The sequence below is a fragment of the Patagioenas fasciata genome, chromosome 8 (genome assembly GCF_037038585.1).
Source record: "Patagioenas fasciata isolate bPatFas1 chromosome 8, bPatFas1.hap1, whole genome shotgun sequence".
Classification (NCBI taxonomy): Eukaryota; Metazoa; Chordata; class Aves; order Columbiformes; family Columbidae; genus Patagioenas; species Patagioenas fasciata.
Window position 1 is genome coordinate 24,257,350 of NC_092527.1, and position 123,230 is coordinate 24,380,579.

The window sequence follows — 123,230 nt, forward strand, 5'->3', positions numbered from 1 at the left end:
TGCATTCTGAAAATATTCTCAACAACACCATTTCCTTTTTCAAGTTATTTTTTGCACAGCCCTTTGGGAAACACTGCAGCATGCGTGCGTGAGCACATGCATGCCTGGGTCTCACATCACTGCCCGGGACAGCCCCAGCGCGTCCCCAACAGCTTCTGACCTCCGCAACCTCTATTAAGTCTTGAGTGGTTGCTCAGTGCCTAGGCAGCTGTAAATGTAACTAGTGTCAATAGAAATAAATGCTAGTTTAGTAGACCTGCGCCTAAAGTATGTCTTGCCCTCTCACTCAAAACTGTATCTTTTCCTTCAAACACCATATACATCACATTGTCAAGTTAAACCATGCAGGATACATGTCCTAGTGATTGGAAGAGAAGCAACCACACTACCAACACCCTGCTGACATTTAGGCTGGGCCTGCCTGGCCTTTCTGATACTGTTCTGTGTTCACAGAGAACATGTACACCTTAGCCAAGGTCCTTTCCTGGAGGTCAAAATGTAAATATCATTAATGCAGTTGCAGAAAAGAGCCACATTCCCACCTGGCATCCTCTGATCTCAGATCTCCAGTTCAGTTTTCATAACTCCAGTCATGCTTAAGCCCAAGAAAATCCAGTTTGCACCACATCCCTGTAGCTTCCAGTTTTGACAACAGACTTAGTAAACAGTCTCAAATCTTCTACTTCTTCATTTAGGAAATGGAAGATTAAACAGCACTTTGGTTCCCCCAGCAACAAAAACAGGGCGTTTCCTTCAGCCCCGTGCTTTAGTTTTTAAGAGGATGTTTACCCACACACTGCCAGAGCTAAAGATGTACTGCAAGTTTGAGGACTTCTCATGAATTTCTCATAGGATGAACTCCAGGAGCAGATTGCAACCCCATAGTGTTTCTGAAGGTGAAGAATGGCTCAGTGAGTAAGAGCAAAGGGAGTTGATTAATCTTACTTAAAAATTACACAGCTTACTTGTCCCTACAGAGTATTTCTGTTGTACCAGAAAAACAGCAGTTTGAAACATACAAGACATCCCATTCTGTATTTAAAAATGCCTCTCTCCATTATTTCTCTTTCAGTCACCTTGGGGCTAGATCAGGCAATGCTTTCCATGGGTGCTGGACTGAATGTAAAAAGTCAGGGCTGCTGCCTTAGCCACTGACTCCTGTTTCCCTTTTAGAAAAGAAATAAAAAAGATGAGCAGGGATCAGCAGGGTCACTGTGATACCTGTTCAGTATTCTACTGTTGGAAAACGTAGTTTTCTTGAACTTCAGATTTTTTGTTGGAAAAAGACATCACTAGAATTGACTCTGGGAAGAGGAGGGAGGCATGGAGGAAGTCAAGAAGAAACATTTCACTTCAAAAACTTCCTTGTATCCACTCAGTTCCTCATATCCGCATTTTCTCTAACAGACCACACCGACCTCCCAGATGTCTCTTAATTTACTTGTAATCAGAGGCAGTGTGAGCTGCAACTTCCTTTATTCTTCCTTGTTGAAATGACCTCTTTATTGCAAAGCTAGGAAGTATGGCTGAACATTTCTTTATATTTCCCTGGTGGTTTATGTGCATAGCACTAGTCTGAGTCACTGTACTGAAGAAGGAGAGCACAGCCTCCCCCATCAGTTCAAGACACTGCATGGTCTCTACGTCTGTGTCACAGGTGTCAGTATTAGAGACCTTTCCCTGGACATGATTCTAGTCCCAGCCTGCTTTCAGTTGCAGCTCACTTCTGTTTTGTTTCTCCTTTCAACTCTACCTTAAACATGAACTCACACACAACATGATATCCAAACAACTCTGTAGCGAGTGAATGTGCTTGGTTGTTTAGCTGGTCAAAGCGTCCCAGCTGGGACCAAAGGAAAAGGCCAGACCAAAGGAAAAGACAATAACAATATAATCAAATGAGCCACACAAAATTACCACACCTCTTCAAGTGAGGCCATCCTTATCAGAATAGGCAAGTCCCACTAACAGATTTAATTTCCTGTGTCTGTGAGCAGCTTCTCAACAATATTAGAAACCTTTTGGTTTTCTTCCCAAAGAGTGGGTGGACAAAGTGGGGACAATATAATTTCAAGAAACAGATCTTCAGGACCACCACAGAATGTGTGATCTGTTAAGCTTTCCGAAAAGAACCGCTTCCACAGCACATACAACTCACTGGCCATTACACACACTCTGCAGAAAAGGTTTCCCCCACCATCCAGAACACCCACAGATAAATGCCGTGCCTCCTTCACTTCCCACCCTCCCTGTCTCTGCATCTGCACTGTGCTGCACAAGGAGCAGGGGAAAGGGCTACCACATAAATGAAAGTGTCACACTTCTACTCATGGCCTCGTCTGGAGCAGCTGGGACTTCTCAGGATCTCAGGAATAGTCAATTCCTTTCACTTGATACCTATTTCTTGAGCCACTGCTTCACCTAAGTGTACAGTAGAAGGTGGCCTTACTGTGATAGTTGCTTTCCTACAGCACTCCTAAAGCTCCTCTCCTTACATTGATGTTTCTTCTGTTAAATAAATATAATAGCCTGCACCTCTAATGGTGACTAAGCCATGGTTGGTTTGTATTTAGTAGATGTTTAGCTCTTGACAAATGGAGATGGTCAGATAATTATACATCTGAACTGGAGAGTAATGCAATACTAAATGGCTTAATGAGATGGAGGAAAGCAAGCTCTGCTTAACCATTGTTTTTGCAGGTCTGATAATATCTATAATTCATCTAAATAACTGGTAGATAGATGATCTATAGCAGCCAAGTAATTCTGCCCATTCCCACCTGGACAGTAAAAACTCTTGATGGTTAAACAAAATGTCTGTACCTGTTGGTGGCAATAAATCTTTGTGTGTTGACACAGGAGCTGACATAGCAGAGTCCATGGAGACCAGGGACACTATGTTGGCTAGATTCCACCATGTCAAACTGTGGTTGAGCTGGCAAGAAAAGTAGCTACAACATTACCCTTGATGAATTGGAGGTGGCAGAAAACAAAATGTTAGAACATTTGCTGCTATTGCTTATATACAGCTTTCTAGAGGGTAGAATTGTGTAGCTTCTTTGGCCTGACTGTGTCAGCCATCATATGAAGTTCTGTCAAGACTGAGACTTGTGAAAAGACAGATGTGCCCCCATGCCTCACAACTGTCTTCCAGTGGGAGGAGCTTTTGGACTGTTGAGTAAAACACAAGAAAGAAGTATATCAGAGAAAAATGAAACCACTCTGATTATAGTGAAGCCTCACCCTTATGGCTACCAACCACTCAGCTTCAGAGAAATAAACACTGCAAAGTGGAGACACAGCCTCCAGTACCCAGACACTGACGGGGTGTTCTGGAATGTATTAAAACTTTTTGACAAAGAACAGCAACACCAGTTAACTTGTAAGGTAACAGCAAAAATACAAAGAGCTAAGCACTGGTCTTATGTGCTGCTAAGACAACCAGAGCTGGGGTTCCCTTTCTGGCAACAATCCAATATTTAGAAAAATGCTACTGTTAGATGTAACTCCAAGTCAGCTGTCAACACCATCTAGCTTCCGGGCCTACACACTTTTGCCAACATCTGCCTCTGAACAGATGATCTGAGCCTCCATAAATCCTCTTGAAAGTAGATAGTGACCAAGCTCATGTCTCAGATCCATCTGCAGTTACAGTTAACAGAACCACTAACGTGCCAATTGTGCTAAAAGAAGGGTTTAACCATTAGCAAGGTTCTGGGCTTTAGATTCTTTCAGGACATGTGACTGATGCTCACTAACATGAAAATCATAACACAAGCAAGGCTCGACATTGTAGATAGTTTCCCATCTTCACCTCAATAAACTTGTATTCTTGGTCTTTCAATCATTCCAATTACTTCTTGGACATCACCAGGGAATCAGGTGGATGCAAAACTTACGGGCATGAAAACAAGTAGACAATATCTTGTACAGAAAAACAAAAGAAACAATTTTTTTTCATTGTGATCTATTACTTTTGCAAACAGATGGAAACTAAGGTACAAATCTAAATGCCTCTTCTGAGTTTATCAGTTCACACAGGCTACAAGAACCAGAAATGGCTACAAAACCCAAGATATTCTTGATAAGAACTTTCACTATTGACCATTGAGTTAAGAAAAAAAAATCAACAGTCTGTGTTCATCTGGCAGCCTCAGAACAGCCACTGGAGAAGCCCAACCAGAGTTAAAACAGCGTAACCCAACCATCTTCATTTGCTCCCACACATGCTGTTCAAAGCAAGGCTTTTCCTGTTCTCAGGAGCACATAACTGTGCTTTCACAGTGGAAGGACAAAACACCATGGATTTGATGTGTACTCCCAACATGTTATTATTTGTTTTGAAGAAAAATGTGCACAAGAAACCTCAAGCACTTCTTCAATAGATTACAACTCTGTTCTCTCTGCATCTGGTTTACACTTGCTTTCATTCCAACTTAGTTCAAGTTAAGCCTCCTGGTTATTAACTGGAACAAATTGCTCTCATGTTCCCTTCAGCTTGGTAATCAGGAGAAGATTTCATATCCATAAAAATGCATTAGATCGTTGTGATAACACTTTTGGGGGAAGGGGAGGTAATAAGAAACTCCTGACAGCTTGAATACATTGGATACTTTCTCTCGAGCTAACTCGGGAAGATGTGCTCCACACCTCCAATAGAGTGACTCAAGCTAGTGCTGTCCACATAAACCAACAACAAAGCATAAAGAAACGTTCCAACATACTTTCTAGCTTTGCATTAAACAGGTCCTTTTGACAAGGAAGAGTAAAGGAAGGAAGTTGCAACTCACATGCCCTTGATTATAAGCAAATCAAGAGACAGCTGGGAAGCTAATCTCAGATGTAGCATTCAGAGAGCATTGCCTTTGATGCAACACATCTCTTCCTTTTGCTATACTGCCTTACTGTAAGCAGCTGTGAGTCCTTTGAAATACTGCTTTCCTAAGGGTGATGTACACAGACAACAGGTAGCTATTTGAAGCACATATCGGTATGCTTTAACTCCAAAAAGGCAGAAAACCTATGCCTGGGCTGTTTCGTGTAACCACATGCAAGACTGGAGCCCGGAGACTGCTCCTGCAGCACCCACATCAGGTGGAATTTTGCTGTCAACCTCAGTGCAATATCAGGTTCCTAAAGGCTCCATCTGCAATTCCCTCAGCAAACTAAACTGATCTCTGGTCTCGCTGTTGCTGAAAGAATGAAAGGGTCTTGCTGATCCTCTCCACTGATCATTTTCACCTATATTAATAAACTGAATCAGATCACAGATGGACACAAGACGCAGCAGAACTGGCAGAAGAAAGGGGGTGGGATAACACAGCCAGGTGCAAGAGCAGAAGATACACACATTATCTCTCAACAAAAGCATGTTAACCAAAACACTGCCAGAGAAGACCTCATAAAATGAGGTAAAACTGAGGAGCAGTTGCACAATGGCAGCGTAAGACCAGGCTCCTGATGGAAAAAAAAAAAAAAAATACAGTAGCAACATAGTCTTGTATTCCTTAGGCCAGACAGCTGAGTGGCTGTGGAACAGACTGGACCAGCTTGCTCATCTACCAAGTCTTCATTTAGCTGACCCACCTCATGCAATGGCCACAGCACCAGCACTGCTCACACAGCAAGGGTGCAAATGTCCAGTTGGCAGCAAAGAGGTGCACAACAGCCCCCTGTTCACCCACTGCACAGCTGTCAAGTAGCTTAAATCAGCTGTGAACCTCTGTCTGCAATACAAAGGTCCCAAGTCCCAGGAAGAAACTATTTTGCTCTGATTTACCTACCAGCTGGTTGTATTGGTTTGTCACAATTTAAGGCTTTGGGGAGTTTAAGAGCATGCTGTGTTTCTAGTTGATAGCATGTTTAACAACATGCTCTGTTCCTATTTAGTACTAGGTCATTATTATGTAATTTAAGAATCGTAAGTTGTCAGGCTGCCAGCAGCCCACTGTACATGGGGGACGATGTTGTTTGTTGTTTAACCATTGTCTAATTTTAAATAAATCTTAATTGCAAATGGAAAAAAAATCTGCCCAATCAATCAGGCCCAGGCCTGTTCTGAAGAGAGTTTCCAAAGCCTGTTCTGAGTTTAATAATTGGGTAGTTCAACACAGTCCAAAAAAAAAATTTACTGGAATTGACAATAACAAAGGGCTTGCTTCAAGCAGTTACCAAACTCCCACTCAAGACTGAAAATCAGCGGGAGGGCACCATCTATTGGCCAGAAAAAAAATGCTGTATTGTCATTTTTTTGCTCTCTATAACTCACAGCCAAATGCACCTCCACCGTAGCTGAAGGCAGGATCTCCTGCCAGCAGTTGTCCAGGTACCGCGCAGCCCTGCAGTGATCAGGAAGGCTCTCAAACCCATTACACACTTACAGACCCCATGCAGGGGCAGCTCTTTTACATTTGGGGCGGAAATTTTGGCTTGAACATGTGTGACCCAAGGGCCAGCTGCTGACGGGGGGACAGTCCACGCAGTCCCTGTGCTTTATTTTGATGTCAATTTTGCCCCTGCCAATGACCTCTAGGTTTGGTGACTTCATGGATCAACTAAGCTACTGGTGCTTTCTGATTCTGGCTTTAGGCAATCACCGACCCCTCATCCAAAGGTCCACCTGTTACAAGAGCAGCATCCCAGACCCGTGAAATCAATGTCAAACTGGCACATGGCCATTGTCTCTGTATGGTGCTGAGCAAATTCATCAGCTCCTTGGCCCCTTTCTCCCCACGCACTCAATAGCATTTTTCTGTGTGTCTCGGTACAGAAGGGGCAGGAACGGACTGGCCTACATCAGCGTCTGTATTTTTGTGACATTCCACCAACAGACTCATAGAATATGCAGAAAGTTATTTCTGACTGCAGAATTCCATTTCTGAGGATTCCTACTCAAATCTGGTCTTATCTTTAGACTATCTCTAAATGCCTAAGTTTAGCTTTCAAGGGTTGGCCTATAAATCCTTCTTTTAACTGCAAAACACAGCTCCCTGGGGAACACTTTTATTAGAGCTAGCTAACACTTTTGGCCAGAGAAGCAGGAAAGAAATCTTAAGTAGCTTTTCACTACTTTTTGCCTAATTGCCATTTGTTTTATTAGAAACACCATGAAGGCATAAAAATGAAGTTAATGCTGTCCTTGCATGCAGGGAGGCTGGCCCAGGTTGGGTCCAAGAATGCAGGTCACCCCCATACTGCGTGGCACTGGTGCTCTTCTGGAAGAGCTCCTTACAAGTCAAATAGCTTGAAAGGTCTTACTCGGTGTCCACCTCCAGCAAGGTCAGAGGGACCTGGCTGTGGTACAAACAGAAGAGAAAAGCAGAGTCCCACAGTCAGGCACTGCTGCAGGTAACCCAAGCTTGGTTTCCCAAAGTAGCACCAGCAGTTCAGATCCTGCCTGGCCATGAGAAAGACTCTGAACTGCCGAAGCAGCAAGTCGCAAAGGGACTGTCTCCACCATTTTCACATCTCTGAAGCAATTTCAGACCCAGTAGTTTTCTAGATACTTTTTGCAGAAGCTGTACAGAGTAAAGCTGGATAAACAAACGCTGTTAGCAATAACTGTGAACTAAACTATCGGCGATATCAGTGAAGTAAATAGCCAGTACAGACTGTGTTTTAGTTTGAACTAAAATGGAAATTTCCTGAAAAACAGAAAAGCTGTTCCAGTCAAACCTGAGTATGCGATATGTATTTTTTCTATAAATAAATCAGGGGGTGTTTTGGTTTGGTTTAGGTTTGGGTTGTTTGTTTTTCTGGAGGGATGGGGGGAGTAAGAAGTGGAGAGTGGCCATTCATAGATAAATTCTGAGTGGATACAAACATCAAACTTCAGAGCAACCAAAATCTGGATCCCAAACAGAACATCCCAGCCCAAATCAAACACTGGCTGAGAAAGTAAATTTAAACAGTGGCAACAACTGCAGTCCCAACATCTCTGGAAATATTTGCCCACCATAGTGAATTTCCTGATCTAAAAATGCAGGATGAAACAATACAAAACTAACTGGACTTCATGGGAGGGAAAGGAGTCCTCGTGTGTCAGAGCTCTTCCCCATGATCTCCATTCAAATTGGCCCAGGATACAGTAAGGGATGCAGAAGCATCCATGCAGCATGGAAAGGCAGGCCGTGGTAAACTGCAACAAGGGCTCAAATAAATCAGTGCCAATAAGCTAATTTCTGCTGTGGAGTAGAGAGGAGGTAATTAAATCAGAAGCAAAAAATTATAGCTGACAAATAGCTTTATACAATTAGGATAAAAATAAATCAGCCTGTTAGTTACTCCAAAAGAGGCAGGCGAAGAAATCTCCAGCAGACAGCACCCTGTCTGAGCTGCTTAAGTGGGATTCCCCTGGGAGACAGACGGCAGGTCTGAGGTCTCAGAGCCCAGAGCACAAATTGGAAAATAATGAAGCTGGTCTGCTGCAATTGCTATAGAGGTGACAGCGCTGCAAAACAAAGGGATTCTGGAGCCTGAATTAGGGCAGTGGGAGAGATCAGCTTGCACATACGGCAAGGGGTTGGGTTACATGTAATTGCTCCTGTGAAGAGTGGGTGGTTTGCAAGTGTTATGACAGCTGCGGAGCAGAGGATGTCTCTGCTATGAGACAATACAAAGCTGGACTAGAAAACGGGGAGGAACAAGTCACCAAACTCTAATGCAGGGCAAGTACTTTGTCCCAAGGCACTTGCGGGGACTCCAGGAGCAGATAGGTTTATCAGCATTTACACTCATCCATTCTTCCCTCCCTGCATCCAAGGAGCACAGGGCAGCTCTACGTAGACAAAGAAATAAACTGCAGAGTAGCTAACGGGTCTGTTCACCACACAAATCCATGCGTTAACCATATGAATGCAACTTGCAGGGCAGGGCTGGGAGACGGTGATTTTTCAGTCTAGGTCTACCATCTTTATCTGGTTTTCATCCTCATCACTTGAAGGCAAAAAGCTTTAATTGCATGGTGCTAATATGACAGGTTGTCTTGCCATTATAATCTGTATTCAGAAGTTCCCGGAACTGCACAGCTAACTACAACATTATTTTAACCTTTAAATGACTAATACACAACCTCACCTTTAACTCCGTATTTATATCTTTTATCTAGCAATGCATTTGGCAATCAGTCCCTCTTGTCCACACTTTCTGTTTAAGAGACTTAATACAAATGAGCCAGCAGCAGGACAGCTAGCACTTTCCTATGCTAACAGCTCCCACGCACACAAGAGCTAGCCTAAGACTTGCTGCTTTTAAAGAACTCTATATCTGCACACCAGTTTGGGTGCAGTGCTCACAAAGAATCCCCTCGTACCAAAATAAACTGGGCACTAATGCCTTGTAAATGCACACTCAGGGAGCCTGGTATGCTACCTGCAGCCAAAACATGAGTGTGTCCCTGGGCTCTGGCAGCCCAGCCGGCCAGGATGCTCCACTGGTACTGCCACTACCACCAGCTCTGCAGCCAGCCCCGCTGTGTCTTTACAGCATCCCCATCCAGCAGGACCCTCTGGCTGCTGGTTTCTTCCCCACTGGCATCATCATCCAAAATCCTTTCGAAATGCTTCACAATGGATGAGTTTGTGGCACAAGCAGGGTGCATATTCCCTTTCTGATTTTATTCCACTGAATACTATTTTGCCTGTGTAGTGGTGGATCTCCTAAACTTAATTAGGGAGGCACTTGGTTTTCCTGTTCTGGGGAAGCTGACAAGTGAAAAAGAGACTTAAACAAAGGAGGGGAAAAGTTGCCCTCAGAGCAGGACAGCTGCCAGAAGGAGCTGGACAGCATTTTTAACACAGAGAGGAAGATGAAACTCCAGCTTAACAGCTTGATTTTGCCTTTGCAGCAACAAATATTCTTCTACAGTGTTTTCCACACCAAGTCTTGCCATAGAGATGAAATGGGGACCCCTACCCACCCACCTTCCTGCCCTGGTGTCCAGGATTCCCAATATTTGACACCTGTCTGGCAGTTTCCTACAGGCCACTGTTTGGCCAGCTTTTGTTCATCCCCCTCCTGAGCCCTGTGGTCATTTCCCCAAGGATATAAGCTCATTACAAACCTCAATTACAGAGCCCACTTTAGCTCAGTTTGGACAGACCCAGGTGTTTTCAGCACAGAAGGCTTCTCATTTCAGCCCTGGGGGAACCTGCCTACACAACCCCTGCCACAAAACTAGGAGAGGCAGATTGTGCCTCTAAGGCTTGGGCCCATGTGGGAGTACCACTGAGCTGCATGTCCTGAGAAGAAGCTTGAAATGTGATTCTCCAAGAGGAGATGCAGTCTTTCAATTGACTGACAGTCATCTCTGCCATATTGAAAGCACTGTTTCCTTCCCTTGATCAGAGTGAGGGTGGCTTGGGCCAGACAGATCCACTGAGCTCTGAAAGTAAGACCCAGAAAAGTTCTGGGGAAAGGACCAGCAGGAAAGGAGCACTAAAAGGTTAAAGAGGCTGTGTATCTGTCCCCCTTCAACACATATTTCTTTAAAAAAACAAGACCAGCTATATCTGCCTCATGTCCTGAAAGAACAGCTATCGGTTCTGCTGGTGTGCTTTCTGCTGGACCCTGCTGAGAGCTGTCTTGGATGCAGAGTAAAACCATGCCCAGTGCATTACAAACTTCAAGTGTGACAGGAAATCTAGGAGTAAAACTGAGAACGATGCTGCAGAAACCCAGTATCTCTCCTTCCACCTCTCCCTGTCCTTGCAGAAAGGGCAGACAGCTAGCACAGTGCTTTGGTGCAAAGGGAGACAAAGCAGCACACACCACGCTATTGCTGTTCAGTGTGCAAGAGAAGAGGCACTTCTGCATCAGGTCACTCATGCACATACTGCATAGAAGGGGAGGTGACCAGGGGACCTGCAGGCTGAGAGCCACAGCTTTACACTCTGGTGACCACTTCTTCCCCCGCAGACACCTCATTATTCAATTGCACTACGGGCACTCCCAACAGTATAGGAAAAGCCTATCTGACCCTCAATGAGAAAAAATTCTTCTGCCTGTGGTTTAACAGATACATGAATAGCATTTTCAGCAGAGAGAATCAGGCTCTTTGGCCAGTTGTCACTCCCATTTAGTTCTCTGAGAGTTTACCTGAGTAAAAGCAGAGAAAATCAGCCCTTCCACTGTAACCATGTATGTACAAACTATGGGCAGAACCTGATCCCACTTAAGCTCCACAGGAGCATTGTCGCTGATTTTGCTCAGGCCGCAATTCCACACTTAGTTTTCTATCGAGAGAGCAAAGAGAAGCCCCCTCCCAACTTCTACCCCTGCCCCCATTCTCACTAGTGCTTGCATATTCTCCAAATCTACAGCACAATTTGCATGAGAGATTCTTTGTTCTTTTTCCTTTCCTGTAGTAGCACAAATTTAACATGCAACAGCCTTGGCCTTTTTGATGTCAGATATGACTCGTGAGATAGACACTGGCTTTACTGATTAATCTTACTTATGCACATGTCTTATTTCTCCCCTATGACTTGCCAAGAGCATTTATTTCTGCTAGACTAGGAACAAAATCTCAGCTATGTCTCCGGAGCATTACATATTGCAGATTCTGTCTCTTTGGCCCTCTGCATTAATTTTCTTCAAATGACACCAAGGGGCCAATATGTTAAGTTTGCACTATTGGTCTGACAAAATTTTGGCTTCTATTTATAATCATTTGTGTAAAAAGCATCAGTTTGGGTTAGCTTAGACCTATTGTGGAGGGAATTGCTGTAGCACAGATCATTCCAAAATTGCTTTCACTTTCTGTATTTGCTGAGGTTTGTGTTTTTGGTGCAGTGTAAATTGTAGCAGGGATACTGACAAGTCTCTGACATGTAATTGGAAGTGTACACTGGAAGCCTCTATTAATCCTAACTTTGTCTCCTGTCCTTTTTAAGTGGGTTTCTTCATAGATTTCAGTATTGATCTTACCCTAGTTATTGGAGTAGATTCACAGCTGTATGACTCCGTGTCCTGCTGGCATAACAGTCTAAAATCGGATGAAAACTATAGGCAGCAATACACAAGATGCAACAAGGACAATTCCAATTACATACTCTGAGCCCCTGCACCAGTGTTTGTCTATCTTTACTCTTCTTTTTCTGCATCATCCAGATAGAAAAATCAAAGATTACTCCTTAGGCAGTATTTTCCCAAGTTTGGGTATATCATAGTTGTATGTGACCCCTGCTACAGAGCTTCTGATGTTTCTTTAAGGTGACTTAACTATAATAAATTTAGCTGTCATGAAGTTTTTCGATATTTAGTCTAAATTTTATTTTTCAATGTTATCATGATACTTCTAAATATAAATGAATGCTGTGCCCAGCTACTCTACAGGGAGGACTGTGAAGCAGTGTATCTTCATCCAAAACATGCAGAGAACACAAAGGCTTGCCTAACAGTTGGAGGTCTAGGGTGGATCCCACTCAATCAGAACAAAAATCCCCTCTTCCCTACATGCTTGTCCAGCGATATGTTGAAATAACGCTGGCAAGCTTCCTTTTGATGCAGGAGCCATGAGTTCCCAGATTAGCTTCCTCATCTTGTGGACTCTTCCAGGACAATTCCCTAGGACCACTCCTGCGAGCAACTTGAAAGCATCCTGAACACTGTCAAAGTCATATTGGTGTCAGCAGCCTACCCAAAGACGCCTTTGCTCCAGCCCTTCCTTACAGTGCACACACGGTGCTGCCACCTATTCTCATTCAGAGGTTAAGGGAGCCCAGCGCTCCCTACATGTGCTGAACAGCAGTGGTATTGATTTGCAGTAAGACAGATGCTTCCAGGAGTATCAACAAGCCTACATGATGGTAGGGGAAAAGCTACACCATGACACCATTCCCTGATGCAGAAAGGACGCAAATAATCCATCACATAAAATTCTTGGGCTCTGTAAACTAACTCTAGATGTACTTCATATTATTCTTACAGCAAGACACAGGAATGGGGAAGAAGTTTGCCAACATCATGAATGGACTGAGCAAAGACATTTATTTGAATGCAGAACTTAATGGCTCACAGCTCCTACTATGTGCCTGAAAAAACACATAGCAAAACCTTTTGTATGTATTATACCTAAAAAAAGGTATTGCTCTGCTTTGCCACACCTAACCACATGGCAAAATACAAACCACAGCTTCTATATCCTAGATGTATACACCATATACCCTACTTGCAGCAGGCATTAAACTCAATAAATGTAGGTTAAAATCATGGAACTAGTCACTGAGGAATCTTGATCTGAAGTTTTGGCTTTTGTTTGCCTCACAAGTAACTAAGAAAATAAACTAATGAGCTAACTGCTTGGTCCATGTTTGGAAAAAACACTGTGCTGATATATACAGCAAGAGAACATAGCTAACCAGAACTATTCCTTGCAAAACCAGCATGGACAGAGTCCCAAACACCTCTTCTCTTCCTCTTTCTAGCTACACTGTAATCATATTTGGCAGCTCCTGGAACTTAAGAAATATAACTTTTTATATGTGTGCTTATGAAAAGCCCAACAAATATTTGCAACCCTAACTTCATCTTGCTGTAATGAAAAGCCTCTTAGCAGAGGCTCTATAGAGCCTGGATCTGCTCCAGTGAAGTCCATGGAAGGTTGCTTATGGATTTCAACCTTTTAGGCTCAAATCTAAAATGATTCATTCACACAGAGAGCCTCAGTGAAGCCAAATAACTAGGCTTAGCCTAGGCTACCCTGAGATATTTTACTACAGATGAAACCAATTCCTTTTGAAGATAAGGGAATGTTTTGGTTGATTGGCTCTTTTTGCTTTTGGCTAGATCTCTGTAAATCTGGACTAGTGCCACTGACTTCATAAGAACCTTCCCTAGATTTACAGTGATGTCACCAGGATCAGCATACAAGCCCGGGTTGATTGAAAATGAGTACTGAATCCTTTAATTGAAACCGAATCATAAAGTAACCAGTGGGAAGATATTTTCTGAATTGCACTTGTGATTATTTTTAATTTGTAGTTAATTATTAATGTAGCTATTAACGTCTAAGAATTCACATAAATCAGTGTAATTTATGTGAGGAACTGACCATACCTAATTAACTCCAATTGTTGCTTATTAATTATTTTTTCTGGGTAACCAAGGCTCCTAATGTTACAGGGTGAGTCTGAAAGTCTAGTCTGTTTTGCTAATGTATAGATATTTGGGATTTCTAGCATATCTAAAGGCCCTCAACTCAAACATATCCAAAGTGAGATGCAAGGAGAATTACTTTTTTTTTTTTTTTTTTTTAGGTAGTCTCAATGCTTTGCTTCCAAAATACTTGAATTTTGGACAAAAATAAACCAAAAACATACATGTAAATAGAAAACCTCAGGCATAAAAACTCCATATTCTTCAAAAGTCTTCTCTCCTCAGAGAAATGCATTTTTGAGATATCTTTTCTCCACAATATTCATAATGCCAAAGCGTTACACCAACGGTGCGTACATTAGGATTATGCCATACTTTTAAATGTTATTTAATGTAACATCAAGAAATCACTTGAGTTCCTGGCAATGTCTACTCATTCCTTTATAAATGTTTAAGGCTCAGGGGGACCATTATCATAATCTAGTCTGATCTTCTGCTAAACAAACAGCCAAGCACTGAGAGGGAATATACTGTGGATATCATCAGTAGTGAGGCTTTGCATACCCAGTCTGGACATAGAAGGCTCCATGGTGCCACTTGGAAGTTGCACTGTTCTTCTAGTCTCAACCTACCAGGCTAAATTTGTGGAAATTTTCAAGGTAAATTTATTTACTCAGCCATCTTAAGAAATTACATGATACAGTGTTAGGATTATACAACAGCATAGCCACTTCATCAATGATCTTCACCTTTTCACCCCACTCTAATCTGCATCTGATACTGCCTAGCATTAGATCATGGCCTCTAGAGGAGGATGGAGGTATGGTACGTTTTAAACCTCCCAACACTTGTAGTTAAACCTCTACAGTTAATAAATTCCCTCACTGATGCTCACCTTGGCTCACCAAGACACAGAAAGCAGGCTGCAGGGGCATTACTATTTTATCGGTGATGTCAGTAGCCAGGACATTTATCCAGATCCCATTTCATCCTCCAACAAGCTCCTTGTCTCAGAAGATGTCATAGGGTCAGGAGATCTGGAGAAAAGTTCAGAGCTTCGAAGGAAAATGCCAGCCTCAGAATAGGTCACAGAGGAGTGGTATCAAACATATAATGGCACAGACAACAGCAAGCCACTGTAAAGCCGCAGCAGGGAAGATGGTTTCCTGTTATTCCTGGAACTGGTATTCTGGGTCTAACTGGTAATCCCATGTTTTACAATGGTCTGATCAGCCCCTCGGACTCATCTTTCTAACTTCCACCTTATGCCCCTGGGTCTGTTTCAAAGAGTCCAACTAAAATTATTTTCTTGGTCTGTTATTTGACCATGTCACATACACCAAACCTGAGCCAAAGGCAGATCCAGTTCAGGCAATGGCTCAGGTTTGGGTTTAAATAAAAAAAAAAATGCTTGTGCTTTGAACAGATAGAACATTAACAAGTAACAACAGTATAATAGCCTGTAATAACAAGTTTACTTTGCGAGAATACAGTCACGGATGAGTCAAAAGAAGAAAATAATCCCCCGGGTGATATGGTTTTAGGATGAATACAGTATGAAATCAGTCAGATCTTCAGAGATACGCAAACCGATCCAAAATGCAGTAGGGCTTTTTTGGCACCAAGCTTCCAACTTTGACTCCATCCTAATAAAAATCAGTCGTGTATATTTTTGTATCTTTCTCCTAACTTAGTAACTGATTTCAAGCAATTTAAAGAGCAAAACCTTCCCAAACTACCAAGGTTCAGGGGCCTCTATTTTTGCAGTTCCAACATTTTTACTAAGACATCTCCTACTTTGTGACATTTTAATTATTCACAGCACCAGCACTCTGCAAGTAGAACATGCTGTGTATCCTCCATTCACTCATTCATTAGTTTTAATTAAACCCTTTAATTTTATTTATGCTGTCATGGACTGATTAACAGTTTGCAGCAGAAAGCAGGAAGCCTTAAACAGCACCTTGAGAAATATTCCTCGCTCTAAACAGAGATCTGCTATAATAACTACAAATCTGCAGGATTCTATTCTGAAGAGCAAAAAGGAACCACATCAGCAGCTTTCCCAACACAATATTCTTTTAGCTGTTTAGCAAAACATATCTCAAGGCCTTTGGTGAGAATCACTGATGATGAGGTGTCCAAGGGATTTAACAGAATGAAAGTGCAGACAGAAACTGTGAAAGTTCCTTTATTAACTGTACATAGCTGAGGTAAAATAGCATGATGCAATAGGAATAGAGGACCAAGTCCCACTTCAGCAGAGACTCAGGACATTTTAAGTGTTGCAAAAAGGACAAAAGGTGCTACCTGGAACTTGTTAAAGAATAAATTCATGGAACAGCTTAAGTGACTCTAAACAAGGTCTCGGTAGCTGTAATGTACACATTTTATTATTCTTGTAAATTCCTGACACCCATTTGAAGTGTCTGTAACTTGTACAATCTGACAACAGACCTCCTGTCTCTCAAGACCTTCATCACATCTTAGAGCATCTGGGCTCATCAGCATGTATGCTATACCTCCCTTTAATTCAAAGATTTGAACCCACTCAAAGCAGCCACCCATATACCTCCGCACTGCTCTGCTCAGCAATTAATTCTGGTCCCAAGATTTCATTACAGCTCTTCCCTCATTCTTCACATTGGTTCTTTTCTCTCTGGTCTTCCTCCACACATTTCCTTTTCACATCTTTTCTGTACCCATCTGCACATCCCAGCTCTGACTCTCCTGCTCCCTCAACAGTGTTTCATCCCTCCCTTTCCCTGCTAGGTGTAGCTGCTGTGCTCACCACCTGATGCAAAGCAGATATAAGCCTAGGAGAAGACAAAAAATAAGCATCTCTGTTGAACAGAGCTCATTGAAATATTTGGGCAGGATACCAAGAGCTCTCGTGCCCTTTCTGCTACCCCACTTCCCTTCTCCATGAACCATCTTTACTCCTGACTATAAGCAGTGGGGCAAAGAATAGGTAATCATACTCCTTCTCCCCCTTTGCTGGAATTAACTTTCAGAATTTTAAGCTACCTGGTCCCTACTTTAAAAATGTAACTTCCAACTCTCTGCTCAGTACAATATTTGCTTTATACAACTCTAGGTTATTGTCAACTGATGTAGAGCCCTCAAATTTTTCTAAGGTCTTTGTGTGCAACCTAGCAAAGTGCAGCTTATAGACATAGAAGCAGTCCTGCCATGAATAAGGGAGCTATGAATTATCTACCCCTTACATGGTACAGGATTCATGCTGCAATGAGAGGAGCCAAGGGCTAAACGGGGAGAAGGAAAGCCTCCTCAGGGACCACAACCATCCCTACACAGCCACCATCATTAAGTCAATTCCTATTATTCGGCTTATAGGCTTGCAATTAGGGAGAAATAAATACCGAGTGAGGCACTGACATTTCATCTTTCTGGCCTCTGCTTTGAGTACAAGCTGAGGCCAGACAGGGAAATCTGTTTGAGTGTGTCAGTCTAAAGTGAACTAAAACAACACAAATCTTTATCCTTTGGCACAGCCTTCAAACTCTGCTCACATAAGAATTCAGCAATGAGCTATTTATAGAGGCTGAACTACCTCCAGGCCCTGTGCATAAGGCTGTCCCGGGAGAGCTCAGCTAAGACAAATCAGAGCAGCGTTCACTGAATCTGCCTACCTCATCAGAAAGGTTGAATTTCACTCTGTCCAAGAGCATTCTGGCCAACAAATGAGGCCTCCCATAATGTATTCCAATAAAAATAGAGGCTTTTAAAAGAAATCAGTGTTTTGTTCCCTTCCAAGATACATACATCGTTTTAAATTGTGCTATTTTAGAAGCCTTTGTGGTTTCTTTTAGGCGATGCCTCCCTCTAGTGTTAAAGCATGCAGGTGGCTGCTACCAGGTCTCTGTCAGCCCAGTTTTTGAGGAGGTGAAAGATTTTCAAGTACATGAACATTCATATGCTTCTCTTCCTGGCACCATCTGACAGTTCAAACACAGTCTTGGCATGACTCTGCCAGCGAGCTCTAGGAATCACCATCCATGCCAGTCACTGCCAGGAGACCAAGCACAGGTGTCAGCAGGTGGGAAAGCAGCAGCCCACAGCTGACTGGGCAAGATGGCAGCAGAAGATCCTGATTCTGGCATACAAGGGCCAGAGCCTCATCAGAAGCTTCCCGCTGAACAGCTATGTAGTACAGAAAATGTGAAAGGCTTGTTTGCAAAGACTTAATAAACTTCCAGGTTCAACTTCTTTGCCTGCAGGAGACTGATCCAATTGCTTTGGCAACATGCTATTACATGCTTACTCATTACTTAAAACTAGTATCTATTTGTTTGGTTTTTATATGGGGCCTTAAAAAGTGCTGTGTAAATAGAGCTCTAAAACATAGATAGCAAATACGTGAAGCAATTATTTGCACACAAGCTCAGAAACAGTTCTCTAAGAGCTGCAGCAGATTCAGGTAGGAAGTCTATTATTTTTTCTCTGCCGAAACATGCACCCCAAATAAGCACAAACACAGAGCTTTCCTAAATATTTGGTATTGTCATGAACTTCCTTCCATGTGGGTCTTAGTCCAGCAATATCTGTTGGAAATACAAAAAATGAACAATCTAACCACAGCGAAGTAGTGGGAGAATCCTTCACTTCTGGAATTTGTTCCCATTTGCAGTCATGATTTTTCCAGCCCAATAGGGCATTAGTAGTAGATTTCTGCATTTAATTTCCTAAATGCACCACAGCAGGGAGAGAGAGAGAGAAGAAATAAAGGAAAAAAAACCCACCACAACAACAAAACACTAGTTTTATTTATCTGCAATATAAAAACTACTGCTTGCCAACTGCACAATTATTTCCAAAGAGCTTAACATCTCTCTTAAGTTGATATATTAGCTTTATTACACTGGCATGGCTCTGAGAGATACTTGCCACTCAACTTGCTGGTACAAAGAGATACAGATGCTTTATTACTGTGGATGGAATTCCCATTTCTGCCAATGCTGCCAGCAATTCTGCCCTCCCGAGATGTAATGCAACCCATAAATCATTTATTATCTATTTTCATCACAACTTCGCAGTTTTAGCATTTTGTTTTAAAAGTGTCAGTGTGCCCCAGTGTACAGTATTTTCACCACCAGCACAGAAACCTCCTAGGGTATTGGCTCAGACCCACAGCAGGGAAGGATGGAAAAGTAGAGAAACTGAACTGATATGCACTAAAATCTGCCACTGTCACTTGTTTTTTAACAGAACAGTGCTGCTTGTAGGCACTAGGACACTCCATGCCTGACTAACTAACCCCTCTAGCATAGTGTTGGGATTTTCAGCTTCTAAACTGGCCTCAGGCAGGACAATTATACCCAGCTGATCAGCTCAGCCTCAAAAGCACCATTTCTGGGAATAGCCACAGCACGGGGAAGCATATAACTGCTTAGGGAATTTTTAGATGGACCCTGAGGTGTCCATCCCATTGCAGACCTCTAAGTAGGTAAAGGGAAAGTTTGTTGTCCTGAAATTCTGTCTCAAGATTTTACAAAGTTGTGTTTGATGCTTCTTCCAAAATTCCATTGGAGTCTTTCCCTCCACCATGTTTAACTGGTCATACTCTTATTTAAACACCTTTTTTTAAAGGTAGGGTGTTTCCGGCTACTTGAAACATGTTTTCTTACGATAAGGAAATTAGCCCCTAGAACAATCTAAGTCATATAGTAGATTTTCTACTGTCCACTGTAGTCGCATCAAAACATGACTCGTTGCTAAGCCACCTGTGCTACCTCAGCTCCAAGACACATGCCTGATGTAGGAGTTACTGAGTGAGAATTTTTGCTGTGTGTCACACAGGAGGTCAGAAAAAATGATCTAATGGCCCTGTCTGGCCTTAAGCTCTATGAATTTATGAATAAATGAAAATCTTAGGCCTAAGCACTTTGGGACAAGGAGCGTCTTTAAATATTTAGCAAAGTACTGAGTCCGCTGGGACTGCTTCATAAGTAAGAGTAGCAGTCACATGCCTGAGGCTCAGCCATCTCAGGTCACCTTAATGCAAGTAAACACTTGTCTGATGAGAGCTCGAAAGATGATGTTCAAATCCTGGGGTCACTTGACTCTGAAAATGTAGTGGTTCAGATTACTTTTTTCTTAGCCGATCAGTCTGAGCCTCTCTGTGTGGTTGGCCAGTTGCAGTCAGTCATAGTTCATGTACAGGATTTCCTCAGAACAAAATCCTTAAATATGTTTGGTCAAGAAGTCCTTCCCTAGTCTTCAGTTTGGCAAAATACATACTAAAACCTGTGGAGGAAAGGCCTAATTGAAATAGCAAGACTAAAGAGTTGGCCACCTGTCAGCAGGGCACACCCTTAACAGCACAACCAGGACACTGAAGGGCTTGAGAGGACCACCTCCTGCAGGGAACCAGGACTTGTACATGGCAGGTTACTACTGGGTAAACCAAGTACAGCACTGCAATGTGTTTCTCATAGAATTCCCAGGTCTCTTTAGAGTAGGAAACTGAATAAAAATGGACTAAAAATTAAACCACTGCCCCCTTCCCCCTCATCACTGACAATAATTTACAGAACCTGGTTTCTCATTACCCAATTCAGAGTCGCAGAAACAAATTAATTCCTTTCCAAGTTGTTATTCTATTTGAGCTTCCTTGGAAGCCTGTTTGTATTTCCTCACACCTCTCCAGAACTGACAGCTGAGCTCTGAGCTACTTTATATGTTCTGCCAGGATCCTTCCCAGTAATCCCATAAGGCTGATAGAAAGGGAAGACACCCACGCACTTTAATTTCCTAGTCTTGCTAGTTCAAGTAAAAGAGCATAAATACTGCAAACAAGCAGAACTAGTCCTGCCCAGGAAACCACACTGTCAGTGATTTAGCAAAGTAGCTGCACCACAGCTAGCAGTCATCTACATGCAGAAAAAAAAAAAAATAATAAAGACAATTAAGGTAAATGCAATGAAATACTGCCATAATATACTGAGAAACACAGATGCATGGGGCTCTGTCAGTGACTATGTGAAAGGATCAGAAGCCATGTGTGTATGTTGCTGTGAGCAGACTTCAACTTTTGGTAAATTTTCTCTTTGAAAATGACCGCACTGAAACTACAACTTCAAAGTCATCCTGGTTTTTAATACAGATTTTTTACTTTTACAGCTTTTGTAACGGACAGCACTAGGCAATAGCTGAGGCTGGAACAGATCAAAACCATAGATGTTACCTGCTTAAGCAAAATTATGTATTGAGATAGAAGAGGTAAAGAAGGGCATTGTTTTGGAAATGGATCAAATACGGACCTCCACAGAACTACCTTCAAATCTATCCCTGCTATGACTTTACTGAACCCACACTGATTTTCAGCTGCTGGGAGACCTGGTTTCAGTAGACTTTTGTTGAACAGTCTTTATTCACACCACCTGGGAGCCTGACCCAGCTTATCAGTTGCACAATAGGCTTATTATTTATACATCATTCCCAATGTATATGATGTTTCACAGATGACATTGATCAGTCTCTGCTGGAAGGTCATCCCACATTTTTATATCATGGTTTCAGAACACTCCCACAAAGATTGTCTTCAGTCCCTGATATCCCACATATACAGAGCACAACAGGGATCTTTATGAGCAAGCTTTACCAGGGACATTTGGACTCACAGTCAGGACACCACTGTAGCTGCTTTGTTCTGCAAGTACCTGCCTTGAAGCAATAGTATTTAATGTTGGATTAATACTGACCATCTCCCACATTAGTAATCTGTTAACCCATAGATGTCTGTTAACATATAAGAAAATCTTCACTCATTCTCCTCTTAAGCTTAGGAAAGAAGCAGCTCTTCCTTTGAAAACTCACAGCAAATAATACAAAGCTCTTTTTTTTCTTTTTTTTTCCAGAAAAACTTATTTTTTCCCCTTATTAATCAGTTTCTGGAAAACTGAGCCTACCCCTCAGTTTAGTTTTGACAACAGCTTTGTGTTTCTCTGTCCTTAAATACTCCCCGCTTGCTGCCTTTCTCACTCTGCTGAAATACTTTGCACTCCAGATTTTCAATTGTTTCAGCAATTACAAAGCATTGTTGCTTGTATTTAGAACATGGCAACAAAGGTTAAAAATAAGCCTCCAGTCTCCTCATTCTAGCCATTAAATGCAAAGTAAAGGATATTTCCAGTAATAACAAATTTCAGGGCAAAGGAAACAAAAAAAAAGAGCATATCAACTAAGTACTGCTTTATTTGCCTGATGACCTTTTGGCTCTTGGCCTTACAGACCTTAGAGGAGCAGTTCTGTGTTTTCTTGAGATTCCCAGACATTGGTGGCTGGAGGGAATAAGGGAACAGAAGGGGAAGCAACATCTTCAGTCAAGGACCTGTAACTATAGTTCACGATTAGCCCAGGCCACCAACAGTTCTGAGAGTCATTAACTCTCACACCAGCAGAGGTTAAAGGAAATGGTGTCACATGTCATGGAAAACTTGGTAGGACACAGCATTTTACTAAAACTGTCAGTGGTGGTGATTTATGAGAAAAAGTAACAGAACTCCTACACTTGGACCAAGTGTGTATGAATTCTGTGGGTGTGCTAGGTATGCCACAAATTTGGGGAAACAAAGTTTCCATTATGTTTGAAATGCTTGAATCACTGGATACTTCATTCATGAACAGTGTTTTGCTGCAGTAATGTGAGCTCCATCAATGCACTGTAAGAGCAGAGCTGAGAAAATGTCAGACAATCAGTGTCTAGAGAAACTAGGACTTTCCTGGTACAACAGAGATATGGGGCTATTAGAGACAGTCCAGCAAAGGACTAGTAGGATCAGTAGGGACTGGACCATCTTCCCTGTGAGGAAATGCTGAAAAAGAGCTGGGACTGTATAGCCTAAGGAAGGTGGGGAAGATCTCATCAATGTGTACAAATATCTAAAGGCGGGGTGTAAACAAGGCAAAGTGTAAAATCTAATAACAGTTACCGTGTTTCCCTATACGCCCTAACCTGCATCCTTACACTGTCATGATTAACACATTACATCTAGTTATATAGAAACAACACCTCTGCTATTCCTCTGTTAAACAACTGTAACGTTTCTGCATAGTTACAATCGTAGTCTTCTACATGCAGGGTGACTAATCAGTAAGACCTGGGATTTCTTTGCATCAAAGATGCACTATAAATGTACTATCATTACTGAACAAGCTTGCTTTCTCTCAGTCTGTAACATTTTGTTGAAATTAAGCGTGAGAAGAGCAAGATATCATGACTGTCACTTAATTACACATGCTTTGTCTCCACTGCTGAATAATCTACAAAATAATAATACTTTTTTTTTTTTTTAAATCTGCATCTCATTTCAAGACAATCACTGCAAAAATATGACATTCAGAAGACATGGAGCAGGACAACTAAAAAGCAGCTGAAGTAAGCAACTCTGTGGTCAAACTGAATCACAGTGTCCCCTGAAGCCAAGAGTTAAACTCTACCTGCATCACCATTTAATTAGCATAACATTTCCCAAATATATTCTGCTTTGTATTCACCCTTTCACAGTAGACTCAAGGCTGTCAGCCAGTAAATTCAGTTCTGCTGCCCAAAGGAGGGTGATCTGGGTCAGGATTTTCATGCTACTGGAATGGGGAGAAAGAAGGGGTGAGAAGGCAGAAAAACCAAAAGCAGCCCTGGAGAAAATCTAGCTTTCTGCTTTTGTCACTACCAGAGAATTGGGGAGACAATATAAATGAATGCAGAAAAGAACGTGCTGCTACAGAGCCCAGCAGGCAGAACCACAGTCCCTAAAATACTACTGCTCTCACTGATTGCTTACTAAGCCTATAAACAATCCCGCTGCAATCCCAGGCTGTGTAGCATCCTTCTATTTTTTTTCCCTTTCCCCTTGAAGGAACTTTGATGCAATCAAATTATACTATTTGCACAACAAGGTCTGGTTTTTTTAAGTCCTGGGCTAATTTTGCAAACGCTATATCATGCTTTCTTTCCCACGCCTTTCGAAGGACAATCACCTGACATTAAAGACTTTTGTCAAGGGGGAAAACTGGACTTTTGAAGCGGTCCCTGTAAGCGGTTCCTCCGCAGCTCTGCTCTGCGGGCACCGCTCCCGAAACCACCGACCTCTGCCGGGCGGCTGTGCAAGCGGCCCCCACCCAGCCCGTGCGCTGCCAGGTGAAGCCGCGTTATGAAGGCAGCCCGACGGGAAAGGTCTCGGGAACAGCCGAGCACGGCTTCCCGCTCCACCGCCGGGCGCCGGCACAGCTGTCCCGGGCAGAACTATACCCCTACACCTCCCTGCCCCGCACAACGCATGCGCAGCTGGGACGGTCACGGCGGCTGAGGAAGTGACGCATGGCCGCTCGGCGTGGGCGGGCAGGGGAGCGGTGGTGCCGAGGGTCTCGGTGTCCGGCAGTGAGGTGAGTGCCGCGCCGGCTCCGCTCCTCCGCCAGCGGCTTCCCCCGCCCGGCGCGGGCAGAGGCCGGGGGAGGCGGTGGCGCCCGGAGCCCCTCGCCTCTCACGTTTCCATGCCGGCCGGGCCTTTTTGCCAGCCGCGGCGGGCTGCCTTCGGCCGGCGGTACGGCCCCGGCGCTGCCCGCTCCGGGCGGGCTGGCAGCGGGAGGCGGTGCAGCGCGGGACGCTGGGGGCCGGTGTAGCCGGGGGGTGGATGGGGCCGGGGGTCCCCCAGGGGAACCGGCCGGAGCGCGGCGTTGTCATGGTACCTGTTGTTCGGATGCAGGGCCGGACCGGTTGCGTGCGCGTTCGGAGCTGATGGAAGAAACCTGTGAGCCGGGACCGAGAGGTGGCTGCTGGAGCCCCCCTGCCCTAGTAGTAACTTCCTGCAAGTTAATGACGCGTGTTTGTCCCCTAAGTTGATAAAAAAATACATCCTTTCAGAAGACGGTGTCACCCTCAAGGCTCCAAACAATAGCAGCTCCGGGCTTGCCGTGGTAAGTCAGTCCAGTGTCAGTTTCCTAACAACTGAGGGGCTTTATGCTCTGCTTCAGAGCTGAATTGTCAAACTGAAACCTACAAGCAGCTGTTCTCATCAGTGCTTTCACTGGCAAGACTTACCCTGTTTCACAAACTTCAGCTTTTTGGTTTTGGATGTGTTAAGTTGCACATGTGTTTGTTATGTCGTAGTCCACTGGAGGATGACCATTGTACACACAAGACTGAGTGCACTCTCTGGCAAGGAGAGTAATTTTTACAGGTTGTGTTGTTTGTCCTGATATCAGCATCTTCTGGGAGTATTCTATATAGTTGTCTTTAAGAAGTTTTAGTCGCTTTTTCTGTTTGATTGAGGAAATTAGTGTGGAGAGGGCTTTGGGGAAGGGGCTCATGGAGAAGTAGACTACTAGGCGTTTTGAAACAAGAATTTCTCATAAGCAAAACAACAAGTGTGTTTCTTTTATTTGGGCACAGTCTTCATGAAGAACGTTGTGTGTGTGAATGTTCTTATGATGATGTGGTTCTTTGTTGCCTTTGAGCAGAGGATGCCAACAGACAACAGCCACCTGCCAGACAGTATCCAAGAACAAGAACCTGTTACTTCTGCAAGCAATAATTGCCAGCATAATGCTGAGGAATCAGGAACTGAACAAAAAAATGACATTTGTAACAGTGACCTGGGTGATAGTATTAGAACTCCCAACTCTGACAGCCTGTCTCTGACTTCCACGGCTTTTCCTTTGGAGGTGCCCAGGAGAGGACAACCCCTTTTACAGATCAACAGGCAGCAGATTCAGTCCATCTCATATAGTGCACAGGCTGCTGAGCTCAAAGGTTTAGGAGTTGATGTCTATGACCAAGATGTATTGGAGCAAGGAGTTCTTCAGCAAGTAGATAATGCAATTAATGAAGCTAATAAAGCAGCAAAAATAGCTGATGCGGAGAAAGAGTATCAGTCTGTCCTGGATGACTTAAGGTAAATTTTGTGTCCTTTCTTACTGTTCCTTTCTGTTATTGACTAATGAGGCTTGGTGTCACGTGTTTTTATAAGCTGGAAGACAAAAAGATGTTTTGAAAGCACTAGATCACATGTAGTCTTCTGAGTCACTCACCTTTTAGAAAAGAAGAACATATTTTTCACATCAGAGCAATGCTTCATTGCTCTTATTTGACTAATTCAGTAGTGCATCAAGGCAGTAGAGGACAGTGCATCTCCTGTTTTGCTGCTTTGTCTCCTACCTTACCAAGATGCACCTGTTTTCTAGCCATGGAGAACTGCGTTATACTCTTATTATTTGAAGATATAGTCAGAAAAAGTGCCACTTTTTCAAATCTGTATGCTTCATGGGGTTATCTGCTGCTGGTTATTTGCTTTCTGTAACTTGGATGGCTCTATATAATGAGTGTGTGACAACTGAAACAACCTTATCATAAGTACTTGAATGAAGTACTTAATGACACCTTAAACAAATGCTTAATTAACATAATATATTGATAGTAGAAGACTTTGAGGGCTAGGAGCTGCAACTCTTTTGAGTTTTTATCTTAGTTTTCCACTTTTCTGTTTCTAATCTTGTTATAGAGTTACTGTGTGAACTTCTGCGTAAGATGTAATGTGCAAGTCTGAAAGTTAGTTTTGGAGAAAATTAGCAGAGATATAGCTGGCTTGTTGAGCAGAGGGGCTAACAAAAGGAAAGACATATGAGTAGAACATGATAGAGTTGGTGAAAGTCCTGTAGCATGGTGAATGCATGACAAAAGGTAAAATCAGGCAAGAAGTGCTTTTTGAGTAATTGGCACAGAGTTCATGGTAGAAGCTGGATGGTTCTCTAATATACATACAGATTTAAGCAGAAGAAGGAGAATAAAAATGGTTGAGGTTAAATCCTGTTTAAATTCCGTGGTCCTGTTAAATAAAGCTTTGTGGAAGAGGATAATAGCAGTATGTCTTAAGAGACCCTAGGCCCAAGGAGGCAAAAGCCAAAAGGTAGGAGATGTGCAGAGGATGATGTACTTCAGAGCAACAAAACAGAAGAGTAAGAAAGTGCTGGGATGGTTCATAACTGTTGAAAGAAAATGGAGAAGTGAAGATGGCAGTGATAGCTGGGGAGCTGGTAAAATATGTCTCCTAGGAGAATACTGGTAGAATCTAGATTAGAGCTGGAGAGATATATGGCCCAATAATTTTCTCCCTGACAGTTGCAGAGACTTCTGTAGTGCTTTTCTTTGCATGTGGGGGGAATAATGGCTGCTTTGCAGGTGTTGTAAAGAGTTTTCTTTGAGGTTTTTCATAATACTTTGGGATGCTAATGTGTTTATCCTTATGAAATATTCTGAATCAACAAAGCTAGATCTGTTGCTTGTGATGGTGGGGCAGTGCCTCCTTCCTTGCAAATGAATTCAGCAGCAGAAACAGAGGAAATTAGGTGGTTCAACCTGAATTTCATATTGTGTACGGAAACTTCCTTATATAATGGCATCAATCTATTCAGACAGTTTTAGGAAATGGAAATGTGATTTCTGACTTAGATTTTTGGTTTGTGTTTTGTTTACTTTGACTAATAAAAGCAACAACTGTCACTTGCTTATTATAATCGTCAGACTTGTAACTTTTGAGTACAAAATATTGAAGTGGTTTGCTCTGTTTCCTTGCCTTGGAATGTTAGCAAAATTTTGTTTAAAAATATTTTAGTACTGTGATGTGCAACTTTTTAAAGTGTTTAGCTTTTCCAGGGTTATCTAAACATAAGATACTTGTTTAGAAACTTACCTTTAGACATTTTTAAGTCTTACCTTAAATGTCTGGGAATTTCTAAACTGTCTGAATTGAGAATGTGCCATTTTTCTTTCGAGAATTGACTAGTACATTGTAATCTTCTTGTTTTTTCAGATCATGTACAACATCTCTGAAACAAATAGATAAAATTATTGAGCAACTTTCACCTCAAGCTGCTGACAACAAAAATATAAGCAGAAAACTAGATTCTGTAAAACGGCAAAAATATAACAAGGTGATTTGATTACGTTGATTTCCTGCTGAAAGCTTGTATTTTGGCTTAAGGTTTAGATTCTTGCTTAATTATATAGTTCAGAGTCAGTCTACAGTTGCTGTTCCTTCTGTTTTAATTTTCTACCAAAACATGTAAATAACTAATTTCCAGGATCTCCTTGGAAGATTGATTTGCGTTATTTTAATTAAATCCTTCCTAGTAGTATTTGGACAATTAGCAAAGCACAGTTGACCTAAATCTCACCTCTCATGGTCTTCATTCCCTACCTTCCTTCCCTTAATCCTCTTTTATTGTCAATATAATTATTGTACCAGTACACATCATTCCTCTCTGTGAGACATTTTAACTCATTGGCAGAAGTTGCTCCAGCTTTTTTTCTGCCAGAGTGGTGCATTAAAGGAGTCTGTGAAATAGTCTAGCAGGCATCAAGGTGACAGACCCATACAGCTGGGAATCGGAAGGAGACTTGAGAAAACTGAAAGTTCTGGTCAGGAATGTAGCACTTTGATCAGCTTGCCAGCTGATGGAAATGCATCTTAATATTTTCTCTAATGATAAACCTGGCTGAAAAACTTATTGTCCTTTGCCATTGAGCACTTCTTCCCAGTCTCAGGGCATTTGCCACTCCCTCAAGTGGTTGTTTCTTTTTAATGTTTATCATTTCAGCACTTGGATAACACAGTGCTCACAATTTGGCCCATCAAGTACTGTCCCCCTGAAGTGACTACTGAATAGTAGCACGGGATTAAGAACAAATGACTTGGAGGTAGTGGGAAGAAATGCATTAAACCAGACTTACCACTACAGAGTGATTATGTACTTGGACACTACATTTTGCTTTGTTTTCATAATATTGAAGTAATTTATGTAGATGTAAGTTGCAGAGGAAGTTCCAACCTAATTGTGGATTCATTGTTAGCTATCTCTGACAATTCTTGAAGTGTAAATTCCTGTATGAAAACTATAATCTGTAAAAGTCCTAATAACCTCAAGAGTGTTTTGGTGGCTGTTTGGAGGTAGGCAGAGTATTGAAAACTGATCTTGAGCTACTTTTTGCATACGGAAGTGCCTTTTAGTACTCTTTCTTTTGTAGTATTAAAAAAACGGTTAAAGAAAACTGAATTCTTCCATTATTGAGACAAATGGAAAATTAATGACTGGTACAAGAAAGCTGTTTCCTTAGACCTGTCATACAGGGAGTGTTTTATGATAAAAAGTACTCTGTTAGCAAGGATAATAGTGCATACACAGGAGATAATATTTTGTATCATACATGAATGCGCTTACCCTTTGTGGTTTGAAAAGTGCTACATGAAGACATGAGCAGGCTAGTGAACCAATGGTCACCAAAAAGAAAAAAAAAATATCTCAATTTCCATTAACTCAATTTTTACTGAAGTATGTACCTCTCTAAGTAAGGAAAGAATTCCAAAGAATTGAGTTAAAAATCTGGAAAGTTACATTGCTTATGTATTTGTTCTACTGGTTGGAATGTCTTGTTTCATAAATAAAAGTTAACACCACCAAGGAATTATGACATCACCAGTAAATATACAGTTGAGGATATAACATGCAGATAAAAGGTGTAATGGAAGAGCTAGCTATTTTCATAGCAGCAATGAGCCATACTTGTTATAACATCTGTAATGGTGACTTTTTTCTTTTTTTTTTTTTTAAGTAATTTTACTTTATCTTTTTTGCTGTTCAAGTTAGCTGAGACCACTTCTGAATTAAGTGTGTACAAACATATAAGGATGATGGACTGATTTATAGTTTCAGTTTCTCCCAAAACTTCTGGAATGATAAAATTGTTTTTAAATCTTATTGCTGTTTTTAGTGGCTTATTAACCATCAACCCAGTCTTGCAAATAATGAACAAATATTTTGGTGTTCTCCATGCGTTTCACTAATCTACTTCATGGGTTTCCTTCACTAGAATCAACACATTCATAAAATGATCTCAAAAGATGTACATCAAGATGTCTGATGTGCATGTGAAATCTGTGTCTATAAACAATCTGATCTTACTGTTTGCATATCGTAAGATGATTGTACACGTGAAAATGTGTGCTTGTAGGTTGAAGCCTTACGGAAACTGTGGTGACGTTTTTTGGGCTTTCTTGTTGCAAGTGTGATACTGTGAACATTGGAATATGAGATTCTGGTGGCAAATACTGCAAATGTAGTAATTTAAGTGTATTTAAAAAGGATAGTGAATTTATGAACCAGATTAAAAATTAATTTATGTATCTACTTGTCATTCAAGGAGCAACAGCTGAAGAAGATCAAAGCAAAACAAAAGCGTCTGCAAGCAGTTCTTGGTGGAACAGAGATTCTCAACAAAGTAAATGAGATTGAATTGGAGGAAGATGAAGGTATGGGAGGAGGCTGAAAGTCCAGTTCTACTTAGATGTAATGCCTTTTTTTGTTTTAAACTAGTTTGCAAGATCTTTGCCAGCAAGGAAATACATTTCAGTGATTTGCTTTCAAAGAGGGAGTTAAGAACACTTATTTCTGCACCTGCAGAATTGCAGATCTTGGCATATTCATGTGGGAAGTTTTACAAAATGGATGTTAATCCGTGTTCAGCTCAGTAGGGATGGCTGAGGCACATTAGAGTATTGGGCTTAATAAATTGGAAATACTAACATTTTTTCACAGCTAATTTGATAAAGATGACTAACATCATGATTGAATTGCATTTTATACACTGGATGCTATCAATCAGCATTAACAAAATTGTTTTTTCTTACTGTTGGGAAGTATCACTGGAAATGGAAGGGGAATGGCTTCTCTTTTTCAGGCTGCACTGTGGGGTAAAAAAAAAGTTGTCTTGAAAAGCAAGATAATTGTTCTCTCATTGTTTCACTAGGTGCGCTCTCTCACTGCTGTTTGCAGTTTGCAAACTGAGCTTGGGGTTTGTAACTCCGTCTTGGCTGTGTCTTGGCCACAGTCACTAATCCGTAGTGTTCTGCAGGGCAAGTTTGGACCTCCTTGTCATCTGCACATCACTTTTGGGTTTTATTGTTGTTTGCAGAGGTGTAAAATCTTTGTGCTATTTGTCCATTGCAGATGTGGCTGGGGTGGATTCCAGATTTCAGAAAGCTCATGCTTTTTTCCTGCTACAAGAAGACTTACAGGAATCAAAAACCTTAGTAACCTCTTCTCAGTAGAAAAGCATCTTTAATTCTTTCTATTTGCATCAATTCGTGAAGTAGAATTGAGGCACCTAGTGTGATGAAATGTAACTCAGAAGTGAATGGAGCCCTAGACAGAAGAAATGGAGTTGTGCAGTTCCAGTAGTTTGGGAAACTCAGGAGATGGAAAGGAAGGAGTTTTGTGCCTGATGCATCATCATTATTTGCTAAACATGATTTTTTGACAAGTACAGTTCTTTAAATGGGACCATATACAGTGGCATGCCATGCTGGCAATTCTGGTACAGCTATTTTTAAATTTTGGGCCCTAGTAACAGACTTTGGGCTGGAATTCCCCTTCAGCTTCTAGAATTCAAGAGTTTTTCCCTCCTCTTTGTTTTCAACCACCAATTATAGTTTGTGTTAATAGGTAAAGTAGTTTTCTAGGCAGTTTAAATGAAGTGCTCTTTAGTGGCAATGTGCTGTTTAGCCAATCTGACTTTTAAAGTCATAATCCTAATATTAGTATTGTAGACTAGGAAAATTAGGGTTTTTTTCTTTTTTTTTTTTTTTATTTGAAACATGAGGGAAGACAATCTTCTATGTGTTTTGTAAGATTTGCACCTATCCTGGGATGGTAATGGGAATGTCAAATTTCAAGCTTATGAGTAGTACTGAAAAATCAATAATAAAAATAGACATGGGCGATGTTGCTGCATATGGGAACACAGTGGTTTCTTCCACTGAAGATGGTGACATGAGTTGAATTGACAGCATAAGAAGCACATTAGAGTTCATGTGCCATGGGGGATATAATTTTATGGTAGTTCTTGTTGCCGTCTGTTTCAGAAATATTTGCATTTTTATAGTATGTGTAATGTTTCCTGTATGAAATTTGAGAAGCAGTTTGAAGTAGAAGTTGGTCTGACTTTTTGGCTTTCTCTTCTGTTTGGTTTTGCCTTTTTTGACCTTCAAGTGTTATGTGTGATGATAATTTGGACTTTCAAGTTGTGTATAAAAACCGAACTGAATGCACGTAAAGCTTGGGGTGGGGGGGGTGTGCAGAGCGGGGCAGGGAACCAAGACAAAACACCATTGTTTTGTGTTTGAGTTATTTAGAAGGTGTTAAAGGCATGCTGGATGTTCTGATTTTTGTTGTAGAACCTGGTCCATCATGTCTTGGTAGTATGCTTATGCCTGTTCAGGAAACAGAATGGGAAGAGCTCATTCGTACTGGCCAGATGACTCCATTTGGTACTACGATACCTCAGAAGCCAGAGAGGAAGACACGACGATTAATGCTAAATGAAGCATCTGACTTTGAGAAGTACTTAGCAGACCAAGCTAAGCTGTCATCTGAAAGAAAGAAGTTATCTCTTCACAAAGGAGCAAAGAAGAAAGCACAGGCCAAAAATGTTCAAAAATGTGTAGCTTCTGCATCTACTAAAAAGGAAAAAGGGGGTAAAGCCCTGTCAAAAACAGATAAGCGCTTAAAAAAACACATGAGAAAACTCCAGAAGCATGCCCTTCAGATTCAATCAAAGGCAGAGATTCCAAAAGAAAAGAAATATCTTGAGACCAAGAAGTTCAGGCGTGAACAGGAGGATGATAGTGGAGAGTCTGAGTATGTACCTGATGAGGAGCTCTTTGATCCAGCAGCAGCAGAAGAGGAGGAAGAGCATGCATCTTCTCCTGGTGAGAATGATTCTGATTATGAACTCAGGAATTTGTCAAGTAAAAGAAAATATTCAGTGAAGAGAGCTTTTAAAGAAGCTGAAGATGATGTGGACTTCTTTCCAAGCTCTGAGGAAGAAGAGCATACACTGGGGAAGCGCAAGGGAAAGAGATGGAGAGATGATGGAGATGAAGACTATTATAAACAGAGACTAAGGTTAGTCCTAGGTGTTGTTTTTTTTTTTTGTAACATTAACAAATGATGTTGAACATGCAAAGGGCAATGTCTGTAATACACTGCTAGGACCTGAAGTAAGGAAAACAAGACAATCAGGATGATCATAGCTGCTCTATTTGACAGTGGTATTCCTCTCTTTGTTCTTGATGAGAGTGAGGGTAAAACCATCCTTATCTAAAGACATAGTGACAATGCTGGTAGTGGCATTTTCTGTTGCTACGATGACCAAAGTTTGTAAACTGAGTGAGGTTTCTAAGGAAAACCAGCATCTATTATATAAACTGCTATGTTAGGTGAGGAAATACATCTATGAACACAAGTCATTTTTGAAAATGGCAGATGAAACACTTTGTGCTAATCTGTGATTTATGAAATTTGTATCGCCTGTGTGTTGATCTCTCTGTAGCTACAGTGTACTGTTGAGATGTTTTCTCCACTGATAGCATAGCTGTTGAACTCCTAACAATTAGACTGACCAATGTTTCCATTTTCACAACTGCCTGAAAAACATCTGGAAGGGACAACAAAGTGACATGTAATCTATTAAGCTGTTAAAGTGCTGACTAGATGTGCCAGTAAGTTAGGAGACATGTCTGCACATGCTGGGAGTCAAAAGATCAAGATCACTAAAATGGTTGGTTTTGTTTGCTTTAATTGTTCTCTAACCACTGGCGTGATTTTTGTTTTCTAGTATGTGTTGAGCTTTATATAATGAACTTCAGCTTGTTGATAGCATGCTTACTTTTAATTAATTACCTTTAGTGAATGCCTTTCGAGTAGTTTTATAGTCCTCTGGAAAATCATGGATTCCAAGTTGAAAACAGCTGCCTTAGAGTGAAAGGAAGAGTAGATATTAGGGCTGTCAGTGAAGAGTGATTGATGCAGTGATAAGGGCTAGCACAGGAACTTGGTTGGTGCTTGGGAGACTTGACTTTTACCCTTCTATGGAAGCCCAAAAGCTTACAGATTTAAATGAAGCTGTTTTAGAGAAGGGGTCAAGAAGTAGAGATACAAACACCATCTGTTCCTGTGGTGAGAGCCTGAGCTGCTGTGGAGGGAGTTATCTTCTGTCAGTAGAGGTACTCATGGTTATAGAGTTACTGGTAACAAAGCCTCAGGTAGGAAGAGCTCGACTTCATGTTCACATCCGAGGTTACAAAGGCAGGTCAGGAGCTGATATGAGACAGTAGGTTTGCAATTCCAGGATGCTGCTTCTCAAACTTAAGGCATAGTTTATTGCTCTTGAATAGAAGATTTTGGCAAGAGGCTAATCTGAGCAGTGTCCAAAGGGTCAAAGAGAAATGTGTTTTTTTTATTGGATGCATTAACAAAAATTAATTGTACTTAAATGGTAAAATATTTACTATTTTATTGAATAAAACTGTACTCTTCACGTTTAAATTAAACCAATATTAAATCATTTTTAATTCAGTGTTTTCATCAAGAGTAATTTATTTTGATTGAAAGTTTTAATATGACTCAGTTTAAATTCATTCAAACACGTTTTTTAATAATGTTAAGATTGTGACAATTTATCCTTAGCAAAGTCATATCATAGACTGCATTTCTTTTGGTTACTAAAGTTACAATAAAAGCCTAAATGAATTTTAGAAATATCAATAACTGTAATTGCTACCAAAACACTACATCTCTTAAAAATTTCATAGCTCCAGTTATTGTGGCTGTTAAGCTGCAGCTGTCCACATTGACGTTTTTATGCTGACACCCTCAGGTAATCTTCATTATGGGAAATGTCATGAGAAAATAAAATGTAGTGAATTAAGAAACATATTAAGAATGCTATGGAAATGCTGTCATTTGCTTACATTTATGTCTTATTTCATGTCAGTTTTACTTTTGAATGCAAACGAATGGATGAGATTATGGTATATTTTACCCCTGAGAGAGGCAAGGGAGAATCCTTTAGGATTACTTTAGTCTTCTGAACATTTAGTCTTGTGCTTGGTGCCAAATACAGTCGTACACTCTTTAAGATTGAAAATGAGTTTCCTTTACATTAAAACTTTTCGGAGATTGGACTTGAAGAGATTGGTCTGTGCCGAGGGGAAAATATGATGATGTTGTTAAAGCATGATAATTAGCTGACTGCAGAGCTGCAAAACATCTCTAGAACAAGAAATGATTTTCACAACAGGAGCTGGTGTTTTCTGCAGCAAACAGGGCATACAGGAGATCACTCAGCTCTTTCCTTTCCTTCTAAAGACTACTTGCTGTGGTTGGCCTAGTCAATCAAAGCAAGATGTGATCAGTGGAACATGAAAAAGTTAGCTATACAGAATTCAGCTCACACTCTCAGTAATTTCAGTTCTTTTCCCATGCATGGATCTTGGTTTTTCTCTGGTTACTGTTGCTGGAGCCATGCTGCTATGCACACACAGGGAAAATCTTCTGTTCTGAAAAGGTTGACAGCTAAGGTGAATCATAGCTTGCAAAAATAATGAACAGTAGCAAGGAACATCAGAATTATGGAGAGTAAAGTAAGTAGGATAGTGTCAAGCATCTAAAAGATAAGTTTAAGATTCAGCTAAAAGTAGCTCATCATCAGGGCCTGATATCCTTCATACTGGCCGTTAACCAGCTGAACCCAGAGGATTAGGTAATCTGGAGTGGTGTTGGAGATCTCAGAGACTTGATCCCCATCAACAGGTATGTTACCTGTGTATCTTGTCATACTTGACTGTGACTGTCTTGGTCTAGAAGTGTTCAGAATTGGTGCTGATGGAATCCTAACCTGTTGCTTTCTGCCCAGTGAAATGGTCAGGTTATGGCAGAGCCAGTTTCTTTGAAGACTTTGGAATGAGTGAAAATGCACCTGTTTTCAGCTTCTTTTATAATACCTATGATGACAAAATAAAAAATAACTTTGTATGCAGATTAAATGAATAGGAAATAAAGCTTTTCTGTGGTCTCAACAACAGAACTGCTGCACTGTTTTCTGCCGTTCTCAAGACTTTGCAGATATGGAAACTGCAACTTATAAAGAATTTTTACATGTTAATCAAAATTTTCCTTTGTGTGTGTAACAATTGGACGTGGTGATCTTAAAGGTCTTTTCCAATCTAAATTATTCTATGATTCTACTCAAAGCACAAGTATAACCAAGTAACTCTTGCTGCTTACAATATATGTAGTTGATGTTTTACATTATTGACATCACTAATACAGTATCTGCATAAGGTAATAGCTTGGAGTCCAAACAAGAAATTAGCAATCTTATGGTTACTATGCCCATAGGAGTTGTCAGGATGTCTCTACTTGCTGCTTCAGGAAGGAATTGCATGTCATGTTATGGGAGATAAATACCATATCTGTGTTTTCTTGTGTATTCTGTATAGTTTGAGGAGTACAGTTGTTTGAATAGCTCTTAGTTCAATTGCTGTGAAGTGCTCAGAGACAAGGCAAGGAAAGCAGCTTCTTTCCATGTCTCCTAAGTGACATCCAAGCAGCTCAGTAGCTGGAAGTTATGGCTATCAGTGCACAAAGCAGTTGATACAAAGAAACAAACAAAAAAATACTTAAAAATAAGTAGTTTTTTCTCAAATCGGGCTCTCTTTTAAGTATCTGAGTTACTGAATCTCTTGATGTTTGAGTTATAAATTAAAAAAGGATTAAATACTACTTTTCCTGAAAGATACTTTCTTAGAGCATCCTAACTGCTCTTTAAAATGGCAAAAGCAAGACGCAAATGAAGATATATTTTTGCTCACTTGCTGAATACACCTTTCATTTTAAGCTCAAGTGTGTAATTGTCCACATCAGTCTTAATTTACTTATGGAGACTTGTGGTACTAACTGCATGTATTTCATCTGCTAGGACATACCAATTAAATCCACCCATATAGAACATAAAAAGTTAGATCAGAAAAGTAATGCTGAATGCTTCAATTTAGCAAATTAGAATAATCTGTAAGGGATTCTTCGCTGTCTAAAATAGAAAGCATATTGTGCTTCACAAATGCAAACTATATTAAACACTCAGCTTGGTTTCTGACTGTATTTAAAAAAAAAAATCAAATTGTGTTCATTACTGTTTGGGATGCAGAATTTCTTTCTAGGGTATTGCAATAAGTGGGAAATGGGCTTAGTATCTGAATACTTCCTTATATTAAGAAAGATTTAATTGTATGATATATGGCTTTCATACTGCACTTTCAGGATAAAATTGTATTCATGTCAGCATCCACGGACAACATATAGTAGATTTCTCAAAGGTCACGCTTTTGTATTCAGGAGACCTTGGTGATATTGCAAAACCTGTGTTTTCTGATTGTCTAGGCCTACTAATGAAGTTTAATTGAGGTGTGTTAGAAATACATTGGCCAAATGGTCAGTATGTTACTCTGTAGTTATATATGAGCTACTGCTGCTTCTACCTCCAGAATTTGACTTCTAGAGAAAAGCAAGACCAGAGTGACCAACTCACTGATCTGGTCTAGCAAATCATGTTTGTCTTCCCATTGCTTTGACCATGTAAATATTTACACCTTTTTAAATAAAATAATGAAGTTTTAGCATAGAGTATCTTAGTACAGTATCTTAAATTAAGTTCACAACCTTTCAAAGATTGGATAGCTTCTTCACACTTTGAAAGTTGGTAGTGGTTAACAACAAATTGCTGCTTTTTCGTAAAACCTGTAAGTGAGAGCAAAAAGCCTCCAGCTCTTTGGAAGAGATGTAGTAGCAGAGCCTTCAACTTGTGTAACTATATTCCTTAGTGAAGTAAAATAGATTGTGTATAAAATAAACTTTTCTTTAGTAAAATTAAGTATACGGTTTATCAGTTCAAATTCTAGACATGTCTATTTTCCTGCGTGATTTTAGGAGAAATCCCAACATTGATCACACTTCTTGCAGAAAATATAGAGGTGACTCACCTAAGTTCCTGGCCAGCTACAAGTTAATCTCAGAAACGTTTGTTCTTAGTTGCTTCTGGATCACTTTTTCTAACGCACACCAGAGGGCAGTCTGTTCCTTCCCAGGGGAGGCTGAAGCTTCGGTCTTGGCTAGCGGCGATTCATATTGCAATACAGAATCAGAAGCAAACTCTTGTACAAATTATTGCCCTCTTTTGAGTTTAATATGGAGTCTATATCTAGCTGTCACTTTGGAAGCTTTGTCATCTACAATTATTTTGATTTTAGTGTGGTAAGAGTTTGTGTACTTGCTTTGAGTCTTGTCATAACCCAGTCAGATAAAATAATCAAGTTCTGACCTGTCTCAGTTCCAGCAATGACACAGTCTGAAGCAGTGGCTCTCAGCATCTGTCAATTTGAATTGTTGATCGCTTTCTGGAACTCAGAAAAGTAATTGACCATCTGTGCCTGATAGCACAATATTGTAGTACTGAACAAAAATAAATGCATTTCTATGCTGTGCCTCTAGAATGTATCATAACTGCCTCCTAACCTCCAGAGCATGAATGTTATTTTCCTAAATCAAACATTTAACAGACTGCTAGTCTAAGATTTCCATTCCTTTGATGGGATATATATATATAATATATATAAAAATGTATCTGTGGGGAAGACTTTGACACTTTCTATTTTTAGTAAGTTCTTTTTTTACTACTTAACTGGATGCATTATTTCATATAATGAAATAAGAACAGTCCAATAATAAACTTCAGCAACTCATCAGTTTTTAATCAGAAAACTGAAGACTATGTTTGTCTGTCTTGTGGGTTTTTTTTTCCTGCATATGCTGCTTTTTCTCTTAATCATGATTTTTGCTTCTGAAGACTTCCTGACTTAAGAGAGCAAAATATATTCCAGTGAAGCTGTCTCTCTAAACCTATCCAGCATTGTGTCAGTGCAATTGGTTTTAGCAGTTATTGTAACTTGTGTGTATTTGGAGGTGGCGGAACTTATTTTCCTATAGTAAGACAATATCACAGTTCAAAGTTTGTAACTGTTTCTGTAAAGGCAGGCTGTAAGTATTTTCTTAAAAGATAGTGGTGAAAAGCTGATCTAGAAACCTGCTATAATTGGTGTTCTTTCATGAGAAAGGGTAGATGATTGTGTTGTTTGTACATGAAGTGTTGAACTTATTCCCTGTTCTCTTGTTTCTAACACAAGTTTTCTTTAAACGAATTTGCCAGGGATGCAGAAACCTTTAAGTGAAGGTTTCAACAAGTTGCACTGAAGTGAGTGGTCAGGTAGACATGGGAAACTCTTATTAATGCTGCCACTGGAGAAGACACAGCTTGAGCTTGTTATGAATTTCAAGATTGCATGAAAGATGTTTTTGAATGACCTAACAGCAAGAAGAGTCTCTTTTAGTGTTTTCACCTTATTTCATACCATAGAATGCAGAGTAGTGTCCTTAGGAAGATGGGATTCATTGGTTTAATTGCCCCAAGAACTGCTGAAGTAGTTAAAAATACAATGGAAACACTAGACCTTTGCTGCCTGCATTTTTTTGCTTTAATTCACTGATGTGTTCAAGATAGAAAATGTGAATCAAATTCGATTTTAGATGGTTTTAACTGGGAGGACTTTTCTCTAGTGGAGAAGACACTTCTCATATCAGGCTGGAAGGAGTTTGGGTTCTGTATGTGACATTGGGCCAGTCGTGTCTGCTCTGAACACAACTGCGCTCAGGTAGCAGCGTGACTGAACTCTTAAAAAACTTGGAGAAACACTTGAAATATTTTATAGTGTCTGTGGCTTTATTTGCCACGTTCAAAGTGCAAAATGTCAGGGGTGGTGTTATGGGCAGTTGTTTGAGACAAATTTTAACAGTGACATCTGTCTCTCTCCTTTTGGCTAGTTGGGTTGGGATATAAATCAAGATAATGAAACTGTTTCTGTAGCTGATGATATTGTCAACTTTAGACCAGAAATTAACTAACGTTTTTATGATTGTGCTTCTTTTTCATGACATGGATAAAATTGAGCTGGTATGTTTGAAAACATAAGGCACTCAGCCTTATGTATGTAGCAAGGCTGAAAATAAAACACAGTTTGTATGTCAGCCTCCAGATGCAGTTGATGTTTGAATGCTTGAAAGCAATTGAAAGCTTTACAGAAAAATCAAGATAAAATTAAAACAAATATAGAGAGGAAAATGTGAATAGACTCATGTTTTCAAGTAGTTTGGAAATCTTTTTTTTCCCAGATTATGGAGTGTGTTTTGGGGAAGGGGGTTAGGAGTTTTGTTTTTTAGAACTCTGTTAATCCGTCTTCCTGCCACTTTTTTTTTGCTGTTATAGAGGCATCCTAAACTAAAAATAAGAGGTTTGTGTAATGGGTAAATGGTGACATGTTACCAGGACAGAAACTGGCCAGTCGCTCACCTGTGATGTTTGTCATTCAGAAACTGGAGGTGTACTGGAAAGCAGTTGTGTCCTGTTAAGTCCTCTGCCCAGTTACTGGAGGACAGTTCTAGAGTGCACTCTACAGGGTTTTTCAATGTAGAGTTAAAAGACTGGACAAATGAGTTTTCTAGCATCTTATTCAGGAGGCTCTTTGTCGCTTAATGCAATATATTTCAGTGCTAGGTGACTTAACTGACTTTTTCTTTTCGGTCGGAATTTGCTTCTTTATATCCTGTCGCTGCTATTTATAGTTATTTGGGACCTGAAGAATTTTAGTCTGTTTTATATTTCAGATACTTCTAGAATATGATCAGGTTTCCTCCTTCAGCCTTTTATGAGATGAAATATAACTGCTTTTGCGCTGTATCCAGAATATTAAAACAAGGATGGTTTTCATCTCTTCTATAGCTTGCCAATAACTGTAGGAATTCTGTCAGTTTATACACTGCATTCAGTGTGCCTGCAGTGAATGGCACTTTCATGGGAGAATTCCAGCAAAAACCAGATTGTCAGTGAAGTGCTATTGGCTGGTTAATACATACTCAGCTAGCAGCAGCATACACTTTACTATTACAGGTAGATGGTTTTGGGTCACTAAAACACAAGTCCGTAATTTCCTTGGATGTTGAGACCTTAGATACTTTTTAAAAGGGGGAGGAACAGTGGGGTAGGAAGGTAATTCTCTAACCTGCCTGGAGTCCAAATGGGATGAAACTGCAGACCATAAATCGCTCTAATTTGAAAACCTGAAAATTCCCAAATGATGACTGCTTAACAGATTTAAAGTATGTCACCCCAAATATGGTGAAGTTTCTGACTCCTCTGTGTAGGATTATACATTGTGGCACATTTCTCTAGGTGAAAGAAATTATTTCAGTATTTGGTTATATTAATAAAATAGCTTTGGAATACCTAAGCTTTATGGATACCATTTTGGTGGGAGGTTTTGTGGAGTTTTAGGAATTTAAAGTGGCCAGACTTTCATGATGATGTTAGCTGTTGATTCCATTGTATTAGTATTTTTGTCTATGTAAAACATAACTAGCTATCAAACTCTAAAGGTTTTATAACTCAATAGTCGGGAGTGTGTACACCTGTATGTCAGATATTTTGAGCATTTGCTTGCATAAATCTGTCCTCCAAAGGATTACTATTTAAATCATGATATCAAATACTTCATTTTTGTTGGTTTTTTACCTGGTCTAAAATTCAGTGTAGTTTGGTATAGTGCCTTTTCTGTGCAATAATTGAATCTTGACTCCTTGTTTTGTCACTCTAGGAGGTGGCAAAAAGAACGTTTGAAGGACAAAGAACATCAAACAGCAGAGGAACTTTCTGAAGAAAGTGATGCTGAATTTGAAGAGGGTTTCAAAGTACCAGGATTTCTATTCAAAAAGCTTTTTAAGTATGTATTGTGTACTTTATTTTAATATCATGCTGCTGTATGCTATTAATAATAGTAGTAACAGTCGTGGTGATTTCTGGGTGCCTTTTGCTGTAACTTTTACTTCAGTGAATGATGCCTCAACTTTTACTTCAGTTGTTTCTGTAGGATTGTTGCTTTTAAAACGGCTCCAGGGTCAAGCTCAAAGAAACTAATTTATTACAAGCACAAAATACGGTTCCATGAAAATATGAATGATAACTGGCTGATGTGAATATTGTGAATATGTGTTAGCTAAACTACGAATTGAGAAGCTATTGTCTGTTTTTAGAAATGCTTTCTCTTACTGACAAGTGCTTTCTCTTAATTCAAGTGTGGAGTGATAGAATAACTTTACTTTGAAGAATAACGTGTTGGCATGTTGTGATAAATGAAAACAAGAAATATAGGTGGTTTTGTGATTGGGTGGAGCAAGTGGAATTTTCTGCAAGTAAAAAAATATATGCAACTTTAAATAACTACCCAGTCTACTCAAAGTAACTATTTATAATTCATGTTACAAAATAGTTTTGAATATTTTGACCAGTAAAATTTTAAAACATGGAGAGTGCACACTTAACTCCTTTAGTAGATGGAAAACATTTACAACTCATTCTTCCTCAACACTGGACACTTCTAAGGTTCAGCTGGACAGGGTGCTGGGCCATCTTGTCTAGACTGTGATTTTGCCAAGAAAGGTTTGACCAGATGATCCTTGTGGTCCCTTCCAACCTGGTATTCTATGACTCTACGATCATTCTTTGTTATTTAATGCTGGATTGCAGATTTGGATATGACTGCTTTCTGTTTCACTACTTTGAGGCCATGGCACCCAGTGTGACAAACCTGTTTACAGAAGGCAGTCCAAACAAGCTAGCAGCTCACAAGTTAACTTCATCCATAATCTCCCCCTTAGCTTTCATGCATAATAGGCTTGAATCAATTTTTGTTGGCAACATTTCGCACAGCAGGAAGAACATCTCTTTCAAAAGCTAACTCTCTAAAATCTTATAATTAGTGTAGTAGAAAGCCCTGGTTTATAACGGGTGTGCGTGCTATCCCTTTCAACAGGACCACTTAGTCTTAACCTCAGAGAAATTATTACTCTTGTCCTGCAGTTCCTCAGAAGGAAAGCACTAGCTCTGAAATGGAATTGAATTAATGACTTGGTTGCCAGGACCGTACACAGCCAATATGCGGTCTCCAGTTGTTTATGCGAAGGTACTGCAGAAGTAATCATCCTGAGAACGGATGTGTGGTCTGAGCAACCCAAAGGGAATTGAAATAAGGCAGACAACTAAAAATTAATCTTAGAGATATCAGCCTCACTAATGAAGGGTATCCCTGCAAGCATGAGTCAGTTGGCAAAACTTCCTAAGTGGTTAGAAAGATCAATTGAGTTGAATGATTTGTCTGACTTAAATGCTGAAATCTCTGATGTAGGAAGACCCGTAGTCAATAGACATTAAACTTTGAGTTCTGAGCAGTATAGTACAAAACGTGGAAGTATATTAACCGAAGGAGGTGTACAGGAGTATCCTGTAAGTGATATTCCTGCAAAGTTGAACTGAATTCCGAAGAAGTTAGCTTACACTAGAAATAGCAGACCCTTAAGTTCATTCTTTGGTAAGCCTGTTAAAGTGAACAGTCTGTTTCTTCCCTATATACTTGTCTGCTTTGAGGAACATCCAGCAAGAATACCATTGCTGCTCCTGTGTCACAAAAGCAAACATAGCAAGCAAGACTGATTTGCAAACGTTGCCTTACGCAGTCTACACTTAGCCTGAGAGAATGCTGTCTGTATGAACAAGAAATCATGTTTCTTCATCATTTGCTTTCAGTGTGTGATTTCCCCAATACATCTGAAGTGCAATTGTCTCGGCAGCAATGCAGCTCATCTCTGCTGGCTATTGCAGTGAATTTTGAGAGATCCATCACAGCATGATTGCTCATGTGAAACACAGTCTAAACACTTTGAAAGGCCAGGCAACATTTTGATTTTACTTCTACAGGGTTTTTGGAGTAGTAAAAATTGAACCAATAAAAAGGTGCAATGAAAGCATAAGATTAAAGAAAATTTATTATCTTTTCAATGTAACCATAAAAAATTACTGGGAGGGGATTTTTTTTCCTTTAACTTTTGCATAGTTGCAAGTTTTGCATGTTTATATGATTACATAAAGAAATCATCTGCATCCTTTCCATTTTTAAATAAGCTTGGAACAGAAGTTTTCATAAACTTAATTCTCTTCTGTGAAACCTTCTCAGGAGAAGGGTAGAAAGAGAGAAATATGCTTATAAATGCAACTAGCTTTTAAGCACTGGATGTAATCCTAAGAAATAATACGAAATAATATCAGGAAGTTATTGAATGGTTGTCTTCTGAAGAGACGTACTGGACATTAACCTGGAGGAGCAGCTTCTGACTGGAATTAGGGTTCTCTCCAATTCTGTAAGATTTCCATCAGAAAATGTTTTGTCCTCATAAAATGTAGTGATGGTAACATCTTAATCTAATTGTAGCTAACCCTGCAAGCCATTTCGTAGTTGGTTTTAGACTGATGCATTGTTGAGGTGAATGAATTTCTATTAAAGGGTTTTTTTAAGGGCTTCTTGGTATAATGCATTTGAGACAGCAGGTAGCATGATGTCTGAACCATTAGATGTGTTCTTTGATCATCTTTTTCTAACTACTCAAGCCGATTGTTTGTCTCCATTTAGCATTCTCTAAATCCATACAGAACTCATCATAAATTGATTTTTAATAGTACTCTGTAGACACTAGTGTCATTAACTGTCAGTATTCCTGACAGTTAATTCCAAAATTCCTCAATTTTGTTCAGAGAATGAAACGGGATTTTGAAATGCACATACGTCAGTGCCCTAAAATGAATAATCCCAATTTTACATAAAAAATAAAAAAAAAAAAAAGTGTTTTGCTCTTTGCTGTGCTCTGCACTCCGGGAGCACATGCCATCAAGAAAATGATAACAGTAACCTTGTTCTTCCTTTAAGTTACAGGACACGGAAGTGCTGAAATGTGTTGGGGTTTTTTTGTTGGTTTTTTTTTTTTTTTAATTGTGATTAAAATATACTGTTTCTTCATTTCTTTCTGTTCTGTGTTCAATTTAACCCACATACATGGTGTGTTATTACTACTGATCTCTCTGTTTCATATAATTATAAAAAAGCATGTCCTAAAGTGATTCTCAGTCCATTGTCTTGTCTCCACCTTTTTAGCTTGGCTTTGTAAATCTTGCTTTCCAGTCTAATCTATTTTACACTGTTGCTTACACAATTTCCAGTGAATAACTGGGAGTGGAAACTGCCCTGATCCTCTCTCATAATAATGCTTTGCTGCATCCCATTCATTGGAATAGTTTCTATTGTTTTGCCTTCCAAAACATTTTGCCTTGATGGCTTTCTTCTACTTTGAAAGAGACTAAATGTTATTAAATGAATTTACATAAAAAGAAAGCATGCTTTGGCAGACGTGATCAGTTTTCACAGTGGAATATGAAGTCTGTACCCCTTAGAAGTCAAGCTTTTGCTTCAGTTCAAGGTATATGTTCCAAGTAATATAATTTACTAGACCCTTACATGTCCTCTTTTCTGGAAAGGTAATGCTTTGTTAAAAGTAGCTTTCCAAGTTGCTTTTAACACTTAAAATATACATGAAATAAAATACCCTCTAATTACTGTGACTATCAGTTTAATTAGAAATGTGTTAGTGTTGCATAAAGAATTAAAGTCACATGTAATGTCTGAGTGCATCAAAAATGTATGACCTAGTAAATACAGCACTCATGTAAAACACACATCCAGCATGTTACTGTAACTAGTATAAGAACCTTGCTAGATGATTAATTCATGAGTACTTTCTGTTATGATCCATGTTATCAAACATTTGCCATCTTCTTTTTCCTTGTTTTAGGTACCAGCAGACAGGTGTTAGGTGGCTCTGGGAATTGCACTGCCAGCAGGCAGGAGGAATTCTGGGAGATGAGATGGGATTGGGCAAGACCATCCAGATAATTGCCTTCTTGGCAGGTCTGAGCTACAGCAAGATCAGGACTCGTGGTTCAAATTACAGGCAAGTGCTCCTCTGCAGACTGTCAGTCTGTGGCGCTCGATTAATATTTCATCAGATGTATTGCTGGTGGAGGAGGGTCCTGTGAATTATTAATGACATTTCAATTACAATATTCCTTTAATTCTTTTAGTGGGGGACATCAAAGGAAAAATTTTACGAGACAATGGAGCTGTAGGGCAGGAAAAATTAAACATGTAACACTTTTAATGAATTCCAGGCATTGATGCTTCATTTTGCAGATGAGCCGCACTAGATATTTTGGGTCAATACGGTGTCTAAGGTTAGCTTCCACAAATGGATTGTTTACAAACTCAATTACATTAATACCAGTAGTTTACACAGTATGGAATTTTAAATTAGATGTAATACCTTTTGTTCCATTTATTAAATTTTACATTAAAATATTTGTTCTGGCAAGCCACCAGGTAAATGCTTTACAGGAAGTAGCAAGCCGATTTGCAATGAAACTTAGAGTTTCTGATCAGCAGGGAATTATGCATGCCAAAAAAAATAGTACTAATAGTAAAAACAGTAACTTACACAGAGAAATTTCTATCTGCTATTTTGTTGTTGCTTCTCAAAACTATTTTAGAGTGACTGACCTGTCTTACAAGGTCTTTTATGCTTTTTTGTTTCTGAACAATGCTTTAAACTTCCTTCTTTGTAGAAGAAATTATCAGAAAAGATACTTGTTCGTGTCCTTGGATTTACAAATGCATACATGAATAGTACTTGATTTTTCTAGTTGACTTGTTGACCTGATGTAAATAACTACATGCAATTAAGCACATATAGTATCAAAACAATATATATATATTTAAATTACATTCAAAATATAGATGAAGAGCAAAATATTACTGTCTTTTCTTCAGTTACTGCCTGCTGTAGCCTTTATATAAAAAATGTCCATGTCCTCCATCACTCTAGCCAGCTGATTTATTCTGATATGGCTGCCTGATTTAAGGAATGCTACTGTACAGATTATTTTGTGTAGGTATGTACCCTGACGCAGTTGGAGGACCACTGAGTTAATGGAAATCCTTCAGGAACATCTCTTGACATTTTTACACAGTTACAGCTTAAGACTTAAGATATGGCAGCAAAACTACAATAAAACTTTGAAAAGGCCAAAAAGTAATTGCACACCTAAGTTGCAGTGTTCTTTCTGCATGTAAGATAATGTGTTCAGTTTGATTTTTTTGGCTGGTGCATGCTATTAAGTCCATGATGACAGTAATTCCATGGGATGAAACAAGGTTTATTTTTTGGTGAAACTGACTGTGATTTTGCTTGTGTGCTGTAAGGCAGAGGGTCTAAACAACTTGATCTTTGCCTAGTCAAGTATTTTCCCCATTTGCATTCTGAACTAGGATGGCAGTAACACCAGCTAGCTGGCTTCCATCTGAAAACCATGTAGTCTAGTAAGCAGAAGACCTTCTGGTCAGTTTGGCTGAGAAGCAGGCATTAAGAGTGGACATAGTTGTGTTGTCAGTATGTTTAAATGGCTTCCAGCCTGGCCCATATCTCATTACCTTGATGTATAGATGGAGCTAGCATGCTGCTGCAGTGGTCTGCCACTACGGACTTTCCCAACCTCAGCTGCTCTTCTGTAAAATGGAGATAGTACTGTCATTCCTGTGCAGGATTGAACAGAACATTGTGTTTGGAAGCACTTGAGTATCAAGACAATAAGGTTATTTTTGTTGATATTCAAAATATTCAGCTCTATTTTCTATCAGTGAAATTTTCTGTAAAAGTATAATTTAAAATAAGGTGAGTAGAAGTTTCCTTTTGTAAACGACCTCTGATTCCAATGTTTTTCTGATTTTGAAGGGGCCTGAAGAATAGCTGAATTAAGGAACTAATTGTCACAGGGAGTATAACTATTACGAAATATTGTCTCACTTTTAATAGTTATTGAGCTGGAGAAAGCCAAATGTCATGTGAGGTATCAGTAGAAGTGTTGCAGCTATGGTGGTGTAAGGATATAACGGAAGCAGGATTTATAGAGGGGGAAAGGTCTTGTGTTAGACAAGCTGGAACAAGCAACAGCTTTCAAACTAATGGTCCCTTCACAAGAAAAAACAAAGCAGCAGCAAACTTGAGGTAACTCATCTCTAACCTGTATCTAGGTTGAAATCTGCTGTTGAAATCTTTTGAAGGGTTTGTGGGTCCATGAATTTGCTGATTTGCAAATACCCTATTTTGTTTAAGAAAGATGTTATCTTTCACTACAGACTTGGCTTTATTAGTTGAGAGATCAGACAAGAAGCTCTGCCATGAAGTTTATACACTGATTATTTACTCATCTGTGCTCTTCAAGATACAGAGATATAATCATACAGGTTAAACATTAAGGCTCAATCTCTATGATGAGTGGCAGGGAGATTAATTTCTATGGTGTTACATAAATAAAAATCCACTGTCCCACAAAATTTATATTGCTCCTGCTGCCCTGTTCTTTTATTTTTCCTTGAATTTGTTGTCATTTCAGTTTCATTTTGAAGGCATGATTTACCAGTGTTTGGCAATAGAGTTGGTTATAATGCAACATATTTTCCTCTGCTAACTTTTGAGTACTTAAAGATTATAAATATAGTATGACTAGAGCTTGGTAGTAAGTTGCAAGAATAGATCTTATTTGCCATTCTAATCACATCCAATTAAATAAGAACTAATAAGTGATACTTGCTGTGAATTTGGGTTTTATAAACCAGAAGCAACAGAAGAAGAAAGAGACTCGGTTATATTTATCATACATTGACCAAAAGCTATTAATGCAATGCAACTGTAAAAAGGGACAGAGAGTGCTTACTGACAGGAACAGGGCAGTATTAGTATCCTGGTACAAGGTACTGGTAAGACTTTGGTTTGAAATGTTATTACTGTCACCTTTGTTCAAGGAAAACAAATATAAATTGGATGGGCAGCAGAGCAAATCTGTTGCAATGATTAGGAGAATGAAGGATGCCTCCTAAGTGTAGTAAACAGGTGTGTGGTTTGTTTGTGAAATGGCACAGAATGAAAGAAGTTACATGACTCTTATATAATTAAATAAAAGCTCACAAGAAAAGAGTCAAATATTGGCTAGTGGAGTGGAAAGTGGCTAAAGCCAGACTAGGCACACAAAAGATTTTGCACAACTGAGTGAAGGGGGAGTGGATTTTCTGAAAATTGATAGAAGGAAGTGTGAACTCTTTGTTTAAGCTGAGTGGAGAGGAAAAAAAAGGCAAACAAACAAGGGGAAAAAAAAAAACCCACACCAGCTAAACCCAGCATGTCAGCTTGTTTGATACAGACCAAGAGAATAAACAGAAGTAATTTGTTACTACTCATGAAGAATGAGAAACTAATGTGTTCTGGGAAGGTTGGGTTTTTTTGCTATAGATATTTTTAAGAGCAATTGGCTTTTTTGCTATAGATATTTTTAAGAGGGATTATTTGGATTCACATTATAGTATAGTTGAAGCTATTTTTTGCATCTCCAACTTCTAACTTCCCCTTGGATCGCTGGGAGTTTTTTAATTAGACTACATAAGGTTGTTATGTATTTTCATAATAAAAGAGATAAGCAACATCCAGGTTGTCATTCTGCATACGTATAAGCTTTTAATAAGGAATATTATTTCTTAATGTCAGCAGTTTCTAAGGCATTAGCAGTTTAAAGTAGAGTATTGCTGGTGTCTAGGAAATCCTTCTTTATTTTTATATGCATGTGACCTTGAATGTGTACTGTGTTCTTTTGAATTGTTTCTTTATTAACACTTGAACAGTGGCCAAACACAGGTCAGTATGTGATAACTGTAGCTATTGCCTTTGTTTGCAAAGTTATTTTGTTCTGGCTTATAAAGAACAAATATATTTGAAAAATAACTACTTGTAACCACTACTTAGTATATTTCCTATATGATTGTTGGTATTTGCTTGTGATGGTAATATTTCACGTTTGGGTCTTGTGTGAGTGATTTTTTTCTCTTCTTAACCTGAAGAGTAGCTCTGAACTTAATATGCACAAAGACTTTGTCCTCAGTAATTCTCAGAAACAATCATGTGATTATGAATAAGAAAATTATGAGACATTTGAAGCCCGGCTCAGACCTCAGCTTCCATGGGTGTTATATTCTGCTGCTTTAGAGTCCTTGTCTTATCTGTAAATTATGGTGATAATAGCACTCTGTATTACCAATGTGAAGCAGAACACCTGTGCAAAAGTCCATTTGTGAGACTCTAGCTACACGTTCTTTTTAATAGAAGTAATAAAATAGTTGTTTGTTAATGACGTATTTTTGCTCATAGAAACAGCAGTCACCCAAACCTGATTTGAATTACCACAGGAGGAAGTTCTCTTACACCTTATTGTTTGGAGGTTTTCTATTTCTGTGTTTATCTTGATAGATGCATCCATTAACTGTTCAGTGGATAGGTTCTTATAGCGGTACCCCTTCATCTTTCTTTAAAAAACACAATTCCAGAAAAACAAAGTGCCAATTAATTTCTGTAGCTTCCATATTCCACTTGAACTATAAAGTGTGTCATTTTAATATGTGTGAATATTAATGAGCTATTTAATATAGAGGATTTATTTGTGTTAAGGGTTTGGGTTTTAGATTTTTTGTTTTGTTTCTGGTTTTTTGTTGTTCTATTTTCTTAAATACTGTATTTTAGGCACCAGGGGTTGGGTCCGACAGTGATTGTTTGTCCAGCAACTGTGATGCATCAGTGGGTAAAAGAATTCCACACCTGGTGGCCTCCATTTAGAGTCGCGATTCTCCATGAAACTGGTTCTTACACCGACAAAAAGGTAAAGGTTGACATCTATTTTATAATTCCAGAAGTTTCTCTTTTTCTTTCTCCTTTTTTTTTTCTTGTGCTAGCCAAAAAAACTCTTTGCTGCTCCTGAATGTTTCTGTGCAAGCTTATGCTCTTTCTCTGTTTTAAAAGAATAAAAAAATCAGAGTCTTGTATAGATTTTATAGGAAACTGCACAAAAAGGGGACACATGGAGTACGTTTATATTATGATACAGACTAATGTTGCCTGAACAAATTAAACATAGTTGCAGGGTTCTTGCTTGGGCTTTGCTTGTACTGTAGTCCATGCAAGGAATTAATGACTAGGCTACTTGTACACCAGATATATCCTTCTAGTACTGGCAAATTCTCTCCTCACACTTTCATGCATCAGTATGTCATTGATCTAGTATTTAATATGTTTTGCTTGCACAAGCAATTCTCTTCATTTAGTCAGTATGTCAGTTGGTATCACCTGGTCTCATTTTCTTTAATGACAATGTTACTTTGTTGGTTTACTTTTTTCAAGCAGTGCCTTTTCTGTCTCTTAATTTTCTTGGCCAGTCTCTTAATATGCTTGTTCTTTTTCCATTTCTTAAGCTGACAAGCCTGACTTGTCTGAAGTTCCAATCCTTGGTACCTTGCAGGAACAAAACAAGGAAAACTTAGATTTTTGTTTTCCTGTGGCCTCATATTTCAGAAGCTTAAATGGATTTTCAGGATCCAGCAAAGCATTTTTAATTTTCTCTTTAAGTATTTATTGAATTTCTTGTAATAATATCAAAATGTTATGGTGCTTAATTGCACTTGATTAAACGTATTCTGAGGTAATTGATGTAGTTACAGTCCATGGCAAAAAAGGAACAGCACACTCTAATGTGCTAATAGCTTCCTGTTGTTCAATTAACTTAGTATGTTTTGAAGCCCTAAAAGTCTTTTGACCTCAATAACATGCTTGTATGTCTTCCTAAATTAAGTTGTATGTGCCTATTTTGGGGTATTTGTTGATTAATGCACTTGACAGACTGGCTCAAATTTTTCCATCTGCAGGAATAGTCATTTTTTCAGGACTTCACCTTCCATTGTCCTCCCACAAATGTATTCTCAATACCTTAAAATTAAGGAATTTGGATACCATATGATCACTTTAGAGAGATTCAGTTCTCTTAATTCTGCTCTGATGCCTCATTTTCTGAGAGCTGCAACAGCATGCTCTGAACAAGCGTCACTGCTGATGTGGTCTCCACCTCATGCACATTTTTTTCCTAGATGCCTCTTAATCAGTGAAGAGCAATCTTATGACCACAGTAAAAAACAAACAAACAAACAACAACAACAAAAAAACACACACAAAAAAACTCACCTGTGAAATCAGCTTTCGGTTTGAACAAGGCACAGCACTTGTGGCTAAGTATGTCCTGTGGTGCTGTCTTATGCTATTAACCTCCTACTGTGGTTTACACTCAGATCTGATGTAGCTTAAAGTGACTTGTAAATATCAAGTGCTCTGAGACCTCTAAGGATCAGATAAAATACGATAAATACTCTTATCTTCTGTTCTATACTATAAATAAGTGGGAGAAAACTCTGTAAATGTAGGGGAAAAAAAAGCCTTCTGTACAAAGAGCTTGTCCTGTTGTTTCAAAACTCCTCATGGGATGTGAGCACATGTAAATCATAAAATATAAGAGCCAACATGAACTTTGATTATCTTGGTTTAACATATCACATATAGAAGGAGGCCGTAGTTTTTTTTTTTAAGATCAAGGCTGAACTTTCAATTTCTTGACCTTTAGAGTAGGTATCACTGAGCTTGACAATTCTTTCTGATGGTAATCGCTTACCACTTTTAAAACCATAACTTTACATTCCCTTATTCTGGGTCAAATGCTGGACACCCAGTGCAGCCCTCAAAAGCAATTGTCAGTTCATGATGCTTGCACCCGTGGAACTATCAGTTTGAAAATGACTTTGCACACTGAATATTTTAAACCTTCTACCCTCACAGTAGAGTACACAATCTACATGTAAAGAAAATAAGCTTCAGAGGTTACAGTTATTGGCATGACTGTGTATGGAACCTCTGTTTTCACTCTATTTCTGAGTCAAGGACCAAACTCAGATAAACATAGTATTATGGCACAAGAAGTAGCATTCTTGTTAAATATGTAGTGAGTGATTTAGCTCTTTTTATTGCAACTTCTACATTATTAAGTATTGTAATGTGTTCTTTTGAAACCTCTTCATGGCACCATTTAGATTGTTTTGTTGGGGGCAGGGAAATAATAAAGAGGTTTTATAGGTTGGATTTATGGATCTCTGATCTTAATGGTTTGTTATGAGATAGTGACAAGCCTGCTGAAGAATGCATTTTTGTTTCACAAGTGATACATGCTTGTATAAGTGACTAGATATTATCTCTGTAGGTTCACACTTACCTTAAAGATATCTGAATGTTTAGAGAATTTCATAGTTATCACTAGTGTATTTCTTGAAGTTCAGTCCTAACATTTCTGTTTAAGAAAATTACCATTTTTAATACGTAAAAGAGTTCAGGTCCTCTTGAACACTATAATATTTTTTTAAAGACTACTTCATGCCAAAAAAAGAGAAACTTTATTTCTGTAAGCATCAGTTAAAAAGTTGTTCTGTTTTTGTAGCTTCAAAAACGAAATTGTAGCTACAGGGAGATACCAGCAGGCGAAAAAACAATTTGCTTAGAGGTGTGTCCTTAGAATAACATCATAAATGTTTTAGCCTTAAGAAATGGTGCTTGTCAAAAATCTTTCAGTCTTTGTACTTTGCATGTGTCCCAGTGAAGACAAGGCACCACAGTCAACTTATCGCCCTTTAGGAGAAAATACTTTCCTTGAGTTGTAAAGGCCTGAAATACTGTCCTGAACTGTCTACAAGGTCAGAATGACTCGATCTACTCACATTTCCTTTATTCATTAGCATCTTTTAAAGGCAAGAGTTCAGAATTTCAAAGCCAGATAACTTCTGTGTAATCGTTTGGCATTAGTAGGATTTGTCTCAAGCTGATTTTTTTTCAGTTTAACAGTGCACGACCCAAAATCCTTTATTGAAGTGTATTTCCTGATTAAAAGAAAAGAAAAATAGCCTGAATCTAACCAAACAGGAATTGTTAATTAAAAAGTACATGATAAGTAGTATGAATTCTGAACTGCTACATCCTCAAAAGAGTGTGTATCCAATATTAAATGTTATCATATTTTTAAAACATTTACAATTATTTCAATAGCAGCAACTAAAGCTTCTGACAAAGTACCAAGTGCAGTAAAATGAGAGTTAATAAGTGATGTAGTGTGAGTTGATAAAATTGTGTTGTTGTATTTCTTCGTTGTCAGCACAAATCCTTGTTTATTAAAAATTTAGCTTGAAGGAAACTTTAATTAATTACAGGTTCAGTAAATCCTGACTAGGATTCTGCTGTGGTGTGTTTACAGTGAATGGCCTTCATGTGCCTGTGTTTCACTTCTGTTCTCTGCTACCTGACAACGTGATTTATGGCTGTTGTTTTCTGCTAGTCCAGTGTTTGCCCTCTAGGAGGGATTGGTCTCCTGAGCCTCCATAATAACAGCAGCACTTTCACAAAACATCTTTTAATGACAAGAGTGTAGCATTCTGTAAGTCAGGCTAATTGCAGACATACCCTATTAATTGCAAAAACTAGAAGAGGTTACATATTTTACAAGCTTTTAATTTGAAATCGCCCGAGATGATTTGTCTTAAGTGTTTGGGTAGAGATGTCTACAATATTCTATGAGAAGCCATTGCTGAGACTCTAGAACACAGTTGCAGGCTATGGACAACGTACCAGGTAGAATTAAGCTTTGGATGTCCACACCTACCTAGAAATCCTACTGTTGTACAAATTGTTCCAGAGTTCACGTATTCGCTTGAGAATCATGATGTCAACATTAAATAATGTGTTACATTTTATGAGGGGATGATAATCAGAAAGCAGAAATTCTTGAATGGTTAAACACAGAAGAGCTTTTCAAATCTTGGGATATGTCTGAGCAAGAAATTTTGTAACAAGAGGTTGTGGACTTTTAACACCATCTGAGTCTTTGAGATGGATTTTTCCCTTTTGGTTTTATTTTGGGTTTATTTGTTTTCTTTGTTCGGGTTTGGTTTTTTGTTTGGTTGAGTTTTGTTTGTTTGTTTTTCCTTTTTTTTTCTTAAAGGCACTTCTGGTAATAAGGGTTTTGTCTTTCCTTTGGCAAATTCTTTGGTGGTTCTACCATTTTTTTTCCTTTTACATTGGATATATTTATTTCATCCAGAATCACCTCCCAGGCCCTCATCTTCAGTTTAAATCTTCTAGATTTGTATGTGGAGGATAAATGCAAGAAAGATGAGTCTTGAATACTGTCAGTGCTGTGGGAGGTGATATAGATTGTCCCAGCCCAACATAACTTACAGCTATAAACGCCAGTAAAAACTTGGGGAAAGGATATAGCTTACAAGAGAAGCACGAAATTTGGAGATTAATAACAAATATATTAATCCTATTAATGAGAAAGGTGGGACAGAATTTAGGATTAACCAAGTAGATTTTTGCTACTGTTTTTCAGTTTTTCACTTGTTTAATTTTCCTCTAAAGTTCTAGATCTTGCATGCGGTACACAAAGCTGAGTATGTGAGATGAATATAGGAGAACTTGAAGCAATCAGTTACTTTAATCAAATTTAATGTTTGTGTTTCAGACATTGCCTTAAAAAAAAAAGTTTCCTTCTAACCCAGAGTTCAGATCAAATTCTGATGTTATACCACGGTATACAAGAGTACTTCATTTTTTCACAGATGAGCTAAGAATCATGTAATCAAGGTCTTGCCTGTACTTATTTTCCTTGCAAAGTAAATTGTATATCTGCTTTTTCAAAACTTTCTGTACACCCTTTGAACAACAAACCTGGGGTTGAGTAGGTCTGAGTTTGCTGTCTCACTGTTGCTCACAACGTACGCCTTTTGCTTTTAGGTGAAACTAATCCGTGAAATTGCTTCATGCCATGGAATTTTAATTACGTCTTATTCATACATTCGACTGATGCAGGATAACATCCACAGATATGACTGGCATTATGTGATTCTGGATGAGGGTCACAAAATCCGAAATCCAAATGCTGCAGTCACACTTGCATGCAAGCAGGTACTTTATGCAAAATAAAAGCAATATTTGAAGGGCTTGGGGGAAAGTTCCAAAATCTAGTAGCCTGTATTACTTTATCATAAAAATACACATTTGTCCATTAATAAAGAATAAAAGCATAAATCACAGTGGACTGTATTTGACTATATAATTAACATTTTTAATGAGCTTACATCAGTAAATTTACAGAAGTATGGTAGAGGAAAAAAATCAGAAATGTTAAATAATTGTGTAATAATTTGTCACTAGGGATGAATGTCAGATTGCTGGTGTTCATTTTCTGGTAACAGTTTATGGAAAATATATTGCAGAAAGCTGTTTATTTCAGGAATGTGAGGCCACATGTTGACTGGACAGTGTCCTCAGACACATGGTGTGAGCTGTGGGGTTGTCATATGCAGGGACAGGAATTGGACTCGGTGATCCTTGTGGGTCCCTTCCAACTCAGGACATTCTATGATTCTATTCTATGAAAATGAGGATTCATTGATGGTGAAATTGAATATCCTTTGAGGTAGCAGGCAGGCTACACCATGCTCCATTAAAATAACTTTACTTTGGTTTTGTGGTTTTTGTTAATAGTTCCGCACACCCCATCGAATCATCTTGTCTGGCTCGCCTATGCAAAATAACCTAAAGGAGCTCTGGTCCCTGTTTGACTTTATATTCCCAGGGAAACTGGGAACACTTCCTGTGTTCATGGAGCAATTTTCAGTTCCAATAACCATGGGAGGTTATGCCAATGCCTCTCCTGTTCAGGTAAATGCATCAAACTATTCACTTTACTTGAAGGAGACTGTTACGTTGTTTCAAAACTGGCTTTGAAATGTACATCATACTGTGTGTTCTAGACACTAACCCAAAAGCGAGTTGCATGTGCGTTTTACTGCTGCATGTATGAAAAGAGCTGTTCAACCAAGTGACACCATTTCATTTGTACAAGGATATAGCTTATACACAAAATTTTCTTGTCAAAACCCCTAAAGCTTAAATCATTAGAAGTATTCTCTGATGTTAAGTAAAGATAAGCAAGTTGGAGTGGGAGGTGACTGGTCTCATATTGTGGTGTATTTAAATAGAATTTTCTTGTTTGATGTTAAGTTTTGGCAAATTATGCAATAGAGGAATCCTTAAATCCAAACAATTTGGAAGTCTGACAGTAGATGAAATTTTATTTTGAAAGCAAAAAATATTTGTAATATCATTTTGAATAAGTATGTCTATTAATCTTTGCAGTTTTGGTTCTCAGTATTTGTGACTTGTTAAACATTTTTCAAATTAGCTGATAAATTATCAGCATAATAGTCTGCAGAGTAAGTTCCATATAAATGCTAATAAACTTGTATCCTTTTAAATATTATTAGTAATGTTTTACACACATTTCTAAAGTTTTATTTTCTTTTTGAGTTTAAGTACATCCCTTACATACGGCTTAGTAATTTACTAAATTGGACAGCCAGTTTGGGGGGGGGGAGGTTGGTGTATTTGTTTTGGGTTTTTTAACACATCAATAATTTATTAAATTCTTAGTTTTGCTTTAAGATAAATGAAGGTATTTTTAGCCATTATGTACAGTTAATACCCATCTCATACATCCATTACCCGTTACAGAACCATATGCTCCATTTAAGGCCAGAGTGACCTTTCATTTCTGTGATCATGGGGATTTTCTGGTACTGATTTTTTTTTAATAGTCTCAAGCGGGCACTAATCTTCACTTATTGTCTGGTAACCACCATTGCTGCAGGCTTCTCTTTTGATCTTCAGTGTGTGTATTAGCAGTTTTTCGTGTGGATTTTGGTTCTGTGCAAGTTTATGCTCACTTCCTAGATTGGTTTCTGAAAGAAATCTAATTTCTAGTCGCTTTTAAATTCCACTAAATTAGGAAAGATAAATTAGTGGTATCTGAGGAAGACTTAATTATTCAGTGTTATTGCTGTTCACATGAATTTTATTGCAATTCACGTTGTGTTGAATATGTAACTGTAGATCCACATAAATCATAAACCATCTCTTTTTATTAGGATTTTCTTATTGCGAATTATGGAATTTTGCCTGTTGTTAAAATTAATAACAAGAACCAAAATACAGCTTTTGCTTTTTCTTCATTCTTCAGGTTAAAACTGCGTACAAATGTGCCTGTGTGTTACGGGACACCATAAATCCCTACTTGCTGCGAAGAATGAAGGCTGATGTGAAAATGAGCCTTTCACTTCCAGATAAAAATGAACAGGTTTGCTTATCTTTACTTTTACATCTGAGCCCAAAACCAATCCTTCATGGACATTTGGAAATAATTTGTGCTAATAGCAGATGAAATGTTGTTTTAACTAAAGATAAGATGCAGAGCTTTGAAATTGTTGCTTCTTTTCACCTGTTTCCTGACTGTTAAATGGTCATAGCCTTGCAGGGTCTATACAAGCACACTCTCATCTAACAAATAAAGAATGTATGAAGAATGTATGAATGTATGAACTGCTGAATACTGTCCTCCGAGGTCAGAGGTGGATACAAATGAGATGTCTGTGGAGTGTTTCCAGTGATGCATCTCAGATGCTTTAATGTTGTTTCCTGTTGTGAAAAAGGTTAATTTGGGCAACAAATAGTAGAGAAATACTTGATGGCAGTTGTTCATACTGCAGGCTATCTGAGCCTGTACTTTCCAATCAATTTCTAAAATATTAGCCTTTTAGTCTAAAACTGGCTTGCTCTATAAAGAGATGGGGTATTTTTTGGGAAACATCTTGATTCAAAGTAGAGGAGGTTGAAAGAATAATTTAAACAACTGAAAATCCTACAAATATTCATTTGCAGTGAGTATTAGATTCTTCTGTCACTCAGGTGTTGGTGGTTCAGGCTTTTGTCCTCTTTTCTGTCTCCTCCCTCTAAAAGGTAAGTAGATGTGCTAGTCTTTGTAACACAGTGCTGAAAGGTACATAATAAATGAGTAGGCCATACGCAATTTCTGCTCTGCAGTTTGATGATTTTTTTTGTAATCAAATTTAGAATTTCTACATACTTTAGAGTCTGGACTATGTACTCTAAAGAATGCCGTCATAAACAGATTAAACAAACTTGATTTTTGTTCTTGTCGGTCACAGGGACCTGCATAAGTTTGACTTATGGTATAATGTTGGGTGCTTTGCAGGATGCGAGGAAGTGACTTTGTTCCATTTTAGCCCATCAAACCATCTGAAAAATCATTATATGCTCACACGCTAAGGCTAATGACAGAACAGATTGCATGCGCTAACCTAGTTTTCCCATGAGGTACTAAGAATTTGTAAGTTCTAAGGGACATAACAGACACAATGGAAAGCATTTCCTATAAAAATAGCTTTGAGAAAATGCTAACATGGCACAGTTGCTCATTAAAACTGGAAAATGGCAGCACCTTGAAAAATAGAGCAAGTTGAGGGGAAAAAATAACAGCTGGAAAAGGGCACAAAAAACCTCATGAAACCCATCTTAATTATTATGTTTATTCTCTAAAATTCTAAGTTTTTTCTTACTAATTATTTCTATGCAGTATCTTTTAACTTAGTATTCCAGTATATCAGACATCTGTGAAGCTTCATTGTAGTACATTGTAAAACTTTAAATGTATTTGGAGATTACAGGTGGGGCTTGAGTGGTTCATTTGTTTGTTTTGGTAGGTCCTCTTTTGCCGTTTGACAGATGAACAGCGTCAAGTCTATCAAAATTTCATCAACTCAAAAGAAGTATATGAGATTCTCAACGGAGACATGCAGGTTGGCATTAATTAATGTTAATGGCAGGCACAGTTTGATGGATAGTCATAGACTAACCTTTGCATTCTTCTAGCTGGATTCTGAGCAGAAAGGGAAGCAACATCCTGATCTCAGTTCTGCTTTTGTGGATGTCTGCTATTTTTTTTTTTCCCTCAAAAATGTTCCATGGAATATGTAGAGTTAGTGATCCCTGTATAGGGGCCTGACCAGATAAAAATAGAAATGTAGAAAAGTAGAAATTGAATGTATGTGATCTTGGGGCAAATTATGGCTTATTGGATGACCTGCTCTGTGTAACTGTATGCATGTTTCTAACCAACTGCAAAAGCAAAGCAAGGGGAAAGAGTAATTTGTGCTGAGGTTCAGATGTGATAACTTTGTGATGTAACGATTGATGATTTCACAGAGCCTTAATATATAGCAGAGCCAATAGCAAGATCTTCATTGTTGTCTTACTAGTCACTTCAACATCTTTTTGCCTCCGTCCTCATAACTTAAGCTTTGAAATTGCTGTGTCCAGGATGACAGCAGTAATTGAAATACATTTTCAAAGGCCTACTGTTGCCTGTGTAAGAAGTCTACTGTTCCCTGTGACTCCTACATTGCACACATCCGTTTGACTTTTGTATGTGTGCAGTGGATGTTTTGACCTCCCATTTTAGCTACAAAATACAGATGTATTGTTTGTAAGAAATGTAATATTTCTTGGTCGTAATGCATAATTCCCCATATGTTTACTTGTCTTGCGAACTGTGAAGTCCCTTCTCCCCTCAATCCCAGTGGCTCCAGTTAGTTGCATAGTCAGTACAGCTGTGTATCTTGTAGTGCCATACAAAGCAGCTCTTGACCTTGCCACTGTTTTGATCTGTTTTTCCAGGTGTCACACAGGTATAGTGGCCAAGTTCTTTCAAATGCCTAGCAATTTTAGTTATCTCAATGAAAATTATTTTAAGGAGCTCGATCTTCGACAGATGCTTTGTACAAGACTATCTGCAGAAATTTCTCTGTTGTATTACAGAATGGGCTATCATGTTATGAAAATTTTGAACAGTAAATGTCATTGCTTTTATTAGATGTTTTGTGATGACAGCAGTGAATCCCAGCTGAAAGACAAAAACCCCATTCTACAAATAAACTATGAATTATGAGCAGGCTCATCCAACTTGTTGTGACAGAAGATGGGAGGGATTTGCTGTTTCAGGCTAGTTCATTTTTGAGTGCCCATTATATTAGAAGAATTAATAACACTTGTAATATTATTGAATTAATAACCAAATAGAACCCTTGTAACATGACATTGAAAGTGGTAATTTTCAGCTTCACGTGTTTGTTCAGATATGTTTTCTCTTCTTTGTTACTGTGCATTCTGATGGGTATACTCGCTACCCTCAATCACAGAATCACAGAATGTTAGGGATTGGAAGGGAACTCGAAAGATCATCTAGATGTGGTTACACAGGAAGGTGTCCAATGTCTTAAGCTGCCTGCTAACATGGTGAGGATTGGAAGGAGGAACACAATAATTTCAAGTGACGAATTTGATGGAATTTTTCCTTTTGAATAGGAAAAAATTGACTATCAGTTACAGCTAGGGACTGCTTTTGCTAATGTGGAAATTCTCTTAATATTGTCACCAGAAGAGGCTCACAAGAACATATAATTTCCTTGACCTTCTCTTTTACTGATTTTCCCTAAAACTTTCCATGAAACAAGTATTAGTATCCATTGGCTTCTCTGAAGAGCAAACCACTATTAAAAACAAATTGCTGATGACTGGATTAATTCATTGCTGTTTATTTTTCTCAACCACAACACATGTAGACACAAGTATTTGTCAAGAAAACAAAAATATTTTTCTTCTTTGTTCTTTAGCTTTTCTCAGGACTGGTAGCTTTGAGAAAGATTTGCAACCACCCTGACCTCTTCTCTGGTGGTTCGAGGATTTTGAAGGGTGTACCAGATGCCGAAGTGGAGGAAGCAGATCAGTTCGGGTATTGGAAACGTTCTGGAAAAATGATAGTGGTAGAATCCTTGCTGAAAATATGGCACAAGCAAGGTCACAGAGTGTTGTTTTTTACTCAGTCAAGACAGGTAAGATGAGCTTATTGGTTTTAGTTTTAGCTGTTAGTAAAACTAAAAAATTGTATATCTGTGTGTCCCAACAAGACTTGTAATTAGAACAACTTTTTGCAGTGTCCTTCTCAGAAAATTAACATCTTGTTGAAAAAATACCAAAATGACTTTGGAAATAAGTTCCCAAGCTCAGTAAGCTTTGCTGGAATGACACAGTGTTGTGGCAGTATTTCCCAAATTCAATATACTGTGTCAAAGCTTGTATCAATTCTACCCATGTAGTACTAAGCTGAAGCAGTGGTGATGTATTTAGTGTCCCTGCTGTGTAGTTTCAGGGTAGAATTGTTAGTCAGTTTGTGGTTTAGTGCATGTGCACATCTAATCCTCAGAATTGTATGCTTTGGGCCAGTAGCACAGACAGTGACCTTAATTTGTTTTCCCTATGTATTCATGATTTTGTCTTACTTCCATGGATTCCCTGGAATGCTGCAACATTTACCTGGTTAATTGTCTTGAGACCATGGTTCTGGACTTCCCAAACCAAGCAAGAACATTCCACTATTGCATTCAGCAGTGAAATTATTTCCCCCCCGCAGCAAATCTTATAAGTTAATTAATTTTCTGCTCACTTAAGATTCACAAGGTTTTTGGCCGTCATCTTGTTTGTTTGATTGGCACTGCAGTTAGTACCAGAAATTCTGATTACTTGATTGGACAGTTACTTAGTGTTCACATCTGGATTTTGTTAATTTTTTTCTGTCACGACAGATGCTACAGATATTTGAAGTCTTTGTGAGAGAGAGAAACTATTCCTACTTCAGGATGGATGGCACCACAACAATAGCTTCCAGACAGCCCCTTGTAACAAGATTTAATGAGGTGAGATGTTCATCCCACGTGCTAATTCCTGTTAGAGGGTATGGCTGAGTTCTTGCATTCCTTTTTTAATCTGTTTTTAAATATACTACTTCAGGTTTGAGACACAGAACTGGGGAGTTCAGTCAAATGAAACCACTTTCTTTGGAAGGGAAAAAAGTCGTTCTTTTCATACTGGCGTTGGGTTTTCTGCTAAGAAAAAAAAATGCAGTTGAAAAGGGATAAGAGAAATTTTATTGGACAACAGTAATTGAAATTTAGATGAAACTACTTTTGTCAAGAGATATTAGACAAACAAGGAAACTTATTCCTTCTCTTGGCTGCCTTTGCATCTTTGCAAATAATGCAGGTAAAAGAATCCATGAAATAAAACAAGTCATCTTGTACTTTCATAATTCTTGCTTTAGTAAATTCTCTCTTGTGTTATAGGACAAATCCATATTTCTTTTTCTTCTGACAACTCGTGTTGGTGGCATTGGAGTTAACTTGACTGGTGCTGACCGAGTTATTATTTATGATCCTGACTGGAATCCCAGTACAGATACACAGGTGAGTTTGGTTCATTATATTCCATTTACCAGCTAAGCTGAAATAAAACTGGAGATAGAATGACATTTGTCTCCTCAAACAGTCTTAAAACACTATGTTGCTTTTCCCTAAGTTGCTGTTCCCAGCAATGGTCACTTAGGGTGCAGTTCTACATTATGTGATTACTCTTGTGGCAAAGCCAATTTAAGTGGTTCCCACCACATCCCCTTTATGCTGTTAGGCCTTACCACTCTTCAATATTGTTGATTTTTATAGTCTGTTTAGAGTGTAGCCAAACAAACAGTTGAAATGGCCTTTTTTTTTTTTTTCTTTCAATAAATATACACACAAACTAGGTGTTTCTGAAGGGAGAGAACAGCTGTGCAAGCTCTTGAATAGGCATGACTGTTCATGGTTGCAATGTAAGATAAGAAACATTTGTTCTCCTTTGCTTAAATTGGCTTTGTCACTAAATGATATGTAGCTACACCCTTAGAAGCTGCTGTTAAGCCAATACCTTAAAGTAGTTGTTTATCTGATGCTGTGATGATACTCTGGGTTTTCAGATCCCTTAACAGTATATGGAGCTTACATGTTTGAGAGAAAAGAACTGTTTTTGATGGAAATCCTACATTGCTCTGACATCTGCAAATGTGTAGTCTGACATAGAGTGGTCTGTTTTAGCAGTTAGTTCAAGGTGCTTGCAGGCAAACTTTCAGTTAAGAAAAAGAACAAAATTTCAAAGAAAATGTGTGTATTAAAGCTCTATTGTGAAATTGATCCCTTTTGGAATAAGTCTATATAAAGTTCAGATCCTAGATATGAGTTCTAATTGTAACATCGCTTATTTTTTCAGATTTTTTGCATAAATTTCATGGTACTATTTGAGACTTGCCTTTTTACATCTGTAAACTTTCTAAATTGTTTTCCTCACCTTCTGAGTTAGTTGTCCTAATGCTGTAGAAATATCACAGCTGTGTAACTTCTTGAACTATTAGTTAAATATCCATACTAGGTTTGAAACAGCGGTATGGATAACTCTGTCAAACACATCTAAGAGGCTAATGTCCAGCAACCAAACATGTTGTATTCCAGGCTCGGGAACGTGCTTGGAGAATAGGCCAAAAGAAGCAGGTGACTGTGTACAGGCTTCTCACTGCGGGTACTATTGAAGAGAAGATCTACCACAGGTCAGTCACAACTGTTCCTTGGATACAGCTGTGTGCTCAAGAAAATGTTTGTAGTGAATCTGAAGTGGTGTGACAGTGACATACCTATGCGTGTGCACACATTTCTTGTAGACGCTAATCTTGGTCATGATGGGCACGTCACGGAGAACTTTTTAAAACTTCTGCTTAGAAATGGACTTTTTTCTAATATCAGACTCCCAGCTGCTGGGTTGTGCTGCCGCCTCTCTAGCTCTAAGACCCACATGCTAAATATACCTCATCAATCTGTTCCAGCAGCTCTGTCCAGCACATCCAAGAATTCCCTGTAAATGTGAGAGTATCAAGCATAGACAGGAAAAATTAGCCTCTTACTCAGAACATGAGACTCAACAAGTCTGAAATGGAAATTGAAATCGACAAGTTTTTTAAATTGTCCTCAGGATATATAAAGATGTATGTGGTACATACATCCATTTACTACTCTGCAAACCCAATTTGATTTTATTCCCAAATCATTCCAAAGTGAGACAATTAAATCATAAGAAACACCAGTCATATTCATGTTATTTATTGCAAAATTTAGCTAAAGCTTAAAGCGCTTGCATTTCAGAATCATTGAAATATTTTTGTTTTGCTTTCCCATTCAGCTTCCTCAGTAGTTAGCTTCACTCAAATGAATTTCAAATGAACGTATATGGAAATCCTCTGTCTAGGTGTCACTCTTTAGAATTGGAATATCCTCTTTGAAAATGCAGATGAATGAAAAGCTCTAAATAATGAAATACCAGCACTTATTGAATGCCTTTTTTTAATCTGTTTTACCACATGAACACAAAGCATCCGCTGTTGCTTGGCTTGCATCCCTCTGGCATATTTCTGTTTGAACAACACTGACCACATCAAGGAAGTGGGCTCTAAAGGTCAAGACAGGCATCAGAAATTCCTTTTTCCAGAACACTGCAATGGACCTCAAATTTTAAGCAAATTGTCTTTTCTCTTTGCCTGTGTTTTCTGCCCTGCAGATCATCCTTACAGGAAGCAATGAAGCTCAGTCAATTCTTAAAAAATTTGAAGTTTCCTGATGGATGCACTACAGCAGCTGGCACCTGTGTTTAAACTTAGTTTTTGCCAAAAATAGTTTCCCTGCTTAATGCCAGTAGAGCCAAAACCGTGATAAAAACACCTACAGAGAACTGATTTCCAGCTCTGTTTAGGGCTGTATTTTTTTGTGCGAGAGAATAGTGCCCAGGACTCGCAGTCAAAAGCTATGTGGTACAAACATGACATAGAAATATATTTACCAATAGTAGAAGACTTTTTGCAGCTTAGTTCTTCCTCAGATTTGTTCCTTTCAGTCCCCTACAGATGGGCTTTTTTCCCCCTTCCCTCTCAATGAGTCTGATTTCCCTTTTCAGTGATTGTCATCCAGTCATCACCATCGGACTGAGCTGCTGCTGCTGCTTTTGATTCCTCTAACCCATTAAACTGTTAAAATGTTGTCATTTTAACAAGCTTTCATTTTTCTTTCAAGAGATACTGTAATTGTAATATATGCAGGCTTTTCAATTTAATGGACAAAAGAAAAGTGTAGCTTTGAAGTTATTTTTTGTTTAGTTAAGGGATGCCTCATAGGACATTTCAGGATGGTGGTTACCTGTTGTGTTATGGAGTTGTTGCAAAACAGTTAATCCCTGTGTTTAATAATTTAGTGGGTTGTTTGAAAGTTACTAACTCAAGATTGTCTTTTGGAAACTAACATCATCTTCCCACTGCTTAATTGTTCTGCAGGGTAACGTTTGTGCTTATACAGTTTTCTGTTTAAGTACTGTATTCAGTACTTAAACATAGTTAGACATTGTTTCACGCACAAAGTACATTTTTTTTTTCTTTTTCAGACAAATCTTCAAACAGTTTTTAACAAACAGAGTGCTGAAAGACCCTAAGCAGAGGCGCTTTTTCAAATCCAATGACCTTTATGAACTTTTTACTCTGAGCAGCCCAGATGTGTCTCAGGGGACAGAAACAAGTGCAATTTTTGCAGGTACCCTTTTTTTTTTTTTTTCCTGTGTTTAAAAGAGAAAATGTTTGAAATGATTGATGAATGGTTACTAATTTCGTTCATTCCACAGGTACTGGTTCAGATGTTCAAGTCCCAAAACGCCAATTGAAACAAAAACTTGAAAAGCCACCTGACAGTGACACTTCTAAAGGTGATCTCCATCTTGCAGAAAGCAGCTCACCGAAGTACAGCAAGTCATCCGATTCCTACTCAACCATGCACATGGGAAATTCTTCTTCTAAAGCAATAGAGACAAGTGAGGAAATCCAAAGAAATTTGGAAACCCTTGACCAAAATGGCTATGCAAAAGATAATGCACAAGCTGCTACTAATATAAATTCATTGAATAAAAACAAGGAGGAAAGCTTGGAAAGAGCTGAAAAATGCATGTCCCAGTCATTGCCAGGTGATGCACGGTCTTCGGAGAGTGGCAAATGTCTGAACACTGTGCTGGCTGATGGAGTACATGGAGCAGCAAATGCAACTGGCAAGGGAGACTTCAGTCTCACATGTGGTGCAGCTGGCCCTTTGGAAGAGCAGGTTCCTAAAACTGACGATGGGCAATTAGATAATAATCATTATAAGTGTACCTCAAAAACAAAGCACAGGGTGGATATGCTGTCACATAAGAGCCACAAAGATAAGTCTAGGAAGAAACATCACAAAGATGCCAAATTTGAAGGAGAGCGCATTCCTCATCTAGTGAAACAGAAGCAATACAGAAAAGAGAACAGTGAAGAGGAGCAGGAAGACTCAAAGAAAAATGATGATTACGTCTTGGAGAAACTTTTCAGAAAATCAGGTAACTGATGCTGTTTGGTTTTTCAACAGTCAGACTGTTTTAACAGAGGTGTATAAAACTTATGCAAGTGAGGGAAGGAGCAGTTGTGTTATTCTGGTCATTAGAACTACAATACAAAATGTGTTTTATCTATTGTGTTACTATAGTGAAACATTAAAATGTTAATTATTGAAATGCTTTGTTTATGAATGTGCTAATTACCTTGGCACAAACATTTGAAATAGATCTGCAGCCTTCCAGAAACACTTCTGGATATAAAAGTAATGTAATGTTTCTTCTGGAAACCAACCTTCATTTACACAAGGGTTTCACTTCTGTCCTGTCCATAACAGTATAAATGATCGATTTACCCACATAATTGCAAAGTCTTGTGAATAACGACCACATCAGCACAGCAGAAGTGGTTTGTTGTCAAATTGATTGCTTACCTGATAGAAGGGGTTTCTCTGGTTAGAAATTATTGTACCGAAGTCCTGAATATAATCAACCTGAAAAAGGAAAAATGTGATTGTGGCATTCACTTAAATGATTAATATTTAATTTTACAGATAACCATGTAAATTAATGGATGTCCTCCTTCACCTTTTCTTGTATCTTCTGGTTTTTAGGGGTACACAGTGTTATGAAGCATGATGCCATTATGGAAGCTTCCAGTGCAGATTATGTGCTGGTGGAAGCAGAAGCAAACAGAGTGGCTCAGGATGCCTTAAGAGCCTTAAAAGTCTCTCGACAGCGTTGTTTAGGAGCTGCTTCTGGTGTGCCAACCTGGACAGGCACGAGTGGCCTTTCAGGTGCACCATCAGGAATAAAGTAAGTTCAGTTCTCACACTGCTTTTCCAAAAATGAAAGAGTTCTTTAGGATGCTATGGATTTATCTTTTTTTGCACTGGATATTTTCAGTAACATGTATCAAAGTGGAGGTTCATGTTTTATATTTCTTGAAAACATGAAAGCATATTGCAAACCTAGGAAGTCTGTTCTGAAGTACAAAGAAAGCATCATTGTTGCACAGCAGAGGAAACAGAGTTTTGCAGAGGGCTCTTGAGAACCCTAAAATGCAAACCCAGTCAGTGTCTTTGGCAAAACTATCCTAATCATTTCGAGAAGGATGTTTTATGACATTGTCTTCTGTGGGTTTTTAGGAGTCGGTTTGGTCGCAAAAGAAACCCCATGCTGCTTTCTTCACATTCCACTTGTGCATCACCTGCAAAGAAGTGCAAGGTAAAAGACACAAGCTAATGTTTCTTTTTTAACAGCTGATATATATGAAATGTTCTGATTTATACTGTAGATGTGTCTCATACCCATTTGTCATATGATTATGTAGAATTCTGGAATTTTTAGGCACCCATGAATTTGCTTTTTCATGTTTTGACATAGCATCTTGATGAAGTCTAATTAGTAGCAGCAGTCAGAACTTGCAACATGGTCTGGTTATCTGTCTCAAGACCAGCAATGCTTCTTGTTTAGTTCTAAAGTTGAGAACAGGGCACACTAGTCTTTATTGTGTATTTCAGATTACTAGCTTCTGAGTGTTCATGTTTGTTTGCTTAAGTCTAAACAACAGGAAGATTTTGTTTAACAGATTCTGTGGACCTCAGAATCTACCTTTATCCATAGTCTGTATGTTCATTTGCAGGATGCAGATACAGTAAAGAGAGAAGATGTAAAGAAGAGTAGTTCCAATGGGCACTTTGATGGAAAATCTGGAGAATCGTCGCCCAGTGCACTAGACTCTTCAACATTATTAGCCAAGATGAGGGCAAGAAACCACCTTACTTTGTCACAACAGACAAGGCATGAAGGAGATGAGAATCATCACCAAGCGCTCACCCCAGTCCCAGGTTCAACTGAATACGATGAACTGCTAGTGGATCTGCGTAACTTCGTAGCGTTCGGGGCCCGCGTGGATGGTGAGGCGAGCACCCAGGAACTGCTGCATGAATTTGAGTCCAAACTGACTGTGGCACAGTCCTCCATCTTTAGAGAACTTCTCCGCAATGTCTGCACCTTCCATAGGAGGCCGAATGGTGAAGGTGTCTGGAAGCTAAAGCCAGAATTCCACTGACCTTTGTCTTGGAAAGGCACCTGTCAGCCCCAACTCTCCGTTCAGAGACTTACTGTTTGTCTTTTAAAATGAGGAATTATTTTGTATTCATGATTTTAGTAGTTGACTTGAGCAGTCAGTGCCACAGTGCTTCCTGCAGGCTCAGAGCTAACTTAATTTCTGACTTACACTATTTATATTAAAGTGCCATCTACCTCATAGATGAAACAATACAAAGTATCAGCACCTTTTCTTTAAAAGAAATGTTAATATAAATGGGACGAAGAATGCGTACTGACTTCTTATTGCAATAAGAACCATGGATATTGCTGTGGGTTGTAAGATTTTTATTTGATTTCTGTGAAATTCCAAGAACAACTTCCTCAATTTTCTGTATATTACTTGAATTGTCATGGGCCACACAGTGTACCATCAGAAAAAAAATTATGATAGTGGTCAGTGTGAGAGGTTCACCCATACCGACAAGTGCATCTAAATTGTTGTATGACACTTTGATCAGCAGCGAAAATTTTATTTTAATGTTGGTGCTTTCGTTATTGCCAGCACCTAGCACATGCAGTGTAACTTACATCAGTAATTAACTTGGAAAAAATTCTACTGCCACAGAGGCTTAATCACAAAAAAATGAAAAGCCTGGCAGGATATTGAGGTGACTGACAGTTGATAATTATGGAAAAATTATTATATTATGGAAAAGCCATTTATGCCATAATCATCAATTTGTTTACAGTCCCTTACACCACTGGCAATTGCTTGGTACAATATTTCTTACCACTGAGGTGACAGTAACTGTTACGTTTGTCACAGGTTGTGGACTGGTAATTGAAGTCTGTTAGAGAAGTTTGCATGAAATGTTCACGGGTCTCACTTTAATTGAGGTCAAAAACTTCCCAGTTCCCTGTTAGCACTTAAAATTTTATAGCTTGGCAAAGACTGAGGTGTTAGTTGGTCAAAGGGGAAATGGTTTCACTGTATTTTGCTAAACATAATCACTTTTGGCCAGAGACATAATAGGAGCATTTACAGAAGTTACAGGTCATGCCTATTCTGTAGACAGAGCAAATCTCAGAACTTGTCTGACTGTCAGGAAGACTATTACCCATTTTCTTCCAAGGAAGGAAGGATTGGATGATTTGTAGCAAACGTGAGTACTGCATTGGGTCTGTCTTCAAAGTACTAATGTGCAACATAAGGAAATCTTGAGGGGGGTTGAAAATTGATAGATTTTGAGAAGAAAACCACATTCTTGCAGCAACATGAAATTATTGTTTGGCTTAAATGAGGAGCAGTTAAAGATGCCTCATGTCCTTCCTATCTCTAAGCTACTGAGAAAAAGTGAAGCTAAGCTACTTCTGTTTTTTTGTTCAGTGTGAAAGTATCTTATTTACTTCAAATGGAAGTACAAATATTGAAAGATGAATGATGAAGCAAGAGTACAAACCGTTACTTTGTTCTTGAAATGGACCTCTTTGAGATACTTCCAATGGTTTTTTGTCTTGTTTTTGCTCAGTGTTAATGGATCTTTAGAGATTTACAAAAAATGGTGCCTCACTGTTTCAGTAACTGGCCAGTTGGCTTTTCACAGACTGGAGTTGGAGACAACAGACAGTCCAAGAATCTGTTTCTTTTCCTCATTGCATTTGAAAGTGGGACTGTTGCACCTTTTCCTGACATCTCCCTTTCTGATCCCATTTATATTCCCTTACATTCCCTTTTTCAAGAGAGAAACCAAGAATCTAAGCTGCAATTACAAAACACTTCAAAAATTGTAGATCTTTTGATATTACTTAAAATGGATCAGTAAAAGAGTGAACACAAACCAATGTTGCTCTTCTTGACAAAGCTATAGGGAATTTTATTTGGTTTTGGGTGTCGTGCCTGCTTGCATCTCAATGCCCCAGGAACAAACCAGGAATTCAACTGTCAGCAAAGCTGCCATTGTCACCTTAGCTGTCAGTGCTGGTGTCCTGTTCTATTTACTTCTTCCTGTCTTGGAGACATAGTTCCTGCAAAGAAAGTTTGCAGCTTCTCCCTAGTCTGTTAATGTAAATTGACTTGCATGTGCTTTTTATAAACCCTTGGCTTTTATGGACTTATTAAAAAAGCAAAACCAAAGTCTGTTCTAGAAGCCTTCTTTGGGGGGTGGGAGGAAGAACAGGTGGGGTGCCATCTTTTCCTGTATAGTGTGGCTCTGACTAAGTGATTCATATTATCTTTAAGTATATTTCCATTTTTTTATACAACTTCAAAATATGCATTCTAGCTGCTAGATTTTTTTTTTTCCAGTACTAGCTTTTGTTTAAAATGTTTAAAAGACTGCATGAATATAAATATAACACTAAAAAATATATTTCTAAGTATTTCATCTCAAAAGTGTATGTGATTAAAGGTCTACAGGCTGATTTATAGGTAAAAGTTGTAGTGTAATATAATATAGCTGCTATGCGTTTTAAAGTAGAAGAGTTATTTCAGAATTGTCCTACTTTTATTCCATATTCTGATTTTTTTTATTCCATTGTCTGATTTTTTTGTTTGTTTAGCTTTACCTAGGTAAAGTTGAGTCCTTTCACATATTCAAAGAATATCTTAAACAATCCCTGACTGAAGATACTGCTTAGTCAAGCATGTTTACCATTGAATAGTTTATAGATACATCATATTTTGAAAAGTTTGTATTTTAGCCTTCTCAGTTTCCAAGTATTCAATGCTGCATTTGGTAGTTTGCTACTTGATTTGTGCATGATTCCAAAAATCACTCATCTGGAACGCTTGTGTTTTTATATTTGGTTTTCTTACTTCACTAAAAGGGGGATAAAGAACAATCAAAATACATATGTTAGCTTAGGAATCAAGGTGGAAAAAAAAAATCTTAATAACGGAAGACATTTCAGCATAAAACAGTGAGTATAATCTTTAAAAAAATAAGTTTACCACAAAAACTCCTGAAAATTTCTTTCCTATAAAGATGCTAAAAGCTGAGCACCGCACTACACCAAAAATGTTGTGCCAGTGTAGGTGATGGGACCTACTATCCACACAGCTCAGCAGACAAATGCAGTTTAACAAAGATCTAGAAATCTAAATAGCAAATACTTGGGTTATTGTGTAAGCAGTTATGGGGACTGTGTACACTGTTTGGGTAAAACGTGCTGCCCTGGTGTTTACACAGCAGAAGTTAAAACTTAACATAATTGTTCTGTCTGGTTTTAAACCATATTTGTAAAGGGGAGGTAAAACAAACTCTTTGTTTATTGTTTCACTCCCCCCATCCTGTCCTACTTTTACATTGTTCCAGGTATTCATTCTGCTGTGTTCATCCTTTTGCTGAAAACTGAAGTCTTCTATAGCCAACCCACTCACCTCTGGTATAAAAATTGAATCCTGACCGAGAGAAAAGAGATTCCACTAAATGTTGTAGGAATTTAACTCTTCTGAACAATAATGACCCACCACAAAAGAAATGTTCGTGAGATGCTGAATGGATAGTTTGATAGCAATGGTGATTAAAAATGGAGAGGGGTATTTTTAAATACGTAACTCCATACTGTAGTTCAGCCTCTTCTCAAAGGGCTACACCATGTGGAGAATTGAGTCTACTACAGCTAATATATGTTATACTCCCAAGTAAAGCTATAGAGAATTGGGATTTTATATTTGTAAGTTTTGGCTTCAGATGATGGTCACCTATAGACAGTTGTACTCAAGTCACAAAGTCACCTTTGCTTTTGATTCCAAGATTGCTAAACTTGGCTAATTTTGACTGTCTTCTAGTAGTGCAATTCTCTACCTTTCAAGAAGCTACAACAGAAGGGACAAGACTTTCTAAAAGACTTGATGGGATTTTTGTTGTTGTTTGTAAAATCCTTCAGTACTTTCCTTCTTTAAGCTACTGAGTCATTAGGATTGAGAGGTTTCCAGTTCCTCAGCTGTTCTAAGTGCAGCTCCACTGACACGGATGGGCTGATGCTGTTCCTCCAGGACCTAGCCTTCTTTAGAGCCAAAACCTGTCTTGTCTGGGATACTGCACATACGTGATGAAACAGCCACAGAACATTTAGCCTTTCTCTGGTTTCTGTCTGCTTATTGATATTGCTGTATGGAAAGGATAATTACAGGTGAGTTATGTTCCTGAAGAGGGATAGCCTGTTGCACAAGGCTTGTTGATTTTTCACAAAGAAGGATCTTTTGGGCTCCATTTTTGACTGAATTCCAGAGACAGTTTGAGGTATGCTTTTCAAAAGCTGTGGAGATAGGTGATGGCAATGATTTCAGTAGCCATCTGAAGAGACCTTTGTGTCTCGTATCCCATTTAAAGTTATGTATGAAAGTGTACTTGTTTATACTGATGTTAATCTGCAATTGAATCATGCCTTTTTTCCTCATCTACCAATTAACATGGTTTGGTAGTGAATGAACACTGCCAGGGCCTGTAATGCCCCATCAATAGTATGTAATGAAAAAGTTCTTCACAGAGGGAGAATGTTTTGCGTTTGCTAAGACTGAGCAGATACACAAAATCTGTTCAGTAAACAATGATGCGACTGTGTAACTGTGAAAATGAGGGGAATCCTCATAACAGTGTTGGTGGGGAAGGAGGGAATTTTCCGATACAATAATACACATTGAGATCTATTAAAAAAAAATCCACATGTAATGATACACCATACTTTCTCAGTGACAAAGATGTCCAGGCAGGCATCACATAGCTTTCACACCGATTTTTCTAGTTATTGTTACAGGATGTATCCTTCAGGGAAAGCCATCACAGGAAGCAGTCATTTAAGCAATTAGTTTGACAAAACAGTCTTGGAGAAAGTAGTAAGTTATGTTCTTTCAAAAGGGCAACACTTTCCTCCAACATAAAATATTTTCCTTTTTAAAATAAGGAACTGGATAGATGGATAATGAAAAGAGTGGGTTAACATCTGACTTGCATCTCTTTTTGCATGCTGCTGTGATTCCTATGTCAGATCTCATAATAAGAGTTTAAGCAGTTTTCTCTCTTAGAGGGTGGAGGTGTTGAGGAACCACCATATCTCAGTGTTTCAGCAAGGAAGGGCAATGCTGTGTCTCTTGTGCTGGTGATGGCTGTGCTTTCTCAAATGGTACATAAAGTTGAGGAAAAGATTAAATGTGAAGACACTCTGTAGCAGCTTTATCCAAACGTGGCTTACTCCCAATATATATGGACCAAGAAATTACTTAAACCATGAGGAAGGAATTAAGTTAATCTACCTGTTTGGTCTTTTAGGAACTGGGAATTTGGATTGTCCTGCTATAACCCTCTGGGTGACTTCAGATGCAGTACTACACTGCCTGCTGCATTGGTTTCACCATCTGATGGATGCAGTCTTTGGGGGAAGGCAAGAAATCTTTCAAGTCTTTTGGAAATGCTTCCGGAAATGATAGCACAGTACAAGGAAGCCCTAGTTGGAAAAAGAGGTAATACAGCATCTTATTGTCTAGATCATTAGTTCAGCAACTGTAGTTTAAACAAAGCTATCGTACAAAATTGCTGAGAATCCAGTTTTTGAAGGGCTTGAGCAGAGCACGTCTTTGAGTCAAATGTGCTGGCAAGTCTGCACTTGGGAGTTTTTCTCCTCTGGGAGAGGTATTTATGTATTAGATACATGGTAAAAACACTCTCTGCAACTTATGGCCATTTATAATTTCCCTGTTCCAACATTCAAACTAAATGCTGAATATACGCTTATTAACTCAGTGGCTCTTTCCATCTACCCAGCCCTCAAGGGATCGCTATTCTAGGCTCTGCAGTGACATCATGGTATCACTGATGTGGTACAGTCCTGTTCCTTCAGCTGAGACTTAGAAGACGAAGCTTTCCTTTTTTCCTCTTTTCTTTTGTTGGTGACCCTGGTTTTGCTGCCTCTATTATCATTAAAAGTGAAGTCTGACATCTTTCACACAAGGGTCATTCTGCTTTGCTTTTTTTAAATGGGTTTAAGATAGCTGCTATGAAGTGAGTGGAATACTTTGTGTTCCTGCTCGCTGCCTGCGAAAGCCACTGTTAAGACTGCAGTTCATCATTGCTGTGTTCAGGGAACAGAAAACTACTCTTCTTATTCCGGAAAGAAGGGATCTGATTCAAGTCACTAAACTGGGACCTACAGAACCTGCACAGAGAGTGTACAGAGGAGTCTCAGGCAGCTGTGTTGAGAAAGAAGCAACTTTCAGTCTGCTCTGTCTGCTGGTTTCTTGTTGATGGTGCTAACGTGAAATTAACAGTGTATTCTGAGCTGAGGTCTTTGTTTCTGAATGGCAAGGTTGGATTTGTATGTAAGTCCAAAGTTGCCAAGGTTCTAAACTGCACAATGAAGGCTCTCAACTAAATTTTGTTCTGCCCACTAATGATGCAATATGATTACCATGCTTTTTCAATATTACCGTTCCATATTAATTATAATGGCATCAAAGATGATGTGACAGGTCACATGATAAATACCACCATTCTTACCCACAAGTTATACCTGAAAGCCAGGTGATTTTCAACTCTTCAGATCCTCCAAGCTGTTTATCTGGTCATTTAAGAGAGGGAGAAGGAAAAGCAATGCCAGTGCTGAACTCTTTAGAGAATCCATCTGAAATTTTAAGTTATTAACTTTCTATCATAGTTCCCTACAGATTCCCTGATTTTCCTGGGCTCCCAAAGCCGCACTACTCACAACATGTAAGTTGAGGGAATCTATTTATATTGTACAGAACAGGGAGGTTGAAGCCTTCCACTAATTGCAAACCACTATGTAGTATCATCAGTGGAGCTATGACCAACTCCTGCACATGGCTTACATAAGTGGTGAGTCATACAGTCTTACAGAAGAACAGGGAGCAAGGCTTTCATTATGTTGTTTGCCTAATCAGAAATATGAAAATAAAAGAACACAGCACTCAGTGGGTTATGTTAGGCTAACTGTAGGCTGGAATTTCTGCAGTTGTACTACTATGATTGAGGCATTTCATTGTTTGTGGTCCCAGATTATATTAAACAGAGAGGACTTTTTTTCATATATTTTTGCCTCTAGGGCTGAGTTAAGGTTCTTTTGGAACCCTTGCTATGTGTTTCCAGACATTAATGTCTGGAAGCAGCACCACGAGAGTAGAAATGGAGGTATATGCCTAGAGAGGATACTAGGAATAAATTAAGAGGCCCAAGGGTAGGGTAGGATTTGTGAGGACAAGCATGTGAAGAAGCAGAGGAGTGAAAGCAAAGCTTTTAGAATGGCTGAAAAACAGTCTAGTGGTGATTTCTCGTATCTTACTAGTATCTTTCCATGCTCTCAGGCAGATACTTGAATGGATATTACTTTATCAAGTACTGTTGTTAGCCGTGAACTGAGATACTTACAGCCCTCAGAAGACAACTGAAGAGTTTTGAGGCTCAAAGTTTGCTGTACCTTTATGTGCAGCAACACTGCTTTTTACACTGGTCTGATTAACCCATCAGTGCTTCTCATTTTGCTCCCTTAGTCCTCTGCACCTCATGTGGCAAACTGGATCTGCACGGTTGTCTCCTGGTGAAAAAAACATAACAATAATGACTATCAATTTCTTTTTTTTCCCCAAACATGTGGCTACAATAGCTGAAGGCTGGGATGAGTGACACTAGGAGGAAATCTGGATCTGAAGAGCCCCGTGTCCGAGTGCCCTAGGAACTTCAGCTTTAGAGCGGCTAAAAGTGAGTGCTTTGAGTACTTTGTGTCTGAGCTGTTTGAACAATTCGAATTAAACCTTTTTTTTTTTTTTTTCCAAGTGGCTAATGTAGAAGTGTGTGGAGCTGTAGCCTATTTGTCATCACCTCATTCCCCTATGGGCTCACATGCTTGCTCAGTGCAAGTACTCCTGTCTAACATGGCGTGCCTACGAGGAGGAACCAGAGGACATTTCTGTCTGCCTGGAAAGATAACACAGGTCCATGTGGCACAAGTGAAACAGGCACTGCTGTGTGAACATCAGGAACGCATAATTGCTCCTCAGTAAGTTACCAAACTGTCTTATAAAAGACTAGTATGCAGGATGCTTAGAGTTTGGCACTTGCTTCATCAACCAACACGGGGTGGGGAGGGGGAAGGGGAGTTGAGTCAAGTTATTGAAAACTGGCTCAGTGTGGAGATTATTTAAGCTTTAAAATATCTTTTCAGAACGTATACGCCTCTCCCATCCCCAATTACTTTGACGGTTGGTTTCTCTTGTTGCACTGCAACAGCAGAAACCCGGACTCTGTCCCTAAAGCCTGACTCTGGGCAGCTGTAAGGCCGGAGTTAGAGACTCGTGTGACCACGGGCTCCGTCCTGCAGCGCGGCCGAGCCCCCGGCACCCGGGCCCACACCTGGGGAACTCTGGAAGACACCGAGAGGCTCATGCTCATTTTCAAGTGTACTTTTTATTGCTACGACAGTAACAGGAAACAGCCATCCCCAAATCAAAGCTTAAAAAAAAAAAAAAATAAGGTTTTTGAAAGTGCGGTCTTCTTTGCAGGCACGTGCTTTCCCCTGAAACCAACAGCCGCTCCCGGCTCACCCTCCCCGCGGCTCAGCCCCGGGCCCCGACCGGCGGCCGCTCTGATATTAACGAGCGAGCGCGATACCCCATTGAGCCTTCAAGGGACCTTAATGGCCCGGGCGAGGTGCGGCCGCCCACCCCCGGGGGAAGCGGCCATCGGGGCTGAGCACCCTGCCCAGTGCTCCGCGCTTTCAGCCTCGGCGGGCCGGGGCCGGCGGAAGGGCCGCTGCCCCCTCACCCCAGCGCGGTCACAGCCGCGAAGCGGCGCGGGGCACCTGCGGCCGCCTCCCCGAGAGAGCGCCGCCGACCATGGCGGCCCGCCGGCTGTGGCTGTGGCTGGCCTGGCTGCTGAGCCTGCCGGCGATCAGCGGGCTGCCCCTGGCTCCCGGCCCGCGGGACGAGGTCCTGGCGGCGGCGTTGCAGCGGCTGCGGGAGGTCTTCGACATCGAGGAGCTGCCGCCCGACGTCCTGCCCCGCAAGAAGCCGCCGCAGTTCATGGTGGATCTCTTCAACAAGGTGGCCGACGCCAACGGCATCACCCGCGCTCCGGGGCTGCTGGAGGGCGACGTGGTGCGCAGCTTTGAGGACCGAGGTGAGCCGAGGGCGCGTTCCCCGCAGCCGAGCAGCGGCGGCGTTTCCCCAGCCGGGGAGCGGCCACCGATCCTGCTGCCGGGCCCGTGCGCATCCCGCTTCGCGTGCCCCCGCAGATCCGAGCGGAGCCCGCGGCTGCCGTGGAACACGCGGGGGTGCAGCTTGTTCTGCGGGGTCTCGCCGCGTTGCTAAAGAAGGCTCTTTTGCAGTTCACGTGGACCATTACCACTTCTACTTCGACATCAGCGCGATGGAGAAGGGCGAGCAGATGCTGAAAGCCGAGTTCAGGGTCTTCAAGCTGAAGAGAACACATGTATCTAGAAGGTCTGACGTGAAACACTTTTGCAAAGTAAGTGGGGAAATTATCTGGCAGTTAAACACTTACTTGTGTTTTCATTGATAATAATACTGAAAATGAGGAGTGCAACCGTTTACTACGTAAATCTCCTTTGTTTTTATTTAATTGTCGTCCTCACTTTTTCTTTGACTACAGCATGCAAAGAAGTAGATGCAGGGTTTTGGCCCTGGCAGTATGCTGTACTTTGCACACTATGGCAGTGAGCTGTCTATAAAGATACCTATGTCAGACCTACCTCAAACCATACCGTACTTTTCTGTGGTTTAAGATGTTTTCCAAGTCGGATTTAAATTTATTTGCTTGAGCTGCTCTAAAAAAAATAATAATAGAAATCAGAGATTCATCGGAAAATATGGCAGGTGAGGACTCTGATATCTGTGCCTTTGGTAAAAGGCATGGTTAGGCTTTTTGCAAACCTGAAGGCAAAGATGTGGAGGAACCAAAAACTTTCATGGTATCATGTTCAAAACAAAAAGCAAAGGGATGATCAGGATATCTTCCTGTAGTATCAAAATGCCCAGTATCCCACCTCTGAACACATCTACAATCAGATGTATGTAGTGATACTTGTTTTTCTATTAAACAGTCCAGAACCTACTTTTTGCCTGGTCTAGACTGACAGTACAGTTTTACAGCTACGATGTGACAGAAATGTGCATAATCTTCATCCTCCTTGTTTTGCTGGAAGAATAATTGGTTTCATTTCTTATTGTTTTGTTGTATTGCTCTCATCAAGGTGGAAGTGTATGAGCTTTTGGAGAGTGGAAGTAAACCACAAAAAAAACATCTCATTGCATCAAGATTATTGTCCCTGTACACAGAAGGCTGGGAAGTATTCAATGTCACACAAACAGTAAGCAGATAATTTTGACTTAATTTTAATTTGAAATCTCTTAAAATGACAGTCAGCTCAGAACTCCAGCATTGCCCCTATGCTGGGTTTGTGGTCTATTCAAACTGAAGGACAGCAGTAGAGGAAGAAGCTTTCTCTGTACACTCAAAAGTACACCTGGTGCTACCTGAATATAGAGGACAAGTGACTATATGGTGCTAGCAGCAGAGGCATGAGGAAGATTGAGTAACCCAACCAGTCGATAGGAGGGGCATTGGGCCAAGTATGTAATTGTGATTATAACATGTTAGTCCTTGGGCTTACTAGAGGAGATGGCATTGATTATGTGCTAAGAGTAGGTTTTAATTTCCTTTTTTTTTTTTTTCTGGTGATGTTACTACAGAACAGATGTGCAGGGTGTTTTAACATTGTATTTCTGGTATTTACCATGGTTGGATTGTTTTTCATCTAACTTCATCTGTAGACTTCTTTATTTGTTACTTTCAAGATTTGGTTTTCAAATATCCTTGTTTTGTAAATACCCTTAAACTATAACAGTATGTGAATGCTTTTCCATAGGGGGAAAAAAAAAAAAAAAAGTGTTTTAAAACATACGCTTTATTGTATTTAAATCTGTACTCTCAGTGTGTATTGTTACCTACGCTTTGTGATCAGACTGAACAGTGTGCTCGGATGGCTGGTTGAGTTGCATCTTAAGTCATGATAGCCCTGCTTGAGAATGGCCTGGTCTTATCTATTAGTCTGTAATTCTAACGATTAGATAAAGTAAATTTGCTTAATTGAGCGTTGCTTTCTTCAAATGCCATGTTTGTTAGATTGAAATGAGTTTTAATGGTATGGAAAGTCTAGGGAGTTCCTATTATTCTGTTATTAAGATTGTTATGAAAAATAAATTCCTGGCTGAAGTCAGAGAGGTTTTATTTAAATGTTAATTTTAACTCCTAGACTTGTATATTCACTAGTACATTTTCTGAAATTAATTATCTTCCTGTAAATGTAGCTTTGGGGAACACATATGATATTTTGTATTTTTAAATGTTGCGTTATTGCTTCAAATAGTAAACTCAGTTGAGTCTCAGCTATACAGTTACCTCACTTCTGTCATAATATGTGTTCTTATCTTACACTCTCATAGCATGTTAGTTGCCTGTTCCCTTTTCATAATATAAACATTTCTTAATCGTAATGCTGTAAGAAGAATATTGAAACAGTATTTTTTAATTTCCCTGTCATTACCAGGTTTCCAAGTGGGTTGGAGACAGCAGATCCAACCATGGCTTTTTGATAACTACAACACATGTATTCAACAATAGAGTTGAGCACAACCTGGTTAAGTTTGCTAAGAGCCAGGGCACTTTGCAGGAGAGTAGAAATGCTCTCCTTGTCCTCTTCACCAACAGTAACAAACGGAAATCTTCCAGCTTTGTGACCTCTCCCACAAGTAAGTTCACACGAGAGCAGCAGCTCTGTTTTAGAATCTTAACTCCATCTTCTGTTCCCTTCTGCTGCCTCATGTGTACCTAATCTCAGTATTTACTTGCAGCGTTGAACAAGTTTGAAGTTCAGCTTTGTCACTGATCAGAGTTTGATTTTATAGTTCTTACTAGTAAGTCACCAGCAGCCTAAGTTGCCTCTCCACTTAGAATAATATTGTTTGCAGGAAATATTCAAAAAGCCTACGAGGAATCTGGTTTGTTTTGATTGTGAAGGGCTATGAGTTCTATTTAAAAAAAAAATACTATTATGTTATTTAAAATTACTGTTTATGTTATTTTTGTGGTGGTGCAGTTTGCATGAAAATTGTAAATCAGGTTTAGGCTAAAAAAACTCAGTGACCTGGAAAACTTTGTGAAAATGCTGGTAAAGCAACTGTAAGTAGAGTTATTAAGTGAAGTTTTCAAGAGTGGAAGAAGCTGTTAAATAAGCAATTTAAACCTCTCTGTCCTTGGCTTGGTTTTTAAGCACCTGTTTAACTCCATTGACTAATTAGCATTGTGACTAAAGGTTCCTTTCATCAGAGACAACGCCTTCATCTCTTAAATTACAAAACAGTGTTTTACCTTTCTCACTGGTCTTCCAGTAAAACCAGCTAAGGCTGGATTTCAGAGCCTGATAAATGCAAAGAGCAAAAGTTGGGAGGAGGGACAAAAATGATTCTATTTTAGGTTTGCAGGGCTTTCTGCTAAACAATTCTATTTGCATATTAGAAAAAAAAAAAACAGGTAGGACTTGCATCGATACTAAGAAGTAGGTGGTGAAACTAATTGAAACCAAAAGTGAGGCTGGCCTGTTCTTGTTTTCCAAATGAAATTTTTATAATGAAATCCTAGATCCCAATTTAATGAGCACCAAGCTCTATGTGGAATACTGTGACAGGATTGAGAAATTTATACTCTTTTCTCAATAAAGAAACTGCCTAGGCCTGCCTGTTGTTTGTGGTTAGTGAATCTGCGCACATTGTTCTACTAGCCCGTGTATCAGTGGTTTTCAGCCTCTGGTTCTTGAGGACATTTATCAAGGCTTCTCAGAAGATACTTTAAGAGAGCAAACCTATTGTCAGTAAGCTTCATTCTCTAGCAGAGATCCATAAACCTGGTGGTAATTTTTTCAAATGCCAAAATTGAAAAATGTTTTTTTAAATACTGCTTTACAGGAACATACTGTGTTTTGCAAGTGAATGAGTAGAATTCCTGGGAGGAGAACACTGGAGAGAGAAAAAGGCTGTGATCTCCACCCTCTGTTAGCACTGCTCAGTGTGATGCTTTTTGTAGCAGTGGCTGTATAAAGACTGTTAATACCGTTCTGACCAGATTCAGGGCTGAAAAGGGCCTTTTGAGTTCACAGAATGTATTTAGTATATCACTGAGCTTTTTCCTTACATCTCTGCTAAGCTAGGGTCTTTCAGACCACAAAGTGAAACACAAGATTTGGCAGTTTTTGAAATATGGCTGAAACGGCAGTTGAATGCACACCCGTTCTGCTACTTTCACAGTTCAAGTGTCATTTTAAAATCTATTCTGAAGACTTTGATGTAGATTTATGGAACAGACTTTCATGCAGAATACTGTACTCAGGAACCAAATTTCTTTTGAGAAAAATTAACACACAACTTCCTTTCAGAACCAGAGATGGACCCTGCCAAAAATGATGCTTCAGGTGTGCCTCATGAAACTCCGATCGTTGAAAGCAGCAATGCAGGCATGAGCAGAAGAGCTCGAGCCGCTGCAATCCCCCCTGCCAAAAGCCAGGTAATAGCGTGTCATCGAAGGGAACTCTACGTTGACTTCCGTGCTATTGGCTGGTCAGGATGGATTATTTACCCAAGTGGATACAATGCATTTTATTGCAGAGGATCCTGTTTCTTCCCTTTGGGGGAAAGTCTAAATGCAACAAACCACGCTGCAGTTCAGTCCATAGTCCACACACTTAAACTGTCTCAAGATGTCAGCACGCCCTGCTGTGTACCAGATGAATTGAAGTCCCTCAATCTTCTTTACTTTGATGACAAAGAGAACGTGGTCCTTAAAAATTATAAAGACATGGTGGCAACGAGGTGTGGTTGTCATTAGTAAGACCCTTTTTTGTCTGGATTTGGCGTGCACCTGGATTCACTCCCTTGTTTGCCACTGAAGATACCAAGGGAGACGTCATTTCAGTTTACAGTGCAGGAGAGCCAGAAACTCAGCTGTGCTTCAGATCCTTATGCCCTCACCATGGCCATGTGGAAAGATGTTTAAGTCTGGCTTTCAAAGAGCCATGGGATTCTGGAGGGTATGCTGACCTGCATGGAAAGCTCTTTGAGGAACTTGCTACATGAAGAATTTGAAACACATTAAATTGAACATTCGAATTAAGGTCTTGTTCTGCATACTGAGGCTCAGAATTTCCTGTGAATTCATAGGAAGTGGTATCCTGCCTCAGTTCAGGATGGGATGCAGGTCTTTTAGTAACAACAACCTTATTCGGTTTTGACTGCATGATCCAGGGAGGATGTACACGCCTACATAGAGCTTTCAGGATAAGTGTTTGCCCAGAGCTGATCTCAGAGGCCTCTACCATCTACAGATCATGTATTAGCCAGAAATGCATTTCTTCCACCTGTTTCTTATACAGCTTTACAAAATGCAGACAGAGACCTGCCTCTAAGTCCCCCCAGGACTTGCTAGCCAATCCGAGGGAACACATAGGTCAGTGTTTGTCTGGGAATCAGCAGACTTGGCTTTCGACTCAGGCCTGCACATCTGTATGATGAAGGGTCCCCCCCTCTCTGTAAAAGTATTCTCTTCCACTGTGTTCTGTTGTGGTTGTTGGGCTCTGTGGCAGAAAAAATGCCTTTGTGTGTTTCTACAGTGACTGTACAGTGGCATCCTAAAACTTGGGTCAGAATCCCCATAGTTTAGCAGGAAGAAAGAAGACCGCTAAGCTTTGGAGGTCTGTGAGAACATACTGGATGCTGGCCTGGTCCTGTATCTGAGCCAAGTTTGATGGAAGGTACCCACTGATTCCTTTCCATTCTTCCTTGGAGAATATGACGTAGAGTGGGAAGAGGCCCCCTATGGTCTTTTAGTCTTGCTACAATTTAATGCAGGTAACCAGCCCATTGCAGTTCCTCAGTCAACTCATTGAGTTGTAACTTAAGCCTAATTAGGTTTCTTGTCTCCATTAATCCTTGAAGGAGACTGCCTACCCACAGAACATGACATCTCTTGTGGGTAGAAATTTCGTGGAGATTTTTTTTACTCCAATTAGATTAAAAAATAAACATGTAAATGTTTTTCTTTCTGTAAATATTGATGTCTGTAAGAAATTAATTTTATTTAAAACCAAAACACTTGAAGTGTATTAACTTAATCTGTAATATAAAATGTTAATTTTCAAATAAATGTAACATTGGTCTGATTTTATTTATTTATTTATTTATTTATTTATTTATTTATTTATTTATTTATTTATTTTATTTGAGCGTCCTCCCTAGAGTCATTAATCAAATACTTTCCCACAAGAGAGGACATTCCCAATGGCTTCAGTGGGCACTGTATCAAGTCCTCTGACTCCATGTCAGAGTACTGTGGATAAGCAGAATAGATGTGTTTCACTTCAGGGAGAATCCAGTAATTATTCCTGAAATGAAACTTGCATTGAAGCTTCTTGTAACTCTCACTTGAGTTAGGTGTAGAGATTAAAGCCCTTGAGGTTGGTCACATGTGGTACTGGTAACAAAACCTACCTTGTGCAGGTTCTAAACTTCTCCTACCTGAGGTGGTTTCAGTTTTCCTGGTGCTTAAGGCCTTATTTTCATGTGTGTTGTAATATCTTTGGATACCATCATTGAAATTTCACTAGATTAGAAAGCCAAGACAAAAGAAATACCATTATTCACAGGTACAATATATGGATGAGAAGACTGTGCCCCATGTGTGTAGGCCAAGTACGTGCTTATCTGAACCACAGTCTGGAATGGGTGGAACAGAGGAGCGAGCCTGAGCAAGTCAAGAATTTATAACAAAAGCATGGCATATGTGGGTCAGTGTGGAGAGAAGGGTTTTCTCCTGCTTACTTTTTTCTCTGGAAGGCTGCAGTGGCTCTTGTAAGTATCAGCAGAGCTGTGACACTCTGATATCAGAACAGCTCCAAGAGCAGGTCTTGCTGCTGGGAGCAGCAGTTGAGGCAAAGGAGTTGGTGCTCAGTCCAGGCTGGAACAGGAAGTGGAGTGTTCATGCAGCTCATTTCTGTTAGTGGCAAAAGGCTTGATTCCCACAAGCCAGGGAAACAGGCTGTAATAGGGCTCCTGTATCTCCATCCAGCAGACCATGTGTTGAACTGGTGGTGTGTGAGCTGTATGGCACAGTCACAGGGACCCCAGTACGACTGAATGTTTCAAGCCTGTTGTATACGCCTAGCATGGCAGAACAAAAGTGTTCATCCTTTCTGCAGAACAGCCTGTTGTCACCACACTGACCATATTGCCTCACGTTCAGAATTCCCAGACAAGTGGCCAAAATCTTCCTCTGCCTGCATAAAACTTCTGTGCAGCTGGGAAAAACAAAGCAAAACAACACGATGTTTTGATCTTGCTATATGATCACGCTGGTGAAGCAGAATAAAGCTGGTAGCAGGGTGGTGCTAATGGCTGCGTCAGCCGCGCCCAGCCATTGGATTCAGTGCCATTGGCAAAGGGACTTTGGAGAGCACGAAGGGTCATAATCTCACTTCAGTGGTTTGTTTTCTAGGCTGCTGTTTTGCACTTTTCACTGCAGAAGTATTTGTGGTGTTCCTTGCAGGAACCACACCTTGGGAGTGGGAAAATGTACCTACAGTGAGAGTCCAGACAAGGTCATTTCTGAATGTTACCTATGCTTCTTTTGGTAGGGGCCCTAAGAACTGAAGCCAGAAGTTTTCACTGTCAAATAATGCTGGGAGACGGACTGCATTTGGAACGGACTGGCTGAGGCAGGTTCTGTGTCCAACACACTCTGGTCTTCTGTCTGATGTGACAGATGCTTCTAGCACCATGTATCAGCTGCATCCTTCACTGCTCAACTCAGAGAATTGTCTATTTGTTTGCAGGATTTCTTAATGGCTTTCTTCTTCTTTTAGAAACCAGGAAGAAAAAAAAGAGGAAAAATTTCTATTGAAAAGCAAGTATGATTAATAAATAAATGATGGGCACATTGATTATTAGCCAACATAGTGTTGCCCTACCATAAGTGAAATATGCACAGTCAGGCTAGGATCACTCAGTAGTTTTGCACGCATTAAATTATTTTTTCTGCACCACTCAACATAGCCTCATTATGCCCCATTAAATCTTCATAATTAAAACAAAATATATTGGAATTGTTTATCCTGGACTTTGTAGGGAAATGAGATTCATAATAATGCCAAGGGAAGAAATTTACACTACACCAGAACTTGTAATTAGAATAACAATTAAGGATAAGTATGCTTTTTTTTTTTTTTTTTTTTTTGGAAAAAAAGGTACTTTTTTTTTTGTTATTCATTAACTGAAACATGTAAGAATTCCAAAATAAAAAATGCTACACTTTGGAGTCTTGGTTTAGTCAGAATGTCATACATTAAGGTGGCATACCAGAAAGCAAGAGCTGGGGTTTTGGAGGGAATAGGGGTAGTCTTCAGCATGGACAGCCTGGAAAATTATTTTTTCCTCAGATTGTGTGTTGTTATACCATGTTGCATCACAACAGCAGAAATAGAAAACAAAGCTGGCAGCGAACTTCATTGTGATAAATACTGTACAGAGACGTAGGAGGAGGACACTTGGCCCCGAAGAGCTCTCCTTCTGAAGTGCAGGAACAAAACCAAATGACTGCAGATTTTATACGCAGGATGCCGCCAACACACCAGAGACTGAATTCAGAGGTAAACAGAATAACAACCCCACATCAAAGGACTGAGAGCCTTGCAGCATCTTTCCCCTGCCTCCAGCTCCACACGTCACCAAGGGTACAGACACCACAGGCATGGGGCTGCCTGTGCCAGCTCAGGCAGTGGCTGGAAGCAGAGTGCCCTGTTAGCTGTTCACAGTGATGCATCTGTACAACAATCAGCTCTGCAACTCAGGGTTTGCTGGCTTGGATCTCTGGCAGCTCATGGGTCTCTGCATCCTCTCCATAGCATGGGATCAGTGTGATTCTTCTCTGGTAAATAACACACCTTGCATTTTTTACTCACAGGCACATGGAAAGCAGCATTTCAGAAGCAGAAAGATTCAGACAATGTCTAGGAAGAGAACCCAACCCCATGGTAAAGTTGTAGGGTTATGTGCAACCCCATGATAGTTTGGCCTGGGTTTGAAACTGAAGAGATCCAGGTACACGAGGTATGTGCAGTCACACTCATCATTGCGTATGGTGGGCAGAGCGCTAAACCTGGTCCTGACAACACTGCAGTGGGATGGTGGTGTGATCTGGGTATGTTGTGGAGGAGAGCTAATGGTAAAGAGCACTAATCCACAAGAGATCAGACTTCCACGGTCTCTTGTTTGTAGAAATGTTTGTTTTAAGGGGTTTCTGTGATGCTCCTCTCATGAGGTATAGATGGTGGGAAGGTGCTTCTTGGCACTAAAGCAGGGGGGAGGGATATGCCGGGCGTGTCCTGGGGTGGGTAAAGCAGAAGGGATGGGCTTGGGGAAATTGATGTGGGATGGTTTCCTTTGTGAGGGAGGAGATAACTTAAACGTGCCTGCCCTCAGGAAGCTGGAGCACAGCAGTGCTGTAAGCAGCTGAAAAGCCTCTGCTCTATTCTGTCTACTCTGCAGGCTTGAAAGTTTTGTTCAGTATAAGGCATCCAGTTAGGAATGCTTTGAGTTGCTTCCAGACTGCCTGGGGTAGTTACTATTGTTCATGTAGGAAATGGGGCATTTAACGTGCTTTACTTGAAAGACCCCTGGAGAACAGTATTTGATTCATAGCTCTGGAACTTGTCTCCTGAAAAAGAGAGAAGCTGGGTGCCTATCATAAGTCCCAGGGCTTTTGCACCGATACCGAACCCTCCAGATTGTCTCCAGTCCCCTTAAAATCACACATGCAGGTTCTTTCTTATGCATACCAATGGGCACATGCATTCATGTTTAGGGACATCCTCCTTGTTTGTCCCAAACTGCTTCCCGAAGGATGGTGCTACTTACCTGTAACAGAGGTGGAGTGCTGCAAGCTAACTGGAGAACATTGCCACATCCAGAGGGTGCATTTCAATGGCTTTGTGCGAAAGTATGTCACACCTAGGCCATGTCCCCTTCTGGCACTGAGCATAGCTCGCCTCCAAAGAGAGCAGTTAGCAGGTGTGAATTGACCTTTGGCGAATGAGACAATTGTGCCTTAAAGTAGCTAATTAAATACTGGTTTTATTGCTAGAAGACATTCATAGAATAAGAGGGACTGCTAACTTGCTGTTGTCACAAGGTTGTGCGCAGCTACAGATTTATGCAGATACTAACTGCCCTAATTCAGAACTAGATCACAGCCTGTCTTGGTTCTGGAGAACAAAAGCTGTAGGTTTTGCCTATAAGTGGGAAAATGACCTGTTACTGAGAAGTGACTGGCCTAGCTGAAACCATGATCTGGTGATTCTGTAAATCCAGGCTGCATTACACAAAGTAGCATTACAGCATAAATTCCAGTACACTGGTTCAGATTTGCTCACAAAAATCTTGCTTGGTTAACTGTCAGGTTAAACGAAGTTACCAGGCGGCATAAAACTGGTGTGTGTACTTAAAAATCAGTACAGACTCTACTGTGTTCCGTGTAGGAATCAACTGTAAGTCCATGCCAAATTTTCTGCTGAGTGTGCTGAGCCAGTGCCGGTGGTCAGGGAACCATGTCCTCAAAAGCGGTAGGAAAAAAAAAAAAAGTATATTTTCCCCAAAACGTGTCTAAAATTTGCTGGGGCTAAATCAAGCTAAAAATTGAGCCAGCTTTCCTGAGAGTGAAAGCCCTATGGCTGAAAGTGCTGCTGGGAATAAACAATCACAATTTTCAGAATAAACACTGAATTCTGGGTCACAACTGCTACTCCTTGGATTTCTATTTTACTGCTGGAGTCCAGGCTGCAAGTGGAAGGCATCAAGGTTTTAGTGGTTCAAAGTCAGAATTAGAACAGATATGTTGCAAGAAAAATAATTGGGCAATAGGAGTTTAAACTGATTTATTGACTGGAGAAACAGATATTTGCTGTTAGAACTTAAACATCATCTCAATTTAAAAAACAAACAAACAAAAAAACAACAACCAAACATAAGCACATTAGATAATCCACTTGATATCAAACTTTACTAGATCAACCAAAACAAATTTTGAGAATTGTTTCAGTTTATTTAGTAAGATTTATGCTTTCTGTACCACAGAAAGGACTATGCACCATGTTGGGGGAATGGAAGAAGTGATTTAGTTTGCCATTTCTAAAATTCTCCTGTGCTTTATTTATCAAAACTACTCAAAAATAGAATCACAGAAAAAAAAAAATAGGCTGGAAAGAGCCTCTAGATATTATTTTTGTCCAACTCTCTGGTCAAAGCAGGGTTCACTTCAAAGACAGAGCAGAGTACTCAGGACCCTGTCCAGGTGAGTTATGTCTGTCTCAAAAGATGGAGATCTGATCACATCTCTCAACCTCTGTCCCAGTGCACACCCACTCCCAGCGTATTTCCCTGGATCTTGTGACTATGCTCTTGCTAATGCAAACTAAAAGGGTGTTACAAGTTACTCTTCAACACTGCATAGATGTACCAAGGGTGTATGATCAAGTCCTTATCTGCAGGGAGCCCCAGTAACCTAAGGAGCCAGCCACTGGCATGTCCCGAAATACGGGGTTGTTCCCTCTGAGGGAACTTTCTGAAGGTGGCATTTAGTTTTAGTGCTGGGTTTTGACAGAGTTTTTCTGCTTCTTTTTTCACTGAGATCTTGTCTTGATAAAGAAAATTTCAAAACCTCATGTTTATTTTAAGATTATGACAATGCAAAAACATTTCAAAATTCTCAAATGTTTCTCTGGAAATGCACAGTTCCTGAGTGAATTTCTTTACACTTATATATTAACCTAGAAAGTTCACACATGTTGGCTAAATATCTGCATAGATTACAAACTGAAAGTAGTTAATTTATTTTCACATGGTATTGTAAAACTATACAAAACATTGCTTTCTACTTTTCTGGTGGAAAATGGATCAACAGGTAACTAACATATACTTATCATTTCTGAGATGTCTTGAGACTTCCTAGGATTATTTCTCCCAGATTATAAGATGACCTTATTTCCAAATATAATTTATAATTATTATTGCTGTAACAATATTTCTGTTTCACAAGGATACATTGTCACAGGTACTGTGTTTTCAGCTGTTTTTACAGGTTCAAGTCCTATTACCAACTGTAGTGACTTCTACCAACATGAGGTTTTGATCTGGACTGCTTCTTGTGTGAATGGGCTGGCAGGTGGCTGAGACTTGGGGAAAATGCGGCTGAGATTCACTTCACCCAACTTCAGGTATCGACAACACAGACACCAACATGTGGTCAAATTAATCCCACCGCAAGTGGCTTATCTGGAGTCCTACAAGAGCCTGGTAGTCTTAGAGCTGGACCCCAAGACTAACGTCCCACTGGCAGAACAGTGATGATAGGTAGTTACCAAGTGACATTTTCAAACTGGCCTGAGATCTTCAGGAGCCAAATACTGTTGTACAGGTGGATGGGAGTCCAAGGCTGCAGCACACTTGCTGTTTCCAGCTGCCCACCAGCTTGCTCCCTGGAAGGCTGCTACCACTACTGATGTACTGCACTTGAGGTAGATCCATGACCACTGAAGTCACCATCTGGCTACTCATATTGGTTTATACATGTGACAGCTCAGAAGCTGTTTCAAAGCTGCAGTCTTTGGTAAATGGACAGGACAGACCATGGCTGCACACCAGGATACCAGCTGCCTCTGTAGTTCAACACCTTCCAACCTCACTGCTTTCCTGCAGCAGATACTGCACAGGAGTGGGCAGAGATATTCCTCCCCATTGCATGTGAATTTTCAGGGTCAAGCACGTAAATCAGCTTTCAAATTTTTGCATGCCAAAAAGCTAAAAGAAAAAGTTTACTCAAAATAATGTCAGAGTTCCATAATCTTTTATTCTGATCTCAACAACATAATTTTACATTTAAAATATAAAGTTATTTTTGAGTTTTCTTCATTACTGGTGCCTTTTGAACATTTTGAAACAAAAAGTCAAAAGGGCAGGTGTGTTTTGTTTGTTGGTTTTGTTTGTTTGTTGTTTTCTGTGAACAGCTTCACTGTTCAAAGATCAAGATTTATTTCTTTAAAAGAAAATAGTTAAAATATTCTGAAGATGTTCATTCTCATTCTGGGCAGCAAGAGACGTGTTCTGAGACTTGTGATTGCAACTCTAACATGCGTATAAAATGTGAATGTAAACTTTGAAAGCGTAAATGTAACTTGCCTAAGGACAGGCTAAAAAATAAACCTAACTTTAAAAAAATGTATTCAAATGAAGGTTTGAACATTGGAAATCCTAAATAACTCCAGAGAATGCCAGCAGGGTTCTCTGCTTCCATCTAGCCAGGCAGCACAAACAAACTGATTAATAGCACAACCATGGCTGTTCCACTTCTCCTGTTGTTTCTTGACAGCTCATAAATGTATGACAGCTCATGAATGTATCAGTTGCTGCTTGATTAAGAACAGCCTTAGGTATAAGAAGTCCATCAGATGCCCAGAGCTCTGTGCTACTCAATGCCACCCAACATTACCTTCTTTGCCACACACTGTCATGAGATCAGCAGTTTGTGGTAACTCCTGTGTGCTCTTTGTCCGTACAGAAGTCATCGAGGCAGTCTATGCATGTTTCATTGATAGGTAAGTGAGCTTTCAAGTTCCACGATGCCTGATAACCTGTTCCAGTTCAAAGTCCTGTCTCAAGCCTTCCCTACTTATTTCACCAAATATTCCAAGGTGCCTGAGACAGGAAGAGGACCTGCATTTTAAGGTAAGAAAATGGGACAGAGGGCACAGGAAAGGTTGGAGAGAGGGTTTTGTGGTCCTCGCTTAAGAAAATATGTTGGGAACGATAAGCATCATTTAGCTGGAGGTGAAAGGCTGAAAGGTAATATGGATGGTCTCTGAAGTTGATTTTTTTTTTAATGCTTTAGGACCCTGCCCTAAATTTTGCATGACCCTTTATTGCCTTGCTCTTAAACCTGAAGAATGAATTATGATTTCCTCCTTTCCTTCATTCACGTAATATTCAGCTTATTTAAATTGTTCCATCTCATTGTCTGAATCTACAAATCTTTGAACTTCAGTGAACACCATTATCAGTGTTTCAGTAATGCCTTTCACTAGAAATACTCTATCACGGAGCATCCAGATCCTTGGAAATAACTCCAGAGGGATTTGGATGGAGACAGGCCTAGTCCTGTTTTCCCATTGAATCAAACTTTTTCTCACTCTTACAGCTGCTTCTTTGGAAGTCTTTTCTCACAGATCTTGGTTAGAAGACTCATTTTAGTGGGAAAGAGCACATCCGAGAAGCAGCATCTTTATATGACATCTACATCAAACAAACAAACAAAACACACAACCAAAAAAAAAAAAAAAAAAAAAAAAAAAAGAAACCCCAAAACCCAAACAATCCATTTGAAAACCAGTGTTGTTTTACTTCAACAAAATCTGCACTCTGAGTCACTTCAAATGGAAAGGGGACTGGGCATAGGTCTAGTAAAGGCACAGCTCCAGGCAGAGAGCTGTTACTACTGAACAAGCCTCTGGCTGACTAATCCTCTTGTGCTAGTGGAGAACAACACCTCTTGTGCTCTATGGAAAGGGAAGGCAAAGTATAGATTTTGGACTATCTTCTGCATGTTCATGCAGTTCTGGTCATAGGACTATAGTCCTGGTCAGCTCTGAGAGGAAACACATTTTTCTCTGACACAGAACTATACGGTGGAAGGGAGAGGAGATGTCTGTGTATCTAATTGAAACTTGGTGTGACCTGGGATGAATGAGTATAATACTTGTGGGGACATAAAACTAAGGGGTTGTGGGATTGGGTCTGGCATACTACATGACTTCTCGCTGGTGTGTAATTTAAGCTAATATCCTTCCCTTTCCAAGCACTTCCTCTACCATGTCCTGAAATTTCTGTCCAAATCTGTTGATTGCTCAGGCTTTGATTAGAGACTTCCCTCTTCTGCGTTGCATGTTCCCATATCTGAGCGTTATGTAATTTCAGTGCAGATAGCAGGTCTCAAATGAGAAAAAAAATATATCCAGTATATGCAGCCCCCATTTAAGAAAAAAAAAACCAACAACAAAAAACCCCAAAAACTTACTTTCATTAAAAGTGTGACTAGGAATGTAAAAGTTCAATTACCAGAATGCATTTGCTTTGTACATTTTAAACCTGCTGTAGCTATATAACAGGCATATGCAGTTGGGTCTAATTGCTGCTTTCCAGCTTGGTCTAATTGATGCTCTGATTTGCAGTCACCTACCTCTATGAGCCCATGTTTCATTACATTTTACCCATGCTCCTGAAATACTAAAATCCCCATGGGGAGAAATAGATTACAGCAATCCAGAGCTTTTGTGTGTGAACTGACAGTTCTTTATCCCTTGTACTTTTGTCCATCTACACATGAACAATGAAAATACAGTAGGTTTACAAAGAAATGTGTTAGTTACATCAAAATACTCCTAACTTAGGCAAGCATAACTCCTTTGAAACTCAATGGGAGTTTTACTTGAACTCTAAATAAAAACTGCAGTGGTATAAAATTAGATCAGAGAGATTTTCATAACCTAATTGGGATGTTTGTATTACAAAATGGTGTTATTCTCAGTTTCTGTTCACAATTACAATGAAAAAGTTCTTTGCTGAAGAATGTGTTAGTATTTTCTATGGAAAATGATTAACAAAAATAAAGCTTTTGAAATATGCAAACTTTGTGGTTCTAGCTTTAAATAAGCATTTCAGTCATCATAAAAAAGCCTCTCTAATGTCTCCTGCAGCTTTGATTTCAAACATGTCACATTCTTCATTAAAGCAATCATTGTTAAAACAGAGGGACATAAAGCAACATAGGATTTATTCCTTCATTAAACTGATGATCCGTATATGAAGCCAATTAACATTATGAGTCTGGTGAACATCAAGTGTAAAGAGGTTACAGAAAATTAAAAGCAGTCACCTTGGTCTTTAGATAAAGAAAGAACACTTTTACATTATAAATTATAAGAGTGTCCAAGCGGGACAAATCGGCAAATTTGGTTAATTGGAAAATACATTTTATTGCACATGAATTAGGGTAAAATAACCTTTTAGCTGCTAGTCTTATTTTGTGGTCAGGTATTGGGAATCATGGGAAAGGAGGTGTTTGGACATGGAAAGGCAAGAGAGCCATTTCATCAAACTTGAGTCATTCGGACTTTCTTGAATTTTTCAAATGATCCCTCAAAGCTGAGTACTCTCAAGGAAAATGTTCATTCAGTGATTTTTCTCATCAGTTCAGTTCTAGGCTTTATTGTCATGGGAGTAAAGTTAAAAGAGGTGTGTTTGCATGTGCTGCACATGAACAGTTCTACTTTAAGACAGACACAATCAGCAAAACATCTATCCAGAATTATATTTACTTGGACCTTTCCTTGCAGACCTAGTAACTGATACTGATGTAGTAGTAGTACTAATAATTAATAGTAATAATGAATGTATGTGAAGAGAGACCTTAAGGACTTTGCATAAAAAGGGATTTTGTTGTTATTTTTTTTTCTTCTGAAATATCGTAGCTCTACTTTGTGTGTGTTTTCAAGCTTCAGCTAGTTTTGAATGCTTGCCTTCGATAGCTAGATGTCAGGAACTACCAGAAAAATATTAGCCATGATCTAAAACAGTTTACTGTTTTGGTTTTGGTTTTTGGTTTGGTTTGTTGTTTTGGTTTGATTTCGTTTGTGTTTTGGTTTTGGTGGGGTTTTTTTTGTTTTTCTCCCTGTGGTCCCAGCTTTGCAGGGAAGCGCCTGCAGAAGGGGGATACGTGGAGCCCCAGAAGCAGCCCTGACAGCAGTGTTACCGCAGGGAAGGTGCTAGCAGCCCTGACAGCAGTGTTACCGCAGGGAAGGTGCTGACACAGCGCTACACCCAGCGGGCCGGGCCGGGCGCGGCCGGGGCTGCCGGAGGGCGCGGAGCGGCGGGCGCTCTCCGTGGTGCTGAAACGCGCCGCTGCCCCTGGGCTGAGGCCGCCCGAGAACGCCACCCAACACTGCGAAGCACTAACTTTTAATTATGTCAACCCCACGTTTCATGCATTAAAATTAAACAGGCACCGAAATGGCGAGGGGTGGGGGATTATATATTGCTTAGTTATCTCCTTGTGTTGCAGCTGCTGCTGCTCCTGCAGAGAAAGTTCAGCCTTGCTCGGCTTAGAGTCCTTCTGCTTCTATTTAAAAAGCAGCGGCTTGGAGCACTTCCCCTGCTCCATTTCACCTTCTCTGCCTTCTGCAATACGCTGAACTTGCAGGCTTCAAACTGCAGGAGAAAGTGAGTCTTGGAGCCAAACAGCAATGCAACCCCCTGACTAGTGCAAGGCCTGGGAGTGCCATAATGAAGTTATTATTATTTTATTAGGGGTTCTTATGATAAAACACTCTCTCTTACTTTCTTCTTGATGTCAGAGAAAAAGGAAAGGGCACATCTATCTCTGTGCAAGGGGGTCCTGCAGTACTGGCCCTGTGTGGATTTTAAAACTCGGGATGGAGAGACTGGCAGGGGAGATCCAGACAGTACCTCTGGGTTATGTTCTTCTTTCTAAGGTTCATTGACCTAAAGCTTGTGCTGCTATTTTAAGGAATGCAGTCAGATTCAGAACACTGGTCTTGCATTTTGCACAGTTCTATAAAAGTAATCTCAATTCATAGTATACTTGGCTGTTCAGAGACTTGCCTGAATGATAAGTCAATATCTGTTGTCAAACAGCGATATCCCTAAAAATGTTTATGTATGTGTATACATGTAAATGTATACATATGTGTATATATGTATATATATAAACACATCTGAATGCAGCTTTCTAAATCTATAACTAGTATTCTAAAATTATAGGTGAATGGATAAGTTTAAATCAGATCAAATCAATTTGGATTTAGGATACAATTATTTTTTGCCTTACTTTGGTAAAATCGTGCTTTACAGGACTGGAACATAATCTCAACTTGATTATACATAAAGGGAATTTCCTCATTTGTGCTAGTATGAAAGGAAAATAGACCAGGCGATATTTCTAAGACTTATTAGTGTTTATTTAATGAGATCATATACACAGAGTAACTTTCCAAAGACATTGTCTCTTCAAAATCTCTATCTATTCCTCCACCTGTATTATCTGTATCCACCTCCTTTGCTCTGGTATGAACAAACTGTCTTTAAACTCCCATCAGATGTAAGAGAGCCTGTGTAGATTTGCTCACTCTTCTTGCACAGAACATTACAATGTTTATAAAATATTAAATTTGTATAGTCTGCCGGAGAAGCAATTGTTCCAAAATAAAATCAGCAGTCTAGACGAAACATAGACACCAGAACTTATCAACAGTTGTCTGACTTACATCTTCTGATGCATCTTGAGTGGGTCATAATACCAACTTTATTTTCAGTGGTGCATAAATTAATTACACGCATTTAATAACCAAAATATCATTATATTCCCCCTTTAATATCATAAAGGCTTTACGCCAGGGAAGCACTTAATGTGCAGGGGGCCATAACAGGCTATTATCCTTGTGTAATGCTATTACAGAACCAATTATGCGCCATTATACTTGCTTTTTTGCAGTTTATGTGATTTGATCCAATCCCGCGTCCCTGACTTGAAAATTTCATCTGGGTACTTTAAAGCCTAATTTTCACCCGGGCTGAGGCAAGGGCCATCTCTCTCCGCTGAGCCTATGTCTCGGATGCATTTTAAAAGTAATTGCAAAGGGTCCCGCCGCATATCATTTGCAGACGGGAAGCGAGCATAAATCCAGAGACCCCTCGCTGTGAACAAAATCAAACTTTGCCGTGGTACGATCGCTTGGAAAGCAAAGACGTGTGCAGAGCGGCCCCCCAAAACCCATCCAGCGGCAATTAGCCGGCGCTTTGTCAGCGGCGGGGTCCAGGCGGTGGGGCAGGGCTGGCACGGTGGGGCACGGCACAGCACGGCGGGCTCTCCCCGGCCCCGCAGCCAGGGGTTCCCCGGAGCAGGGGGGGCGGTGGCCGCCGGGGGTCGCCGAGCCTCGCAGCACGAACATTGAGAAAATAATGGGATTTCGTTGCTACTGTTCACATTCCTGGTGTTTGCTGAGAAATGACGGGCTTTTTCTTTTCATCCTTTTTTTTTTTTTTTTTTTTTTTCCGTCCTTCCCTGCTCTGCACACCACGTGGGCCATTTGTAGGGCCCAATAGACCTATCCAAGTTACTCACTGTAGACAGCGCTGGAAATAATCAGATTAAGGCCAATTATGCGTGAGATTATAAAGGCAAGTGCTGAGAGGCAGAGCATGCTGTAGACAGATATAAAGACATCTGGCCACTTCCAGAACTCCACAGAGCCCTTCTGTCTCTGCAGCCAACAACTCACGGTGCCTTATTCCAGCGCAAAATTTTCCAAAACCTTACTGGCGATTTTTACTTCTGTTCGGTTTAGGTATGGATTACTATTTTTATTTGCCTTCTGGATTTTTTAAATATGACTACATATACATTTGATTTTTCTTTCTTGCCGAGGACATTGGTTTCCAACCCAAACACAGTTCCTAATTTGTTGGATGCTTTAAAAAGAAGACGGCGGTTAGGTTTTATTGCTGTTTCATTTAGTTAGATTGATTTAGACTTTTTTAAAAAAGTTCATTCTTAGCTATAAGCATTTTTTTTTCTTTATGTAATTATTTGCTCCAGATGGGAATATCTGAGATAACTCGTTAGATAGGTAAGTAGATAGTTAGATTACTGAATGGATAGATAGCTAGACGATTGATAGATAGATATATTATCTGTTATTCGGGAAAAACAGAAAGAAAAGAAAGAAAAGAAAGAAAGCAAAAGAAAGAAAAGAAAGAAAGAGAAAGAAAGACAAAGAGAAGCAACAAAGTTTTACTCATTCTGATTACCGTGCACCTACCACGGAGTTTTCTGCCTTTGGCTTCTTCAGTCCGTTGCTCAGTGTTGGACACTACTTACTCTTCTCCCTCTGGGGTGGAATCTAGGGTTATCAATAAGTTTCTCTAGGTGATTTCTTCTGGTTATTTACCTATTATGTTCTTTCCCTTTCTCTGTCTTCAGGTCATCGGGAGACACCTCGGCGGTGCGTGGCGGTGCCCGGCTGGGGAGCTGGTGCCGGTGTGTCGGTGCGGAGGGTGCGCGGAAGCCCCGCGCCCCGCGGGCTGGCCCCGGCCCCGGCCGCCGTCGGCCTCGCAGCGGCGGGCAGCGGGCGCCCGCCCAGCCGCAGGGCCATGTTCTACTTCCACTGCCCCCCGCAGCTAGAGGGTGAGTGTTGTAGCACGGAGACGTGTAAGTACAAGGGCTGAACTTCGAGGTGCGGGGGGGGTGTGTGTACTGGGGCTGGCGGAAGAAACTGTGGTCTAACTTGCTCCAAGAGCCGGCACTTCTGATGGTCAAGGTGCAGATATGTGCTGAGATAAGGTACAGGTCTATAGGGACAGCGAAATGTAAAATCGCAACATCTTTTTCCTTGAGAAAACACAACCTTATCCCCGCTCCCCGCGTCCAGCTTTTCCCTCTTGTCACAGGATGGAAAGAAGAATTGCATGATTTTTTTTTTTTTTTTAATTTGATTCCTGTTGGAAAGGCCTTGGTTTTACACCCCCACCCCCGTCATTTTGCCACCTGCCTCCCCTCTGTGAATAGCGATCCCGCAGTTGAGCCTCAGGCTACGAAAGAGATGCTTTTCTCCCCTCCCAGCACAGATGTTGGTGTCATGGCTATAATCGGGACACTTTCAGGACGTGGTCACGCCTCCTCCCTCCAGCCAAAGGGGCCGCATAAATCTTTAATGGTATTTTACAAACATTCTGCGGGAGGATGGGGAAAGACAGGGCACGACTGGGAAAAAAAAAAAAAAGCGTAAAATAAATATTTGGGAGGATTTTTTGTTCTTTGTGTTATTGATCTGAGGTTTTTATTCATTGATTTTGTTTGTTTCTTTTTTTTTTTTTTTATGGCAACCTTCGGGATTTACCCCGTTACACCCGCATATGCCCAGGTCCCTCTGCACCCGCTCCCTCCAGCCAGGGCTTTTAGTGCACGGAGCAGCTCCGAGTCTCGGCCGGGCAACTCCAGCTCCGGGCGGGCTGTCCTGCCGTGCCCGGGCAGTGCCGGCGCTCGCCGCAGCTGCACGGCGGAGGAAGCGGCCCGCTCCGCAAAATACCCTGCCCGCCCACACCGGTCCTTGCTTGTGCATCCTCCAGCGAGCAAGGGGCTTTCCCCGCTGTAGCGTTGCCAGAAAGAGGTGGTCCGGTGGTTTCACCCTTCGCCGGGGAAGGGTCATCCCCCATTTAAGCACGGCGGTGACCCAGGGCCAGCGGACCCAAGCCGATCCGCGCATTGTTTCGGCGGGAAAATTGGCTCCCCAAAATTGTCCCCGGCCTGGCCGGAGAGCCGGGATGGTCAAGGCAGTGCCATGGGTCCCTGCGTACCCCGCTAGCCTGTCCTGCCGCCTCCGCCTGTGGTACCGAGCGCTGGGCAGGCTTTGTTCGTTAGTTTCTGGCAGACAGCTTTGGAAATACGCTCATGTTTGTTTGTTTGCCTGTTTGTTTCTCCCGTGGCAGTGTGGGGCTAGTGCCTGGTTTTGGCGGCCCGAGCAGGGGAGCGGTCCCCGCGGGCTTCAGCCTCTCCCGGCGTGGGCAGCAGCGGGCGGGGAGGTGGCTGGTCTGCCGTGTGAAGGGTGAAACCAGCCAGCATAGAGAATCCTAAGTGAAAACAAACAACACTCCTCCCCTGTCAAAAAATACCCCACCCAAAATCCGAAGAAGCGGCAATAGAAAAGCCCTTTTCGACGAGGTTTTTCGGTGGGTGCCGGCACTCGGGGAAGCCCGGCGGTGCCAGAGGGAAGTGGCCGGACTCTGGGGGTCACCGGGACTGTATTTTATGCTCTGATAAGCATTTTGCAGGGCCTCAGCGAGAGGTTCGCCTGTGCGAGGCTGGGGCTGGGGGTCGCGTTTATCTTCTAAATGATGCTGCAAGATGATCGGCGACCTCCAACCCCAGTGCCTTAAGGTGGGGCCCGCCCGTGGCGCTCCACTGGGCAGGTCCTTCAGGAGGGTCCTGGGGACACTCAACTTTTCTATCCCGTGGTTTTCTGTTGTTTTCGTTTCGGTATAGATTCTGGGCTTTAGTGTTTGGTTGTGTGGAGTTTTTTGTTTGTTTGTGGTTTTGTTTGTGGAGTTTTGTTTGTTTGTTTGTTTGTTTTTTTACACCTGGTTTTCTCAGTCAACAGAAAGGAAGGGAAGCAAAGAAGTTCAGGCAAGGCACCAGTGACGTGTGACTGGGGGAACAGCGAAGGCTGTTCCAGGTGAAGTGGTTTGAGTCCCGGCGAACGGTCTGACCTTTTGCGGACTCCGACCAGGAACAAAGTCTCAGTGCCCCAATCTCCTCCTCGGGGCCTCTGAAAGCCCCTGTTGGGGAAGGGCAGGTGCTCCCTCCTCCAGCCCCGCTGCCGAGTTCAGCCGTGACAGATCCCCACGAACGCTCCCGTCGCCCTCGGTGCTCGGCGCTGTACAAAACTGTTTTGGCAGTTCCCCTCCAGGGATGAGGGCGAGCACAAGGGAGGCGGCTTGACCGCTGCTCGGAGGGTTTCTGGCATAATGGGGAAAAAAATGCCAACGGCCCCAGTCCTGCTCCTTCCAGGCACGGAGGCTTCCCCTTTCTCTCTCGGCAGACAGGCAGGGCTTTTACGAGCTCGAGCTGCCGTCACCACGACTGGGTCAAAGCCTCGTGTCTTCGTCTTTTTAATGCACAAATGGCCCGATACACACCCTTTCCCGAGGCGGCCAAGCCCTCACCAGCTCGTGAGTTTAGGTTCGCAGTACCCTCAGGTAACGGCAGGACCCCTCAGACTGGTGGGGCTCCCGCTGCCCCGGGTGGCTTCCGTGGTGCTTCCGAGGCCGGCCAAGGTTCTCGGGGTTCCGCGCCCCGCGGAGATGGGGCAGCATCCCTCGGCCCGCTCCGTCCTGCTCCCGAAAGGCTATGAGCCCCGGCCACGCTGGGGTGGCCCTGGCTCCCGACCTTTTGCCCCCGCCCGGGGCGCGGCGGGGGCTGCGGCTCCGCGCTACGCGGCTCCTAACGCGGCTCTCCGCCCGCAGGCGCGGCCCCCTTCGGAGGTCACTCCACCGGCGACTTTGACGATGGATTCCTGCGAAGGAAGCAGCGCCGTAACCGCACCACCTTCACCCTGCAGCAGGTAGGAGCCTGCTCCTCTCCTCCCTGACCTGCACCCTGATTGCCCCTCGCCTGCTCCGTGCCTGCTTTCTGTACGCCCCGCACCGCCCGGCTCTCTGCCCGGCCCGCGGCCAGGGGCGGCCCTGCTTTCCCGTCCCTCGCTGAAACCTCCCTGGGGCAGCTGCACAGACGCTCCCCAGACGGCCTCTCCCCGGACCGCACCCCGCCCCAGGCCGTGTGCTGCCCCTGACAGGTGTTTGCTCTCCTCCCCTCCACCAGCTCGAGGCACTGGAAGCCGTTTTCGCTCAAACCCACTACCCCGATGTGTTCACTAGGGAAGAACTGGCGATGAAAATCAACCTCACGGAAGCCAGGGTGCAGGTAAACATCCTGGGGAATTACTTAACTCTCGGGTATTGAAGCTGGCAAACTTCTTTTTTTTTTTGACATCATGACTGCAGAGTGCACATTTGGCCAAAGAACGCAAATGAAGACGATCTGTCATTTTCATGATGCACTTTAATAACATCAACATAATGTGGAATATTAGATTAGGTTGATTAATCGGTCATTCATAATTAACTAGTGATAATGTTCTACACTAATTTGTCCGCGTCTCCAAGGTACTAAATTACATCAATGCACATCCATTTTCTTGCTTTTGGAGGGGGTGTGGGTGTGGAGAGAAGAGCTGAGGCATGATTCTCCAAAGCAACTATGACCACTGTCAAGCAATGGGGTTAGTCAACTGCAGGGACCCCAGCTGCCAGGAAGGAACCTGCAGCACTTCAACTTTTCTCCCATTTGCCTTCTTTCTAAACAATTAATTTAGACAGCTAAAGAGCCTGCAGAGCAATTCCTACACCTTTAATACAATGTAATAAATACCATTGGCCACAACTAGTGTCTTTCCATCCTCACTCTTTCCCATGCCTTCCTTCCTTTCTTCCTTCCTTCCTTCCTTGCTTCCTTCCTTCCCCCCAACTTTTTTTTTCCTTTGATCCAGGTGTTTGTTTTTGCATATCCATCCAGAGATGAACTTTGTGTGTGTACAAGCTCTGCTAAGAACAGCAGTCCTGCAGTTGTCAGAGATGGATCCCTACAACTCTGCAGGCATCCGGAACAGAGTTGCAAGCCATTTTTTGAACACAATTATGTATTCATTTTATTTATGGGGCTTTTCTGCATGGTGTTTTTGTATTTTTTTTTTTATATATTTTTTTTTATTTAGATGCTCGGGGTTAAGACTATGCAAAGATCTAATTGTAGGAAATATAATAGCTTGCCTTTTGTTCCCTAGGGTCATGTTAGTATCTCTTAAAACCCAATGGCTGAAGAGAGATAATGGAATTCACTGCAGTAAATTGGGGATTGTAAACAAATTATTTCTCCTATAATCAGATTACGCGATCCTGATTATTAAATCTGAACATGAATCATTGGTCATATGTGGGCAAATTAAACGGATTATTATTTGGAAATGAAAATCTCCTTTTGCCACTGCATTGTAGGTACTGGCTAAAAAAAAAAAAAAAAAAGAAAAAGCCATTTTGGCTATTGGTGCCTAAAGACTGAACTGCAAATTGAGATAAATGGGATAATTATTGAGCATTCAGAAGTAGAAGATCATAACTTCTTCCTGAAAGGTGCAAGGGTGAGATAGGGGTGGTGACAATTAGATTGCTGAGGACTGGTGTTTAGCCTTGTTGTTGGCTATTATGCAAACAGACAATAGATGCAAGCGTTTGTTTAGCCTGCTTTCATGCAGGGACATGGGGAAACACAGAGGATGGGAGATATGTTTACATTTATACCCCTTGCTCATTCAAATATGATTAATGTGCTATAAAGCAGAGTCTTAATCGAAGATGATGTTGTCAAACAATAACTAAATAGGGAAATAAACGACTTCATCATGCTCTTTCCTCAGAAGCAGGAGAACTGTCAGTGCAAAGTCATTAAAATATGATAATGAAAAATAGCTCAATTAAATGTTGTTATAGCTGTGACCTTCATTCAATTAAGACACAAGAAAGTGTCTGCATTTTGCTTTGCATTTAACTGCTCTAAATTTAGAATTCAGATAAAATCATTATTCAATGTTTGCTGATACATGCAATTAAAAGGCAGCTAACTAAAATGGAGTTGTAGAAGGAGAATAATAATAATAATAACAACAATCTTGCCTATACTTGAAGTCATGTATTAAAATGTGAATTTCCTGACCTCAAGGGAGGCTTGGTGTTTTTCCACCTCAAATAAGGTGCTTTCAGAGCATCAGCCTCAAGGTAAATGGAAAAACTAAAAGTGGTTGGTCTATAAGTCAGGGGATAAAATCAAGAACATGAATATTTGTGTTGCATTACAGGGAAAAATAACTTTTGGAAATGGGTGTGAATAATATTACCACCCTTTGAGTCCTCTAAATGCAGACTGGACAAATACATCAGAGTAACAGCAAGTATCAGTCCTCTCCAGAAAATGGGCTAATACCTATATTTTAATTTTGAAAATGCAGCAGTTCATTTAGAGATATATATATATGATTTTGCCAGAATGCTTAGACATATTTAAGTACTTCCCTACAAAGAAGGTTTTTAGCCTTGTTAAAATGTAGAAGTAGGTGAGAATTTAATGTGTGCATAAAGGCAACCACACATTCAAATATTTTGTTAACTGGCACAGTAACATTGGAGCTTCTTTTTTTTTTTTTTTTTTTTTCCTATTTTTTTTTCTAAAGATGCCTTTTGAGTGACTTCAGACAGTTTGGCTTCTTTTCCAGATACAGAAATATTCCAGATACAAATTGAGGCTCAAGTAAAATACTAATGGGGACACAAAATAAGAGGAATATTTTAGCAAAGCTTCTTAATGACTGATTTCACTAGAGTAACAATTTAAAAGCATTTTTCTTGCTTCACATTTGGCAAAATCTGGTGTTCAGCCTGGACTGCTCTCCTGCTCCAGGTGTGGTTTCAAAACCGAAGAGCTAAATGGAGGAAAACAGAGAGGGGCACTTCTGACCAAGAGGGCTCTAAGGAAACAATGGCTGAGGTGGCACCTCCTGCAAGGAATTTAAATTCCCCTTCTCCAGCAGATCAGACCAGGAATAAAAAAGAGAGTCTGGAGATCCAGCAAAGGTAAGAGTGGTACAAGTTATTAACCACCTCTCTTTGTAGCAAGTGTGCATTATATGAGTGTACATACATACAGAATTGCCTCCTGCTAAGCCTTGGCTTATACAGTACCATCTTCAGGTGCAGCCCAAATCATCAGAAGGTGGGCTGTCTCTCATGCAGCTCTCTGTTCACTGTGACGATGCTGAGAAGCTGGCGGCTGTGGAAGACTAATGTTATTTAGGCTTTGTCCCATCTGGTTGGACACTGAGATACCAACATGTTTGTGTGCATGCATATAAGCTGTCTTTGGAATCAGCTAGTTCTAGTTTTGTTAAGTAAGTTGTTTTCTCTTCTCCATCAGCCTGAGTCGAGCAGTGGGTCCTACAGGACCTTTCTTCCCTTCCTGTCTGCCGGGGACTCTTCTCAACACAGCCACATATGCACAAGCTTTATCCCATGTCGCGTCTCTAAAAGGTAAGTGACTTTAACTTCAGCGATAAGCTCAAAGAGCAGCTCTTTCAAGCTAAGCAACCCACTGAGAAGCCTTTGGGAAATGGTGGATCCTTCTTTCTGTTATGATTGACAGCAATTACATTGGCCAATGCTATAGGTACAGGAGTGAGTGTCCTGTTGTAAACTAGCATGGTTTGTGGTGAAGCTCCTTCATTTTACCCAGACAGTTAGTTTTAGTGTGGTCAGGGTTTGTCTCAAGCAAGGCAGGTAGGGTTTGCTTGAGTAGATTTTTCTTTGCATGTGCTTTTTTTTTTTTTTTTTTCCTGAGAGTCAAATTTATACTAATAAATTAGTTATACCATCCTTTTGCATTATTCATTACTTGGCACTGTTGCTGATGCCTCGTCCACTCTTTGCATGCAGTTCCCTTTGCAGTATATCTCTGCACAACACCAGACCTTTCTCTTCTTGAACAGTAGGTCCCCTTCGAGAATCTGAATAAAGTGTGTGCATATGAGCAGGGAGGATACAAAGTAATTCCTCATTACCTAGGACCCAGGCTTCAGGAAGGGTACATCCAGTGCCCATGTCCTTTTCAGTTCCCAAAAAGCAGCAGTATGCATCTTTTAAAAATAAATCACCAGCTGATCCATTAGCTGTTCCTAGTCTAACAATTTATAAGACTAAGGGTGTAAGCAGGATGAATTCCATTTATAGATTTATAGAATGTAAAGCCTCATAGCACTGCCAAGCACAAAGTGGCACATACATTTACTCTGTGCCCCAGTGTGGTGCAATAATTTGTGAGGAAAATTTCCCAGTTTCAGACCCTCCACTACAAGCACAGTTGTCGTCTAATAACTTTCACTATGTTCTCCGGCATGCCTCATGATCTTTGTATTTCCAGTTAAATCAGCATTGCCAAGGAATATTCCTGAAGCGAATGCTTGGAACTACTGGGTTTTGCATTAAGTCCAGCGTCCTGTCCCTTGTCCTCCCTCCTGTCTTTCCGAAAAAGCTGAAGCCAGACACAGCATACATCTACTGCTATTTTGATAGGTGTTGGACCTGTGATTTTGAATCAAGAAAAGCCATGCAGGTGTGACCTGAACCCTAAAACTTAAACAATGTCTGTCAACCTAAACCCTGTAAGTGAGCAGCAACTGCTGGACCCTATGAGTCCTTGTGTGCTCTGCCCTGTGATCGCGAGGTCTTGGGGCAGAGACTTTCAGCTTTTCCCATTGGGCAGGAACAGCCTCTATGGAGTAGGTACAGGTGAAATTCTTCAGGAAAAAAGATTGTTCATTGATAAATGTAGTTCAGGCAGGTTGAAAGGTGTGAAAATGTGGTTGTGTTCAGTGAAAAATTTTGGATGATAGTAAGGATTTTTTTTTTTTCCTTAAAACTTACATTTAAGCATTTTCAAAATTAAATGCATTGGTACATTGTTCTCACTTGTTTCATGGTTAAATTTAGCTAATTTTTAAGAAAAATAACCCAAATAAACAAAAGCCAAGAAAACAAAATAAAAATGAATTTAAAAAATTGTCATGAGTGTTTTCTTAGTTTTGTTTATTTGGAAGACTTCTAGATATTCTTTTCTGTTATTTTACAGTTCAGCCACTAAATTGAGAAATTAATAATTTGCTTCTTTTTACTTGATACCAGCTTTATGACATAGGGGCAGGAAATATCCTATTCCTGAATTTCTTGCAGTGTTACTTATTAGATAGTCAGTTGCCCAGGCTAAAAGGCAGTGTTCTTGAAAAATTAGTCCCAAATATAAACATAGACTTTTAAAAAATAATTTGTATAGGGATGATCAGTTATCAGATGAATGCATATTCTCTTGATGTTATCAGCTATACCTGCAATTCATTTCTGAGATGCTCTGTTTTTATTTCCTGTGTGGCACCAGAAATCTCTAGATACATGACAGGGGGTGAGCATAAGGTAGCATATTTTGATTTTAAGAAATCCATTTACAGATTTGCATATTTGCGTATCCACCTATCAGGAGTTTTGTGGAGCTGGCTGTGCTTGTCAGTATGTTGTTATACTTGCAAGGAACAGGCAGACTGAGCTGCTGCTTTGAGGGGAGGTCTTCCACAGCTAGGTCTCAGTAACATCAAATTTTGGCCTTGATGTCAACGTAGAAGAATTTGTTGTTCTATAAGGTGACAAATTTAATTTATACAAGCAGAGAATAATTGTAGCATGCTTCTTGCGGTATTTATATATGGAGTATTGTCTCCTCTTTTCTTGGCTCATCTCTGCAAATTCCTCTTTCCCTGTTTCTCCAAGAGCAATTCACTTGGTTTAGGGTAGGGGCTGTGCACAGCAGACCTTGAGCTTCAGTCTCGTTGATTGGCAGTGATGAACAGGATGATCTCTAGAGGTTCTGAGTGGACCAAAAGTATCAGAGGCCCAATTCTTTTTCTTTGGTATGGGAACACCAGGTGAATGGTGGTTCATCTAAACCAACGTATTTGAGAGCACAGCTGAGCTCACATGTTGGTCTGGAGGAAGGCACAATGGTTGTGGGAAGGAAGGAAAGGGCACATAGATACATAGTGTTCACAAAACCGTTATATGACCTTCCTTGTCTAGCTCAATTCAGTTTGTTTCACATTCCCTTCTCATTTCCCCCTTTGATGTAGGAGCTGAACAGCACACTTCAGGCCTGACAAAGGACAACTAACCCTACATTTAGGTGGGCACTAGTCTATGTCATTATGTGTCTTAATGGAGTGACCTAAGCACCTCCCTTGAGAATCTAGTCTGATTTTGTGGCAGAAATGCCAACAAGACTGTCAAAGTTATTCTGAGGGCATAGGACTTATGCTGCATGAAATCATATCAAACGCAGCACATGGCATATAATTCTGAGCTGTTGGGTTTATGGATTGCTAGGGTAAGGAGAAATTCAGCAAGTAGTAATGTCTTCTTGGTATATTTCTTGCTCTAACCATACTTTGAAACTACAAGATCTTTGTGCTTTTGAAAGCAAAATAATTGCTCCTGAATCAAAGCACCATTTCACTGCCAATGGATGTATGACTCCGCTTTCTTCTATGCAAATGTCAAATTAAATGCAGCTCCTCTATGTGAATCCTATAAATAGATATGTATTCCCACCACTGGGAGAAAAATCCTGGTCAGTAAGGGGAATAACACTCTTCAGTAAGACCATAAAAGAGGCCTGTGGACAAATGGGCAGCCTTAGCACATAAAATACTACTGGGAAGTCTAAGTTGTTTTCTTATTCTTTTGAGGAGACAAGTTGTGCTTTGTTGGACTTGTGAGCCAACACTTCATTGGTGTCAGTGAGTAATATTTGACTGACGCTTTAGAAGGAGACAATTAAAATCAATGCAGTGAATAACAAGTTATGATAGTGATATAACTAATCAACAATTATTTTATGCTCTCAGGGACCATTTTCGTTCTGCCACCTGAGAGTTCTCTGTCTTCTGTAAAGAAACTAATACGTCTCTTTCTCCTTCTTTGACTTTGGTTGCTTGGCTCCAGCCCCAGTATAAAGTGTCTAGGGTACATAGTTCCTGGTTCTAATTTATAGTGTAAGGATATAATAATTGATGATGAAGTTGGTCTAGGAGAGACAAGAAATCTCAGGACAGCGTAGCATGGGCAAGTACTGAGCCTGCAGCTTTGCTTTTGGAAAGACCGTGCAGTGCAGTGTAGCCTTGTCTCATGCTTTGTGTGGCTCTGCAACTCTTCAACTGGCAGCGCTCATCTGAATCCCATATGTGCCACTTCTAGGTATGGATATTGTTGGTGCATGAGATTAGGTCTGCTCTGGTGAATGAGAAGAAAATTGTTCTCCCTAAGCAATATGCCCCATGAGCCCTGCTATCTCTAAAATGGAGATTTTTTTTTTTCTTCAGAGGGTTGATATTACCATCACAGGATGTTCTGTGAAGAAAGCAGGCCAGCTTTATAACAGAGATCGGAATGGTAATTCAGAGCATAAGCTGTTCCAGGGAAGGCTGTATTACTACTGGACAGTTTTTGTGTTTCTATCCAATTCTCTCTATTCAGTAATACAATTGACCTTTTCCTTTTCTTAGGTGAGCCCTCTCCCTCTCTGAAGTTTAGCACATTGGAGGCTGTACTTAGTAGCAAGCGTCTGCTAACTACTATATTACCTCACTATGTAATGTTATTTCAGGAAATACAATTTCTCATTTGAAAAATCAGCATAAGTTCATAATTTCTGTGGTATGCAGGGTTTTAGTTCTTCATCACTAGCCATAGCCAGTTAGAAGGCTGGCTTGCATTGATGAAATTTCTGGTGTTCATTACCCTCTGAAATTGTCCTAATTTGACAACTACGCTACTTCATTATGGTGACTTCGACATTTCCATGATCTTCCAAGATGAATCACTTACTGTAAACCATGCATCTGCAGTCCATTTAGTAGATTTAATTGCAGACCTCAAATATGAAGGGAAAATACTTGTTTTATTTATGGGCTGTATAACAATAGAGTCATCAGGAGAAGCTAGTGTTCTGTGCAGAGAGAGACCTCAAAGTACCTTCTTAATGGATGACAGCATGAATGCAATTCATTAATGCAGAAGACATTATTAATGGGTGTAAACAAGAATCTCCGGTTTTTAGCGGAAGTGTTCTACCGTTCTGGTGGCTGAGGCCAAGAGTGTGTCTGTTACATTTCACTGAAATTTCCCCAGACCCTGCGATGAGTGCAGTGTATGAGGAGAGAAATAATTACACTTGCCAGGGAATTACTTTCATAATTCACCCACACCTCCGCTCAGTGCAAGTTATAGCTAGGTTGGTTTTCACGGTACCTCCACACCACTGACACAGAAGCAGGATTGCATTTTGCACATCAAAGCAGATATTCCAGGGCACCATTGATTAGGCTTTTTTATAGTTTGTTGCTGCTGTGGTTGCTGTTGTTCATATTAGGGAGGCTTAATTGCAGTATCCAAGAAAAAAAAACCACAACAACTAGAACTGCCCATGCATTACATTTCAGTTTGTGTTATGGAAAGATGAAGAGAATTTGCCTGATTCCATCGGGCAATTCCAATTGTCAAGGCTGAGAAAGCAGCATTCAAGGACCTAACTTACCCTGGACCTGGTGTTTTCTGAAGCACTACTGCTTACCATAAGGCCAGGCAACTGGAATCAACACTCTTGGCATTCTTTATTTTCTTTGTCGTTCTTGGTCATGGACTTACTGACTTTTCTCATATAATATAGTAAATAGATCGAGTGGATTCTGTTGGGCATTTTCCCTAGTTTACCTGACATTGTGACTTCTAGTTTGTTGTAGATGCACAGACCTTGAGCAAATTAATTTGATTCCTATACCACAGGTCCCTGACTCTAACATTGCCCTACCTCATAGGTAGGGTGTTTTTTTTTTTTTTTTTTGGTCTTTATTACAAATATTAGGGAATATGCAGATACTAGGAGCCTTAAGAGCCACAGGAAGGAAATAGGTTCTGGTTCATTCCTCCAGGACAAATTTTGATTAGGTTAATGAACCTTAGCTGAGCAGGGGTTCCTGTTTACTCCTCTTGGAGTGACACGTGTCTGCAGGATTTAGAATCAGTTAATGTTTTTGGTGTGGAAGGGAAGAGACATAAATGGTTGTTGAGCTGATGGTATTCAAAGAACTGTTTCTGTTCTCCCAGCTCTTGTGGACCCTTCCACCAGCTTTCCTGTCCAAACAGGCAAGGTACTATCTGCACAAATGAAAGAGGATGGAATCTTCCAGCTCCAGTATCAAGTCATTTACACAAAGATGTTCCTGTTACAGCAGCTGAGCCAGATCATCAGCTCTTTGTTGTTTGCATTGGGCATATAGGGCTCACAAGCCAAGGAGATAAGAAATTATAACATTTGGACTCTGCTGTCAGCTCTGTAGTGCTCTTCCAGCTTCTGGACAGCACAGGGTGCGTTCCACACTTAAGCAGCTTAGACACAAGAAGGAGGAACTATCTAGCACTTTAGCAGCCTATACCCTAAATTATATTGGGAGCATCTGGTGTCTCTCTGTTTCAGGCTTTAAGTTCATGCCTTTCTTGTTCTTCTGAACCTCCTGATTCAGAGCTCAAGAAGGTTTGGATGCAGCCACTTTTGTTTTCCCTGCTTGTGTGTCAGGCTTTAATAGACACAGTGTTGGCATCATATATGAAGAGCAAGAGAGAGCTCCCTTTGAATCAGCTCTTATTTGTAAATGACAGTGACCTTCCAACCCTTGTGAAAGTGATTTCAGAATTTATAAGGATTTAGACCTCAAGCAAACCAATGTGACTACTATCGGAAGTAAACCATACTTAAATCAAGCATAATATTTTCCCTGAAAACTAAACAGCATGCATTGACAGGTGAGGTTTTTAAATGGGAGTTTTTCCTTGCTTTCCTCCATGTCAGGTCACTGTTCAGCTGTCCACATCAAATGCTGATATGCATAAATACTGAAAGAGCAAAAGAACTGGATTTTTGCCTTTTGGAAAGGTGGTCTCTTAAATTCTTTAAACTGTTGAGTTGAAATACAAAATGTATATTTCAAATACTTATATACCAATATGGGCCTCTCCCACTCCAGTCTTCTCAGCTGAAACTGAATCTTGGAACTGCACAAAAGGGTCCGCAACCAAAATTGTAGATCAAATATCATTACAATTGAAATGTGATGTTGGCAGAGACAAGACAGAACTAATTTAATTTTTCCTGTCAGTCTCTGTAGTAGATCAATTAAACTGCCAAGTGGATCAAATATTTCAGACTGTATTTATTACATTAAGTATTTATGTTCAGGCTGAGCATTTAAAGCATGATCTCATATAGCAATACAAGGAGGTTCAGATCAATTCAGCAGAATTTGCTGTAAGTTAATGGAAATCTAATTGTGTATTTTAATTTTATGTAGAGGAGGCAGTTAGTTCCTGAAAAAAAGAAAAGGGTACCTTGTCTGTATTGTAACAACTTCATCCAAATCCCATTAAAGTAATATCAGACTGCCATAGATGTTAGTGGAAGCTGAATCTAGGGCTAATGACTTAAACCTCACTGATTTTGATGGGAACTAGGTGCCTAAACTTCTCTGAGGATCTGAAATAACTGGGAACAATTCCTTCCATCCTCACTGTAGATTCAGGGTTCCTGCAATAAGATGTAAAATAACATTGGTATCTGTTATATGTGGATTCCTCTTTCTTGTTGAAAGCTGTATCCATGTCCATCATGGGCTGATTGACAGGCAGGTGGAGACCTTGGGCTCCTGATTCTCCCATCATTCTTGGCTTTTGTGCCAGCAAAGTCCAACAGATTTCACTAGACTTATTACTAGCAGACACAGGCAACTGTAAAGTAGATTCAACCTTCCTTACAACCTACATTAAAAAGAAACAGGGCTAAATCCTGCTCTCCTGTATTTTAGCTGGACCCTGGAGCAAACGACACTTGTTACTTTACATTTATTTGGGGTATGAGCTGTTGTTTGCAAGTGTTTTAACCTCAGTGAAAATGAAAGAAATAGTTTATGGGTGAAATATTGCTAGAGATAGCCTGGTTTCCACCACAGGTAACTGCACCCTCAGGTTGCAGAGCCACTAGGTAATATCAGGTCTAATTATTAAGCAAAGAGCTTAGATTGGTACTGAAGACTGATAAATATTTTATCCCTCTCTAACAATGGAATGAAAATTATTCTTAGGGGATGGAGCTCTTTCCTGCTCTGTTGAAAAGGCGAAGACTCTTTACCACTTCTCCCCACCTCCCGCTAAGCAGCCAGTGCCCGTGCTCCATCCTGTGTTAGGCACCACAGCTGGGCCAGCCCTGCCCTCAGCCTGCGAGCTGAACAGCCGTGAGCAACAGCCTGACTCTGTGATGGAAAGCAGCAGTGCAAAGCTCATGCCCAGGCAGGCCTCCACACTCCACCATTTCAGAGCTGAATCTTAAGGTACTGGGTTTAATAGTAGTGAAAAAGCATTTCTGGAGATTTCTGTGTCTACTGCAGCTAAAGACCTGCTGTAAATTGTAGGGACTTCCAAGTGCCGATCTTTCTCTCCTTCCTCTTGTTAAAACAGTGGCTGTTCAGTACATCTGAAGTGGCTGTGATTCAATGGGGCAAAAAATGACTTTATGAGTATGGTTGGCACTGGCAAAACCTCTGAGTTGTGTTACTGTATGAATTTTGTTATAAACCCTCCTGACTTGCCCAAAGCAGCCACAGAATTCCAGACTGAGCTTTCTACTGCTTAAAGCAAAAAAATGGAGGATTTTAGTCAAGTGCTGGAACTTGCTGGTGCAATTCATTTGAATGCCTGGACTCGTTAAAATATTGATCTGCTGAGCACATGCTCTATCAGAGGAGTATTACAAGACAAAGAACACTTTCCAGTTACATTATTAACTTGTACCTTGTAGGCTGTGATTTTTAAAATGCAAAAATACATTTTCCTGATTGTTACCTGCAAGCTGCTAACCTCTGACAATTGCTATGGAGAAGTCTTGCCAACATCCTAAAAACAAACAGTTGTCTGCCTTCATCCCTAGCAGATGGGTGCTGACCCGTTGCTACTGACAGCAGAAGTGTAAAAGAAAGACTACCTGCTCCCTGCAGGTTATTAATTCCATCACTTAGTCATGAGCCATTTAACTCAAATATTAACTACAGAAATTAACACAAGTCCTTGGCTTGGAAAGATCAGGAGGAGAGATTGCATCATGTCAGCATGTGCACAGCGGGGCTGTTTCTTGTTGGGAGATAGCGTATCAGCAAAGGACAGGCTTCTGCCATGAGTGAAGAAGAGGATATGGAGTTTGTGTGGCTTCTAAGACCCCTGGGAAAATGGTGTGACTCAACGTTTCTCCCCACAGAGCAAATCAAAATAGTAGCTCAGCCATCCCACCTTGCCTCCCATCCCTACTCCTCTGACACATTCTCTTTGATTCAATAGATTCATCTAAGCTAGGTATTGTATGTCCTGCTCAGTGGTCAACTTACGTTTCCAGGTGCTTATCTGGGAACTGACCCAAGTCCTAGTGTTATCAAAGATGAGCCAGAGGAAGACCCTGCAGTGGTCCAGCTCAGGAAAGCAGCTGGTGGAGTGAGGACTGTCTCAGTCAATGCATTTCAGGGGAGCCTTTTGGCTTAAAGAGATAGGAATACCCAATTCACTCTTTCTCCAGTGTTTTATTACTTGCTTGGAAGAGGCTATGTGTCTCAGATGACACAGTAGAGATGGTCTGGCCCATCTCTCCTGATGGGACTCTTAAGCCATGTCAGCAGCAGCAGTTTTAGGTGGCCCTGACTCACTTCTGGAGGCCATTCTCTTTGAAGTGTCATCCTTAAGCAACACAGATATTAGGTGGGTGAAGGCAGAACAGACTCTTGAAGGTAGACTTGGTGCTAATAGTTGGTAGGCGTTTGGCTGAGGAAAAGCCTATCTCATGCAGCTGCCCAAATTGATCAGGCTGCAGTGTGCAGGTGGAGGGCAGAGGACACCTCCAGCATGGGGTACCCAAGCCACAGAGCAGAAGCTTGGTATAAGAGCAGGGACAAGTTCAGCCTTGCTTTGGGGAAATTTCATGTGTGATCTCAACGTCACTTCTTGCTTCTGACTGCTTGCCATTGCTCACTCTGTCACCCTGGGCAACTCACAGTTTACGAAACTTCACAGCGGGCTTCGGCAGAACAGGGTTGGACTTTCTAACCCTGATCCAGAGAACATCTATGTACCCACGTAAGGGTCAATAGGGGAGGGGGTTGTTGCCATTCGAGACTCCAACCCCATCTCTGTCCTCTCCGGACTGACCATGGAGGGAACAGTCAGACAGTTCCCATGACCTTCCCCATCAGTGATGGTGCCTTGTCTTCTTCCTCCCTAGGGAGTCCACTGTGCTCATGCTGCGTTCCAGACCCCATGGGCCTCTCCTTCCTGCCAACCTACGGCTGCCAAAGCAACCGCACCGCCAGCGTGGCCGCGCTGCGCATGAAGGCCAGGGAACACTCGGAGGCCGTGCTCCAGTCTGCCAACCTCCTGCCCACTGCCAGCAGCAGCCCCCCTCCTCCTGCCAAACCCGGCCCTGAGGGCAGCCAGGACAAGCAGCCCTCTCTGGGCAAGGAGCACTTGGAAGGGGAGAAGAGCGTATGAGGCCAGACCAGTGCCAGCCCCTTGGCCCAGGGCAGGGAACCACTGACGGGGCTCTGCTGTGGGGTGAACTGCAGTGTGGCCGTGCCCCAGCAGGACATCACGGGGCCACCAGGGACCCCAAAATCAGATTGGCCTCTTTGGCTGCCTTTCATGTGACCTAGCTTTTCTTGTGCCACTGCAGGTTCATTCCCCTAATTTATCAGCACCATCTGTGTTTGGAAACGTTTGTGAAACTGTTTTTAGGTTCCTTCCACATCCCAGGGACATTGAAATGCCCAGGATCCTGACTTGCTCTTGAACACCTCAGCTGCCCGTCCCATGTGAGATGGAGGGCTGGCTGCAGGGCAGCGCTTCCAGACATGAGGTCCAGGGCAGGAAAGGCATCTGGGCATAATTTACCCCACCATGCACAGTAGAGGTAAAGGAATATACAGGTATAAACTGGCTTGGCCTGATTTTTTCTAGTGGTGTTTAAAATCAACCAAATCTATCCCAGGCAAGGTGTAAGAGAAACAGAAAATAGAATGAAACTCTTCATAATTTTTTCGTTCTCCCTTTTTCCAAAATAGAAACTTTCCATGGAGTAGATTACTGGTAAATTACTGAGGTCAGTTTACCTGTGAGTAAAATCCTTGCACAAGTCTTTACGTGAACATTAGTCTGTTACTCTTGCCATTCCCTGGGTTAGACATAAAGCACCTGACTCCAGAGCAGCTTTCATAGCTTCAAATGGTAATGCTGGTATTAAATAGAGAGGGCAGTTGTGACTAGATCTGCACAAAGCTGAGGTATTTAGCATCAATGTCTTGGAAAGAAAGACTGTGAAACAAAATAGTCCTGCATTGCAACACTACAAATATGTTCTTGCATGTTGTGTTTTTAATAAAAAGGAAATAAATCTTGGAAGGATATTCCTTTATGCCATCCAAAATCAGGCTATTTCATTCACCGAAGGCTTGTTGTAATGAATCTAGATATGAAAATGTCTTAATTACTACAGAGTGGGCACAGTGCAAAGGAGAAATTGATGCATCAGGCCATATAGTCTTATCTCTGACTCAAAACTCCCCAAAGCAGACTATGATCTGATGCTCTAGAGCAGGCATTTTAATCCAAGGTGACCCACATAATTCCATGGGAAATGCAGATGCAAATTTAAACTTAGTGACATGGATCTGCTTTTCTTAGGTGCCTTTTGCAGACTCCTTAGGCTTGTCCATAGACATCCCTGGAGAACAGGGTGAAAACACTACTCTGGGACTTAACAAGTGACATGGAGGCCAGTGGAATGACATCTGTCAGCTATCAGTGTCTTCAGAGCAGGTTGTTCATGAGAACACTGCTAAGGTCTGTCCTACTGCCAATGAGATTCTCTCCATTACAACCCTAGAAGTGCTGCTGTTTAACCCACAGACTTATTTTGTAATAAAATCTCAACTAGCAGAGTCTGTAGTTTTCCATTTACCAGCACAAGCTTTTTCTGCCACTTCTCATTCATGTTGTGCTGAGAACCTCCTGCAATTTGCTGACCACATACTTTTACACTGCGTTGTGTTCAGTTTCTCACAGGATCTGAGACTGAGGATGTGTTTGAGAAGGCAGTTCCAAGTTAGGTTGACAGCAAAAATTTCTCTACACTACCGAAGTGATCTCAGTCTATGAATTTCACAGAACTCAGGACTTCTCTGAGGCTCTCAAGACCCTCCTGTAGCCCCATTGCACACCTAGAACACAGCTTGATATCAGTGCCCTTTCAAAAGGTGGAAGCCCTGGTCTTAACGGGGTGGCTTGGTAGCACTGAACACCTTAATTGCTTCAGGAGCTAAGGGTACTGGGCAAGCCCCCAGGGTGGGATTTATTTCTTTTGGAGTCAAGCCATTGAGGGGGAGCAGTGTTGGGTCTGTTCATAGATCCAGGTACAAAGAGAAGTCTGACAGGGCTCACATTCATCAAATGGAGTAATTTCGCTTTAATTTTGCCACACCATATGTTCCTTTTGGCAATCTCGAACTGTCTTAACTGTGGGGAGAACATGCAGTAGTCTGCGATCCAGTCTGCAATCTACCTTTGTGTTCCAGCTTCAGGAACTGCTCTGCTGAGCTGTAGGTGGAGGTGGCTTCCCTGGCTGCAAATTATGGCTTAGTTTGAACAGCAGCAAAATAGAGTGCTGTGTGCTTTGTTGTGGGGAGTGGCTGGAGATGAGAGAATCACTGTTTTCTTAGTGATCTTCCTGATCACATATATATATTTTTTCTTTTTTTCCTGGTTGCCCCCCAAAAAAGACTAAAAAAACAAAAAAAATTCTAGTCCAAAGAGGCAGACCCAACTTCATTTCAACATAATTACCTTGCATTCAGTTGAACTCCAGCCCTTCTGTACACTAACTCTTCAATCTAATTGTTTGATTAAACTCGTATTTCCTCCAGAAAGGTACATAAATAAGTGAATTGTTGAGCAAATTAAGAATACTTAACAGCATTGCATCTGAAAAGTAGTTACGCTGATTAAATTTTCTGTCCTTGAGGATTTTCAGGAAATTACTTTTGATCGTCAATAACACAATTAAGTAAACTACACGCACATTAGCATGAATAATTGATAAGAAATTATGTATTACCACGAAGCACTGATTTAATAATTCATGATGTGACACTCTAGTGACTGTGCAAAACTGGATAACATTGACAAGTCTGCCTGATGTTGCTGGAAATGCTGCAATTACAAACAAGTCCATAGTTTTGTTGTATAATAAAGTATCTGATGCATGCTGTAGTTTCTGTTTGTTTAATACTTGAATAAATTTAGAAAGACGACACTGAAAAATTCCTGTGCTGTTTTCATTCAAATCACTTTCTTTGTCCAAGCATCTGCTTTTACATTGGTGACTGTCCAGTCCTCAGTCCTGCTTAGACCATGGAGGAGGCTCTCAGATTCACAGCTGGAACCTGCTGGGTGTCTCGCAACTTGCAAAATTAGTGGGCTCGAAGTTTTGCAGAGCCCCCTGTTAGGAGCAAAGTAGCATTAGTCCCTCTTAAGCCTGAGCCCAAAGTCTTTTAGAGTCTTCAGTCTCTGATATGTCTGTGGTTATAATCATTCAGTACAATTTTGAGGGTGGTTGCTCTCAGTCAGCCATAAATTAAACTTTCAGTTTTGTATTTTTTAAGCCTGAACAATGCCACATCCAACCCTAGGTCAATTCGTCAACAATACTTGCGACTTACCTAGAAGAGACAGATACATAATTGCATTCTCATTAGCATGTTGGGGAAAACAGAGCATGGTGAGCTACATTTTCCTCTCAAGTTTTGGTCTGAGACTTCCCTGCTTAGGGCAGTGCAGCCCACGGGAGCATGCTCGAGGTCACTGAGCAGTAGCATGAGGGCAAGAGCAAAACTCAAGAGATTTATGTCATTTGTGCCCAGTTCTAGCCACCAGACTCTCAAATAGTCTGTCCATTGTAGATGAGTCACCTACCTTCTTTCTGTGCTCTCACAGATCAGGGCTATGTCACTTAAACCACACATGCAATGGCCATTTCACTAGCTCTGATTAGGTCTGGCATTTAAAAATTTATAACTTGGTTATAAAAAGTCAGGCTGAACCCCAGCATGAGAGGCCCAAGCGGATGATTTACATGTGAGATATTCCAAAATCAGCTTGCGTAACATTTTTTTCAAGTTCTGTGAATGAAAAATAGAAGCCCAAGATTTGAGGGATGGATGTAAGACAAAGATGGTTTGTTTAATAGTGTACCAGATCCCACGTAGTGATTCTCTGTGAATTTCCATACTATAATAGCATGAGCCAGGCATAGCATGAAGAGTCTCTGTGCAAAAGTCATTTGCATGATTTTGGTAAAGTCTCTCCAGTCCTGGGCAATTTTCTCAAGGAATCACAGACATTCACAATGCACAGATTTCCCCTCATCCCCCACCTTCCCTGCACGGACCATCTCCCACCATCCTTACTCACCACTCTGTGGAAAGCCTGCAGTCCTGCCTCCAGCTCTGGTGCCAGCTCTCTGCTTGTGCTGTCCACCTGCCCCACGCAGAGCTCTGCCCCAGTGTGAGCCCAGTGCCAGGGAGGCTACGGCAGAGCCAGCTGGGGGAACTGGTGCTCAGGGCGTGCGTGTGGGGTTATGGCAGTGAACTAGTCTGGGTTTTGTTAAAGGAGGTTGATGCAAAGCACCAGCCCATGGGACCTTCTTTATAAGATTGCATGCCATCCTCTCAGCTCTCCCTGCTTCTTATCTCTTCCATATCTATTTAGACCTCCTTATGCCTACATGGATTATAGCAGGAAATGTGAAGCTGAGAATGCACCTTCACTCTGTTATGCTCTAGGCTAGTGCTTCCTACAAGGCAGGCTGGATAGTAATGAGATTGTTAGGCTAATTGGCTCTTTATTAAGAGAATTATTTACAATGATGCTGAAGACCAAGTGCATGCAGGAAAAGATCTTGCTATACCATCAAACTCTTCCCTCTTGCTGTGGATGTCCTCGCCTCTCCGTTCCCCACAGGTTGCTGCCCTTGGCAAGCTTGGGTTGACCTTTTTTGCACCTCCTGGGGGACTCCCCCATTCCATGTGAGGGCCAGGCAGAGCAGCCTGCTGGCAGGACTGTGTCTGTGGGAAATGTGCACTTCTGCTGTACGCTTAGGCTTTCTGCTTCCCTGCAGCAGAAAGAAGCCAGCGCAGGGCAGGAGGAAGTTGTTTGCTGCCGGCTGGACCACAAGGGAGCAGGGGATGGAGATGAAATGCTTGTGGTGTGCTGCTGTGGCACATTTTCCCTCTAGAAGAGGTGTTACTCGATAAAGATCCTTTTGTGCCTGGCTGTGCGGTGGAAGCAATATATTGAAGTGGGGGAAGTGAGAAGCCCTGAACTGATACCCGAGACCTGAGTACTTAATTTAGACCTTTCCACTGAAGAGTTTGACACCTCTGTCATAAATAAAAGAGCAGTAGATAACAATAAACAATGTTATATTCTTTCCAGTTAAAAACTTCCTTTTCACTGTGGTAAAATATTGACTTCAGGTGACCGTAGTACCACAAAATATTATGTTTTCCTTATACCAACCAAAGAAGCCTTTACACAGACCTGGCCCATGAAAACTAGAATTTCATTGGCATATAGCAAATCCAGCCTTATTTGAGAGCCATGTGTTGACAATATTTTAATAATCCAACCATGACATTCTTACTGCCTGCCCTAAGATCTCTGCCACAAGACAAGTAGGTGCTGTCCTGCTGTCTCAGAAGACTGAGCATCATTTTTTGGAGCTGTGACAAGTCTCCTGTAGTAAACTCATAATAGTTAAAAATCACCAGGATTTAAAGTATCGGTCTGCATAACTCTTCCAGTATTTAACCTTGATAGCTTCTTCTATAGTCATTTATTTTGCAATAGTGTTGTAACATCAATGAAATGAAACAGAAGAGAAAAAAAATGACTTTTTCAGCCAAGAAGAATCCTTACATGCAGAGCAACAAAAGGCAGCTCTTTTCTGCAGGCTGAGTCACTTTCAGATCTAATACCTACCCCCCAGCTCTGTTCTGATGGGCCTGGAAGTTACCTTGCTTCTATATTTTCTCATAAAAGGTGACAGCAACATTGAAACTGTTTCTGGTCTTGGGCAGTTACCAGTTTAGTTAAATCATCCCACAGTCTCCTGGAGCACCCAAGACTGTGACATCTCTGTTTGTACAGAGGAAATACCCACTTCTGCAGGCTGGTTTAATTGCAGGGTGGTTGTTACTACCCCTCTCTTTAAGCTCCCAGGTTAAATTGTACTGCCATATACATGTGGACACCTGGAAATATGTAGTCTTTTACAACTTGCCTATCTTCTGCACTATGGATGGCCTGGACAAATGTGGCTTATTAGCTGCCAAGGTCTATTTGCGTATACAAGTTCCTGTGTACTCTGAATGTGCCCTTCGGTCAAGGTTGGGAGGCTTCTGATAGTATGGTCAAAAAGTGCACTCTGAGAGTAGCCATCAGAAGGCATTTGAATTTCCATATAGTAACAGCATGAGCCAGTCACTTGCATGATTTTAGCCCAGACACAACCATTCCAAGACCCTGGTCCTTGGGACTAGTTAACACCAGGAGAAAACTTTTAATTTCTAATTAAATTGCTTTTGCTTTGTCAGCTGAACTGGTTTACCTTTCTGTTCACCTGCTTTAGAACTTTTGTTTATTAAGCTCCAGCATTCAGCATTGGCCATAGAGACTAACACTTGCTATATAGTGGCAAATTTATCAGGACTCCCCTAGGTACTGAATAGTCTAAGGTTTTTTATTATACGCACACAGCTTCTTTACACCCTCACTGTACATGAGCCGATGTGTTAAATAAGACCCAAGGCCCATTAAATGAAGAAGGCCATTTCTGCAAAGAAGACTCCCAAGGAACCTAAATTCTGCCTGTTTTATCACAGCTGGCTCACCCTTGCTCTGTCATGCTGGCTGAAGTCATCAGGTTTTGGCAGATGCTTGAGAACCAAGATGCTGATGTGATCACCAGTCTTTGGCACAGCAAGGGATAAGAGCATCCCTGGGACCTGTTCATTTTTATTAGAAGTATTTCTGCAGCAGTGCACAAAAAAATGGCTGCTATCAGGGAAGGAAGATATGCAGGAGAAAAGAGCTGATTCAATTTATCCTCTGAACCATTACTCATGCCTGTAGATAAATCTAACTGGGACTGAGCCAGAGGCTGTCCAGGAAGGATTTCACAATCACAGTCCAATGGGAATCAGAAAGGAGAGTTTCAAAGTCCCATTCAGAAAGCTAAATACCAAAATACTTCTTCCATGGGGCTGAACCCAGGAATAATCCAGATTGATATCGCAGTTTGTTGTTCGGACAGATAACAAACAGCCAGGCATTTGTATATGTTAGCAAATCCCAGTTTCATCTCTTTTTAACGGACTTTCCCCTCACAGAGCTCAGGACCCACATTTGGGTGAGTCAGCTTCATGCACCTCACAGAGCCTTTTCACTGCAGCGAAACCCAGGGCCTGCTGCACAGTTTTATCCCTACCTCCACTAAGAAGCTGTGGGCCAGATTTCATAACCTGGGTCTGAGCTGGAAGGAAAGGAAAGACAGTTTCTCACTCGATGCTTTCTTACAAGTGATCCCTTTGCACCATGTCCAGCCATCCTGAGCCATACATAACTGTTTTAAGTGCAAACATACCAAAAGGAGGTACTACTTGCTAAGGGCCCCCCTTATTTAGTAACTGCACCAGCCACCATAGCTTGGGAGGTTTGCTGTCCCCTCAGTGAGGGCTCATGAGCCACTTCAGTGCCCCTGTGTGACCCTGCTGTTCGATGACACGCTGCCTTGGCTGCATCACACCATCACCAGAGATGACGAGCAGTAAAGCTGAAGATGCAGGCAATATTCTTTGCCCCACACAAATGGATCACTAGATCTGGACTGAAATTATATTTTGACATAGCACTGATTGGATTCAATTTGTTTTGTTAAAATGTCATAGGTCTGCTGCTCTGTACAAATGTCAAGTATCTAGAGAGCTGCTGAGGCTGGGAAGCCTCTTGTTTATGGGAAACTCTGGAAACCTTCCAATTTCTACCCAATTTGGATCAAATCAAACTTTTGAAACAATAATCCAGTAAGTTAAGAGCTATGTCTTTGCACCAGCTCAATTCATCAGATACATATTAAAATCAGTTTAGTGACAATGGTACTCTTCTGTTCTGCAATACATTGTTTGCCAGACACTGTGAAAACAGCAAAGGAGTAAATAAATGAAAGTCATTGTTATTAATCAGATTTCAGAATTACCTTAATGAGCCAGGAAAGGAGAAATCAAAGTACTGGAGTCACCTTGTTCCTACTGCCACTGCATGAGCTGGTGATTTGGCCTTGATTTCATAGTCTCTGTCTCCGGGACTTACACATGCCCAGCTGAAACAGCTCCTGTATGTCTGGGTGGATACATTTGAGCCACAGTTTAACGAGGCC

General features: G+C 40.6%; 3 protein-coding genes across 4 annotated transcripts; all 3 read left to right on the top strand.

Moving 5' to 3' along the window:
* The first annotated feature begins 24,412 nt into the window (after positions 1–24,412).
* Positions 24,413–71,350, top strand: ERCC6 (ERCC excision repair 6, chromatin remodeling factor). Of its 2 annotated transcripts, XM_071811943.1 has the most exons (22): positions 24,413–24,498; positions 24,819–25,029; positions 25,573–26,006; positions 27,921–28,041; positions 30,308–30,416; positions 32,340–33,069; positions 41,706–41,831; positions 45,784–45,942; positions 50,608–50,743; positions 55,738–55,908; positions 56,491–56,667; positions 58,025–58,141; positions 59,565–59,660; positions 61,533–61,751; positions 62,502–62,612; positions 63,039–63,158; positions 64,233–64,327; positions 66,202–66,347; positions 66,436–67,167; positions 67,776–67,977; positions 68,310–68,388; positions 68,807–71,350. In XM_071811943.1, the coding sequence occupies exons 3-22, from the start codon at positions 25,576–25,578 to the stop codon at positions 69,233–69,235; spliced, it is 4,506 nt and encodes a 1,501-aa protein (XP_071668044.1). In that variant the 5' UTR covers positions 24,413–24,498; positions 24,819–25,029; positions 25,573–25,575; the 3' UTR covers positions 69,236–71,350. The 2 variants fall into 2 exon arrangements, with proteins under 2 accessions (XP_071668044.1, XP_065699690.1); XM_065843618.2 differs by lacking the exons at positions 24,413–24,498; positions 24,819–25,029 and having other exon boundaries at positions 25,495–26,006.
* A 6,711-nt stretch (positions 71,351–78,061) lies between these two features.
* LOC136104711 (bone morphogenetic protein 7-like) lies at positions 78,062–83,321 on the top strand. The gene is made up of 5 exons (XM_065843881.2): positions 78,062–78,344; positions 78,553–78,692; positions 79,438–79,554; positions 80,794–80,995; positions 82,675–83,321. Exons 1-5 carry the CDS (start codon positions 78,062–78,064, stop codon positions 83,121–83,123), a joined length of 1,191 nt encoding a protein of 396 aa, XP_065699953.1. The 3' UTR covers positions 83,124–83,321.
* Positions 83,322–97,589: 14,268 nt separating this feature from the next.
* DRGX (dorsal root ganglia homeobox) lies at positions 97,590–115,782 on the top strand. Its single transcript, XM_065843958.2, has 7 exons — positions 97,590–97,752; positions 98,388–98,591; positions 101,426–101,523; positions 101,781–101,882; positions 104,469–104,641; positions 104,982–105,094; positions 114,969–115,782. Exons 2-7 carry the CDS (start codon positions 98,558–98,560, stop codon positions 115,232–115,234), a joined length of 786 nt encoding a protein of 261 aa, XP_065700030.1. The 5' UTR covers positions 97,590–97,752; positions 98,388–98,557; the 3' UTR covers positions 115,235–115,782.
* Positions 115,783–123,230: the final 7,448 nt, after the last annotated feature.

Bases quoted from the DNA above. Each gene is read 5' to 3' on its own strand.
- DRGX (XM_065843958.2), top strand. From the start codon at position 98,558: ATGTTCTACTTCCACTGCCCCCCGCAGCTAGAGG. The intron at 101,883-104,468 runs GTAAACATCCTG...CTCCTGCTCCAG, and splicing joins TCACGGAAGCCAGGGTGCAG to GTGTGGTTTCAAAACCGAAG. The intron at 105,095-114,968 runs GTAAGTGACTTT...CTTCCTCCCTAG, and splicing joins CCATGTCGCGTCTCTAAAAG to GGAGTCCACTGTGCTCATGC.
- LOC136104711 (XM_065843881.2), top strand. From the start codon at position 78,062: ATGGCGGCCCGCCGGCTGTGGCTGTGGCTGGCCTGGCTGCTGAGCCTG. The intron at 78,693-79,437 runs GTAAGTGGGGAA...GCTCTCATCAAG, and splicing joins ACGTGAAACACTTTTGCAAA to GTGGAAGTGTATGAGCTTTT. The intron at 80,996-82,674 runs GTAAGTTCACAC...ACTTCCTTTCAG, and splicing joins CTTTGTGACCTCTCCCACAA to AACCAGAGATGGACCCTGCC.
- ERCC6 (XM_065843618.2), top strand. From the start codon at position 25,510: ATGAAGAACGTTGTGTGTGTGAATGTTCTTATGATGATGTGGTTCTTT. The intron at 67,978-68,309 runs GTAAGTTCAGTT...GTGGGTTTTTAG, and splicing joins GGTGCACCATCAGGAATAAA to GAGTCGGTTTGGTCGCAAAA. The intron at 68,389-68,806 runs GTAAAAGACACA...GTTCATTTGCAG, and splicing joins CACCTGCAAAGAAGTGCAAG to GATGCAGATACAGTAAAGAG.